We start from the raw sequence: 107,006 nt of genomic DNA, 5'->3' as shown, positions 1-107,006 counted from the left end.
GAGCGAGTCACCGCAGGGAACCCACCTGCCCAGGGCCTGGGGGATGCCCAGGCACAGCAATGCCAGGCTTGTGAAGGCATCTGAATTCTTATTTTGGAATTTTCTTGCCCTGAGCTTCGGCTGGCGTGGATGAACAAGGGCTGGCCAGGCCTCAGGGCTGTCAAAATTGTAAGCTGGTTTGGCTACAGATGCCATGTTATTTGTCCACAGAAATTATTTGTCTCTTGGGTGAGAAGAGAGGGTGCTAAAAACATCTACATGTAGAATCTAATATGCTTTTATTATTCATATAAATGTTTTAGGTAGCTCTAAATACACGCTTGCAGTGCAGCTTAATTTCTACTCAGAAACTGCTCTTCAAATAACATAATAAAATGTAGAATCAAAATTAAATTGTCCTGAGTTCCTTAGCAAAAACTTGCAAAGGCTAAGCTTGACATGCCTGCTAAAAAATGAAGCAGAGTTCTTCTCACCTGATGCCTGCAAAGTCCCTCAAAGCAAAACACCAAAGGAGTCAGGAGGTGAGAAGAATCAGCCACCAGAAAGACCCTTTAGATAAGTAAGATACAGGATGCCAATTCAGTAACTTTCCTCTGCCATTTTCAAAAGGCAACTTGGAACGATGTATCCAAGAATGTAATATTTCCCCTAGAGCCCGAACCAGCAGCAGCAACTGAAACAACTCAGCGTACAACCCAAATGTCTCTGTTATGTAAGCAGGTGCTAGTCCTGCAAGATAACATCATCACACAGAGAAGTCACAGTGTCAGTAGTGGCACAGTAGAGAGGTGTGTGTGGTTTGGTGAGCACTGGAAACAATGATCTGGTTCTTCCTGCAGAGATGCTCAGACATGGAAACCCATTGCTCCCAGCTGACCTCTGTGAGGGGCCAAACAGAGCGGGAAGGAAGAGCTGCACGGTCTGCACACCTGGGGGCTGTGCACCCACCTGCAGGAGAAACAGAACAGAACATCTGCACAAGGAGCTCTTCTGGGCTGCAGCTCCACAGCTCTGGAACTGGAGCAGACAAACAAAAGAGACACAGACACACGTTAGGATCTGTTTAACAAATCAAACCAATGCAGCTGGACTACAGAGGAGGTAAAAAAAATGTCAGACTTATATTTCACCAAATTTTGAATTTGAACACAAAAAATCAGGAAAATCTGTTGGCCAGTTGTTTTACACAGTTTTCTTTGATCAGTCCTAAGAAGCTGAGTGATACTTATCAAGAGTTAAAGATGTCAGACCAAAGCTTTGGGGGAAAAAGGTCTTTTTTCCTACAGTGAGGTTTTGCTACCCTGAGTAATAAAAATGCAAAGGAATTTTCTAGCACTGCTGCACTGGTATTCAAAAAGCTGAGACAGATTTCTCAAACTGTGGGGGAAAAAACCTCTTTGCAAGCAGAAGCTCTGAACAGAAAACAGCCCCACATATCCATTTTTTACTGATAGTGCAACACAAGGTCTGGGGTAGAAATCAGCAGCTTAATGACAGTGGTCCTTGCCTGTGATGAGATGTTACAGTTTGGGAAAAAAACATTCTATAACTGTGACTCCAGTTTGTAGGAACTGCATTTACACACATCTGATATAAAAAGGGAAAAGCATATTTTGATCAACCTTTCCTGTGAACAATGCAGAAGAATAAGCACCTGAAAAGCAGGCTGAGGTTCAGAGCATCAGACCTTTTTTATTCATCTTCCAAAATGTGTTGTATCCACCTTTGAGATTTCTGCACAAACAAAACCACCACCATGACACATTTTTTCAGCCTTCTCATGGCCAAACAAGGGATTTTTAGAAGCAAACCTTCCCCTTCCCAGACCAGCACTGGAGCATGGGCCAAGTCTCACAATCTCTGAAATTCATGGCATTCTCTCTTGCTTGGGAAGCCCCAGGTCTCAGTCATAGCACTATCTCAGCATCACAGGTCTCACTCAAAAGAAAACCTGTGCATCCAGATATCCTCCAAGTAGGGTAAGAGTTGACAACCATGAAGCAAGTACGAAGCAGCAACACAAAAAGCATAGCACAGAGAGGAACACAACTGCACATTTGTGTAGATTATGGAGCTCTGAAGAAAGACTGGTTATTCTGAGTGTGAGCAGCACCACAGCTCTACCATCTTATCAGCCATCATATCAGCCCCTTCCACCCAGCAGGGCTCGAGCAGCCAAGTGACACCGTCCTGCTTCCTTTCTGGGAACTCAGCATTTTCTCTGACAATCACCTTGACTGCTTGGACCCTGCTTTTCTACTTCTAGCTGCTTTTAATACTGACTCAATACACATTTGTCAGACCAGGCAAAGGCCTTACATGAGATCTCACGGGTTCAGCTCCTTTCGTTTTAGGATTGCTTTGAAGCCTTTGGAGCCATTAAGAAGGACCCTGAATCTCTCAGACAGCAGGAGTGTGTTTGAGCACAGGGAGGGAGGCAGAAGGGCAAAGTTAATAGTGTTAAAGTAGCTGAATGGGTTTGGGTCAGCCAGAAGCAGGTTCAGGGTCTCTGAACACTGCAGACTGGTCTGGGCCCCCCTTCAGAGCCCACCCCAGTGAGGACAGCAGGCTTGGGCCAACTTTACTTCCCAAGTGGGAAACAACAGGATAAAACTCCAAGTGCTCATTATCCCACCCAATGGGATGCTCCCTGAGAGCACAGGCTCAGCAAGGGGTAGAAGAGGAGAACCTCAGGCCTCAGCTACCCTCTTCTTTTTTACCCCCACAATATGCAGCAAACACATTAGCTTCAAGGAGATGTTTACAGGACAGGGGGTGGGTGATGTTCCCCACAGCAACTCACCCCGTTGAGCCAGCACTGCTTCAGGTTTGGGGTTTGTAGGGGAAGGTTGAGACGTTGGGCTCATTTAACCCCATCAGCCCTTAAATGCATGAACTCGCTTGCTTAAACTGTTAGCAAGTACCTGCCTGGCTTCCAGAAGCAGTGCTGGGCCTGCTGACCCTGAAGGGGTCTGTGGGTGCTGTTCTGAGCTGTAAAGCACAGCACCCAGGAGAGCCAGCCTAGATTAACCCCTTCCCAGACCTATTTCAATCACGTTTCTCCTTTGGCAAACAAATTAAGTTTGCATTGTTAAAATACTACTGTTGTAAAACAGTATCAAATGCATAGGTATTTTTAATCCTTTATAATGCTTCCTGCTTTTGTTTGAAGTTCCGATCCCCCAAGAGTTTGCACATATCACTGCCAAGCCAGAGTGACAGAATCTGGCCCCAGGTCCATGCCAGCTTCTTGCCAGCTGGGGACAAACAAGGGGGCTGCCGTCACCCCTCTGCTCACAGGACACCCATGCAAGGTAAATGCAGCCTGGGCAGAAAGGTGTGACCCGAGGCTGAGTGATGGAGACTCAAATCTTGCTTTGCTTAGCACTGGACCTCTCGACTCGGGGAAAGCCGCTTTATTCCCTGTACCTGTGCAGCTCTCAGCAGCAGCACCACGGGGGAAGGCGGAGCGGTGCCAGCCGGGCCCCCAGCTCTCCTGAGTCCGCACCAGCTCCGCAGGGCTCCACCGACCCCAGCGGCCCGGGGCACACCCGCGGACCCGGCCGGTGGGCGGCTCTGAGGCCGCGGAGCGGAGTGTTTGTGACCACTGCGACACCCTCACCCACCGAGTGACCGAGCGCCGGGCCGGGTGTGCGGCCGGCGAGCCACGGGCGGCCGGGGCCGGGGCCGGGTTTGGGGCCGGGGCTGGCAGCCTGCAGCAGGGCGAGTGCCTGGCGCGGTGCCGCGGGCCGTGCCGGGCTGGGCCGACTCCCCTCCCTCAGCCCCGGCCGGGCCCGGCGGGCGGCGCCGCGCGGGGCGGAAGCGGCGGCTCCGGCTCCGGCTCGGCCCGGCTCGGGCTCCGAGGCCGCGCGGCGGGAGGAGGTAACGCCGCCGGGCCCGGGGCTGCCGCGGGGCCGGGCCGGGCCGGGGGCAGGCGGGTCGGTCCCGCCGGGACAGGCAGAGCCGGGCCGGGCCGGGCCGGAGGGGCCGCGCTCCGGTCCCCGCGGGGCCCGCCCGGCGCGGGGCTGGGGCACAGCCAGGGGCAGCCGGGGAGCTCGGGCGGCACCGCCGGGGCCAGGGGCTGCTCCAGCGCCTTCCCGAGGGCCAGCCCGCCGCGGGGAGGGAGCGGCAGCGGCCCGACCCCTGCCAGGAGCCGGCGGGAAGGGCAGCAGCGATGGGCACGAACGGGCCTTGCTGCCGGGGCTGGTGCTCTGACGGCACAGGGGTGCAGAGTGGGGACTGGGGGGGCCGCACAGTTCACCTGCTGGGATAACACTGCAGGGGCACGGCAGCAAAGGGCATAAGCAAAGCAGAGGAGTAGCCCTGAGCCACAGAATCACAGCATGGCTGGGCTTGGAAGGGACCGTTCAAGGCACAGTCCAACCCCCCTGTGGTGGGCAGGGACATCTTCAACTTGGCCAGGTTGCTCAGAGCCCCCTCACACCTGACCTGGAATATTTTCAGGGATCGGGCACCCACTACCCCGCTGTGCAACCTTTGCCAGTGTTTCTGCACCCTCGTTGTAAAAAATTTCTTCCTTATATCTGGTCTAAATCTACCATCTCTTAGTTTAAAACCATTACCCCTTGTCCTATCTGTGTAGAGTGTTCTGCTACAAGAGCTCTGGGCTCTGTAACATATCCTTTACTGAAGACAACCAGGGCACTGGGACCTCAGGTAAAACACCTCTGCCCTGCAGTAGGGCTTCAGTCCATGGGAAAGGGCCAGAACCAGGACTCCTGGAGCACCTCAACTACGCATCGTCAGGCTTTGTCAGCTTGGCTTGGTCAGTCAGAGGCATGAGGACTGAAACTCTTTGCTTTGTCTTATATTTGGACTATGAAATAAATGGACTCCAGTGGAAAATGAAAGCAAAGCTTTGTGAGCTGCTCGTTTTGGCACACCATGTCCCTACAGTGCTGTGCTTTGCAGAGTAACAGTAAACTCCTCAAAGGTTACACTTGCTTTAACAACATCAGCACTCCTCTAAGAAATAAGGGTAAATCCCCATAATTCTGTCATGCTTGTGGCTTAGTGTTTGGTGTAAGCACTCTCCTGGCACCAGGCCATTTTCCCTCTGGTCTCTCAGCTGCCTGTGTGATTTTGTAGGGTGCTGAAGATGGCAGGCAGCTCCACTCCTTGGATTGGCAGTGCTTACCTCTTCCTCCAGTCGACAAGCAAGACCATCGTTCTGCCATCTCTCTACGAGAGCTCCCAGAAGAAGCCCAGTGTGTTCAGGGCACTGAAGCTGGCATTAGCAGGTATCTCTTCTCATATCTTGCTGTGCTGCCTTGTCTCTTCACACAGTTCCACGCCTTTCTTTAATCTCACGTTCATGGGTAGGGAACTTGTCCTCACTGTTTAGGAAAGACAGCAAAGTGGAGTAAGTTCAGGAGAGGTTCACCAAGATGGTTGGGGGCTGGAGCACTTGTCCTGTGAGGAGAGGCTGAGGGAGTTGGACCTGTTCAGCCTGGGGAAGAGAAGGCTTCAGGGGCCCTACCAAACAGCCTTCTGATACCTGTGGGGAGGGGGAGATGGAGCCATGCTCATCATAGTGGTGCCTGGGAAATGAGGGGGAAATTAAATTAAAAAGAAGCCTGGCAATTTCTGCTGTCCACATTGCTCCTGCTCCTCCTACAGTAATGTTTGAGGATACATCCCTGGCTTCTCCTTGCCAAGATTTTACTGTGAATTAATCCTCTGTGCAAAAGACCATAACAAGTCAAGGCCCAGTCCCAAGCAGCTTAATTCCTGTGGCTGGATCTGTCATTCACCAGCCAAAGTTACCTCTAGGCACAGACTGCAGAGGAAACCTTCATCACTGCATAAAACTCCAGTCACAAGGACTGAAGACTGACTGAGCTCTGAGCTGAAATGAGCTTTCACCTATAAAACTTTCCTGTGCTACCAATTTAGCATAACCATCTCAGCCCTGGGAATGGAACCTCAGATTTAAAACTTCCCCTAATAAGCAGTGTCGATATAATTACCTGGGATGCAGTTCCATACATCTTCAGCTGGACACCATACTTCATGGAGCTCCATGGTGGGAGGGCAGCGAAAACTTAATCCTTCCCTCTTGGTTTCATGTGCAGGCTCTTCATGCCAGAGAACTTTGTCCCAGAGAGAATTCAAAAGTTGCTCCATTGCAGGCTTGGTGGTGGGTGGGAGTGGGTCTGGGTGGGCTGTCTCAGGCCTGGACTCTGTGACTCTGCTCACTTCTCCCCGCCAGACTCCACGGGCAGCATGAACGGTGTGGACGTGCTCAAAGTGCACTGCAGCCACCCGCAGCTGATCGTGCAGCTCAAGTTCTGCAGGCAGGAGCTCTGCCGCCGCTTCCTGCGCAGCTACCGCGATGGGCTGCTCCACAGGGCCCTGCAGAGCCACCTCCAGCTCTCTCTGGCCACCACCACAGTGCCCCTGGAAATGGAGCTGAAGGCTGGCAGCGAGCACCTCGACAACATGCTGAAGGATGAGGATCGTTGCCTGGAGTGCATCTACAGAGAAAAGGTGAGTGGGAGGGGGAGGGAGGCCAGGCAGCAACGAGGAGCGGTGGCACAGGGCTTGTGAAGGTGGCTGCAAATATTGTTCTGATGCAGCACGTTGGGTTGACAAACTCCTTCCTCTAGTTCTCAGCTGTAAGGTGTGAAGAGCTCTGCCCTTCCCCAGAAAAGAGCTGTGCACTTTTGCAGAAGGGCAATAGCGTTACCTAAAACATCCTGCAGAGCTCCTGCTAAATCACTGTGGCTCCTGTGTGTAACAGTTAGCGTGGATGGTATCCCCCCTGAGAGGAGGAATGCTAGATGGTGACGCTGAGAGCACAGGTGTGCCTTGATACAGCTGTGAGGGGGCAGAGAGGACAGTGGTCCTGTGTGGAACCATCACTGCCCAGCACCTTCCTCCCCTGCCTCTCACACCCCCTGCTCCAAGAGCAGCAACAGCAACTGCACCTAGAAATGAGTGTGAGTGCAAACAGCCAGCACATTAACCAGCCACCTGTGACATAGTGGGGACACACAGCACCTGCTGCCAGCAGGATTGGGCTGCCCTGCTGAGGGCAACGTCTCTCAGAGCCCACAGGTTTTGCCAGGTTGCTTTTCTGCAAGCACAGAGAATTGAGACTCAAACCTTTCATCTCTGGACCAAACAACTTGTCAACTTTGGCTTGCTGCTCCCTCCCTCTGCTGAACTAGCTGACTGGACAAAAGAGATGGGCTTATTCTCAGTTCCCCAAAAGAGTCTCAGTCTGACCCCGCCTAATGGAGCCACAGTCAGAAAGATGGCAGTGGGGCACAGCTGTCAGCAGCTGAGGGCAGTGCTGGTACCTGCTGTACATGAGATGAAGTAGTGCTTAGCTCAGACTGAGCCAGAGTACTCACCGGGTTTGACTCTTCCCACGTGCTTTGCCTTCTTTACTCCATTCCCCATTAGCTGCTTTTTGGAGGTCAGACTAGTTTTCTCTTGGTTAGTGAGAAAAACTGGCTTGGCAAGGACCCAGGAACCACAAACCTTAGGGAACAGAGGGACAGAGAGAGACAGAAGGTGATAACAGGAGCTGCCTGCTTTGGTGGCCACAAGCCATTGGATCAGGTCACCCTGTTCTGTGGGTCTGACCCTCATATGGAGTTTGGAGGAGCCCTGCTGCCTATAGTGCACCCTAATTCTTGCAGAAGGCTGCTGAAAATAAGCATGGGGTAGCAGCAGTTGTGTGCAACTCATAAGCACTGCACAGGAGAAACGCAGGAGGGGGAGATGGTGTATGTCATATCATGTTACAGATTCAAATTCACACATTTACAGCCAGAGCTCCATTAGACCATCTCATTTAGCTGGTTTACAGCTCATGCTATAGCTATCTCATTGCTCCTCTCTTGACACCATCATCTTAAGCTAAGTACCATCACCTTCTAGCTAAGTACCCAGAGCTTTGCAGGAAGGTGGCCCTGGCAGAGTCACTGATGGTGTTTGCATTGCAGCCTGACCGCCTGCGGGACGAGGAAATCACGGAGCTGGAGGAACGCCTCAAGAGCCTGACTGTTCACCAGAGCCTCAACAACAATGTGGCTGTCAAAGACTGTGCACCTCTGAGGTCCCCATCCCTGCCTTATCCTTCTCAAGGCAGCTCCCTTCCCCCACAAGACACCTTCATCTTTCAGGGACAGCAGTTTGGTGAGTAGTTAGAACTAACCAAGACAACCCTCGGTGTTCCTTGCCTCACAGCCTGAGAGGGAGGATTAGCATGACCACACACTGGCAGGCTGTGGAGAACTGAAATGTTGTGCACAGTGAGCAGGGAGGCAGCAAGCAGGGAGGCTTAACTCCTGCTGGTTTCCCCTTTCCAGTGGTGGGGGAACTGCTCACAGCACGACAGTCTCTTTAGCTTCACTGCCCCAATCTCAGACTGCTGCCCTGGTGCTGAAACAGCAGAGGACAAGCAGAGCAGCTTCACAGCAGTTTAACAACGTGCTGTGGACACTGAACAGGTTCCCTGCCCCACAGAACATTGACCAAGCCTAGGGCTGGCCCAAACTGCATCCCATCAGCAGGAAAGCTCTGTGTTTACCTGCCCTCTGTCCCTTTCAGACAACAGAACAATCACACTGGATGACCACCAGAAGTTTGCCAAGCTCGTGTCCAAGAAGTGGAAGCAAGTGGGTCGCTCTCTGCAGAAGAGCTGCCGGGCCCTGCGTGACCCTGTCATTGACAACCTGGCCCTCGAATACGACCGAGAGGGACTGTATGAACAAGCCTACCAGCTGCTGCTCAGGTTCATCCAGTCAGAGGGCAAGAAGGCCACAATAGCACGGCTGATCGCAGCCCTGGAAGAAAACAGTCTCATCAGCGTGGCTGAGGAGCTCTTGGGCCTCCACTCCAACGAGGACTGCTCCTAGAGCCCAAAGGGCAGTGCCATTGCTAAGGGCTTTCCTGCTTTAGCTACTGTATGAAACTGCTGCCAGGTTCTGGGAATGTGAAGCCCTGAAAATCACCACAGGTTTCCATCTAGGTTGGAATGTCCAGGGGAGAGGCCCTGTGCTCACAGAAGCCAGCATGGACCTCTTCCGTTCCCTGTTTCATTGTGTTTCCAGAAGGCAGCACTACCCTCCTGTGAACTGGTGAGAGGCTTTCAGCCTGACTTCCTTCAGCACTGAGGGAAGGGAAGGTAGCTTCCTTCAGGACTGTCACAGGGAAGCAGCCAGACAGAGAGCCCTAGGGGAGAGTGGGGGAGAGGAGAAAAGCAAGCAAGGCATCTCAGAGAATTTTTCTGGGAAGCAGACAATGCCACTGCTTCTCAGGCTGTGTCTCAGGGCCATCACCTGGGGAGCTGCAATATCTTTTTTATATTGAAGACATTTATGCCCTCAGGCATGACATCAAGGAAAGACAGAGGGGAAATTAAGGAAAAGTCAATTTTATATTATTTTCCTTCTTTGTTTGAAAAATATCTGTGGCAAGTCCATCTGTCCTGCCCTGCTCTATTATAGCTCCTTCCCACCACTCACCACCTGAAGGTTTCCCTTCTAGCTGGAACAGCCTTAATCTTCCACAGGGCACAAGATTGCTGCTGCAGAACAAATTTCAGGCACTGAAAAAGCAACGTGGACAAACTCAAATTCAGACAATGGTTCTCAGCGTTTTCTGCTCTGTGGTGGACAGTGATATACTGACTACATCGTGCTCAGCTCTTGCCTGGCAGCCTGAGGGGCCTGCAGCTGTGGAAAGCAGCCTCTGAGCCAGCGAGTGACCCTCGTGGATTGGAGCTGCTGCTCTGAGGTGTGGCCATCCCGATCCAGAGCTGAGACACCGCCCCTGCCCTGGGGCTGCTCCTCCTTCACTCCCTGCTCACCGCCCACCCCGGCCCGCTGAGCTCTCCGGAGGGGCCTCTCACACCCCACATGCCACGGGCGACAGCATCTGCACAGAGCCTTTCCCTGGTGCTGCTGTCACTGGGTGACAGCTGAGCGTCAGCTGCTGTCCCTGGATTTACCTGCACTGATTTTTAGGGTAAAAATGGCTGAAGAGACAAATCTCCCAAACCCCGGGGCTGACTCCTGCTTTCAGTGGGAGAAGCTGAGTGCCTGCTGGTGTGGCTGAGCAGACAGCACACCTTTGCCATAACAAAGCACAGAGTGTCTAGTGTGACACAGGTCCTGTGGGGCACAACAGCAGTTGATTACCTCTGACATATTCCCAAGGCTTTCCTGATAGAATTAATTGAAAAGGATTAGTAAAAACCTATCTCTGTTTGCCCTTCCCATCTGTGGGAATAGGCAGTGGGCTGTGGAAGTTATTTCAGATGCAGAGGGTGGCTCTGGCTGCACACACAAAGCCTGTGTGCATGTGAGAATACCAGGCTGCTGGCAGTCATGGTAGGACCAGCTCTCAGTGAGGCCCTGACAGCCTTAATCCTTCCCTGGAGTCAGAGCTGTAATTCAGTAAGAAGGAATGCAACCTCAGGTTCAGGTGTGGGTCCAGAGCAGAGCTCCTGGGGCTGGAGCTGCTCCCTCAGGTTCTGCTGAAATGGAGACCTGGATGAGCAGGATTGAGATGTCCAGCTTCTACCCAGGGGGGATCCACCTGCCTCAGGTGAGAGGAGCATCACAGCCCTCAGTGTAAGCCTGAGAAACTCACTTGTTGTCTGCAGATTTTAAATCCCCAAGGTTACATACACAGTCAGGAAAGGGATGATGGGGGTTAAAAATGGGGAGAATGTTTTCAGGGTGAGTGAATCTGCTTCCATCTTGCCCTGAGCTTCAAAGGAAGCAGGACTTTATGCAGGCACCATCTCTGCAGAGGCTGTGGCTTTTGTCAGTGCCACTGCAGTCTCATCTCCACTCCTGCTCCACATCCTACCCTCTCCCTTCAGTAGTACCAGTGCTCTTCCCCAAACGCAGCAATTACCTCTGTGACAGTTTTGCTTTTGGGACCAGCACTGCTGACCTTAGTTAATGTAGGCTGCTGTGGAACCACACCTCAAAGCATTTAGCTTTCCTGCGAGATCCCAGCTGGGGAACTCTGTTTGGCAGTAACCCACCTGCTTATTGGTATTTTAAAAATGGTATTTTAAAAAATTTTAAAAATCAGAAACTGGAAAATTGCTTTTAACAGCAAGAGGGTGTGCTCTTGATTTTGCAGAAATGATTTTTTAAAGAAGACAAGGTCATATGCATAGCCTGCTGTCTTATTTGTAGTAAGTTTTTCTAAGCTCTCAGACTAGCTATTCATGTACACAACTTTCACATAAGGCAGCCTCTGAGTAGTGAGAATTACTAGTTTTTGTAGTATCTGTTAATGCTTAAAATGAGAAAGTCTTATTATTCAGCATCTACTTCAAGTCCAGCATAGTTTTTTGCAGCTATTACTCTTTTAGAGAGCACTGAGCATGAATGCTTTTCCCTGAAAGCAAGCACTGTGCATTTCCTCTCTCTGCCAGCGACTGGCGTCTGTATTTCCTCTTACTCACACCTTCCCTCTCCAAAGTGCCATTAAGTGCTGGAGCCCCTGGCAACCTTTCTGGAATATCATCATCTTTAACAGCATTCACAGGTGCCTTCATTGCAGAGACTCGAAGGAAAAGGGTTTTCCAGGGATATTCCATGGTGGAATTGTCTTAAGCACATTGCACTTTTAGGAGCATAGAGTGGCTGTTCCTTACCTCCTTTTCCACGGTCAGTCATCAGCAGCAGGTGCAATGAAGACTTCAGGTCTGGTCTCCAGTGGACTCCTTCCTGCTAAAAAAGTAGGTTTGGTCAGTATTGTCTGGCACAGACAAAACCATTTTCACAGAGGCCTGAGAGTGAAAGAGGAGATTGGAGGTGAGGACAGGAGGGGGAACACTGCTCTGCCTGCCTGTGCACAGTCAGCTGCTCTGGGCCAGGCAAGCAAACCAGCTCCCTCCCTGCTGATACCCATTCACTCATGCCTGCTGTGGGGGACAAGCCACGGGCAGAGCTGCTGTGGGAAGGTTTGGCCTCATCCCATAACAGCTCTTCTCTAAAATACTGAGATTATGAGGGGCAAAAAGATTATTTTCAGGGGTGGTGGTGGTGGTGTTTCAGAATCAAACACAATATTAAAAGCAAATAAAGATGCTAATCAGTGGCATATAAAACCTGAAATAGGTAAAATATAAAATGGCAACAAACCAGTCCAAAATGTGCTTAGAGGACAGGATCCAAGAGGGTTTTTCTGTGGTACAGATTGTTTCTGTAGTTCTAACCGTGTTTCAGATTTGAAGGAGGCTCCTTTCAGGCTGCCAGAAGGAATAAAAGATCCATCCAAAGGAGAATGTGAATGATTTGTTTTGGCATGGCTGAGCTGCCGTGTTCAAACAGAGATAATAAGGAAGGGAGTGAAAGTTAAATGCTCACCAGATATACTCTGGCATAAGGCATCTGATAGAGGCAAACCTGTCAGTACAGCCTGATATAAAATTGTCTCAAAGGAAAATACCTGCTTATTTCACATCCATTTCAACCCTGGGTTTGGCATGAGAAGTTGTGCTGCTGCCTGGGTCCCACGCCCTGGAGTGTGTGCAGGACATGGTGAGATCCTTGGCTTTACACCAGCCAAGGTCTGCCCACGTGTCCTTTGTATGGATTCAGACAGTGAAGCAATTTAATGCCCAGAGTCAAACATTATATGTTCTTTTCTTCTCTGGATTGCATTTTTAAAGTCACTGAAGGGATCTGGCCATACATCTCTAACTGAAACCTGCAGGAGATGGATGGTCCCTTAGTTGTCAGTGGAAAATCACTTGCACATCTTCTAATTCCAAATTGCCATGATGTTCAGCATCAGATCTGGATCAGCCATCTACAGCTATGGACTGAATGCCATGTATCCTTGGGTCCAGGACATTTAACCTCCAAGGAATTGTCTTGTATAGAAAAAAAAACACTGGTATATTTTTTTCTCAGTTCTGTTTTATAAATAAATACATACTTTTGATGACAGACGGCTCAGAGGCTTTCATGAAACACTCAGGACAGTACCTTGGGCTGGCCCAGGGACAGTGTGAATGTGAATAACATCTCTGGCCGGGGTGTCTGACCAGCTGAGCTGCTCAGGGAGCTGCTGATCACCAGCAAAGGGCTTTCCCAGCCTGCAGCACCGGAGTGCAGGGCCCGAGGGTGTCCCATCAGGAACCCGCTCTTCCCCTGACATTGTGTTCAGTAAAGCAAAACATTTGAATAAATAAAAAAAAAAAATAAAAACACATCAAAAAAGCCCAGATGCTGACAAAAAGGGATTTTTATGTTATGTTTAAAAAACAGCCGGGTGTTTGTGAAAACAACAGAGTAGAACAAAACCTGCCTTTGTAACAAGTTCACTGTAAACAAAAAACTTTGCTTTCTAAAGAGGCCGTGGTCTGGGCACTCTCCAGACACTTGGCCTCTGCTAGAGGAATGAGGGTCACTGTTTACACTGCAGAGACAAAGAAACAGCCACAGAGACTGGAAGTGCTATGGCTGCACTCAGCTGGCAGATCAGTAGTGATGGCAGTTTAGATTTGGCTCCAAATAAAAATGTTTTGGTTTGAACTATTTCAAATTAAATGGAAAACCAAAACAGGTGGGGTTTGGGGTTTTTTCAGTGTTTTGGGAGGAACCCTCGAATCTGTCTTCAGCCTCTGTACTGCTGAACTCTCACCTCCTCCCACCATTTCCCTACTAGGAAAAGCAGAAACCAACCCCCAGCTGGATGTTACTTCTGAGCTGACCCCAACCTCAATTTTTCAGTTTGACTCTTTGCAGAGGTAAATACTCACAAAAAATAAACAAACACAAACCCCAAACTGCGGAACGGAAAGAAGAAGAAAGTCAGAAAGAAAACCCAGTGCATTTCCTACTGACACAAGCTGTGGGGGAGCAGCCCCGCACCTCTCTGCAGGATGAGGGACGTGCCCAGCGCCTCCGCCCCGCCCTGTCCCGCGGAGCCGCCGCGCTCCGATCCCGATCCCATTCCCATCCCCATCCCATCCCATCCCGATCACGTGCCGGAGCCCGCACCCAGCGCTCCCCACCCCGCGCGGTGTGCGGGTGCCGGAGGGGCCGGGCCGTGGCCGCAGCTCCCGGGCCGAGCGAGGGGCATTGGGGACAGCCCGGGCCGGCCCGGAGCGGCCCCGAGCGCTGCTGCTCCCACAGCTCCTTCCCCGGCTCCGGGAAGGGCTGAGGAATGTCCCGCACTAACTGCATCCAGATGTGCCGGCTTGGCAGCCCACACAGCACCGGGGGGACAGGATCGGCGCTATCAAACGGGCTGTGAGTGTCTGTTCTGGACGTTCCATCAGGGCTGTGAGTATCTGTTCTGTGTGTTTGATCAGGACTGTATCTGTTCCGTACGTTCGATCAGGGCTGTGAGTATCTGTTCTGGACGTTCGATCAGGGCTGTGAGTATCTGTTCTGTGTGTTTGATCAGGGCTGTGAGTATCTGACGTTCGATCAGGGCTGTGAGTATCTGTTCTGGACGTTTGATCAGGGCTGTGAGTGTCTGTTCTGTGTGTTTGATCAGGGCTGTGAGTATCTGTTCTGGACGTTTGATGAGGGCTGTGAGTATCTGTTCTGGATGTTCGATCAGGGCTGTGAGTATCTGTTCTGGATGTTTGATCAGGATTGTGAGTATCTGACGTTCGATCAGGGCTGTGAGTATCTGTTCCGTACGTTCGATCAGGGCTGTGAGTATCTGTTCTGGACGTTCGATCAGGGCTGTGAGTATCTGTTCTGCACGTTCGATCAGGGCTGTGAGTATCTGTTCTGGACGTTCGATCAGGGCTGTATCTGTTCCGTGCGTTTGATCAGGGCTGTGAGTGTCTGTTCTGGACGTTTGATGAGGGCTGTGAGTGTCTGTTCCGTGCGTTTGATCGGGGGGTCGGGGACAGTTCTGCAGCGAGCAGGGTGAACTGGAGACTGTCCTCACTGCTTCCCTTTGCCTCCAGCCTGCGGGGTTTTTTTTGTTGCCTTGTTGCTCTTGCGAATGTTGTTACGTGCAGCACCCCGAACTGTGATGGTTAACACGCAGCAGGGGCGGCTGCGGGCTCTGAGCACGGAGCCTCCAGCCTGAGACATCTGCCTTACACTCTGCTTTCCGAAGAACTTTTCAGTTGCTTTTACAGAAGCTTGGGGTTTCTCTGCACAGTGACTCCAGTGCTCTCAGACACGGTTTCCTCTCAACCACGAACATGTTCCAGTAGTGGCACTTTACACTTACAAGCCATTCTTCATCAGTAAAAGGACATGAATCTTTCCCATGTTTGAGCAAAACACAGGAATTTCCAAGCTCTCTAGTGTCACAAAGATAGAAAGAAAATAATTCAATCCCTGTGACATGGGCAGTTACTCCCTCTGCCATTTGTGCCTGGGTGTAATAACACATCCATGCTAATGCACTGTGATTGCTGGGGCTTGGGGCATGTCAGGCAAATTATTTATCAGATCAGAAGAGGGTCTGAGAGCTCAAGAGGCAGTGGGTGCTACAGCCTGGGCAGGGCTGGGAAAGGAAGGTGGTTGTTTCAGTGGGACTGTTTCTTACCCCTTCACAAATCTGCAAGGGTTTATTCTCCTCCTGGGGCCAAGAAAAATGAATGTTTGGAAGAGAGAGGGCAGGTTCCTCGTCCTGTGCTTGGCTGCTCAGGAGGGGCCTGTCTCCCCAGAGCACTCAGCTGTGAGTTGAGCTGCTGAGCTCTCTGTAACTCTGAAAATCAGGGGCTACCAGCACACAGGACTGTGTCTGAACTCAGGGAAGTGCCTCTCGAGGCTGCTGAGCCTGCAGAAGGGGGTTGTGTGTTACCTTCTCCTACCTTGCAGGCAGCTGAGCGCTCTCACTAGGGATGTGGTGCTGTGCTCAGGAGGAGCTGGAGCTTTCCCTGTTTGCTGGGCAGCAGCTCATCCTGCACAGGCACTGCCACGAGGGCTCCTCCTGCGCTGCCAGGGCCAGAAAACATCGGGCACTGCTGAAATCCAGCAGAGCTGCAGCCTGGTCTGGTGGGATGAAGTTCATCTGAACATACCTGTTTTACACAGGTGCAGCTGCAGGATGGGCACAGGGTATGTCATTATTGTTTCCTGAACACTGTCAGGACTCCTCCTGAGGCACAGGAACAGCAGCACCAGGTGAGGAGGGTCCTGGGAATTTGCTTTGCTCTTGCTGAGGGAATGAGTGCACTATCCTCTGCAGCCAGAGCCTGGGCAGGGCTCAGTGTCCAGCCCTGGGTGTTCAAACATGGCTTTGTTCTCATGAAAAGCACTCAACCAACATGAAATGAAAACAAATATCCCAAACCTGAAGCACTGCCCCAGAGCATCCCCACCAAGCAGAATTTTCCCAGCTTCCCTGGTGATTACAAAAAAATCTCCTCAAACCTGTCAGTGCTGGATCCCACACAGGTTCTTTAGCTCATTTTACAGAGAAACAGGTAGCACACCTCCATCAGCAACCACAGCCCCTCGTGCTGCATGGCCACACAATGCATGTGACCCCCTCTCTGCTGTCCAGCCCAGACCCACCAGTGGCAGCTGCAGCATCAGGAGTCAGGGGAGAGCCAGAACCCCTTCCCAGGCAGCTGGGCAGCAAGCTGAGCCGGGGACAGCCAGGCTGTGCTTGGTGGGGATGGATGTGCCCGTGAGCAGGGCTGGGATGAGTGGCCAGCAGATCATGGTGCCAGTTTGGGACCCCCTGGCTTAGTGTAACCCCATTTTCAGCTCACCTTGCTGTCACAGCTGCCTGTCCCGGGGCTGGCTGGGTCAAATAACTGCTCTTCAAGGCAAAAAGCAACGTGCCAGAATCACCATTCTTGAATTCTGAATTCAGAGACAGCATCCAGAGACTTTTTCCCCCGTTGGCCCTGAAGAGAAGTGCCAGGTGCTGGAGGTGAGAGGAGCGCTGCAAGGGAAGGAGATTTCCAGGATGAGCTCAAGGCTTCACGTCATTCAACTGGGAAAGAAGGACTAGCAATTTTTTTTTTTTAATCATCGTCTAACTGCTTTTATTGCAGCTGTTCTTGGCCATATTTCAGAATCCTCCTCTCAAATAAGTGGAAAGCAGGCAGAGGACTGGGCCTTTAGCCCGAGCGTGCAGCAGGGCAGGGCAGATTCCTGCCTGGACACTCCCCAGGGTGCCATGCCCAGCTCTGGCCCCTTCCAGCCTTTCGGAGCCTCTTGGGCCATGCAGGCTGTGCCCCACTTGGTTCCTGCAGCACATTCCTTATTTATGGGCTCCCCATCTTGCCCCCTCATGGCCATGGGACCTCTCAGCCTCTCCCTACTGCCCAGCTCAGCCCCCTCAGGGAGATGCTGTGCTAAGAAATGCTCTGCTGTGCTCACCCCTCTTCACTTTGGCATCAGATATTTCCTGCTCACTTTGACAGCCCTGTAATTTTTTTTCCCCTGGTGTCAAGATGGATGAATAATCTTTCTGGCCTTAGGACAGAGCAGAGCATCAGCCAGAATGATCAGTCCCTCTGTATTCAGCTTTTCCCACACTGACATCCATGCAGAGAGCTTACACCTGGGTAACAATCGAGGGTGTTTCCTTCCAAAGAAAGAAATATCTAACAAAGACTGGAAAAATCCATATAATTAGATCAAGGAATCACTTCAAGGGCTGGCAACTTTGTTTGAAAAAGAGATGTCTCTATTGAGCACTGAACTGCTGTATTTCAGCATGGAAATCACTGTTTCAGATCCTTTACTTTCAATAAACGAATACACAGAAGAAAACCCGGGCTATCAGCCCAGGCTTGTAACAGCTCAGGGTTTTTCTTGGCTTTTCCAAGGGCATTTATTGCCAGGGTCTGAGATGCTGGCAGGATAAATCTGTAAGCCATGGAAATTACGAGTTCCATGACACACACAATTTATTCCAAACCCTTGACGATAAAATTAAACACAGGAAAGAGCCAGGACTTTCATCCAGCTCCTTAATTACCATCTGGAGTCTGGCAGCTGAAATAAGAGCAAACTTTTCTATAGAAAAGGAAAAAGAAGTTTGCTGTGACTGTGAGAGTAGAGAGGGGACTCCCCAGGGAGCTCAGGTGGAGACACAAACGTCAGGATTTACCCCACTGGGACGAGCATCTCCCACTCCCTTTGGAAACCGCACGCCCAGAGCTGCACAGCACCTCAATAAACTCATTCCAGCACAACAGAAGGAGCCCAAACACCTCACTTTTAGTTCTTGTGAACTTTCTGAGACAGGGTCCCTATTTCAGGTATCTCAGTGGCACCCAGCAAAACCTCTGCCCGTGGTTAGGCTGAAGGAGGACAGACCCCAGTTCAGTGGCACGTCCTGGCTGCAGTGGGACCATCCCTTCCTGTCCCCAGGACTTTGGGAAAATTACTGAAGGCAACGTGAGGGAAAGCCTCTGGGAACCACACCTTCAGAAGGAAGATTCAGTACGAGACTGGCACACGTTGGTTGCTGCAGAGCAAGCAGGACCTGCCAGGGGGGTTCGCACGTGGCAGACATGGGATGCAAACTCACACCCTCCACGTGTCAGGGGGCCTGTTCCCTGGGGCTGGAAACAGAGATCAGCCAAGCCATGTGGCAGAAAGAACATAAACAGGAAACAGATCCTGAATATTCTAAACATTTTTAACAACAATTTACAAGAGGTCTGAGAAAATTCTACAATCCTGTTAGAATCAAAGCTGTGCCAGTTAAAACATCTGCCCAGGCTGGGACAGGAGGGAAGGTACAGTGAAGAGAGCCAACAAATGAAGAAAACCCCAGTCTAAGAGAGGCCAGAAAAAGGCAAGAAACAAGGCCTGAGGAAAAAGCATCGTCACCAGAACAAGGAAGAAGTGATTTAAAATCGACCAGAGCCTTACACCAAGGCACAGACATGCTGTTTGCCAAAATAAAGGTTTCAGAAACAATGGAGACAAAGCAGATGAGGAGCTGCACCTGAGGAAAAGATAGGTGATACCATATGATGATGAAATACTCTATTCCAACATGCAGTGGACCAGTAATGGAAAAGCAGAACATTAAAATTATGAGGTCTGAGTAATGTCCCTCTAACAGTGTTAAAGGGGCTGGCCAAGAAATCAACCAGTTTTGCTTCCTCATAAGTCTTGAAATATTGCCCAGGCACTGCAGGTGCCACGTGTGAGCATGACACACTGTCAGTGGATGTATAAAATACCTGTGTGCACTTGGGGGAGAACTTTTGGGTGGAGCTAAACTTTAGAAACGTGCTCCTTGCTGCCTTCTTACCACTCTTTCCTTATTATTTTCTGTTTGCAGTTGAAGAACTGATTGAATGACACAGGAGATCACCAGGAAAAGTGTAAGTGAGGAGTATCTTGCATTTCACAAGGCAGCCTCATCTATCACCCGTGAACAAACGTTCCTAACTAACACCAGGCTCTGTCTTGCTCCTGCATATTGGGATTTATTTCCCCACCTCTTGCTTAGGGTGACCGGGCAGAGGAAAAACACCTGTGGCTCCTTCTAACCTTATTAATGGAAGTTATTTACAATGGTTTAATATTTTATAAAGATTACTGGCAGGAAAAGGGCCCTGTGTGCATCACCTCTGTGCCTGTGCCTGTCCCTCAGCTCTGTCTGTCCCTCAGCTCTGCCCCTCAGCTCTGTCCCTCCCTGGCCTGGGCCAGAAAGGGTGAAAGCAGCAAGGAACAGTTATGAAGCTGGGGAGGGAAGAAAAAAGTAAAGACTTATGGAAGAGTGGGATTGTTGTTCATCATTTTCCACCTTGCTCTTCCCAAAGCAGTGACATCTCTGAAATGGCAGCAAGGGATGCAGGAGGAGGGGCTGATTTTGGGCTGTGCTTACAGAGTGGCTTTCAGGATGAACAGTGACTGAACTAACCAAGTTTGGAGTGCCAGGCTCAGGGTTGCAACCCCACGTGCCTTTTGGCAAGTTGCTCAAGGTGTCTCAGTGCCTGTCTGAGTAAAACACACTTGGCTGCTGGTTTTTTTAAATGATCTTTCAGTCAGTCTTGCCTGCATGCTCCAGACCTGCCAGATCCTCGCTGCTGACACACTCTGCTCATTTACAGATGGACACTGGTGCCAGGCAGCTCAAGCACAGCTTTTAGCAGTCCAGGAACACCACAGAGACAATGAGAGTTCGCCTCAAGGGGGATGTGATCTGCACCCTCCTCCTGCTGGCAGCGCTCTGCTCTTTACTCTATTCCCAGCTAGAACATTTAGTCCCAGCAGGAAACAAGGAGCCAGCACAGAAGAAGCCTCCAGGAGCCCCAAAAATATTCTCAGATCCCCGAGCACCTCAGAGACTGATGCCAGCAGAGGCAACAGCACCCAGACCCCAGGTCACCCCCATCATTAAACAAGCAGAAGTGACCAACAACAGGGTCCAAACTACAACTGCACCCCTGCCAACCGATCCTGCCTTCGACTTCAAGCACTATCTCCTAAACAAGGACAACAGGAACTTCAACCTCCTCGTCAACCAGCCCAGGAAATGCCGGAAAACACCCGGAGGGCCCTTTCTGCTCATTGCTATCAAGTCGGTAGTTGAAGACTTCGACAGGCGTGAGATCGTCCGGAAAACTTGGGGCAGGGAGGGCTTGGTGAACGGGGAGCAGATCCAGAGAGTGTTCCTGCTGGGAACACCAAAGAACAGGACGGTGCTGGCGACGTGGGAGGCCCTGATCCAGCAGGAGAGTCAGACTTACCGGGACATTCTGCTCTGGGACTTCATGGACACGTTCTTCAACCTGACCCTGAAGGAGATCCACTTCCTGAGCTGGGCTGCCGAGTTCTGCCACAGCGTCAAATTCATCTTCAAAGGCGACGCCGACGTTTTCGTCAACGTCGAGAACATCGTCGATTTCCTCAAGAGGCACGACCCCGCCGAGGACCTCTTTGTGGGGGACATCATCTACAATGCCCGCCCCATCCGCGCCCGGCAGAGCAAGTACTACATCCCAGAGACCATGTACGGGCTCAGCATCTACCCGGCCTACGCCGGGGGAGGGGGGTTCCTGCTGTCCGGCCGCACCGTGGGGAGGCTCTCCCGGGCCTGCAGGGAGGTGGAACTCTTCCCCATCGACGACGTCTTTCTGGGCATGTGCTTGCAGAGGATCAACCTCAAGCCCGTTCTGCACGAAGGGTTCAAGACCTTCGGCATCGTCAGGCCCTCTGCTGCCCCGCACCTGCAGACCTTCGACCCCTGCTTCTACAGGGACCTCATGGTGGTTCACAGCCTGAAGGTCGCCGAGATCTGGCTGATGTGGAACCTGCTCCACAGCCCCCGTCTCTCCTGCACTCAGAAGAAGCAAGTGAAGAAGCCTTTCCAGTGGAAAAAGAAAGCTCAAAGCACAGCACGAGCCCCCCCCCTCAGATAGTGCAGGCAGGCTGCAGCTCAGACACAGCAAACAGCTCAGAAAGGAGCCTGCACGCAGCCAAACCAACCACAGGTGTTGGAGCACACCTTATTGCTGGGAGAACACAACGAACAGCTGCAGGAACGTGCCCAAATTCCACATTTGCACACACATATCGTGTAGGTCCTCCTCTATTAATGAGTCCCAATAATTGTAGCAATACATGTAATTTATTATTATTTATTAGGATTATAGCAGTGCTCAGTGGGACAGTGTGCAAAAGCACATTGAAAAATGCAGTCCTTGGAGATTTTTCAGCGTTGTTAGAAACGTGGGAAATGAAGGAAGATGCAGGTAAGGGCCCAGGCACCAGGGAGCACAGGGATCATTGTCAACTTGCTGCTTGACTTGGACTCATTGACAAATGACTGAACAGTAAATAGGATAAAGGACATCAAGGCACCTCAGTGTAGGCTCAGGTGAAACCACTGCTGCCTGCTTGGCTTTCTGGAGGCCTTGTAAGAAGAGAACAACTCAGGGGTTCTGAAATGGGGGCCTGCACGTTGCAGATGGGCTGGATCACAGCAAATCAAACCATGCTGAGGCTGGCCTGGCTGGCTGAGCAAAGGACAGGTATGTGGATAACTGGGAAGGAACAGAACTTCCAAAGGGCCTTTAAAGAAGGACAAGAACTTTGAGCTGATCCCTCTAAGCCCTGACCTTCTGTTACTTCTCTCAACTCCTGCTCAAATTTCTGCTCCACTGACACCCTCAGGACTCAGAGGGCCAGTTTTTGACTCTTGCCTGAGCTCAGGCTCTCTGCACTGTGCTGGCATTCAGAGAAACCTCAGAAGCCATCCAAGAGCATCTGATCCCTCTCACCAGTGCAGTTCATCACAGATCCTTTGGCCTTTGCTTTTAAGGGTAAAACCCCTCAGAGCTGCTGCTTGCGTCACATCTGGGAGCTCCTTCAGACCAAGGAACAGCCTGTCAAGGGACTGGGCTGGTCTCTCTAGACCTCTTGCTTGGCACACAGTCAGCTGCAAAGAGCAGCCAAGACTTTTCTTGCTGCTGTGGGTGTCATACGAGGGGGAAAAGTAGTTTTCAGACCACAGGGCTTCAGAATAAAAGCCCATCTAAATTTATGACAAGGAATCAAAACCACACAGCAATCTTTCTGTTGGGCTTTCCAAGGTCCAGTCAGTAACTTCTAAAGTGTTTTAAGCATCAGACAAGAACACTGGATTACATACTTTTTCAAAATATAATCAATACTTTGCATTTTGTTTTTCCCAACAGCAGACTACCTTAAAAGAATATCCTTTCCTTAGACATCAGAGCAGGAAATTCCTCTAAATCAGGGTTAAAAAGCTAGGAAATTCATGGGGCAAAGAGCCTGAATTCCCCTTTGATACTGTGTTTGTTGGTTCTTGTGCAGTTTTTTCCCCTCCAAAGCCCTCCTCTCCATCAGAGAACCCCCAGTGCCATCCCTGTGGATGGCACACAAACACAGCCTCGGAAGAAATTACTGTCAGTCATAAACATCCAGGAAGCTACTGTCCCTAGAACAGAGCCTGCAGCACAGCTGCATTTCATCTCTGTGCAGATTTTCCCCCTCCAGCAGCAGTTCAGGCTCAGTTCTTGTACCAGCTGTGCACACCATGGACACAGCAAGCTGCTGGTACCCACTGCTAGATTATCAGCAAGTCTCACATTTTCTTAATCTTCATGGTGAATTTAAGCCTTACAGTCATGTGTTTCCAAGGAAAGGGCAGCTGTACAGAAATCAAGAGATTTCTACATTTGAGATCTTTACAAGATGTGATCCTGAAATACAAAATGCTCGTGTGAGCTGCACTGCTAACATGTGTGATCCTTGTGTATTTATGAGCTTGTACAAGAATGTGTTACCCGTGATTACTTTACAGTTTGGGAAGTTATTTATACCATAATTAAAAGCCAGCATGCAGATGTGCCTCAAGATGTTGGAGTGAGTCTGTCAAGAACACCTGCACACACCTTGTAAGACTGAAACCACAGGGAGTTTTCAGGAAGACATTAGCATGGAAAATACATGATGCATTATTTTGGATAACCTGGTCTTTCCTTGTGTTGGACTTAATTTAATGGCAATGACAGAAAAATAAACACATCTTACCTTCCCATTTCCCACAGGCAGCTGCTCAGGTTCAGCAATCTGCAGTAAGGTCTTCCTTTTAAGCCTGGGGATGCACGGATTGGCTCCTCCCTCTATAATGTCTTCAGATCTGCAATCTACCACAGCACAGCATTAACGAGTGCATTTTGTCCCAGATCAGAGTTGCTGCTGGACATCTGTGTTGACACAGCCTGTGCCAGCACATACCCCCAGAGCTGGCAGAGCCCGAGCCAACTGTTTACTCCACGGCTCAGTCTGGGGAACAGATCATTTCTTTTAGCCAGTGAACACTAAATCGAGTCTCTGTTAATGAAAGATACATCTGCTTTTGTTCTGCAGCCTCTGCTGCAGGGCCTCTTTGACCTGGCTTTGAGTTTGCATTTGTGCCGTGGAGCAGGAAGCTCCCAGAGCCCGTGGGTGTGAGCAGAGTGCTCTGGGAAATGCTGGAGCAGCGCTGCAGCCCCTGCAGTGCATCACTCTGCTCACTGCACAGCAGGCAGAAGGCCTTTGGCTCCATGCAAGCTGGAGACTGGTTCCTAGAAGAGTCTTTTCAGAAAATCCTAAACCCTGAGGTGTGCATGAGAGCTGGCAGGAAGGACCCTCTACTGACCTTCCTGATGCCCCTCAGAAAAACAAACCCATCCATTTCAGAAGGATCTTCTGAGAAGCTTTAATTAACTGGCTAATTCAACACACCAGTCATGTCTGCTAAAAAGCCTTGCTTGGCAGTTTTTTTCATGACTAACCCCTGATGAGAAAACATAAAAACATCCCAAGTGGGTTCCACCAGTAGCAAGAAAAGCAAAGCAGACTTTCTCAGGGCAGGCATAAACTCCTGAAATTAATAAAGTACAGTAGGTTTTACTGAATCCCAGGGATCCACACAGTCATGTTTTATTCCTACTGTACATAAGTAGCCAGATTTGGTCACTCCAACGAGCAGAGCTGGCTTGAACCTCACATTCAACACCTCCGAGTTCTTCTCTGGACACAGGAACTGGTAGCGAATGCCAAGATCCCTCAGTCGGTCAGGCCACTGCAGACTCAGCATCATCAGAAAGAGAGGCAAAGATGGCTTAAGCAGGGGAGTGGTAAAATCTTGTTCTTCCTGTCTGCAGTTTAATTATTCATCTTTCTGCAGCAGGTTCTCAGCAGCAAACCCAACTGCAAACTCAAACAGTACAAAATAATCACAGAGCTCAGAGAATCCTCACTGAATATTAGCACAGAGAACATTCCCTGGAGTGCTGGAAGAGCATCAGAGCAGAGAGGAAGAGTCCAGCCCAGAGCCCAGCCTGAAGAACTGCCAATCTCCTGGGTTGTGCCTCTGCCAGCTGGAGCTGCAGCCCAGCAAATGCCCACATTTCTTAACGATGCCACTGCCTCCATGGACAGCTTTAAAAAGCAGCAGGACTTCTAAACACAACTCTCATCACTTTCTAGGCCTATGGTCAGTAAGAAAACCATACTGAGAAATGAGAGGGGAAAGTAAACCCCAAAGAAGGAGCACATCTGAGTCTCTCCAAGAGTGGGAAACAGCTCCCCCCCCCATTCCTGACCAGCCCAGTGCTCCCTCCAATCCATCCAAACCCAGCTCATGGATCTTCTCTCTCTCCCTCACTTTCCCAGCCCATCTGTTGAGAAGCCCTGTGCTAAAAACAGGCAAAAAGTGTAGAATACCCCAGGTGTGCAGGGACAGCCTTGTCCCAGGGGCTGACTGAGCTGAGTGGGAATCAAGGCACGGTATTAAGTGGTGAGTGTGGCCATGGAAGCAGAAGAAGGGGCTGAAGTTACCTCCACAGCCTCTCTACTTGGGGATGCACCAGAGCTGCCAGTGAGGGACGGGGTGAACTCGGGATTTCAGGGCTGCAGTTTTTCCAGGAGAGACGAGCAGAGGTGAAAAGGGAATACAGTGAACCAGACTGTTTTGGTTATTTAGTTGATTAGACTGCACATTGCATAATCGTGCAGGGTTTTTTGTGATTGGTATTTACACTAAATGTCTCTCTGAAGGATAATAATACTGGAATGACACTTATGCACTCAGTGGAATATCTAGTGTAGGTGTGAAACATTAAAGCACTTAACACCAGATTCCAAAATTGCAATATGCAGTACTGTAAAATAACTAAAGGAGCAACATTTAAAGGGGAATTCATTAGTGTATCAAAGAGAGAAGATTACATTAAATCATTGCAACTAGTCCAGAACAAAAGGGACTGTTATAACACTATCTTACACCACAGTGAGTGACCCACTCTGCAAACTGCAGCTCACCTTTCTGCTGCTTCAGGCACTTGGTATTCCGGGATTATGAGAAGGGATGATTCTGCCTGCTGGAAAAACAGACATCCCCACAAACACCACAAAAGCTTTGTGTGTAAGGTCTGGCAGATAAAACATTTAAACAGTGACTGTACTATTTACAGCAAAAGTTCACACAGGTAAAGAATGTGATATTTAAGTTGCACCCAAACCCTCCACGTGACACAGCCCAGCAGAACCAAACCCCTTGGTGGGTGCAGTTCTCACTCTGTGAACTGAGCTGGTCCCATCATGGCCCGTGACAAAGCCCCCTGCTTCACTAACTCCTACTCACTTCCCCTTGTTTTGCTTCAGCCTTGTCTCTGAAACATCCTGGGCCACTAAAAGAACCTTTGCACAAAAATACCCATCCAGAACTAACTTGTACTTTAACTGCCCAGGCACTCAGAGTGAGGTATTTATTTGGCTACGTGTGCTGGGCCAGGTTATGTGTGGCAGAGTCACAGAGGAGGCTTTGCCGTGGTGTACTCAAGGTAAAAAAAAAAAAAAAAAGAAAAAAAAAGGTGTTCATTGGGTAAAAGTTGAACTGGAACACTTGTAACTAGCATGGAGTAATGTTTCTTACAGCATGACACCAAAAATGATTCTGAACTCAAAAGAGCTGGGAAACACAAGCAGCCCATGTGAAATCCTGCCACATCAGACAACTTGGTCCTTGCCCAAGAATTCAGAGGCAAGACAGGACTGAGGGCTTGGCCACAGCACCTCTTTCAGAGTAAGAGCCATGCTGGCTCCCAGCTGCAGCTCCACTCTCAGTGCACATTCTGAGCCATCAAACACAAAACTGACACGAGTCCGGCTGAGCAGTGAGGTGACGAACAGGCTCTACCAACAGGTAGAAAGCCCACGTGAAGTGGGCAGCAACACCCCAGATTTCCCTCTGGAAAACACCAGCTGGCACCTCACCTGCAGCCAGCCCCAGGAACAATGAATCACCACCTTCTTGTAATGCTGAGCCACAGGGAAGATTTTGCTTTAAACAGGTTTGATGGGAGCTCTGGAATATGAACGATCATGAGCGCATGAATCAGCTCTCACACACCACCTGACTACTGCTTCAACCAAAAAAATCTGTTTGGAATTACAAGTGTGACAGTTCCCAGCAACAGCAGCTTGGGTTTCCTCTACAGCAACTGCATTTTGGGGAACAGAGGGTTTAGTATTACACAGCAGCATCGATCTCTGGAGCACTGCCCGTGGTCTTCACAGGAGCCCAGGGACTGCTTGCAGGCCTGAAGAATACGGGAAGAAATGTCAGCTCCACCTCCAAAAAGAAGGGCAGTTTTATTAGGTGTAAACAAGTGAATTCTGTGGAAAATACTGCAATATTCAAGTTAAGCAGACACACACACATATAAACTCTTCATTTCTTTACAAAGGAATAAGGCACACATCAAAATATGCACTGTGTGTTTTATTAAAAATGCAAGTGTACTTAACTTTATATCAAACAGTTTTATCACGTGAAACCAAAATGATGGACCAATGCACATGTTGCCAACATGCAGGATCTGTATCAAACCACACATAATTCTAAGAAGGACCAAGGGCACCAGCTGAGATGGGATCTGCTGCAGCCCCAGCCTGTTGTTTCCTGGGGAGGGGAAGGTGATGATGCCCTGGCCCAGCTGGAGCTCTATGCACAGAACACCTTTTGGTTCACATGAACTGCCTTGTCCCAGCCTCTCCTCCTTGTCACACTGCCATCCTCACCTTCTCCCCCTGAGTTCCTCTGGGCCCTATTCCTTGCTCTCTTCTCTCTGGTGATTCAAAACTGCCATCAGTCCCCTCCACCCACTCCTAAACCTTCCATGCCAGCAAGTCCTTAAGTGCTCCACAGCTGCTTCCCTGATGCTTTAGCACAGGAACAGCTTGGCTTGGTTTAGTCCAAAGAGGAGCAAACATCTCAGAGGAGTGAGCTGTGAGCAGCTCATTCACAAAGGGCAGGTGAGGAAACCCAGAGGAGCTGCTCCAATCTCCCCGGGGGTTTCTTCAGATCCCCTCCCCCCAGGTCAAACACTGTGTGCTCAGCCCAGCAGCAGCAGCCAGGAGGAAAAGTTGCCTTTAATTTTTTGTCTGTGTAGAGAAATTTTCAATTATGAAGGGAGTGACCTAGAGAAGAGTCTGGGTTGTCAGGAGAGCACTGTTAATTACCTGCATTGTTTTAGTCACCTGGACACACCAGAGCATTACAAGTGGAGATGGGAGTCCCTGTAGTTATCAACCCTGTTTAAGGCTGGGGGTGCATGCTACAGCAGCAGGCCTGACCTCACCCTGCTGAAGGATCTCAACTGAATATGCCTGAGAAGGATATTGGCAGCATCTGCAAAGCCATTAGTCACATATTCCCATCAAGGATTTATCTCCTCCTGCAGCTTTTGTGGAGCCTTTATTAGAAGAGGATTAATTAAAATTAATTGAAGTTAGCACCAGGATCGCTGTCATATTTAGCAACAAGAATAAGCATGCCCAGCCTCTCAATTCAGAGACCACAAAGTTCTGCAGGAGCCAAGGGGCTCGAGAACACAGCAGGAGAATTCCCATTTGCTGCTCTCGCTGCAGGCACTGCCTCCCTCCTGCTGGGAAAGTCACACTGCTGGACACGCCATCCACCTGCACCACATCAACCATCCACCTGCACCACATCAACCATCCACCACCTGCACCAGGCCAACAGCTGACAGGAGCAGAAGGACTGCACTGCTGAGCACACTGCAGAGCCCACTGGGCTACCCACCAAGGTCATCCTTCCCTTCTACACCTCAGGGCCAAAATTTCCCAAACACTTCAGTGTATCTACCGGGAAACGGACTGCAAGTTGTTAGTTACTGTTTCTTTGGAGAACATACTCAATTGGCTACAAGGGAGGAACACTGATCAGGTACTTCAAATATGATCTCTGAAAGGCAGTAAAATAAAAAGAACTATTTGATAAGAAAAAAAAAAAGCAAGATCATCCATGATTTTATTACAAAAACACCCAGCAACTGTATTTAACACAAAAACAGTAACTGAGAGTCTCTTTTTATTTTTCTTTCAGTGTACATGCTCATTATTATTCCACTTAATTTACAGAAGGGCTATGTAAAATGAAATTAAAATTAGAGAGGAAACAAAAAGGAAGGTTGAGGCATAGAATTTTCTTAGCAAGCAACGATCACGGGAGACAGCACAGATTGAACAGGGATTCAACAGGAGTGACACCTAGGGATAAAGGTAAACAGTAACTTTTTCCTTATCCATTAGATTTTCCATGGGGCTTTTTTGTTTGTTTTAGCAAAACAGTTTAAGAGTATCACAGTATACAGGAAGACTAAATGGCAAAGAACATCTCACACACACACACACATTTATCCCTGCTACTGGTCCAGGATCCAAAACTTCAGATAACATTCGATTTCCTATCTCTCATTCATTGATAAACTATACAGGATTACACTGTACATGGAGTTAAAATTACAAAAATGTCATATTTACAAAAATCTGTACACACATAGTAAAACTCACAAAATTGTCATCTATGTATCACAAGTTGCGACACCAAAATATTAAAAATGGGATAAAATTATACATTTCTCTTGTCCATTTTTAAAAAGGGTTCATTGTTTCAAAGACAGACCATCTATTTCTCCCAAATAAGACTGGTAAGAGAACTAGAAACCTAAAGTATCCTCCTGGGATAAAATGTCGCAAGCAGCATCTCCCAACTAGAAAGAGCCTCTCCCTGTCTGCTGGGGTGGGGTGTGCAGGTAGCGGGTATGTACAGAGACGGTGGAACTACAGCGAGGATGTCTTTGGCTAAACCTTTGGCATAAATTAAAATCACACCTCAAAAGTTACAGAAAAGGTTTTCCTGGTGATGGCAGAACTGGGGAGTTTCTGTCTGAGATATACCACTATATACAGCTCCTCTTTCTCTAAGGAAATAGAGTAGGAATAAAGGACTTTGCAACAGAGGCAAATGAGGCAACATTATTTCTTTGTTAAATTTTTCACTAGTATGAAAAATTGTATCAAATCTTTTCACTAAAACATAATTCAATCGTAGAAATAACCTCTTCCAGAATTTTTTTTTTTTTGTAACAGCGTATGAAAAAAATTAGTAAACCAGCCATGAAAGAAAAAAATTGTATCAGCATATCAAGTACATATTAGTGCAGGAAGGTGGATAAATCTGATCCACTGTATAAATAAGCTTTATGCGCAGTGTACATTAAATAACCATCACACCCCACTCACACCCAGTACACAGATGCTCCTCAGTGAAGATAAACATTTATCAAGTAATTAAAGTGTATGTAGTGCAAATGTTACAACCAAGTATTATGCACATGCTACTTGCTTGGTTTAAAGTTACACAAAGATGTGGTGCCTGAAATCATGGACATATATACATCCTTGTCACACTTGGTACAATGTCCTAAGCCACAGAAATACCGAGGTGTTTATATCTATATATATATACACACACGTTTTTCTTAAAATGTGACCACCACATCAATACAGTAACACAAACAGACTAAAATCAATACCTGCTTCCAGATGCTCCAAGGCTCAGAAAGTTTGTGCTTCTAACTCTTGCAGTCATTACGTGCCCCTCTTCCCTCTCCCCCTTCTGCCAGCCGAGAAGGAGGGACAGTCTCTTCGGGTCTGTGCTGCATAGGATGAGGGCAACGGAGAGGAATAAACGACGGCACAGGCACCTAAGCTGCTTTCCTCCATCAACAGTTCCACGCCCCACGATGAAGGGTTGAGAGAATTCCCTCTCCACACCGCTCCTGGGTGGAAAGGCTTATTGAAAACAAAAAAATCATAACGTGCTTTCCATATTATAAGTGGCAGCAAATCAAGGCACGCTGTACTAATTGTGTAGCATTGAGATTAGCTGGCTCTGCAGGGGAGGCTCACTGGGGAAGGTCCGACGTCCTCAGCTGGCTGCTGGGCCGCGTGGGGCCGTACAGGGTGACAGAAGCTATGTGATTATTCTGCATCACCTGCAAAAGCACAGCAGGACAAGGGGGGATCAGGACAACTGGCACGCTGAACAGAAACCCAGGGGTACGAAAATGCTGAATATGGAACTGATCCGCCCCAAAAAGAAACCCCAACGACAAAAAGGGAGCGCTTGGCTGGTTCCTAAAAACGGCCTCCAGATTTCTAGGACACATCTGAACACCAGCACGCTCCACCACTGCTCAGAGCCACCTGAACACCAGCACGCTCCACCACTGCTCAGAGCCATGTACATGTATCTCACAGCCATGTACATGTATCTCCTGCTAGCACGAACTCCAGGTGACAAAGTCCCAGCTATAACACGCAAATGTACACCCTTGGAGGAGAGCTTGGAAAGCTGCCTCTTTCCACCAGTAGGCACTAAAAATACAGCCACTCCCAAGCACTGGCTGTTATCACCATGGGGAGTAAGAGGCCACTCATAACAATAGCAAACTCTTCACTTTTCCATGCTCAGACAAAAATGAAGGGGTTTTGTCCTAACCTCAAAGATCATTCGCTGCAGTCCAAAGCAAAACGTTGACCCAAAGGGGTTAGTGTTGTTCGGAGATGATGACCTGAACAGAAAAGAGGGGAAAAAGAATTTAAAACTGGATGTGTGGGGGTCAGGAACCCCTTAGGGAAGAATAACTACTCAGTCATATGAGGTAAATGGCAACATCTTTGTCATGGCTCTCATCAAAAGAAAGTAAATCCTCATTACACCGGTGCTAGGCTCCAAGTGAGGCAGAGGAACAGCTCTGCTGATGGCAGAGCCATTATTAATACTCAGGAGAGAGTAATCCAAAAGCTACTAGTGACCTCTACAGGAAAACTCTCTTGCACTTTACTTGAACAGCAAGAACCCTAAAAGCAAACAGACACACAGGAAGAGAGAAGCACCATGTAATTTATTACACATATTTTTTTGTGCAAGATCCTCCCCTTTGTGTCTCAGCCCTTACCATACGTATTTACCATAGAATAAGCCAAGTTTTACTAAACAGTATTTTTCAAGATCTATGGATCACTTGTCTTTCAGCTATTTCTGATATTTTTGGATCATATATTGACAATGGCAGACTTCTGCTGACTGCAGTCAATTTTAGATTACAGCCAAAAAAAAAACCCTAGAAAATATTTGCCTTCTGTCCTTTCTTGTAAACTGGTCAGTTTTTCAAACTGCATTCTGAGCCATTGAGATGTGCTCAGTAAAGCGCTCTCTGGTTGAACTACTCTCTACAACACAGATGGAAAACCAGAAAGGCTCTGTGTCATCACTGACAGGGCTTCTGCTCTAATCAGCTCACTGGCATAAGACAGGAGTAAAGGGGAACAAAGAGCACAATGATTAAGGGAAAAAAAATTAAAACCATGAGAAAGTCAGATGAAAACACATTGTTTGGTTTATTTGAAACTGCTGCAGCATTTTCACAGCACCCATTGCTTACACTTGGCCTGAGACAAAAATCATGGTTTCACATCATAAAGTTATAAGTCTGCAAACAGAAATGCCCATTTAACCCAATATCCAGCTCAATTCCTGCAGAAACAGCAAATTTAAGGACTAGTGTATTTTCAGGCAGCCTAAAATAACTGTGGAACAACCATGTATGTTGTTGATAAAAGCAAAGCTTCCTCAGACAGACTGGTATCACATACACTCTCATGTCCACATATACTGGGCTGTGTAATATATTGTTGAAATGCATACAAAGAGTAAAAAAACTCTGCACTATTTATTACTCATAAAAGAGAGACTGTTTTACATGCTGCTTAGCTCTTCTCTGCATTTAGTAGTTCATAGGAACTTTGGAAATGCTTTCATGCAGCATGTCAGGTTATTTCCTCTGAGAGCAGCTATCTAGTCTTGGGAGTGGCTAAAAAAGCCTGGATCTTTAACCAGCAAGGCAGTGCAAAAGTAACTAATGCAATAAACACTATTCCTCATCCTCTGTTATCAGCTCAGCCCCTGCCAAGCAAAATAAAGAGAGATTTTTACCTGTGAAGTACCACTGGTTTCTCTACAGGGTGCCCCAGTAGATCCTGAATACTGTCCCACTGCAAATACATCAAGAACTTTGTGTTAAACTGGAGGCCCAGCAAGACTCTTCTTTTTATGTAGCAAGAGTGTTACGTACATTTGTTTGTGACGTGCTCATTTGCCAAATAACCTCAAGGTTGTATTTACAGAAGTCATTTGTGACTGCAGCCATATTCAGTAATGAACTATGCATTACTAAGGCTAGGAATTTCTCTCAGGGTATTTCTCATTATTGTCTAAAAATAGCCTGGAATTAGAATTATTATTATACAAAATTCTACGGGTCTTATAGGTAAAATGGAGCTGGAGACTCTAACAGCATTTCAGGAGCAGCTCAGAGAACAGAGCAGCTGTGGGAAACTTTAAAAAATATCCTCTTACACACCTTTACAGAAGGGAAAAATATCCCTGTTACTACCTCACCCAGAAGTCTTTCCTTGATTTAAGCAACAAGACAGAAGAAAGCTGCACTGCTTAGGAACTGGCAACGTCCAGCAGTTCCCCTCACTCCAACCAGACTCGAAGCAGCTGCAGTTTCCCACACAAGACTGAAATAAGTCCCAGCACTTTGCAGGGTGTGAGTGATCACACCAAAAAGCATAGAATGGCAGCTTCCTGGTTGCTGACTCCAATTTTATTTCCCAGTATGGGACCCAAAATTCACCAAGGAAAGCCTTCATTTGGCACTCCAGGAGCCAAGAGAGCAACACTGACCTTGGCTGAGCATTAACTGCAGAGACACAGCTGAGCACAGTTTTTGAGAAGCTTTTCAACTTAATGTAGCTCTCAAATATGCAGCAGCAACTGCCCAGCTGGGGATTTCATTTAGGTGGTGAGGCTAAACAGTCTTCAAGGAGTCTGCTGTCAGTCATCAGGAGGTGTCACACTGGCAGTGACATTTCTGTCACTGCTGCCTGAGGAACATCTCATTACTGGCACCCTTCAGAAGAAAGTGGAAGGGCACTGGACTGCCTTGTTAACACCACATGTCTTCAAGAGCTCTCTTTAGTAGAATAGCTCTGAACATTTTGTTTACAGACAGGTCTTCCAGCCAACATTCAGCCACTGCTGCTGTCATTTCCCATTCACTTATTCTGCTGTTCTGTTTCTACCTGCAGCTATGTTAAAATGCAAGCCATGCCATAATGCAGTAATTTGCTTTACTTGAAGAGTGCAATGTCTTCAATCCCTAACACACCAAAATATTTAAATCACAAAACATACTCTAACTTCTGGCCTTCAGCTATTCCATTTTAAAACAACATGATACCACTGCTATAATTTCTTCAGTGTATTGTAAATTTGGCACAGATCATTTACATGGTTTCAGAAAATAAGGAAAACACTCAGTTCTGCAGAGACTCACCTTGCTGTATGTTGTACATGTTTCTGTCTGTGAGTCAGCACTATCTGTTGAAGAGGATAAAAAAAAGCCTTTATAGCTTGTGCTTGAAGAGTCCCCTATATAGTCCTTTATTTTGAGATGTTAGTTCAGGCAGGAGGAGACATATGAGCCTTAAATCAATTAATATACCAATTTATTGGCAAACAGAATTGTCAGTGACACTGATTCAATGCCAGTTAAGGTGATTACACAAACCTGCCTATTTACAGCAAGTTCCCAGATCTAAGATTCCAGCTGTGTAAGCTGTAACTCCCATGAAGAGCACCACTGTAAAATAAACTACCTCTCCGGGCCCAGAACAGCCCCCTGCCGAGGTGACGTGGCCTGTCCCCCGTGACGTCCAGAACACCCCACGGCACTTGGGAAGGAGGCCTGGCTAACACCGGCACCTTGAGAGCCAGGAGCTGGCAGGCCTGAAATCAGCTCAAACACCACTCCTTCAAAACAAGGATGGCAGAGAGCTTGGGAATTGCAGTCTGCCTAGTAAAAAAAGCTGCAGGTAGGGACAGCATTGCATTTACACTTTCAGCCTTAAAAAGAAAGTGTTTGCTGGTGCTTTCAAGCACTTTCAAACACATATTTGAGTACTCCTAAATATTGAAAGCACGTTCCCACATACTAAATCAGTTGAACATTGCTTTTGATCAAGTTAAAGACCATTTGCTCCTCTTATTTTCCCCCTGCTAAATAAACCTGTGCTGAGTTCAGTGACTGTGCAGCTTGAACTCTGGCTCTCAATTTATCGTCTGATGTTGAGCTACAAAAGGGAGTTAATAAAACTGCATCAGGCACTGCCACCAGAGGGAAGAAGTTGGGCTTTTTTGAAAAGGTTATAACATCTGTTTACAGCTTGTTACATGTCCTGAACATAAGCTAGAGACCAGAAAGGCGAGTTAAAAATGCCAAACAAATAAAAAACCAGACACATTCAGAAGAAATTCATGATGCTACTTGAGGTGAACGACATTAATCAGAAATGAATGCTCTGAAGTACTGTACAATAACCTAAGGCAAAATAATTTAAAAAGTGAGAACTTTCATGCTTATTCTCTTGGCTGAAGTACAAATCAACTTTCATATAAACCTTGTATACACAGACATTGCTTTTTCAGGTTCTTAATCCTCCATATGCTCAGACTGCTGTGACAGCCACAGGAGAGCTGCATGTCACACAGAAAGTGCTTTCAGGGAAAACCAGTCAGAACAAAGAAAGCATCCTGGCCAAAATCCAGCCAGCATGTGGTATGCCCAGGATAATCAACACACATACCTTCCCAGGACACCTTTATTCTTACATTAAAGAAGTCAACTTCAATCACTGTGATCTTCAAACAGGGCTCCCCTGCTTTGTTGAGATCAGTTACATGCACAGAGCTGGGGACATCTTAGTACCTTGCCAAAGGTACTAATATAATCACCTAGTGGTTATGGATGTATCTTTTCAAGTAGAGACTTTCAGGTGAACAACAACAGCTATATTTTGTTTACAGCACATAGAGCCAACATATTCTGGATGTTTATTCTCATTCCCAGCTAAACCAGTTTACATTAAACATCACAAATAAGCCTTTCAAGAGCAAGCCAGCACTAGATCAGTGGACTGGACAGATGAGCTCAGACTAACACCTCCTTACAGATTTTGAGCCTGCAGGTACAAGGTAATTGATTTTAGCTGAGGGGCAGCATTACAGAAAATTAGTGATGTTGCAGCTAAGTATGTGTGTGATCCGAATAAGTAAACAGGGTAGTGTAAGTAAAATCAGAGAACTGCTAACTTGCCCTGAAGTAGCTTTTCCACTTAAATAGAAACCTAGTCCCAAAATTTCTCCTCTGCCTCAATGACTGCAGCATCCTGTGCCAACAAAGGACACATCAGAAATGAGAAGTGATCATCCCTCCCCCTGGGGCAGGACAGCAGGGGAAGTACTCACCTCGCTTAATGACGAGGGGAATCTTGAATTCACAGCGATGGTAGCTACAGAGAGCAAATGGTAAAGATATCAGAAACACAGAATTATAAACCAGTATGAACTGCACAGCCACAGACTCAGGGCTCTTAATAACCCACTGCTCTTAAAAACCCGCTTCATGAAGAGTCACAGCAATAATAAAATGGAAGTGAGAATCTATGATAGCAGATTAAGTTCTCACTTAGATCTTCTACATAAAAAACACAGCAGCCTAGGAATGTCCTGACACAATTTGCTAGAGGACACAAGAAGCCCTTCAGCACAAATTACTCTGCTGTTACACAGAGTGGATGGGGAAATATTTAGCTTAGAAGCAGCACTATAGATTTCTCTGTCACTAACTGCTTTAATCAGACATCAAATCACTTATTCTTTGACTCATACCCCTCTTCTAAAGAGTTTACATTTAACAAGTATTGAAAACATCTTCAGAAGCATGAGAGAATTTTTTTTAATCACTAAATGAAATATTGTTATGAAAAAACCAGCAACATACCTAGCAGTAAATGGATACTCCTGCTACAATGAAGTTTGCCTCTAGCAAGAGTTAGCCCCTTATAGCTGGACCAAGAACTACCCTACCTCATTCCCTGCTTTGAGACACACTTGACAAAGGCATTCAAGAGTAAGAAGAAAATATTAATAAAAAGTGTTACTAATGGTGTCTGAAACCTCCACAGGTTACTGGATACACCAAAGACACTTAGGAAAAAAGACTGGAATTTTAAAAAAGGAACATTAAGAGTAGCGTTAAAACATCTGGAAGGGAAATTTTAAAGAGACCAGTTCTGCACACTCACATGTTAAAGTTGTAATGACCAGGATAATTTGTATGCAGGACAAATTTCTTCACCTTGTGAGTGTTTGCATCAAAGAGAATATCCTGTTGAAGACAAAAAAAAGACAGGTGAAGCAATGTGGATAAAGGAACCTGGCCTTCCCCAAACTAACCTGAGATTAGTTATAACAGTACCAGTACAGAGAAGTATCTATCTACCCCACTGGAACGGAAGGCAACTATGAAAAGTAGTATTTGAAAATAAAACTATTTGTAAATGCAGATAACACACATCTCCTCCAGCACTCAATCACAACTGCAGCTTCATTTGCTAATGCTGGCAAGTTTTCTAAGGAGGTCTTGTTTTTCTGCACAGTATTTACAGGAACAGAGACTAAAGCAAAGCAGCTGTAAGGAGGGCCATGAAGATTGAACTACATCCCACAGCTCAGCAAGCTCTCACACGTGATGTTATGGCACACCTGTCTCATTCTGTGGGACAAGGCCATGGATCTCAAAGCAGGACTAGTACACTTATGCATCAGGCACAGGAGAAAAAGGAGAAAACCTAAGAGGATACAAAAGTGCAAAGAGCCCTCCATCCACTGGTGGAGATAAAACATTCCTGATGAAATCTGTGTTAGAGAAAAGTCAGTGTAGCTTTTCATGTCAAGACATTCCTAAGGCAGCAATCAAGAGTTTTGCAGCCCCTCATTTCCCACAGCCTCTCGAGAGGATTGCTGTGTAACTAAATCAAAACTTTATATGAATTGTTTAGGGAAACTTCCCACTCACCACTCCAAGGGTGAAATAATTGAAGAAGTAGTCATTGCACTTTGATGGGACCTGCTTATGGGGCGAGGGCGAATGGATTTTCATCTGCAAGAAACACATTTTTCAGATATATTCAATAACACCCAGAGATGAATGTCACTAACAACATCACTACATTTAAACAAACTGCCATAATGTCATCTGAAGCCCTTGTTCAAATATGTAAGAGACTGTGGCTCATGACAGGATCATCACCTGCTTGCAGCAGCACAGTGACACATCAGCTTATTCAGTTACCTGAATGAAAAGGTTTGCTTACATGCTCTGTGTAAAAACATTAGGAAAGGATCAAAGTATGTGCTGAAGTTCCTGTACATTGACTGTAACTGAGGAAATAGCCAGCACACACGTTTGGATTCAAAAGTGCTCCCATTTGTATTAATTCTTAAACCAGTTAAAATTATGCAATTAGACTTTTTTTTTTTTTTAAATTTAAACAGATTGGCACCAATTCAGCTTTAAAAAAAGCTTTTTAAAACCTATTATATATTGGTTCATCCTGGTCTATCACGTCAAGTGAAGCACTCGTGATTTGTGCTACATGGCGGTTTATCTTCACCCACCTGGCAAAACACAAGCCCTGTGATGGGACTGAGACACCACTGAACAAAGTCCTGGGCCTGAATGAATTCCCTCACCTTGTCTTCGGACTTGTAGAAGACTTTGTGTGGAGACCCCAAGGTGCTGAGCACGTCCTGGCACGAGTCTCCGAAGAACACGCAGCGCTCGAATACCCGCATCTTGGCATCGGCGAGGACACCTGGGCCACAGCCTGGGGGGCAGAACAGCTCTCAGTGCACCCTCCTCACCACACAGTGCACCAGCACAGCAGCACCAAGGGTTAGCATTCCTCTCTCTGTCACAAACCAGACAGCTGCACTCCTCAGACAACAGTGCCAAACTCAGTTTAACCATTTACTCCCCAACAGTTTAAACGCTGCTTATCACACCGGTAAATGAGCTGACTGCTGGATGGTTCCACACTGTAACCTCCACGTTCAGTCACACCATCTTCACTTACTAGCCTTTCACATGAACAGGACTTGGTTTCCTAGCCTATCTCAATTTGATCAGATTAGCACTAAATACCAGGAATTACTTCTGTCTCTAAAATATTCTACTTCAGCAGCTAGAGATGTATCTGCAGCTAAAAAAGTCGATCCCATGAAGTGAAATTCTGCATCCACATTAACTGTATCACAAAACATTCTTTACTCAAGATTCCCATAACTGTAACTGTTCCCATAAAGTAATCTGAAAATATCTGCTCCATTCTCATTCATCATTTTCTATTCTTCATCTTAATTTCTCTTTTTAACGTTTGCATATTGTGAATGTATTCCATTGTTTCCTCAATATCCGCAGAGCTAGGAATCAGAACAGGTCAGAAGCTGAGTCTCCTAATGAAAAGTGTTAAAAACATCTCAGTACCTTTTTTTCTGAAATACTGTCAAGTCTCAAGTAATGGTGACTGAACCAGATCCTTTGCAGCTGTCATATCTTTCCCTCATTTCTAAGCACCCTCCCATCTCTGACAGCACATACATGAGGACTCATCAGTCGCTGTCACTGTCACCACTGTCTCCTACAGCAAATGAAAACACAATTGACAGTGCAGCTTCAGGCTGGAGCACTGATGCAGTCACTTGCTGGCATTTTTAAAAGCCTTCCAGATTTAATCACAAAAATATCAACACCATACAGATCCCTGGATCTCACAGAAGATGTACACATACACAAGGTTTCTGGGTTTCTCATGTGTTTTTTCAGTGATGTACTGAAAGCAGGGATGTGCTTTATTCTACACACACATCTGGAGACAAATTCAGTTTCTGCAAACAGACTCTTAAGAGTTGGAACATCTGAGTACAGGACTACAGTTCTATGATTTCTCCAGGGCCAGGAGAATGTGGCAGCAGGCAGATTCACCTTCACAAGGGTTTTACTGGTTTTGTTTCCAGGAGTTCAAAATAACGTAGTTAGAACACTTTGAAATCACCTATACAATCGTGACAAATAACCCACGCTAATTTGTACAGGTCTACCCCTCTTTTCCTGAGGAAAGCAGCCAGTTCAGCGTTGGGAGTGTCTCCAGTACCTGCAGTGAGCAGGCGAAGCCGCAAACCTGAGGGTCCAGTTCCATCTCGCAGGACATCGACGTTCTCGGCGTACACATTCCCAAGGAAACAGCTGAGAGGCATCAAGGGAGCCCTGAAACCCATCAGACAGATGTGCACAACAGTCACTTCATCTGCAAATTATCCAGTAACAAGCTGGTGCCAGCTCACTGGAACAGAGCACATTAACTTGGACAAAGCTGCTTTTAACTGAGACTGAAGATGAAAAGTTACATTAAACAGAAGGATCAGAAAGTCTGGGGAAAAAAGAAGAGGAACAAGACAGTACTCATATGCAGGATCTTTACTATTAATGAAACAAACTGCAAAAGCCTATCCATGATGCTCTCACTGCTCTTGGGAAGGTACTTTCTAGCCCAGAACATGAAATCAGTTTGTACAGCTACACCAAATGCAATTGTGCTGCTTTACTGGCTAAGTTCTCAATTTAATTCAACAACAATATTATTTTAGAAAACAGTAATAGCCCCAAGTAAGATATTTTCAATGGAAAGGCTGTTTTTCTGGGTATTGGTTTGCACCTGCTCCTTAAAATTCACTGTTCTTATGCAAATTCCTCCTCCAGGTGAATGATTTGGGCTCCAGGTCTGGCTTTGAGCTCCCTCACACACACACAGCAGAGCCCCATGTGACAATCAGTGCTTTCACTAGAGCCCACCATGTCACAAATGGGTACAGACAACAGCATTTTCCTGAAGTGCACTTATTTCTAATTAGGAGACAATGTGCATAAACAAGGTTCCCCTCCTGAGCAGCACTCCCAGGATGTGTTTCTCTTCTGGTATTAAAACTCAACTGTCTCTGCAAAAACTACCACCTTCTCACTTTGGATATTTATAAGCCAAAAGGAAGAATTTACAGAAGTGCCTTCAATTTTTCCCTGAGTAAGGAAACAATGTTTTTAGAAAGAACAAAACATCAGATGTTGTACAATAAGGCACTGCTTTAAAAAAAAAAAAGGCAGAATATAATACCACAGAAAACATTAACCATAGTAAAATATAACTCCTCTGTTAGTGTTAAGGCATGAAGGTTAGTTTTCTCAGAATCCTAGAATGGTTGGGTTGGAAGGGACCCCAAAGTTCCAACCACTCTGCCACAGGCAGGGACACTTTCCACTAGGCCATGCTGCTCAAATACCCCCCCAGCCTGGCCTTGAAGACAGGAAGCTCAGACATATCTGCAAATGCACTGAACAGATGCACATGGCATATTTTATTATTTTTGTATAGCAAGAGTTTAAGACCCTTGTGGGACCCTGACATGACACACACAGTACCAATACACTACAACTTCCTGACTGCCTACACCGAGTTTGGTTTGCTTAGGGAGAGGTCATCAACAAAACAAAAAACTAGACTAAAAATAGCCTAACCACATGTCTTACTTGATTCATTATGGTTCCTGCTTTATTTAACTAATTCATTTTCAGGCCAATTGAACTTGCCTACTACAGCTGAACCAAGCTGATTTTACAGCAACATAAATCAAATCAACATTTGATTATAAGGTCTGAGGACAACACCTATGGAAATTTGGAAGAGGTTGGTATCTAAAGGCATTCTGCACATCACCAAATTCATAAAAGACCCAAACTGAGCTAAAAAAAAGATCTGATTATATTTAGCAGTGGCAAAACAGTAAATAAATGATCAAAAGAGCAGGCCCAGCTGTACATACTTGGTATCCTGCAGACTGTTTCCGTTGTAGATGTACATACGTTTCACAGTCGCACCATGTGGGATTTGCAGAGAGGCCAGGCCATGGGCAAAGTTGGGCTGTGGAAACACAAAGTCAACACTTCAGCTCAAAGTCAGAAGTTATTTGAGGAATACACTACATGCTTATCAATTCAAGTAAGTCTCTGGCCAAAGACAAGGCAGGGAAAACAACAAACAACCCCAACCCCCCAGATGGTGTTTCTCTACATTACATCAGCCCTGGATTCCCAAGCTGGGGTGAAACGCTCACCAGGTTTATCCATCAAAAGATGGCACTGGGCTGACAATTAGCCATGGTGTGCACTGAGAACTTCAGTTTTTCCCTGGGTTGATCACTGGCACCAGCACGATCGAGGTGTTTGTACCGATACGCTGTGTCTGAGGTCTAAGAAGTCATCTGTCTGAATGGAAAACTTCTTTTTTTCTCTCCCACTGCATTAAATTTCAGCCTTTTCACATTTTTGCTGGTTTGCAAAATGCCTTTATCTGATGAATGGAAACTTGTTCATTAAACAGATTTTCTGCTCCCCTCATCACTGCACTCTCACACGTGTTGTGAGGACAGGATTTTGAGTGCTCTCAGCAAAGAGAAACTGTGCTAAGGAAGTCAGGCTGACTCTTATCACACCAGAAGAATGAATTTCTTTCAGCTCTGAAGATGACAGGACCTTCTTCAAAACTGACCATATACTTTGCTGTCATCAGACAGAAAAAAACCCCTAACTTTGTCACAAAACCAAGATGCACAACATGCAAACTATTACCTGGTCTACTCTAGCAGGACATCACATAAGGTAGACACAAAAAATTCTTCTTAGGAAAAAAACATTAACCTAGAGCAAATGCCTTTCACTGCTGTAGGCATTTCAAAGGAACCCTGCACTCCTTAGCTGATGTAGAGATGCCAAAGTCTTCTTCAGTTTGTTCAGTTCACATTCATATATGATTGTCCCAGAACACGACAGATTTTGACATATTCAAATTTGAATTCACTCTGCAGTCTTTCCTAATGTTCCTCCCTAAAAGCTCCACAAATAATCATCTTCCCTGTGGACTGTTTCATACTACTATTTGCTGAACAATCCTACTTCTACCTCTTTATATTCCTGGGAAGACTTTGGCCTTTCACTCTGTGTGAACATTTTATAACCTCATTAGAACAACTGAATGAAAGACTTTGAGAATGAAAAATCATTTTCTCACTGTTCTAGCAGTTTTATTTTAACACCTTTTACTTTTAGGTAGTGCTGCAAGGAGCAGGGAGTTGGACTCAAAGATCCCTACAGGTCCCTTCCAGCTTGAGATGTTTTATTGTTTTTTCAAATCTCTGGTATAACAATTGACTTTTTCAGCGGCTTGGTCATTTCATTCATCAACGCCCTGGGAACTCCTGCATGCAAAGCAACTACTCTTTGTTGGGCCGTGCTTTTTGTTTGGCTTTGTTGGTTTCTATTTACTGATCAATATTTATGAAACCCAACCGACCTTCACTGCTGCTAAATAATAACTTCCCTGGTTACCCCCTGTTTTCTCACAGGCCAACCACAACCACTAAAGTACCAGGCTGTGACATAAAACATGTGTCACCATGCTGGTTATTTCTTCCCCTTTGTTTTGGCTCTTCAGACGCTCCTTTATTTTTAACTGATAAGCCTAGATTATACAACTCATTCTCACACCAAACAAGTTATACATACATATATATACACCACAGAGGACCTGATCTTGTTTCTGCTTTAAACAGTGATTCCCAAAGACTTCAGAGAACACAGTAACATGTTCAGTTATTCAGTATTTTTCAGTTTTTGGATGAGTTTTTCGGTAACTCATCCAAACATTTGGTGAATATGCAAACAGGCATTACAAATAAAGCTCATTCATTTGGCTTGCTAAAAGCACTCGCACGGAAGGACACTTAAGATGAAAATGTATTTTATGAACCCTATCCTACTTTAGTTGCATAATCACTTTGATGAGATTCAAAAATATCTGATAAAAGAACAGCCTCCCAGTGGATTGCTTAATATTTATGTATTTCCACAGACAGCACTCGTATTTTTAGAAGACTCCTTTCAACAACAGAACTGCTGGTCCCAGTTCATGATGCAAGCCAAACCTCCGAGCACATCCTTCTGCTAACAGGAAGCAAGTTTTTAACTGTGAAATGGTTACATAGCATGAGCAAGAGCACAACTGAGGAGTTAAATTCCTTTCAAATGACTGGTTTCTTCTGCTTGCAAAAGGCAGTGAGACACATTGTAGGTGATACTTTGCAAGTACCATAAAGGCAAAAAGACCACCCATTAACTAAGAACGACTGCTGACCTCGTACTTCGGAGTTTCAGTCCAGGAGTCCAACTGAAAAGAAAACGACAGTCCTCTGAAATTGAGGTGAAAGAGCTGCTCAGCTGAGTTGTACACTAAAAGGGAAAAGAAAGTAAAAGCAGAGTTACCAAAATAATCTGACAATTCTCCAGTTCACATGTAACAGCTCCTTCATTACCTCAGTGAATTTGCTACATCTCAAAATGCAGGAACACAATTACACAGGACAATAATAGCTTTACATTTAATTTGTTGCAGTAAAAACACAGCAATAAGAGAAACCGTGGCTTCATTACAGCTGCCTCCACAAGCCTGCAGGCACTCACCTATCCCTAATGATACAATTACACAATATGACACAATCAATTATACCTTCATATCTCTAAAGTAAACAGCCACCATTAGCACATAACAATTCTGTCCATTGTTATGTAAATCACTGTACGATATTAACCAGGAAGTCTTTCAGACAGATGTGCACAGAAGACTGATAAATCCCCTATTTCACACCACCCAGCTCACCCAGTGACCTCCACTGGCACCTCTGCTGGGAGAGGAGCTGCCGTGCCCAGGTCAGCTGAGTTTCCTGGCTCAGACAGCACACGGAGGAAATGCTTCCCACACAGGGCCCAGGCCTTTACAACAGCCATCCCAAATAACATCACCAGAGCCAGCAGCCCACTGGGCAGCCCCCCAGACAGCACCAGTGAACTAGAGCATGCCCAGCCTTCCAGCAGTCACCACATCACGAGATGTCCTGATTCACTGCAACCAATTGCACAACACCAACTATAAACAACAATAAATGTCATCCCAGTACTTGGACTCTGACAAGACACGCTGTTTGCTGAGACTGTGGAAAGAGATTAAAAAATAATCCCAGAAGACTGGGAGCTTGGGAACTGTTCTGGGATTGGTGCTACAAACTTCAACCTGTGCCCGGTAGCCGCCAGGGGAACGGAGTGTTCTTGTAACACACAGGAGCTGACAGCCTGAAAACAGCAGAGGCTACAAACAATAAAGGAACCTCTAACAAGAGAGGCTGCTTTCTTCCACTTTACCAAAGGACATTGGTTCAACAGTCCCTTTTTTCTTACAATTTCATATTTAAGATGACATAGCATAGAGACAAAATGCATACAAATAGATACTTTACTCCCTCCCTCCCAAAGCATCTTTCAAATGTTCAACTTGAGAGACATATTACAAGGTATCTGGACGATGCCAGGCCACCCACGATAGAAAAATAATAGTTGAACAATAAGCATTAAGCTTTCAAAAGTCACCATTTGCCTTTCCTGCAGAATGTGCTGGTTAAGAGTCCCATGCTTGTCAGTCAAAGGAAAACGTGTGGGGAGAGGGAAATGTTTTGATCGGCAGGAAAATTACACAAATCTCTCTCATGTGATAAATTATGATACATCTTTTCCAAAGCCCACAGCCAGCTGGAGGACTGTTTTTCCCCTAGTCATGCCAAGTGTGATATCTGATTATACAAATCACACCAGTTCCCATCCCCATGTTTGCTGATGCTTAGGCTTAAAGGGCAAGGAATGCTTTTATTCTTGGGAAGTCCTCTCATGTCTCCCTCAAAGCCATGGGTCACAACCACAAGGTAAAGGGGTTTTTTAATTATTTTTCCTTTTTATAAAATTTATTTATTTATTAATCACACATGTACCTGCAGAATAACTCCATTCAAAAGTGCTGACAGAAGCAAGACAACTGCTCTGCTGCTGCCCTCCAGGAAGGCATCAGGGTGGGAGCAGCTGGGAAATGTTTCTGTGGAGCAGGAGGGGACAAAGCCACCAACAGCACTAAGGCTGCAGAACAGCTTTTACAGTTCTAGTAAAAGCAGAGGCAGATCCAGAGGCCAAGTCTTGCTGGTATCAAACACAAGACTCTCCTGGCACCTCAGGGAGTCTGGGCAGGCTGAGCTGCAGAGCCAGCAGACAGGAACCCCCTCCCCATCCTCACCAGGCCACTGTGGCGGGAGGGAAGGATGGGCTTTCCATTCTGCCTCGTGGCTTCAGCTCAACCCCCAGCCCTGATCCACGCTGAATGGCACTCTGGCCAACTGCCACATCCATCGGGATTCGGGACAGGATGTGATTTCAACAGAACCACTGGCAAAAGCAAGCACTTCCCAGCAGGAGGGCAGGTCAGGATCATGGAAACGTGGGATCAAAATCCTGGCTTTCAGGGAGGTGTTGACCAACAAAGTGGTCATATTTCAGGAAGCCCCATGACAAAGGTAGTGCAATGTTTCAAGCTAACATTAGCCAAAAAAGTCACAAAGCTGTTTTTTTCTGACTCTTCTCTTGTAAAACCACTGATCTGGCAAAACCAAACCTGCTCACTGAAGGTTGGTTTCAACACAAAAGTGTTGCTAACATTTTGAAATATATTTTGAAACTAGCACTGTATCCTGTTGCAGGAAAGTTCTGCTGCAACCACCTTGGGTTTAAGTGAGAGACATTTTGTGTGAAATTCTAGTGGAGGTGAACATAGAGATGAACAACAAAATACTTTCCAAGTGCCTCCATCGGAGTTTTGGAGGAGTATTAGTACAGAGAAGAGAAGGGATGGTCATGTCCCTCTCATTCATCAAAACCAACACATTAAGAGGAAGGTTTGTCCTCCCACCCCAGCCCCAATTTTTGTGGGACACGCAAACACCATCACCATCCACCCCACAGTCTGAGAACTTTTCAATTTTTTTTGCCTTTTCTATTTTGGAAAACACAAATAAAAAAAAAGTTATCAAAGACTTGTGTTGCACAATATTGTTCAAGCTGTTTATGACAGGCAGCTTTATATAGAGCGTTCACTTCTGCTAAGTAGGCTGTTAATGGAAGAAGTATCTTTCCAATGAGGAAGCTGAATAAGCAAATGCACTACTGAAATGGTACCAGAGGCCAACATTTTAATAAATAAATGTTCATATCTGCATGTCGTTAGATGAAAAGATGTTATGAAAAACTATCATCAGATGAAGCAAGCGTGCAAGTTTTCATAATTAAACATGACAGGTGCACAAGTCTGCAAATTCAGCACAAAGACATGGGGTGCCAAACTATGTTTTTAAGTGCTTGCATACAATTTCAGGCAGTAATAAAACAACAAGCTATTACTACCATAAGCAATGCTTATAGCTGGGTATGTATTTTTATAGTTCACAGTATCACAGTTTTGAAAGCGCTTCATCTCTAAATATTTGCAAATAAGCCATCATCAAATAACAAGTAAAAATTATAAGCTGTGCAAGATATGGAACCACTTTTACACTTCTTAAACTCTACAGTCTCTTGTACATACTATTTCCATAACAGATCTAAGCACAGATCTCAATTTCTGCCCAAGAGGAAATGTTAAGGTCATGACCAAAGTTTAAAAGGCTAATTCTGATCCTTGGAGTATTATGGCCAGAAATCCTCCAAGCTTCATTTCTCTCAATCTGATGTTCCTGTACTACTGCAGGCTTTTATGCAGTGATGCTGCTTCAGCCACATGACCCTCCCCAGTTAATAAACCCTGCTCTGTCATGTGCAAGAGGCTGTCTGCAGACAACAGAGACAAAGACTGGATGTGCAAGCACCATCCATCACAAAGAACACTCGCCTGGTTGGGATCAGCCTGACTGCTGCAAATGGACTGGCTTCAGCTAAAAATAGAGAATGAGCCTCTAAAAACGGTATCTTGCCTATATGGAGCTGATGTTCCCTCTTGTTGTGCCATGGGGCTCCATTTCTTGAAGGTTCCTGGGCAATTATAAATATCCTCCTCAAAGTTTCACCACTGCCTTATTCTCATCACAAACCCCTAACAAACCCCTCACATATTCTCTCCATTTTCACATATAAACAAGGAGCTTAAAGATAAGTCTTTTTCCTGCTCCAGAGATGGTGAACAACCAAGCAGCAGTGCAGGAGTCAGAGCAGGTTCAGCCAGGTTAAACAAACGTGTCCTGGCTCTGCTCGTGCTCACAGAGACTGAGCTCACACCCCCAGCACTCCCAGTAACAGGAGGGAGGCACAGCCAGATGGAAACCAGTTCCACACAGGCTCAGCTCTGACCCTGCCCAGAGCAAACAGCCCTGGCTGACTGCACAGAAAACAGCTCCGGTGTTTGTATGTTCATGCTATACAGAGTCCCCGAGGACACTTGAGAGCTGACCACGCACAACAACGTGTAAAACAACAGCATCAACAGAGCTCACAGTTTTCTGTGATCTTTAATGATATCTGAACACACCATTCTGTGCCAGTGACTCTCTGCTCACCATTTCACTGTAAAACAAGCCACAATTGACATGATTTTCCAGCTGTACAAATACAACCATCCTGGAACACAACATGACAACACAATATGACAACAGAGCTGCCTACACATTGCTCTAGGCAGACACACAGGAGAGGCTTCCTAGAAAGAAGTCTGTCAGTCTAGGTGTGCTTCTCAGGAATCTTTTGGCTTACCTCCTGGATGTGTTGCTCCAAATGACTGATCAATTTGTTCTATGGTAGGAGCAATTGCCTGAGAGTTAAAATGGACACCACTGAAAAGGAAACAAAATTAATCTGAATGGAGTCTACAAACATTTATTCACAGCAATACCACATTTAAGTTGTAAGAAGTCTCCAAGACTGAAGAAAAGAGTAAACTGCTAATTTGATCAAGTGCTATGTTCAGAAATTATGTAAACTCCTTTATGACAGCTATTTGGGTTTTTTGAAAAGAATAACTGAAAAAATGAGTACAGAATTTTAAAAATTGAGCCTAACCAAGAAATCATGCGAGGTCTTAAATCACTTACCAATATTTTAACTTCACCTTAGTCAAGTCATAAACTTCAATCACCTGAAACACAGGAAACAGAAACATTACCATACTTGACACATTTGCACATCATTACAGAGGCAAATTCTTGTCCAAAGGCAAGACCAGCCAATAGTGCTCAGTCCCCTTACAGAACTCTGCCAGGACAAATCACACTGTCAGCGATCAACCACGAAAACTGACTCAGCAGCTGCACATGTGACCCGAGTGCTGAACAGCTCGGGCTCAGCACAGAACCCCCGTGCCCCACGTACACAGCACTGCCTGCAGGAACCACAATTTCACCCACACATCAGCACCCTGGTCTCTGCTGAATTTACTCTTAACCAAATTCAAAGGCAGGCGATAGCAAAAATCAGCTAATTAGGGAATCCTCTAATGAATGTCGAAGAGCAGGCCATTCCCTGGGTTGCCCTGAAGAAGGCCTGGGCAGGACACCAGGTCCGAACACTGACTGCAGTGTTCCAACCTTCCAGCTCCTTCTGAAGTCCAACACGCACACAGCAGGACTGAGCAGTCGTATCCCATTTCAGTTCTGCATAAAAAGACACCTTGCAATCTCACCAAGAGTTACAGAAGACAATCAGAAGAGCAGCCCACAAAGAATCAAAGCAAACCAACACACCTAGTTCTGGTATTTAGGAAAGGTTTTAGACCTTACTGAGTATTGCAAGGTCCAGATCCCTTGTTCTGAATATCCCACCGTGAACACGCCCCTGACACTGATTTCACAGGGGTTTTATGGGACTGTTACTGGATTTTGAGGCTACCCTGGGCTTTAAGCAGATCATTTTTGGCAAGGAACCATGGACAAATGCAAGCTTCTTCCACTCTACGTATGCATTCCCATGTCAGCAGGAAAAGCAAACACATACAGCACATCATAACTGCTGTAAAGAAAAGGTAAAGCACTTTTTATTGTTTTGTATAATCCTCCAACAAATCATTAGCAGATTTAGAGAGGACTCACTCTCCAGCTAAAAAATAAAGCAGTAGTTCCCAGGGAGCTTGCTACCAAATGTGGCTTTAAAGCCTAAAAATATCACCAGCTAAGAAGGAAGTCTTGGTTTTGGGAGATGCCCAGCAAATAACCCTAAATAAAACAACCTGCCATGTTTAAACCACTGTATCTATATATATTTAGAAAAAAAAATAAATCAACATTTAATGGCATTTCAGAATATAATCAACAAGTAGAGCACAAAGCAAGTAACAAATTAACATTCTCGCAGAACCAACGTCAAAGAGAAAACAAATTTTTCTTCTCAGTGAAATACCCTTGGAACTGTGCTTCTTGGAAAAACCTGGCTATCTAGTACTTTAATTCAAATGCAGTTTGACATGTCCAGGTTTCCTTTCCTGCACAGCCTGTTAAAAAACAAAGGCTACTTTTACGAAAAGCTCAGAACAGCAACAACAGGCACCAGCACTAAAAACGGTTTTCTTTTCTAAGTTACAGACACCACACTGACCAAAGGATTAACGTGACTCCACGTGCAGAGAACAAACCCTGAGACCACCAAGGGCTGTTTAGTGCCGGGTTTACTACACAGCCAGAAGGCAGCTGGTTTAAATGAATCAAACCTGACGTGTCAGCACACTCACTGTGCTGACAATCACTACCACGACTCAAAACATCCAGGTGTCTCCTAAGCAGCAGTAGCAGATGGACACTGGGAAACCTAAACTCTGTCCATCACGGAGGGAGCACATGGGACAGATCCTGATGCTAAAATTCAGAGGAATGTTGTCAGAGCTGCTCCTGGATGTACCAATTCACACTAGCCCACATTAGTAACGACTCCTGCCGTGCTCTGGCTGCTGAAGGTGAGTTGAGAGACTATGCACAGGCTGTTCCCCACTCCCTGAAAAAGGAAGGAATTCTTAGGAATGCTGTTTTGACTTTATTCCTGCACCAGTTTCCTTGGACCTATCAATGCTTTCCATTTTAGCAGCCTGTACCTCAATCTCTTTCCACTGTCAAATCTAACAGCAACTGTGTATTAAAAGCAAACATACTAAAGAGGAAAAAAAAAAAGGCCTCCTGATTTTTCCAGTTTTGCTGCTGCTGAGCAACACTGAAAACAGTCACACCATCTTAAAAACAGCCCTTCCTTACTCCACACCTACACTATCCTTTAGCAAGTCCTGTGGCTCACTGCTGGACTGATCCCACTGGGTTCCTTCTATCAAGCTTTCTGGACACTCTTACAAGTTTTCATTGCACTGTATGCATTTACACAGCTTGACTTTCCACAGTTCAAACAAACAAGAGGTACCACTAGGCCACTGAACCACAACATACCAGAAGAGACTGGTTTTCCTGTGCTTTTTATTTTTGAAACAAACCTAAAAATACATACCAGAAGAATTTGAGTTTTATATTTTTAGTTTAAAAAAAAAAATTTTTTTAAAAAACATTATGGAGAAAGACATGAAAAGCTCTTGCTTAGTTTCAACACGGAGTGCTTGAAATGACAAAATCAGACCCTCAAAAACTGGAGATGAAGAGACAAGGCATACACTAGTTACAGCAGTTCAAAAACACTACAGGACTGTAACATTCCCAAAAAAAGTCAGTAAGCAAGTCATGGACTTGAAATGATTATGCCAGTTCTGAGTTCAGTCTCCTTCAGAATTAAATATAATTGGAAAGATTATCAGTGTAAGCTACACCTGCTGTACTATATTTTTATATATATACATATAAAACAAATTATATCTCTGAAAGAGCCACATAGTTATGCTGTATTAATTGTTAATACAGCCTAGAAGTTTTGGGTTGCATTGTCTCTCTGCACAAAGGGTGTTTTCTCACCTTAAGTCTCTGATTGAAAGCATCAAACAGCAGTTTGATTCCATCCTGAGTCAGGTTAAGGATGAGGTCATGGCTAAGAGGGGACTGTAAAACAAAAAAAAAAGCTGTTAGGCTTATAATTGCAAGGTTTCGTTGTTTAGATATATAGCACTGTAAAAGTATAAATGGGTTACTTTGGAAAAACAAAAGTGCCTCAGAAAACCAGCACCTACTCAACAAATAAGCACAACTAAAATACATTTGGCCAAAGCTCTCGACCCCTTCCGTTTCCTTCTGAAATAGAAACAGCAGTGCCCGAGCAAGACCTGCACCCTGCAACAACTCCCAAGGGTACTCTGGCCACTGCTTCAAGTGGGGGAAAACCAAAAACCTCAAACCAAAACAATCCCCGCCCCGCATGAAAAAAAACCCAACACCCTGGAAATGAACATTCCCACTTTAGCATCAGAGACACCACACAGGGAATCTGCTGCTTTCCTGGCACACAAAAATAACAGCCCACCTCACCAAGTCTCACCTCAGAGCCAAGGGTGTGCTTGACAAAGGGATGGTGAGAGGGCTTTGCACTTCAAAAATCAAACTGTCACAGTCTTTTTCAGGCCTCAAAAGGAAGCCTTCAGGCTCTTCGGTTGAGAATTTAGGTTTCCTTAGTTACTGTGAATCATAACAACTGAAGGCTTAATTTGCAGTCTGCTGGAGTCAACAGGAGACGTTCCACTGGCTCTCCTGGGGTCTGTAAGGACCCTACACCCTCTCAGTGTGTGCCTGGGGAAACTGCTCGCTGCTGGAGTCAATAGGAGACGTTCCACTGGCTCTCCGGGGTCTGTAAGGACCCTACACCCCCTCAATGTGTGCCTGGGGAAGCTGCTCACTGCTGGAGCAGTGCAGTCCCACAGGCAGCTGGCCCAGCTCAGCTGTTTGATCACACACCACCTAAAGCACATTTGCCTCAGAAGCTCTGCCCTCCCCAGCAGTCTCCTCAGAGGAGAAAGAGGGTTGAACGACAGGCAGGCAGCAACATTCATGCCCTAGAACTGCACCCAGCAGTTCTGTAGCAAAAGACAGAATGGGGATGGGACATCTGGGGCACACAAAGCCTTCTACAGTGGCAGACACACCCTTTTATGAATTAAGCATTAGCTACCTTATTTTGCTCTGCCAGGAGAGGCTCTGTCAGAAGTCCAATTTTCATCCTAAATTCTCTGCCCTCTTTGTTCTCACATCAGCACTATCTTCTAGCCTGGATCATTTTGAGCATTTTCACGTGCATCTCCCACCCCTTCCCACACTATACACTCAAGGAAACAGATCCCAGACTTCACACCACGAGGTCAAAACAAGCCACAGGCCTTTCCATCCCCTGTGATGCAGATTTCCCATTCCCCTTGATCTCTGCAGCAGCTTTTCCTGAAGCTGGTTCAGTTTGAGCTCATCCTTCTCAAACACCAGTGATCTGGCCTGTAAACTGTCTCCTAAAGGAAGCTTCCCCAGCACTTTGCACGATGGCATCAATCACTCCTGCTGGCAAACTTCGGTGCTGCTGGGCACAACTGAGGCAGCACTGGACTGAACTACAGGCCTGAGATAAAAAGATCTAATGTGGATCCTGACAGCCTTATAAATCTAATTTAGAAAGGCTACAGACAGAGCAAAAAAACTTTGGAATGTTGCATTCCAACACACCAACAGAGTTGTTCTGACATGGGACACAATCTGCATTTCACTGGTTCCTAAGCAAAATTTTCATAAGGTTATTCCAAAATTAATGAGAGCATTACAAGTGCTTTTGAGTGGGTGGGAAAAAAAAAACAACCCAAACATCTAAGGAAAAGCTTGATAATTAGTACAGCAAAGATCTTCTGTTCTCTGCTGGCACATTTTCTAATAAAAGAAAAAGTTTCAAGGGCGCAAATTTAGTTCATGTGATTTCTAATACACAAAATAGAGGTTCAAGTATGAAAGATGATGCCAAGAAGCAACAGGAGAGTTCTTCCTGAAGGAAGCACTGCAGATGTGCAGTTATACTGCTAATCTACATAAGGATGCAGGAAAAACTGTTATCACTGAACAATCCCATCAACACAAATCCAGAGGAAGCAGCTTAGGAAAACAAACAAAGGCAATTAAGTACCCTGCTTAAACTGACCCAAAAGGAGTTTCAATTCTTTTATTCACAGAAAAGGATTCATCAAGCTCTTCTGGCACAGTTTGGGCATCCCATTTACGTCAAGTGAAAGAGAGCACCGCGGGCAGATCTAATTGTGTTTAATTGCCATATAAATTTTTGAAAGGAAACACTCACTGCTGGAGTTCCAGGATCAGAAATGCAGCGCTTTAGGTACCACAGCTTTAAATAACACTTGATCACCACGCTCCAAGGCATTCTTTTACAAAGCAAAGAGCAAAGGCATGAAGGCTGTTCAGGTACAGTTTAGCTAGATAGAAGCTGAGCGTGGTGAAGTTTATTTAAGGCTGGGAATCTTCTGAGAACTGAGCTCTTTGTGCTCAGCTGCTAATGAAGGGCATGATGCTCTGCACGAGGGCAAGGACAGAGCCAGACAATCAACTGCAGGCCCGGAGGGGCGTGTGGGAAAAACGGCACCAATAGCAGGCACTGAATTGCAATAAAAGACAGAAAAAATATCATGGGTTCAACTGATTCCAGGCAGCTGAGAGCTACTGTTTTGTTGGACTACGCAGATGTCAAAAACATCTTTACCTTCATTACAGTTTGGGGAAAAAGCCCTAAACCTGCCCTCTGCAGAGAGAACAGAAGTTCAGTGTACACAGTCCAGCACAAAGTATCTGCCCAGGAGGTGTGAGCAGCCAAGCACTGGTACACCTTGCTTTCCAGCACTGGGCCACTCATCCTGCTCTGACCCTACAAATCTGAGTGCAGCAGGAATCTCATCACTTTCCCAAACAAACCCAGAAACAATTCGAATGCACTGTGGTAGGAAAAACTAAAAGCCTCCAAAGAATACAGAAAACAAGGAATGCATTCACTGCCAGACAGATGCTCCCATGTATTAAGTACAAGGAGCCAGATTTTCCATTTGCCATTCAGTCAGCACAAAACCCATAAATCTACGTAATGTGAAACAGAAAAAGGATAATTCCTTTAATAATATGAAATATATATGCAGCAGTGAACAGAGTCCATGTTGTTCTCAGCCATTCCATATTCCCTGTGAGCACAGAGGCCTCAATCTGTATTTCGATGCAAACTGACATTCTACCACAGTCTGCCCTTTTCTGATGCCAAGATGTTATTTGCAACATATGAATATCATCTTCTGATCAGTGTGCATTTCACATAAACTACATCTGGAGAGTGCCAATCCTCCTTTGCCCAATCTCCTCTTCCTAAAGGTGGGTGTATAACACATTTTACCTGATCTAGCAGAGAGGTTTTACTTCTAGTCCCTTTTTTGACAGAAGTCAAACATATTAGGAACTTAATGCTTACTTATGAAGAATGATTAAAACATCTAGAGCTGGTTTAAACCATTGCATCCACTTTCTCCAGACAAAACTGCAGATGCAGCAAGGAAGTGTGGAAGCCTTTTGGGGGGTTCATCACCACTGAACCAAACACCAAAGCAGGAAGTAATGAGTGATTCAGTTCTTTAAAATGCTGCAACACTTGACAATGATAAAGTAAATAGACCAGAATTAAATTATCCAGCTAATTACATAACCTTTCACTTCTTAAAGGAAAAGCAGTGCTACCCCACAACTGCATGTACAGAACTGGCAGCTGTTCAGTCACTGCACTGGCTGAGGATTGTTACCCTTAAACTGTTACAAAAGCTCCATCTCTGATGCCGTGGCCACAGTCTGGTGTAATTCAACTTCAAGTAGCCCCACAACTCCCACAGCACATCCAACCCTTAATTCTGGGACACAACGAGGTGCCTTTCCTGGCAGCCCGCGCAGCACTCACCTGCTCACTGTAGAGGACCTGGACGTTTTTGATGATGCGACAGTGCTTCTGGAGAATTGCTACGGCCTGAGCCAAAGGCATTCCTGCAAACAGAAACAGTGGGATCTCTTCAGCACAGACACCAGGAACAGGGGCTTCTAACAGCAAGGTTATCAACCCCCAGGAGCACACACTGCATACACAGAAAGGTGTGCAGTCCATAAACAAGCCCATTGCAGCCATGGGAGCAGCACAGCCCCTGTGCTTTCAAACTGAACAGTCACTGTTTGCCCCCAGCTTGTTAGGCAGATGTGGAAAAGGTATCTCTAGACAAAACTAAACAGCAAAGTTCAGGCAGAAAAAGCAAAGATCTTTCGAGCAGCCAGGCACAGACCTCTGTGGGGTAACCAGCCCAGTAACTGGTAACACAGCCTGTCTCAGCCTGCACTGCAGCTGCAGGGAGCACCCCTGAACACATCCAGGAGGCTCCCACACAGCATTTATGGCACGCACTTTTTATTAACCTTGATAAAGCACTGAGTATTTGCACAAGATAGACACAAGCAGTAAAACAGCAACGATTCTCCTCAGCCCTAACAGGCCACATTAGCTGCTGATATGGCTATATTTGTGTCAAGGAAGAAACTTTATCTTCTCAGTTTACAGACGAGATAAACATACTAAACAATTTGATTCAATTCAAGTAATACACTTCAATTCACCCTCCCATACATTTTCAAGGGCTTTTTTTTTCCCTTCACTGTATATCTTATCTTAACAGCTATAAATTTTTGGAAGTGGAATGAAACAGCTGATTCTGCAGGAAGAGTAGCACCACACCATCTCATCCTTTATCACACTTAAAACCTCTGTTGCCTCTCCAAACGAAATGTGGTCCCGTTCCTGGATTCAAAGCAGGCATTTATGAAGAGGTTATGAGCTCCTAATTGTAAAGTTTTGTTCTCCTACTAATTGCTGCGAGTCAATTTAGATTTGTTATCTGACGTTTCATTTCCATTCCCTGCCCTGTTCTTTTGTATTTCCAGTTTTTAAATATCAAGAAAGTTGCCTGGATTAGGGAAAATTCACCTTGGAACCGACACTTATTCCATTCAAACTTTCAGTTCTGGCTACACCTCTCAGACTGTACATCATGTTCCAAAGGACCTTCTAGACCCTACCTCTGGTATCAAAGGGAGAAAACTCCTTCTCTCTGTCCAGAAATATCTGTACATCACACACACGCCTGGCTCACCACAGGCCCTGCTTTAAAGTGCTCAGCACTAAAAACCCCCAGAGTATCAGCCTGCTGTGCCCATCGCTGCAGCTTTCCTCCAGTTATCAGACCTGGTTTGGGAAAAGCAGATGTACAGGTCAGAACTGCAGAGATCCCACTTGTAAATACCATATCCAAACAGGTCTGTGAGACTGGTTTTCTCCTTAGCCCATAATCCTGGAGACAATTTGTTTTGCAGCTAGAAATTATACATCAGTGGATGATATAAGGTAAAAGAGTTATTATTTTAATGACAGTAATACAATTAAACAGAGACACACAATAAAGCAGCACTGTTTCCTATTATCTAGGAAATAGCAGTTGTCTTGCAGTCTAAGCAGCTGAGTTTTAAGATGACAGTTATTATGTCTTAGATAATATTTTCAAAATGGAACAGAAACATGAATGAGAGCAAGAAGCTGAGATCAAAGATGCTGCTGTACAAGTTTCACATTTCTTAACCTAGTAAAAAGTATGATTCCAAAATATAAGTAAAGATGATTTAAACTACCAAACCCATTTCCTAAGGCAGTATTCATGTCACAGAGGGTCACAAAGGCACTGCTTTAAAAACCAAACCAATGGCAAAGGCTGAAGCAAAGGCTGTGACCGAGCTGACAGAACCCAGACAGCGATGGCAGTGCCTGCAGCGGGTTGAGGTTTCAGTACAAAGGCATTTGGCTCACAAAGTGCACAGAAACACCCAGCTGGGTGTGTGGCCCGATGTAAACTGATGCAATCCTGGGCTGGTAAGTGTGCAAACACACGGCTCATGTGACTCTCTTACTCACAGCAAACGCACATGGCCTGACTTGGTTCAGTTTTCAGCAGCCAGATTTTGGCAGGCAGCTGCTCAGCAAAGCTACAGAGAGCAACCAACTCCTCCAAGGACAGCTCCCAGAACCTCCAGACACGTGTGGAAGAGCCAGTATCCTCCCTCTGCCTCCATCAGCAGAAAGCCAAAGGAGGAGCACAAAAATGGACAACACCCCCTTCTCCTCACCATTCGTCAGCCTTTGCAGGCCAAGAGGAAAACAAAGAATTCTTTCTGCCCTGCTCACCAGCCAGGGGGAACAGGGAAGCAAACGTGGCTTCCAGTCAACCAAGCTGAGCCATGGCCAGTGACACCCCCAAAGCCCAGAGCTGGGGCTCCCCTGTCACAACCTCCCCCCTTCCAACTGCTGAGCCAGAGCCTCCTGTCCCAAACGCTGCCCAGGAACAGCACAGCTGCCAACAGCAGCCTGGGCCAGGACTGCCTGTCCTGAAGGGGCAGGGAGGGCTGAGAACTGAATAAAGATTAAGAGAAGAATAAAAGAAAATCTAGGATGGATCACGAGGCATTCCATAAAGATATGTGAAACTCAGCAGGAAAACATCAAAAGCCAGAGAAATGCAAGTGTGCCTTAGAAATGACCCATCTCAAACACCAATAACACAGCTACAGGCACTCCAGAACAAGCATTTAATTGTCCTCCTCTAAAATGGCAGGAACACAGCCCGAGAGCTGCAGTGACACAGGGATCTAAACTCAGCCTTGCCTAAGTTTTTTCTGCTCTAGTCACACAGTGAGTCAACACTGGAGCCAGAAACACAATCCAAGAACTCATGTACAAAATTTTCCTGGCATTTCCCCTCAGTCATCCCCATTGTGGGCACAGTACTGGGAGCCAGAGTCAGCAGCAGTTCAGGAATACTGCCATTAGTTCTGCTAAGAGCAGAGCTAAACAAACCGTGAGCAGGACACCGCTGGCAGCAGGAATCCCATTTACAGCAGCTCCCAACCCCACTGCCACCAGCACGGCTGAGCCAGGACAGGACAATCCTCACACAACATCCCCGGTGCAGGGCAAACTGAAGTGTCTTAATACCCAGCCAGGGCCCTGCTCTGCCCCAGCAGGTCATGCTAATTATACCCTGGCCACGTCACGTGGTGGCTCTGTTTACTCCAAGGAATACAGCTGAGCTTCCTCCTTCCCATCTCATGTGTGAGTGTGCACAGGCACTCACACAGCACAGGGGCTGAACCAGGAGACTGCACTAACAGGCTTCCTTGGGGGTCCTGGGGAAATGAACACTGCCTTCTCTTCCCTTTCCTTGTTTTGGCAGGGAGGGTGGGGGGCAGCTGGTACTCTGGATTCATGAAGATTGCCAGGCTGCAGAGGTGGAGGTTGCTTCTCCCAGGTAGCACAGGCTCTAAAGGGGGCAGAAGGTCACCCAGGGCTGAGAGCACAGCACAGGTTGGCACTGCAGGGAGATCACCAAGGTTTAAGGCTGGGACCTGAGGGGCTATAATTAGCCTGCACAGCCATTCCAGCTCCCTGCAACCATCGGGCTGGGCTTGACTGTGCAGCCACAGCAGCATAAACAGCCCTTTGTGCTCAGTGGCTTCCACATAAACAACCCCAGCCCCAGAGCTCTGGTGTGTCCCCAGTTCAGCTGTGTTACAGGGTTTTTAGGGACAGCCTGTCCCTGCTGTCACAGCTGACAGCCCCAGTGCAGGCACACACAGGGCTGGCACACGGGGCCTGTTTACACCTGCCAGGCTCGTTAACTGCCCTTCACAAAGCTACAGCATAGGGGAGAGCGGAGAGGAGGAGCCCAGCACCGACACCTCACACAGCCACGCAGGACACGGGACACCCACGGCACCGTCTGAGAGTCTGCAGACCCCACTGCCCGCTGGAGAACACAAATCACGCGAGGAACCCACCCAGCCGAGCCCCCACGGCACTCTGAGTGCCGGGCTGAGCACCACCCGAATGTCCCGGGGGAGATCCCTGTCGGGGTACAGGGCTGAGCACCACCCGAATGTCCCGGGCTGAGCACCACCCGAATGTCCCGGGGGAGATCCCTGTCGGGGTACAGGGCTGAGCACCACCCGAATGTCCCGGGGGAGATCCCTGTCGGGGTGCCGGGCTGAGCACCACCCGAATGTCCCGGGGAGTTCCCTCTGGGGCAGCGAACAGGGACCGGCGGGAGGGGCTGCTCGGTGACACCAGAGGGACAAGCGGCTGGGGGAGGGACGCTCGTTATCTGACCCCGAGAGAACAGCTCAGAAGTTTGCTTTGTGCCCCGTGTCGCAACCCAGCAGCAAAACAAAGAAGTTGTGAAACTCGGCTCGCGTTTCTGCGGGGTCCGTGTGGAAAAGCACAGCGTTCGAGCTGAGCACCGGTGACAGGGGAGGCTCGGCACGGTCACGCTTCCCCTTTCGGGAGCTATTTACAAGAATGACCAGCCCGAGATGGCCAAGGCAAAACAGGGCAAAAGAGCAGGAGCGAGCACAGCTGATAAACAAAGCAGGACGGGCGTGCGAGAGCAACCAGGGCACCAACCCCTGCGGGAACCCTCGGAACACGGGGCTGCAGCGGCAGGCAAGGCTGAGGGGGACAGCCAGAGCTCTGTCCCTCGGGGAGCTGTGAGGGCCGTGCCAGGGGTGCACTTACCTAAGGTGAACTCCCATTGCTCGTTCCCCAGAGAGCGCTCGGGCACCACCTCCAGATCGAGCATTGGCTCCGGTCGCGGGGCCGCGGGGTCGCTCGGCGGCTCGGGGGGCAGCGCCGGACCCTGCGGAGGGAGCGGGAGGGCAGCGGGCTTGGCCGGGGGGTCCCGCGGCCCCGGCCCCGCCGGCAGCGCCGCCGCAGCACCCCCGCCCGCCCCTCCCCGCGGGGCAGGGCCAGGGCCGCGCCCGCCCGTCCCGTCCGTCCCGTCCTGTCCCGTCCCGTCCTGTCCCGTCCTTCCCTTCCCGATCCCGTCCCTCCCGTCCCGTCTGAGGGGCCGGGGGCTCCGACCTCCCGCGCCGCGGGGCCGCCACTCACCTCACTTGCGGCTGCTGAAAAACTGCTTTGCAGCTGCCGTCAGGCGCGCGCCCGCGCGGGGGCGGGGCCGGGGCGGGGCAGGGGCGGGGCCGGCCGTGGGGAGCGGGAGGGCGCCGGCTCGGGGAGGGGCAGGTCGCGGGTTCGAATCCCCGCTCCGGGAGGGGCAGATCGCGGGTTCGAGTCCCGGCCCCGCCGGCTCCGGGAGGGGAAAGTCGCGGGTTCGAGTCCCGGCCCCGCCGGCTCGGGGAGGGGCAGAGCGCGGGTTCGAATCCCGGCCCTGTCCCCTCGCGGAGGGGCAGATTGCGGGTTCGAATCCTGGCCCTGTCCCCTCGGGGAGGGGCAGATTGCGGGTTCGAATCCTGGCCCTGTCCCCTCGGGGAGGGGCAGATCGCGGGTTCGAGTCCCGGCCCCGCCGGCTCCGGGAGGGGTAGATCGTGGGTTCGAGTCCCGGCCCCGCCGCCGGGCGGGGGTCGCGGCCGCAGCGCAAGGCCCGGTCGCCCCGGTGAGCTCGGCACTGAGGGAAGGACGAGCAGCCCGAACCAGCCCGGTTGCATCCAGTTTTTCCTGTTGAAGGGCCGGGGTGGCGGCGAGCAGGGGTGAGGAGGAGTTAGTCAGCGGCACGAGCAAAGCTAGAACGAGGATGGGAATGACTCAGTGAGGAAGAAAGCAGTAACGAGGTCACCGGCTCTGCGATGTTGTTGGAGCCACCCCAGGGTTCTGAGCCCAAGGAAGCCCTCGAGGTGGGGCTCACCTGCCTCACTCACACCCCAAGACCCAGGGGCAGAAGCGTCCACACAGCCCAGCAGCAAACTGAACTCCCTGGGATGTGCCACCCTTTGGACACCCCATGGCAGCCCATCACCCTTTTTACAGTGGAAACCTGATCCGAGATGAGAGGCACCGTGGCTTTGGGCACTGCCCAAAATGCAGAGAATTAAAAGTAACTGAGAAAACCCAAGGATACAGACCCGTGCCAGGCCCATGAGAAGCGACACCTGCTCTGGAGAAGGGCTGCACGAGTGATGGGAAGCCAGGAGAGTGCAGTGGGTGTGGAAGCAGCTCCTGGTGCCAGGTCGATGCTCCAGGAGGGGCAGGGAGTGTGGGGACCTGCATTTTCCCGTGTTTATTAGAGGGTGGCAGCAGAAAGCCTCTCCTTGGGCGATCCCCATCTCCTGTCCCCTCTTCCCTGCTGCATCCCTCCAGGGGTGATGCTCAGTCCCAGCCTGACCCCACCATCCCTGTGCTGGGGTGCCCACAATGTCCCAGCAAGGCCAGCCCCATCACAGGGAATATCCCCCAGCAGGACAGAAAACATCCACTGAGAACTCCCACCAGCCACAGCCACAGAAGTTTGGGGATCTCGTATTTAAAAGAGGAAAAGGAAGAGTCAAACATTATTTCAGGTGGGTTCCACTACACCTCCTTCCCAACAGGCAGAGCAAGCCATTGCTGGCAGGGGAATCAAAGGCTCAGAAAGAAATCCCAGTCACGTTTGGGAGCAGGACCTTGGCCAGGTTCTGCTCTGAACACCACATTTCTCAGCATCCCTGTTCAGGTCACAGAGCTGTCAAAGCAGGTGAGATTTTAATGTATATGGTGTGGAGCAAGCCCCAGGGAAATCAGCTTTCCCTTGAAGTCAGCTGCACGTTGCTCTATTTATTATTCATGCCTTGCTTGCTTTTTTTTTTTTAAGGCAAGCACGGTGACATCTTAATATGCTGAAAAGCACAGAGGTGCTGCCAATGTTTCCCCTTCACTCCAGCCCTCTGACACATCTTTATTGGCTCAGAAAGAGAAATTAGCCTTTCCTCTCCCAGGAGCAGGGGCTAATCCTTATGAGCCACCCAGTATCTCCAAATCACTATATATATAAAATATGGATATGTATATAGACAATATTTACATATTTTATATATCTATATATTCACATAGTGACATCCATAAGGGCTGTGCTTGAGAGAATAACTGTAGAGAAATCTGACCAGCCCAGTCATTTCACAGGGCAGGAAGGACACACAGCACCACTTTTCAGCAGGCCCAGGGCAGGGGCAGCCCTCAGGTGGGGATGCTGGATGGAGAACAGGGGAATGCCAGCCCCTTCCACCCCCCTGAGCTCAACCACAGCCCTGGCACAGCCGGGAGGGCAGAGCGAGCTGGGCAGGGCCAGGCAAGGGCAGTGGCACCCCACGGCCTGGGATGCTTGCTGCTCCCTGCAGGGGCTCCCCAGGCTGAGGAGGGAAATCCCAGCTGGCTGAAAATCCCACACAGCGTCCTGAAGGGGAGCAAGTGAAGGCACAGCTGAGATGGAACATCCCCTGCACCCATGCCCACCACTGACACCAAAATCCTGGGCAGAGGAAGCCTCCCCAGGCACCTGAGGCATCCTCCCTGCATTCCTGCAGGCTGGGCTGGGTCATGGGTTTTGCACAGCTGAGCCAGCAGTTATGAAAATTCCCAGCTCCTTCCAACACCTGTTCTGCCCCAAACCCAGCAAAGTGCCCGGGGACAGCGGGGTGTTCTCCCCCTGGCAGCTCTGGGCACCTGCACTCAGGGGGAGCAGAGTTATCTGTGGGGTGCTGGGACGGAGCCCCCTCTGCCTGCCCTCCCCCCAGAACCAGAGTGCTGAGGGTCCTGAGTGGGGACCAGTGTGGGCAGCTGAAATCAAACCCCCCCAGAGTGACTGGAGAAGCCCCCCTGGCTCCCCAGCCACTCCAGGCAGGATGGCATTTTCAAGGCAGATCGGGCAAAGCGTCATCATTTGGGCAACCGCTCGTGACAGGCAAAAATTAAATTTTAAAAGAATAAAATTACCCTCCTCGCTCTCCAGATTATGGAGCACTCCTTGGAAAATGCCCAAATTCAGCCCCAGGGCTTAGGAAGCAATGTGCAGCTTTCTGAAAACTGTGATCAATATTTAAAGCCTGGCTCAGTTGTTAAAGGTTTCTGACTGAAGGAACGGCAGTGGGTACATCCCATCGGAGACAATCCAGGTTCCCAGCTTACTTAATTTTCCTAAATTCCTCTCGTCTGCAGGTGGATGGTGGTAGAAAAGAGCCGGGCTTTGCAATCCAGCCGGTCAAAAGAAAGGGGGGGAAAAAAATGCAAAAGTTACCGGGAGGGACTAAAAACTCGCCGGGGCTCTCGTGGGATGGAGCCGCGCGTGGGGAAGCGCTGGCGGCTCGGAGCGAGGCAGAGCTGCCCTCTCCCGACGGGACGGGCACGGAGCGGCTCTGGGCTCGAATCTGCCCCTTGGCTGCCCGAAAAACGGGCTGGAAACAGCCCCGGGCTCGGCAGCGCTGCTCGCTCGGGGAAGGGTGTTCGCCACAAAGCTCTGAAGCTGCGCTGGTTTTTCGGGGGGTGCGTGCCCCGTGGCGCAGTTTTGGGCTGGCAGTTACGAGTGGATCCAGACTGCGATGGGGGGCAGCCTTGCTCCTGTGCTGGGGGAAGGGTTGGGACTCTCCAAAGGGGGGTTATCCCACCTCTCCAGGGGGATTTATCCCACAGCCAGGAGCTTCGGGTGCCACCGAGGTGGGCAGAGCCCCATCGGTGCCAGGGTGGGGGTGCCCGGGTGGGCAGGGTTGGCAGCACCGAACCCGGCCTTTCCCAAACCCGGTGCTCCGGTTTTCGCTGGCTCAGCACTTCTGCCCTCCTGGCCCGCTGCTGAGCACGCCCTGCCCTGCCCTGCCCTGCCCTGCCCTGCCCTGCCCTGCCCTGCCCTGCCGGGATGGTTTCAGTTTCAGAGGTTGTTGAGGTGATTCTGTGTCTGGCCAGGAGCGGGCAGGTGATGGGTGCCTGGCACGGGCCGGCGAGCACGGCGAGGCTTTGGCACACGCCGTGCCCTGTCAGGACCGAGGTGGTCACGACATCACTTCTCACACGGCAGGATTTGGGTTCCTGGCAGCTCCAGAAGCTCCCGTGCATTTTTGCAGCGCGCTTGGTGTCTGGAGATGGGCAGGAACGGGACGGTCCCAGCGCTGCCCCGAGGATGTCGCGATGCTCTCTCAGACCCTGCCCGAGAAGCACAGGGCGTTCTGCAGGGCCGGGCCGAGGGCAGGGGCTGAGGAGGGCCGGGGGATGAGCGTGGAGCGTTCAGGGCAGCGAGGGAGCAGGGTGAGAGCTGCCGATGGGGGGGCCCGTTCACCGCGGGGCAGCAGCGGGGCCGTGCGCTTCGCACGACTCGTCCCTTCCAGATACGGTTTTAAAAGCTCTGATTCGTGCGGGGCTGGATCTAAACTGGCTCCGGCTTCATCAGAAACAGATGCGCTGGTTTCTGTTTCCTCCTGGCGGTGGTTCAGCCCGGGAGGCGCTGCCAGGCGTGGGCAGGGTGCGGAGCCCAGCCCGCCGTGCCGGGCGGGCAGCGGGGACAGCGGGCAGAGGTGATGGGCAGTCGGTCCTTCCTGGATCGGTCAGCACAGGACCACCGGCGTCAGCAGCTCTGCCAGGGGGGCCGTCTGTCCTTCCAGCGAGCCCCTGGCCACTGCATCCTCCCTTTGGCTGCTGCCCAGCCGGGCACTTGGGGTTTTAACTGTGCATCGAAAACTCGTGGGAAAATTCACCCTGGGGCAAAGCAGGGGGATTCTATAAAGATAAAATAATTTAAAGCACAGGTTTTATGGAAAAAAAGTAACAGATGGATTTGGGGGTTCTATAGAATCCCATGTACAATTCTATATAATCCCCAAACGCCTTATTCCAAGGGTTTATGGAGCCAGGAGTGCTGCATGGGTGGCAGGGCTTCACACGGGCTGAGTTTCACCTCCTGAGATGTTTCCCAAGTGGATGTCTGAGTGTCAGAGCGGATGATGAGGAAGGGCCGTGGGGCAGAGCGCAAGAGGAGGGGGCAGAGGGGTCAGCCCCACCCCAGCCTGCTCCAGCCCTGGTGCTTGGGGGGTTGTCACTTAACAGGAGATGAGTCAGAGCTGCAGGGTCCCTCTCAGAGCCCCTGAAGATCTCTGGCTGCCCGCTTTGTCACTGCCTTCTGGTCAATGAGCGGTGTGGGAGTGCCTGGAACCACGGGCTGTGATGGGCAGAACCAACAAGAGAGATGCTCGAGGTTCCTCGTCCCCGTGGGGTGCCCCAAGGTCCTGCTGGCCCCTCCTGCCCGGGTGCAGAGCAGAGGGTGCAGGAGGGTGAAGGAGCTGGTGACTCAGGCACCTTGTGGGCGGTGGTGGTTTCAGAGAGTCACGCAGCCCCCAGGACCACCAGCAGCAGGTCCCAGTCACACCCCAGCCGTGTCTGCACAGCAGAACTGAAAGCAGAACCAAAAAGAGGATCTGTCCTGTGCTCTGTGTGGGAGCATCCGCAGAGTGGCTCCGGGCTGGGGCCGTCGCTGCCAGGAAAGCACTCGGGGACTCCTCAGCAGCAGCAGCTGCTCTGAGCCGAGCAGGAGGCACTCCCTGGGCAGCTCAGAAGCTCAGGAGCAGTCTGTGCATGCAGCACTGCCTATCCCTGCCTGCCTTGCTCACCCTGGCCCCCAGACCCCAAACACAGCCAGGGCAAACGACCTGGAAGGTTCCCTGCCCATGGCAGGGGGTTGGACTGGATGCTCTTTAAGATCCCTTCCAACCCTGACCATTCCATGGTTCTATGACCTGCAGCTGGATCACAGCTGGCTCCTATGCAGGGCTGAGCATCCCCAGCTGTCCCCTCCTCCTGGACTGCAGCACTGTGGGCACAGGCTCCTGGCTCTGAGGACAGGCTACCTGAGGAGCTGCAGGCTGGTGGCAAGGCACAGACAGCAGCCAGAGAGCCTGGGGCACCAGGAAAGGCCACTGAGGAGCAGATTGAGGCTGGTGTTTGAGGGCAATTTCAACATCCAGGTGGGCAGGACTTTAAGAGGCACTGACACCTGCAGCTGAACATGGAGCTGCCACCGACCTCTCCTGCCCCACATCCTTCAGGAGCTGAGAAGAACAGCACCAAGACTGGACAGAATGCAAACCAGGAGCTGCATCACTGACTCATAATGGACAAGTCAACTGAACAAGCCAGGAATGAGCCTTGGCAATGAATTCAATACTTCTGGCCACTGAATGCCACTGAAGGCCCAAGTGCCTCCCAGCAGGGACGTTGTCCCTGTCTGACAGTGTTTGCCCTGCTGGGAACCAGCTGCTGGGGCGAGTCCTGCTCAGCCCCAGCTCCTGAACAGCTGTGATAAATGATCACAAAGGAGATCTACACCCACCTCTGCACAGGGCTCAGTGCAGCAGGGAGGGAGGGCAGGGGATAGTGTTGTATCTCCAGCCGAAGGCAGAGGTGGGACAGGTCAGGGACTCCCACAGGGTGCAGGGGGTCCAGATGCTGCATCCTTGCTCATACTGAGGGAAATCCCTCCCACTCCCCTCACCAAATCCATAGACTGGAACAAATCCCGTTGTCAGCACCCAGAACCACCACCCTGGGGATGAGCACCCAGTGTGGCCCCACTCAAAGCTCAAACCAAGAGCCACAACCCTTTTGGCCACCGAAAAGCAGGGGCAGACACAACAGGGAGTTGTGAAGGGAGGGCAGGGACAGTAACCCCTGCCCTGCTGGGAGCCCTTCCTCCCCATCTTCTCCTCCACCCTGATGTGCTCAGGACCTGCTCCCTTCCCAAAGCCAAAGCCTTACACCCAAACCACGTGGTCAAATCCACCTTCCCGGGGCTTCTTCCCTGAACCAGCTCCCTTCTCCCCATGCCAACCTCAGCTCTTCATGCCTGAGCCCTGCCAAGGAGCACGGCTTGAGCAGCCATGATCTGCATCACTGCTGGGAAGGGCTGAAGCCCTGAAATGCTTCCCAAATCCTGCAGCAGCAGCACAGCCCCCCCAGTCATCTGCTCCAGGAACAGTCACACAGGCAGTGATGGGGCCAAGTGCATCCCACAGCCAAAAAGCTCCAGTTCTCTTCCACTGCTTGTTTCTCTACACCTGCACTTTGCTGGGGTTTTGTAAGGTGTGAACAGCAAAAGCTGGAAGGGCTGGGGGTGCAGCTGGGAAAGGCTCAAAGGGACAGACTCTCCCAGCAAACCAGTGGGTAACAGCAGGAAGAGCCAGGAGCTTTCAGGAACAAACTTTGCTCCAGTCTAGAAGGTCTTTCTGTTTTCAAGCTAAACCCATCACCTGCTCTGGGGAAGAGAGAAGATTGCAAAGGGGAAAAGGCAATAACGGCAGCAGTTCCTACAGAAAACAGAGAATCAGCCTGTGGACCAAGGGAAAGGGGAGCACTGGGAAAACCCACATCTCCCATGCCCATATTGTCAAGTCCAACAGGGTGGAAAACAGAGTTACACATCAGAAGAGTTGTGGGGAGCACCCAAGCCTTGGCAAAGGTCTCAGCAGCTGTGACAAACTGTGGACAAGGCTCAGGAAGAGGCACTCAGCTGAGCAAGGAGCATTTTGGGTTCCCCCTTCTTCCCCCATCCTTCCCCAGCCCCCCTCTGTCCTGGGGGACAGCACCAGCAAAGGCAGCACTCGGCTCCTCTGTGCTACTTTTTCCTTCTCTCACTCCTGAGCTTTAAGAAATGAGCCCAAGGCAACTCTGAAAATTCACTTATCTCAACCTGTAATTGAGAAACCCATTTAATAGTTACTTAAACCCCGAGCAGCTCCGAGCATGCAGCAGCTGATGAATATGCATGGCCTGGGATTTGCATTTCATGGCAGTGTGAAGACAGGATGTCAGGCAAATGAGCTATGAGAAATGTTGCCCATGCAAATGTTCACTCTGCTCCAACTTCTCACTGTAATTCTCATCCTTGAAGCCATTTTTGTCATTCTCTTATTTGCATTGGAAATGTAGCAAAAAAAAATAATGTAACTTCACAGAAATTGGTCCTTCTTCTCTGCAGACAGGATGGATTCTTTACTACACCTGTGACAGAGTGGAGACCTGAACTACTGACAAGCAATAATAAATACAGAAGTCCTGCTGACAGTGCTAGGCCATGCAGTTCTGGAGTTCTCCACCACCACATCTCCTTCATTTAACTTCCCAGCCCTCACCTGAACAAGGCTTGTTATTAGAGAAACCACCACAGCCCTTCAGGAACAGAAAAGGGGCTGTTTTCACCCCCAGCTTCATTTTCTGTTTTCTGCTTTCAGAAGGGGGACCATGAGCATGGCACAGCTGCTGTTCCCTTAAAGAGAGAGCAGGAAACCTGCTCATCCAGGCTCTGAAAACTTCAGTAAATGGACTAAACACAGGAAACCTGCTCATCCAGGTTCTGAAAACTTCAGTAAATGGACTAAACACAGGAAACCTGCTCATCCAGGCTCTGAGAACTTCAGTAAATGGACTAAACACAGCCCCCCACCTGCACTGCTGCATCCAGCCCTGGGACCCCCAAGAAAAGGACATGGACCTGCTGGAGCAAATCCAGAGGAGGCCGTAAAGGAGCTCAGAGGGCTGGAGCACCTCTCCTATGGACAGAGGAGTTGTTCAAGGGGGAGAAGGTTCCAAGAAGACCTTAGAGCCCCCTCAGTAACTACAAGTGCTACAAGAGTTTGAGAAGGACTTTCAACAAGGGCATGAAGTGACAGGACAAGGGGAAATGACTTCAAACTGAGAGAAAGGGGAGGTTTAGATTAGATATGGGGAAGAAATCCTTCCCTGTACTCTCTTTTACAAGCTGCCTTCCTTCCAAACTGAAGAGCATCTTCAGGAAAGCCACGGGTCACAGCAGGGCTGTTTTTTATGAGTTGTTCTCTGATCTGGTCACAGATTGTGAAAGTACAATAAGGTTACTCGCTGTCTTTTGGCATGTAAATGCTCTCAGAGCAGACAGCAGCTCTCCAGTTATTAAGCAATGCTCTACCTGATTTCAGCACATAAGCACCACTGTCACTCATCCAGTATTAACTATTTGAAGTCAGAGCACCTACAATTTTAGCAGCTTCAGGGAAGCACTAAATACTGGTATTGTGCCCACAGTGCTTTATCACATTCCCCCATTCCTGAATTCCAACGTGCAGCCCCCCCTGGTTCTCCCTGGCCCAGAGCAGCCCAGTGAACGAGGTTTGATGGCTGCTGTGACAACGTGGCCACAAACAACACTGCCCTGTGAGCACACACAGCCAGGACAACCCCACGAGGTGCAGCTTTCAGAGCAAGCAGGGCACATCAGTTCTGAGAAACAAGAATTGCAGGGCAGCACCATCCACGTTTTCCCCTCTTATTGAAGGTTCCCTCCTGGAGAGCTGCTGAACACGAGGGAGGGGGTTGGTTAGTCCAGTGACCACTGGATGTCACTGCTGCTTTATCCACGGCCATCAGGGCAGCCTGGCACGGGCACAGTCACCCCATCGACACCAACACCTCAGCCTGGACTGCCAGCCAGCCAGAAATAAACTTACAGCACCGTGTTTTCACTACACAGAAGTTTATTATGAAAGTTAAACATACAACACAAAAAGTAGCAAAAGCAATCCTGTAGCTTAAGGCAACTCTTACAGGAGATGAATTCGAGAAAGATGATGCAACTTTAAGTTTAAATAGAAATTATGAAAAATATCAAATTGCATCAATAACTTAAAATGCACTTTAAAAAGTCTGCACTAACCAGCAGAGGGTAAGGGCTGTGATCTTAATGCCAGCATTAAGATATGGGAAGCAGCAGAATGCTAAATGATGATAGGGAAAGTTCAGTATTTACACAGAGATAGCAACGTTAATATCTGATAGCGTCATTTCCTGTGTACTTATGGTTTAAAACCACCGTCTGAAACGTTAGGAAAACCTTTTAAAATAAATCTTCAGACTATTCCATCAAAAATACACAGATGGCAGAGAAGATCCAAGGCTGGGCTGCGGGCGTGTGTCCCTTAAATAACTCTTTGCAGAAACACTTTAGAAAAATTACTTCTTTGGGGGAAGAAGAGCAAGAAGAGTACGTGGCCACAGAGTGAAAAAGATTATCTTCCAGGTGAATCACATTTAAATTGAAGTATCAAAATATTTCTATTTGATGAGATTCTCACAGTTTACAGTTAATGACATTTTTAAGTGAATGTTAAATATTCATATTATTAACATACAAAGATTCTCCTTCACATTGACATCTGCTTACGTTTTTGCAAGACCTCTTTTGCATCAGTTGTTTTGCCATTAACGAGGAATGTGCAACTGTCTTAATTATAGAATTTAATAAAGATTTAACTGTTCTAACCATACAGAGTTTCTAGCTTTAAAATGATTCTTAAAATACTGAAGTATTTTAGATTTAAGATCACCTATTTTAAAAAGGTATTTAAGTGACATTTTAATCAATCAGGCTGTACAGGAAGCACCACATTTTAACAAAGCCAAATGACATCACATTTCCAATCAATTTTGTTCAAATATTGGATGCAATGAAAACTTTGGAACAAGTCCATTCACCATCACCCCAAATAAACCAAGGTTAATTCACACATGAATTCATCCCAAATCTTACCCTGTCAGAAAATGCAATATATACTGCAATGTAGTCTTAACTTGCATAAGAATTAACAGAAGTGGCCAATGTGCTGTGTGAGGCTTCTGCACACAACCTCATCTCAGCTGTTCACCATCCAGCACAACTTTACAAAGAGCCTAAGATAGAAAATACACTTCAAGCAGTTATCTTAAGCACGATTTCATAGATGCCACCTTGGCAGCCGATGACTCTCGTCCCCAGTTTGAAGGCTGTTGGGTCTGGCTGTGGAGTTGCAGGATCCCTTTTCAGAACCAGTTAAAAAAATCCCTGAATAAAACAGAAGCCAACCTGCGACTTCCTCTGAGCTCCAGTCCAGCACTATGGACAGGGTGGAACAGCCCCCACACTCCCGGGATCAGAGCAGAGTCCAAGGCAGGGACTGGGGCAGGACGTGCCAAAATATACAGGTTTTGATCATTTAAACAGTGGAACTAATGAACTGTTAGCAGTTAAAAAGAATACTGCAACTGTAACATTTACAAACCCACAAAGTTTGAAAAACTGATTCCAACAGCTCTGATTCACCGGGTTCAGCTTGGAAACAACGCAAAATAATGTCAGCGGTTTTCAGAAGGTCTTGCAAATTTAGGAAAAAAGAAAACTGAGAGAAAGATAAGAATGCATATCTAAAATAAAGCAGGAGCACAGTAAGGACAATCAAAATTCCAAAAGCCCATATTAAAAAACTTAAGCTTGGAATGCATTGGCTTCCAGCAGTTTAAAAAAAAACAAAACAAAACAACCAAAAAAAAAAGTTCTAAATCTGCAATATCTTGACCTATTTTTAAGTGACAATTTTTATTACAGTTGAGAAAAATGGTTTTATAGCTGCATAAGTTTCCATTTCACTAAAATAGTGCCAACAAAAATAAGTTTGCATAGAAAAAACAAAATTTCCAATTGCCACTGGCTACATGCTTAAAATGGGAAATGCAGGTATTGTAACATCAACATAGTGCAAACCATGGCAGCTGGTGGTGACTTGGACTGCCGCAGGTCAGGGAACAGACCATAATATACCCAGTTATCACAGTTTCTGGTCTTTTATTAAATCCTTTGCCAAGTGGAAGCAATGCACGTGTGCAGACCATGGCGCTGACTAACGGAGCTTGAGATCATCTCCACTGCCCAGGGTGGAGCCAGGACTAGGGTCTTGCTGTCTTCTTGCCTGCAGCAATAAACACACATTGCAGGTCAAAAAAAAGCAATCAGGACGTGGGCAGTTAATTTATTCAGTGCATTAACATGGCTAAAACCATAACCAATTCAAGGCAGAAACTTTACAATTCAAGCAGTAACCAAAGCATCCATTTCTAACACCAAAATCATTCTGTGCCCCTCAGTTCAGTGATCCCCCATAACCAACAGGAATGCCAGGTGAGGGCTGTGGATGCAGCAGCCAGGGAGGTGCAGAGCTCTGGGCACTCTCCCCCTGCTCCTGCAGCCAGGCTTTAAACACCCCATTAACAAGCAGCAAGAGACTTCCAGAACAGTTAGGTAACAGTTTTGTGTCTCTTTTTCCAAAATGATTTTATTTCCCTTCTGTTAACCTTTTCTGTAAATGTTTTCAGTATCAAGATTTTGGAGAGAAAGGCTACAATGCAAGATGGCAGAGTGTGTCACATTTCCAAATACATCTCCCCTCAGCATTTTTAGTGGGAAACATTTACATTTGCCTCTTCAGGAATTAGGAATTATGTAATTCTGGAATTATAACATGGTAACACACAAGCATAATTTAATCCATATATTGACACACATTTTAACACATTCTTTCTTTTTCAGTGCACCTGCAAAGTTGGCAATAATACCAAACCGAGGAAACTCTGACGATTGCACCCCTGTATTAAAACAAATGTAAGTTCTCCTTTAAAGAAATCATTCTGTTAAACAGTTTGAGTTAATGGCACTGGAAAGAGGAAATTAAGGATGGTCGGTCACAGCAGTACCAGTCACAGTAAAACAGGCTGCCCACTTTACCTGTACACAGGCACAGCTGCTTCCAAGCAGCACACACAAATACTGCAGGGAGATACTAAAAAACATTGACAGAGTTACAGTTTTAAAGCCATACTTCAGCTCTGGGAACATCTAATACAGGCTGGCTGGTTATTAAGACATTTTAGTCCTGATACTTTCACCTAAGGTTTACAGAGAGAACAGCTGGCACCAAGGCCTGTAATCACCACACGACCCAAACAGCAAAGGAAACTGCGTGGTAAAGATTTTTCTTAATATGAAATGGTCATTCAACAAGTCCTAAATTAGTGTGACAGTAGCTGTTTAGAGTTCTACCAGGATTAACAAAACAGCAACAGCTCCACTTTGCATACTCCTCTCCTACTGAACTGACTGCAACAAGATTTGGTCTGGTGTTCACTGCTGCCTCTTTCTTCCAGGAGGAAACAAAGGCAAGCACTGTCTCTAAGAATTACCAAAGTCTTACTTCTACTAATCTTCTACCAATTTTGCACTCAATAAACATTTTTACACTTAACTAGAACAGACCAGCGAGTTAATTGCTGCTACACTACCGCTCTAAAAGCAAATCATACACACAGCAATTTTATTGTCAAATTTCAGGGAAGATTCCAAGATATGGGCATATGGTTGCATTTATGCTTTGCTTAAAGTGGTCTTTTCTTTCAGAACATATGAAAGGAGTCGCGTGATTCGTGACCTCACTGCTACTTGCAGAGTTTGCAGAAGCCACTGGTGAACCACTACCAGATTTGCCCTTTCAAGTGATACTCAGAAGGGATGACAAATGACCCTCAAACGCACCAAAAGCAGTCATTACAATATCTTACACTGGTGTATGTGGATAAAGGAGCAATTTTGCAATTCAGTAAGTGGGGATTTACACAAGCAACTGTAACATGCTGGAATGACAGCTCTGACTCAGACACCCTCCTTTCCCTGTGCTCTTCTAGGACATGTGAAACACTTATTCTACCCCCAACCCCTGCCCAGGGACACGAGCAGGTCTGTAACCACTGCCACTGTGCTCCCCGTGCTCAGATTAGAGCAGGAGCAGTAAAACAAGCTCACTGAAGATGGAGAAGTGCCCTGCTGTGCAGGCAGGCAGCACTCTGGGGAGCATCAGGCACTGGCTGCTGGTTTTGTTCACCGGCAATCGGCAAAACACAACTTTCATGGGAAATGCCCTGAGATCCTCACCAGTCCCCTGCAGGAAGAGTGTGTGACAGTATCTGCTCCTCCTCAGTCTACTCCAGGGAGCTAAACCTTCCCTTTTAGCCAGGTAAAATGGCACTTCCCAGCCTTCCCTCCGCTGAGGGTCCCACACGCCCGGCACAGCCAGTCAATCCTCCCAACTGCAGTGTTTGCTGGCATTTCTGAAATGCAGACCTTCTGCTGCCATGAAAAGCACCAGAATTACTCTCAGTGAATAATGAGCTCAGCTTCTCCAGGATTAAGGAGACTTGCTTCAATTAAGAAAGATGCATCTATCTTTGCCACTGGGAAATGGAACACCCTGCCATGACTCATGCATAATGAGCCATGAGAAAACAGTAGTTATTCATCTTTTTTCTGCATATTTCATTTTTTTCAGTCAAATGCTGATTTGAAGTTTGAAGGAGCCCTACTTTGCATGTCCTTCATCTGCTATTTAGTGAAAGGATAAAAAATATCTGCTTGTGAGAAAGACTTGTAAATAGTACACAGATCCTACCAGAGTTGTAATGCTCCTAAAAGTGAATGTATTTTAACCAACACTGCCAGCTTCCTTCCAAATATCCTGAAACTGAGGAGTTAATGCCATGGACACATGAGGAGTTTCAACACCCAAAAACACTTGGCACTCAGCTTTCAGCACACCAAGCCATGCCAATCTTCTGCAGTGCAGCAGGAACTGTGACTGGCCACGAGCTGTTCCAAACCTCCTGCACTGGAGATGCTCTGCTGGCCCACTGAAAGAATTGCAGGAACATACTGGGCAAAGAACCCCCCCAGAGCCTCCTCTCACATGCTATTCTAGATTTATTCATGCTGAGCTCCCAGTGCTGACACCACGGGGGTAATGATGTGCTGACAAAAAAGAGTTGCTACCAAAAACATTTAGACAAACAAATGTGTCCCCTGCAATACTCTCACACCTGTGCTCTCTTCAACCCTCTGGTGTCTGAGCCTTTTCCAAGCCCAGTATATGTTAACTGGGATGGACATATTAAGATGGACACATTAAGAGTCATATTAAGAGTATGATGCAGTGCTTGTATGTTATTATTTTTCTTCTCAATCAATTAGATAGCCTGAAATCATCAAATCATTAATTTTTATCACTGACTCTTTTGAAAAAGGACCATGTTGGAGCCTTTACATCTGCTCCTGGGGCTCTTAGGAAAAACAAATCTAAGAATAATGGCAATTAAGGCAGGAGGCACACAGGCAGTTCCTGAGGCTGCCAAGGCAGGCAGACACCTCCTCCTGCAGCCACTCAATCCTGACCGTGCTGCAGCCAGTGGTGCTTTCAACTGTGCCAACAAACTCCTTAAAGTGACTGAGAGAGCTGCTGTAACTCCCCCTTCCTGGGTGTGTTGTGAGGCCTCTGAGGCACCGAGGAAGCCAAGCCCTGTCACCACACGGGCTCACCAGGAAAAGATAATGCAGTCCCACCGCGTGGCTCACACGATAGCTCCCAGAAAGCAGAACTCAGCAAGCTGGAAGTGAACTCGGGAAGGATGGACAGGGTTGCCATGAAGATGGCCCTCCCTTTCCATGAATCATTGAAAAAACAGCAGGGAAAATTGGGACCTCTGAGCACCAGGCAGTGAAATGACAAGTACAACCCATATTCACTGCACATACAACTTGGGACACCGGTGAAGAGGAGGGAAGGAAGAAGGGCTGTTACAAAGAGCAGCCAAAATAAAGTCTCTTCATGGACAACTCCACTGCAGTTCTTTAACTGGACTCTGGCAGCTCCATCCTGCTGAAACACAGCAGATGCATGATGTGCCTTGGCATCTGCCATCTATAGTTTACTAAATAAGTGAAAAATCAGGCTATGTTATGAGAAACTAAACAGTGAACATTTGGATTCTCTTAGAAGGACTGTCAACCTCCTGAAAAGGGATTAAAAAAAAAAAAAAAAACAACCAAACCTGAGAACACACTGCAGATACTTTTCTAAAAAATACAGAACCGCAGGATAAAACCCACCCAAACGAAACCCCCTGAAATAAGGACACATCAGCTGTGCCACCCTCCCAGCAGCTGCTGGGGAGCTCCAGAGCAGGGCCAGGCCACCCAGCACTGCTGCCCACCCAGCACACCCTCTGCCTGAGCCTCTGCCAGGCTGCAGCTCTGTCTCAAAGCTGTCCAGGGTAACAACTCTGCTGCACCACCCTGGGCACTGCAAGGAAAGGCAAGAGCACAGCAAGAGTTTGGGGCTCTGAAGGGCTCCAGGAGAGACTCAGATTTTTACCTTTGTATTAGAACTTCTTCTCCAAGGGAAAAAAAAAAAAAAAAGCTTGAAACGCTCCCTCTTAGAAAGTATTGTTTGAAGGCTGGGCTAAAGGTTATAAATTTATAATTAATATTGATTGCCTCCAGACAGTTTTCCTCTGTTGCTCAGCCCCTTTCTAACCTTCATTGACTGAAAGAAGACGCTTATATTACAGTATTCCCTGATTTGCAAGATTGATCCCCTCTGTCCTGCAGTCAGCATTGATTCTGTGCAGCACAAATTGTTTTTGTGATCTATGCACCCCGTAGCACTTTCACACAAACACCAGCTAAGTTCTTGTGAAGCAAACCAGTCATAACAGAACTGGCTTGCTCGTGCTGCACTCCCACTGTAGAACCTCTCGAGGCAAATCCACACACACCCTTAATGCCTCTTTCTAAATTATGTTGTATTCTTCCTGCATATAAACAAATTACAGCTACCAAGTGTACACTACTCACTGCACATGAAAAATTAACAGTTTGGGTTTCCTTCATATCCAAAAACCTGTATTAAAGGTTATGCTATTTTTATATCATTGCCAGTTTGGAGAGTACATACAGTAAGTATTAATTAATTAATTTTTGAGGGAAAAAACTCCTTAAAAATCATAGAGTTTGATGAGAAAAAAATCATATATATATATATATAAAAACCCCAACAAAACAAACTAACAGAATTTAAACAAAAAATCCTCCAAACTTACTGTTATGCTCTACTTTCTTCTGAAGCCAGTTAGATTTGACAAAAACACTTATAATTAGTTAGAACACTTATTCACACTAGGAGTTTCATCTTTAAAAAAGAATAAGAAAGAAGGGAGAATGATTTTACCATCTAGAACCTTGGAAGAACATGAAAGCATGCAAGTCAGTCCTACTACTTGATTCTGCTTTCAACTGTAAAGTGTTTACATTTCTGCAGCAAAATCCTGTTTGCTTTTTAAGAGTTCAGGACTTGAGCACAATTAAATGAAAACATTCCTGACAAACAACAAAAATGTGTAAAAACCTAGGGCAGGACTAAGTATTTAAAATGTAGGTAAATTTTTCTCCAGCAGTTTTTAAAGGCTGGGGTTGGTGGGGGTTTTTTGGTGCTTTGTATTGAGAGGGATTGCTACTGCAAGAAACAAAAGTTTCAAACCAGGGGGTTTTTTTTCAGCAAAATGAAGGTTTTTAAAATGGGAATTTCATGCAGTCTCCCAGAATGGTTCTGCTTAGGCATTAATGTAATTTATATTTAGCACAAGACCACAAACAGACAGATTGCTAGACTAGACCGTTTCAGGGACAAGCAAACCGCTCTGCTTCTTTACTCACAGTGCTGCTACAACAAAGAGCACGGCAGTAACGTAGGAAATGAACCCAAAGTAGAAAAAGATGACATTTCTAAAATAGTGGTTGAAGAAATTCCACTGGAAGCCTGAGATCAGATCCAACACTCCCCAAGGAAAGCAGTGGAGCATCCTTAGCTGAGCTCCAGAGCGAGTCGGACTAACTGCCATCTCGGGTCACATCACGTCTGAAACTGCAGTTTGCAATACAAAACAAACCTTCACAAAATACCCTGACCCGTGGGCAGCAACACCCAGAGAGCCTCGTCTCTTCTCTTCTCCCACCCCTTGGAACCCCCTCTGTGCCAGGAGCTGCAGCGAGGAGCGGGCAGGAGGCCCTGCCTGCAGCTCCCCTGCCCTGAGCACAGCCTGTTCCTCTCTGCAGCTTCTACTTTCACAAGCAGGAGCTGTTTGAGTCTGTCCCAGCCACTCACCACACTGTAACACGGTTTTGCATCACGTTACCGTGGCCAGAAGACTGAATAACGAGCAAAGGCTTTTACTGGAAAATTCAAGCACTTCTAGACAGCAACTTGACAGTAATTTCTGCAGAAAAGTTCTTATCTGGCACTGAACTCTGGTCATTCATAGTGAAACCCAGCAGAAGAGATGCTCACACTGACTCTCTCAACCAAGACACAAGGAGATCAAGACACAGTGAGCATTAAATACCTCACCAACGTCCCTTCAGTCTCCTCACCCTCTCCTGTGGGTTTGCTAAAGGGGGTACAAACACTTAAGTTCCTGTAGCTGTTCAGAGGAGTGGGTTCCAGAACACACCCCTACAGTGACAGCCTCAGACCAAGTTCCCCAGGTGTAGCACTTGCTCATGGACAGAGAACTTTGCCTTTGACTGGTGTGAAGCCATTAAATAGTCCAAGTCTGACAAGCAGCCCAGTGTTCCTAAACTTAACGAGCTTCCATCATTTATTTCATTTTTTTTTACTATAATCTTTAACCAGGGACAAGGTCTTTCTTTCTGTGTATCATTAAACATTCACTGTCTCAGCATTCCAACGTTTTTGTAGAAGTAAAAGCCATTAGAATACATTATTAATTTTGAAGGCACTAAGCACACTCACTGACTTCAAAAGCATCTTTGAAACAAGAGAATCCTGAACAGTGAGGCAGGATTTGCAGTATCTGATGCAACCAAGCTACACAAGTTGATACAAAAACTCAAAAGCATCTTGTATTCAAAACAAATTATGTTAAAAATGTAACAGAATGCAGTTCAACTCAGAGGTGCTTAAAAACTTCAATGAAAATTCCTAAATCCAATCACACCCTATTTACATTAGAGGAGTGCTGTAACCGCACAGAAACGCAACCACCTTTGGAAATTCAGGCACAACCTACCTCAGGTTCTGCCCTCAGATGCAAAGAATGTGTTCATTAAAGTAAAGATCTGGTGTGTTAATGTGGCCATGAATGGAAGGGACTCTTTGTGAAGAAAAGGGGCAAACAAACTTGACAGCACTCTGAAGGGTTTTTGTTGGTGGGGATTATTTTAATTGGTTGGGGTATTTTTAGGATACTTAAAAACGAAAATTAATAAAGTGATCATTTCTAAATTGTTACCACACTTCCTAGTTTTTCCCCTTTCAAAGTGTCACTGTTCTAATATCCAATTGCCACATACAATCCACTTTAACTCCTGTCAGCAACTTATCACTGATCACTCCTGGGCAAGGATATACCACTTTAAGTCTACAAAGAGACTTAGAATAGGGAATCTTTTTTACCCAGAAAGCTGTGTAAATAAAGAATTTAATCTGATCACTTTCATATGTGCCAGGCTCTGGATGGATAAATGTTTCCAAAGAGCTGGCGCCTCTGTTTTGGGTAGCAGTGGGTGGAATATTGCAGGATTCCCCTTCCCTCCCCCACTGAAGCAGAATCTGGTCTCTATTAAAGGCATTTCGGCTGTAATTCCACTGTCAGAAATACCCTGATTTTATACAGTGTTGCAATTCCTAAAACCATCATTAACACTGATGAGATGCTGTTCCACGTCTGCCAATTCTGAGTTTTGCTGTCCCTGCCAAGCTTAGCAGGAAAGAAAAATCCTAAGTTTTAGTAACGATGAGAGCTGTGTGGAGATCATATTAAAAAGATTAGAGGGCAGAACCTTCATCTGGGTGTAGCACAACATCCCCAAAAATTCCCTCAGCACACTTAGAACTGAGCTTTTCTATAAAACACCCTTCGAGTATCATCTCTGCAGTACAACCAAAGACACTGTTTGACCTTTTGAACTGCACAAGCAGTACCCAAGGCAGTCTGGATCAGGGTTTTTACACCTTACCCCAAATGAAAGCTGAAATGTGAAAACCAATTATAGACCTACAAGTATTTGAGGCAAAGATCTCTTGGTTAGACATATTAAACATGTACAGTAAAATAAACAGCAAAATATGAATGAAAATGTATTGCAATTATTAAAAATCTGTATTTGCCATCACATAAATTTGAAGCACCTTCTGACAATGTTTTTATTCTGTTTAAACATATTTCAAGTCAGTAATTTTCCCTTTTCTTCCTTTCTGTAGGTGATCTACACCAGTGCTTTAGAGCTGGGACAACAACTATTGTTGTTTTAAGAGAAAATGGGTACTAACAGCTAATGAGGACATCACTTAATGACAACTGCCTGCTGGTTTGTTAAGAGCAAGAGGATTTCAGAAGTTCCTGAATCCAGCTCCAGCACACAGCCAGGGATGTTGCTTCTTGTGTCTCAGTGTCAGGAGTTTTGATGTCTGTCAGGAAACCCCAGATGCTCAGTACTGCCTCAATCTCACTGTTAACTGAAAGAGCTTTTTTGCACAGCTTAGCTGCAAGAAAGTGTTTTCTACACTTGGAGGAAAAATGAAGTCTCTCAGAACTCCAGAAGTTGTTTCATGAAACCTCACTCTTTCTGAACCTCCAGCACTCAGTATGCACGCAGCTCCTTCTCTGCAGCACCAGGAGTGGGGATGAAGGACACAGGAGAGGAAAATAAATCAAGGAAAGTTTTAAGTAAACTGAGGTCAAAGACATAAGGCCAGACCTAAAGTTCCTACTTTGTGTTGTTAAGATTAGACCCTCATGAGCAGCTTTAATTCTGCCTTCCTTCTGAACTGACCCCCAGGCAGGTTCTAGCTCTGCTGTGACAGAATCACTCAGGTGATCCAGCTGTCACTCCCAGGATCCAGTGGCAGCAAAGCTTCCAAGGCAAGGATTTTAGCCTTGTTCCAGCTGACATCTGACCTGGCTGCAGTGTTTGCAAGGAGACATCCTCCAGCCACCCCCTCAGAGTGAGAGATGGTGTTCTCTGTCTGCCTGTTCCCTCTCATTCTCATGCTCAGTGTCTTCCAATTGTACTTGGAAGGGAAGAAAGTCTGTCTCATCATCTCAGTTATCAGAAAGGATGCCAAAAGAAAAGCAGCTTAGCAATAACAATAATCAAATTCCCTAAAAACCGGAGAACCAGCAGATTGATCATATTTGATTACAGCAAAGCCAGGCTGCACTGATGAAGCAGGAAGTAAGAAACAGCATTGGTAAGGGAGAGAAATCCAGAGCATTTCTGTGTTCTCCCTGTTCCCTGCCTGACCTACAGCCTGCCTTAACTTGCCAACTCCCCCTATGTATTGTTACTCGTCCTCTTACAGCTCCTGCCTTTCTGACATCTCAGAGCAGCTGGTTTCCATTCCCCTTCCTGGCTCCTCTTTTCTGCTCCATAATTTCTGCTCTCATCAAGAAAGAACAAGATTCAATCCTGTGGGGCCCTGAAGAAGCAAAGAACAACACAGGGGGAACTGTGTGAAACCACTGAAACAGAGGAGCAAGGCTCCCTGCCAGTAAGAAAAAGGTGAGAGGACAATAAAACTAGCCTGCACAAGAAAGCAGAGCGTGGCATCTGATTAAATTCACTGATAATGTTTCCCACAACATGGGATAGCAAGCTCCAAACTTATGCCAACAGCTCCCAACGCCTTTTCTGTGTTCAAGAGAAATGCATGGGGCAAAAGATCTCTCCCTGCTATTAAAGTATCACTTGAGAGAGAAATGGCAACTCTGTGAATAAATGTCCTTACATTTATTAAATGAAGTGTCCTTACAGCTGAAGTACCCATAGAAAAGGCCATCTACAGAAAGGAAAAAAAGGATCAGATCAGAGAATTCTTATCAAAACTTAAAAAACTTTAAATCCACTTTTCCAAGAGTTAAAACCAATGCATTTTGCAATTTCAATATCACAGCACTGAACAAACAGAAAATACACAGCATTGTACAAACAGACAAATAAATGGAAACAATCTAAAGGTTTGGGAGAGTACTAACCAGTTACTGACAGCAGCTGTGAAACCCTCACCTCCATTTCCTCCCGATGGGACCTGTCTCTGTCCTCGAATTCGCGAGTTCTCCGCCGAGCCTCTTCAAAGGCTTGTTGTGCCAATGCATCCTCCTGCTACCAAACCAGATGACACACAGTGACACAAAAGGCAGCCCTCCTTTCTACCACATCACGTTTCTTATGAATATTAAGGATCACTTGGCAGCAAAGTCAAGAACATCCCACAGAACCTGCTGGAACACAGACGAGTTCCAGCAAATGCCAGCCCAGGTTAATGAAACACTCACCCTCACTGCAGCAGCAGAGAGAACCAGAGCAGGGGCAGCTTTGGTTAAATACACTTTCAAAGGAGAGCTGCTTTTCCAAAGTACTTTAAATGCTGCTGCTTTTTAAAAAAACTAGGAATTCTCTGAAGTTGTATGAGAAAGGCAATACATTTTATTCTCCTTATGAAAATAATTTTGAAGGCAGTATTCATAGCTATAGCTAGTCAGAGACAACTAGCATCACTATATAAACAATGGTAATTTAATTCTCTTGCATTTAAAAAAAAGTATTATCTAAGTTACAGACCAAATAAACCCTTCATTTTATCAAAAATGAATGCTGCAGGGGCATTAGTATGAACATTCTTACTTCTTATGTATCATTTATATTATTTAAATTTAGCTGTATAAGAAAGTGCAAAGCAGAAATTATTCCTCCACTAATTAACACACATTCCCTACAGTGGAGGAGAAACCTGCAGCTTTTCAACAGCTCTGTAGTTTATTTTCAACAATGGCTTATGCACAGGAATAGATTTAATAAATTAACACTCAGAAAAAATAACCCTTCAAACTGTATCTTCTACTAGAAAACATTTCAAACAAACTGTTATTACTATGTAAGGCCATTATTAATAGGGTTAGAAGTTATTTCTCTTAAAGAGGTCCTTTAACACGTATTTTCTGTTCCCCATGAGAATTTTCACATTTGCAGAACGGAGGAGTCAAGTCTGAAGAGGTTGCCCAAAACAGTGAGGGACAAACTGTGTTGGCTGTCCCTCCTCCCAGCTGGAATTGACTGACCCTGTTACAGTTACCCCCCACACAGACGTTATTTTAGAGCTGATCACTATAAAAGCAGCTAACCTTGACTGGTAGAGGACATGCAGAGAGCCCAGCTAAGTGTTAACATCCCAGGGGATTAAGCACATAAATGTTTTAATTTAAGATAAAGCATGCCCAGCCTGAGCAAACGGTAAATTGCTTTTTTTGCCGTGGGCACAGCCGTGGGCCCCGGGGCTGCTCTGTGAAGTGATGGCAAGGGGCTCCCTCCGGCCCAGGGCAGGGAAATACCACCAGCTGCCACTGCACTGCTCTGCACACAGCTCCCCAGAGCTCCACAGCAATGTTTAGAGCTGCCAACAACGTTTTAACACCACCTACTATGTTTAAGAGTGGGATTTGGCCCTTCATAGCTACCCTAATGTTCATACAAGGCATAGCAATCCAGGTCAGACAGCAGAAAGTAAGTTTGTTCTTAATAATGCAGAAGGAGAGACAGAAAACAGATAAGCTTGACTCCCAGATGACTACAGGAAAGCTGCCTCCAAGCTTACAGAAGAGAGTTATGTCTTTATTACCCTTTTCTTAAACAGACTTAAATAGAAGCAGATTCTTTTATCATCAAAGGTTTCTGCATTTTGCCATCATTTACAGTGGTCATGAACTAAAAGGATGACACAGAGCCTCAGCCAGAATATTTTAGAGAAATGGTCATAACCAAAAGAAACCGAATTAGAAATTCATGGGGGAGAAAAAAATCAGTATATTGACATCCAGAATGAAGATGTGCTGACAGCTGAAACACTGGTTTACCAATGTCTGAGAAAGTGGAAGAAAAAAGCATAAGAACTTTCTTTTTTTTAGTAAAAAAGAAAAGACTTCTGCTCTACTCTTGGTGAGACATTCTAACAAATTAACCAATGTCTCAATCTTATACAACAGGAATTTAACACTTTTTAAAATGTCACTCAATTCTAGGAGTTACAGCTTAGTGAATGCAGCTGTCTGAGACCAAATCATTTATACATCTTAGTTTTATTCCATAGAAATGCTCCTTGTATGAATCTAGTAAGAAAAGAAATAATAAGCAAAACATGAGCTATATCAACACTGCAACAGAATGAAAACAAACTTCCCAATCCAGAAAGAAAAAACACAAAAAAACCCCCAAACAAACAAACAAATTCAGCCCCACAGAGGGAAGATGTTCAAGCGTGTATGTACATCTGTGTGTGTGTCAGTGCATCAAAGACTGAACAAGCAGCAGAACCAGGGCCTTTAATAATAAACACTGAGACTGCTTAGTGACCAGCCATGAATAGGCTGAGGATTAAGTAGAAAAAACAGTAGCTTAACAGTTACAATTAAAGTACTTCAGTGTTATGTGTGTGGATTTTCTTCCTAAAATATCTGCTGGCCTGGTGAAGGGTAGTATAATTTCTGAAGTGTGACAGCACAGAGACATTTTATCTGATCTCAGCATTAGTTAGTAAGAAGTGGTAAGAGAGAGGAAAATGCAAGAGCACTGCTTTTCCCTAAGACAAGCCTTCCAGAAAACAGGGGTGTGTGTGAAGTCCAGCAGCACCTTTTATGACAAGGGACAGTGGGTACCACAGGCCCTACAAGGCACAGTAGGAGGCACTTCAGCCCAGCCTGACATCAGTGTTATTCTGGGATCGATGTCAGCACTCAGGTCAACTGCCTCTAGCAGTGTTACAACACTTCTAAACAAGGAGGCAGTGACAGACACAGGAAAAAGGAAACTTAAGGCTGTGAAAGACTGCCCAAGTGTTTACAATACTAACACGTAAGGGTGCAGCTACTTGTGTGCCTGTACAGTTCCTCATGGCACCAGGAGCCCCTGGGTACTGCTACTGTGGCAAATAGGATGACCAAGGATGAGCTCATAATCGCCAGGAAGCACAAACTGAAAACAAATTACACACCTGGAACTGAGGGCAAACACATCTCTGTCGATCCAAATACCTCCAGCTCAGCACCCTGTGCTCACAACTCCAAAAGCACTGACACCTGAGAGCGTGCACACATCCCCCCCACACAAAAAGAGCACAAACCACAGTTCCAGTGCACAAAAAACCAAGCTACATCTCAAAAGCAAAGACACGTCTCAAGTCTGACTGAGTTAAAGAATCCTACTGTGGAAGTGAACCTTGTTTGTGTGATATCCACTTTAAAAGCCATTTCCTCTGTCTTGGCTTTGTTCTTGTGCATGTCCAAAGATTCAGCTGCTAGACAGTAATTTTGCTGGTAGGAAGCAGGCAGATAAGTTCTCAAAAGCTGCCATACCTTAACAGAGCAGAGCCCACCAGCATTAGAGGACAAATAAAATCACTACTCATTCTCGCCCACATGCAATAAAACAAAAAGCTAATTAAAAAACCTCAATCATCCTAAAATAAACAGCTATAATAGACTTGCCAATCAAACTGTTACAAGATACATGCACAGTTTTTCAAATACTTTGATTTACTGCTCTGTAGCATAGTAACAGTGTAGCTGTAAACTACAAGTGATCCCCATCCCTAAGATTTGACCTAATGTAGCTAAACTAGTGTTTAGCTACAGCCACACATTTCTGAACTTAGAGTACAGAAGTTTTCTTTGGAGTTTGTACTCAAAGTGAAGGTAGAAAAAAAAGCAAATCAGAATTTGTGATCACTACCTGACTGTGTTTCCCTCCAGAAGAACGAGTGCCTGAGGCCCAGCACCCACGGGCAGGCTGTCTTACCTGTGCTCTCTCTTCATCAAATTCCAGGCAGCCCATACCATCCAGTCTCTGCAGATCTATCCAGCCTTTCCAGATTACACAGACACCATTGAGAATCATAGGTGCCTTCAAGTACACCTGAAAGAAAAGCAGAACACATGCTGTGGGTTTGGAAGCGCTTCCACACGTGCCTGCACAATGAAAACACTCAGCCAGGAAGCTTCTCTATGTATTCTTAGAAGAACATCCAAACCAGCTGGTAACATGAGACTCCATTTAACAGCTTCTTCTGCCTCCTTTCCAAGAACTCATTTTAATCAAGTCAGTGCTTTAACTTTTGCCTACTGTACTGCATGGAATAAATTTAAGCTGTGTTCTCATTTTATAAACTGGCTGGGTTAGAATTCTTACAACTTTCAGTTAAATTAACTGTTTTTCTTGTCAGCCAACCTTCCTGTCACAAAGGAAGTGGCACAGTGCCAGACAGGGAGGATCCTTTACAGCACATTTAAATAGATAAATGAACACACACCTTCCTACTCCCAAGAAGCACTGTGTTTAACACCAACACATGAGTGCTTTCATCTAAGAGCAAGCACTAGTTTCAATCCTCCTCAAATTTATGAACTAGTCAGAATTCTATAAAATACACTATATATACACACTGTGCTAAAAATAAGGAAGCTTCCTGTGTCAATTCTAGCATGTGGGAAAGGCTTCTCAAAAGAAGCAACACCAGATGATGAAAATCCAAGTACAGAATCAGTGTACACAGTGCCTTGAGCTGCAGCAAGGAATAATGCATGAGCTTAAGGCACTTCATCTAGATAATGGCAGATGATACAGTGGTGACATAAAGGAACTTAAAAAGAAGCAGATACAACACTAAACAATTTTGACATGTTGCGTTTAATGACATCAGCCTTAAACAAAAGTCACAGCAAAATTACCTCAATTGTACAGAAAAAAAGAAAAGAAAAAGAAAAATCAACCTTCTGTGGTTATTTCAGCCTACTTGGCAAGTCAAAACCCCTTGTGGAACAGAGTTTGTCTACGCTGAATCACCAGAGAGGCAAACCATGCACACAGGCCTGCACCCACTTCAGACTGGAAGATGCTTAGACAGTTCAAATCCAGAGTTTTTCCAGCCTTCTGGAGCAGCTCAGCTAGGTAGGGGAATTCTCACACAGCACTTCCTCTAACAGCTCTGCATTAATCCTCTGGCCAATCCTCATCAAAGCCCAGTTGATGGTTAGTGCTGTAAAAGGTCACTGGGGCAGAAAAGGCACAGCCCAGGGAGGCAGGAGGCAGAGGGGAAGCTAAACCTCCCTTCTGCAAAGGCACTAAACCATATGAGAGGCAACCCAGGAGTGGGAGAAAGGGAACAAATAACGTGCATCCAACTGACAAACAAGTAAGTTATTTGCCAAAGAAAACACACATTTGGTCTCCAAGCCTGATTCCTACAACTTGTCACACTTCAGTCCGAAGGGACACACTCCTGATGCTTTAATTAGTGCAGCATGCAGTAGCTCAGTAATGAAGAGACAAAGGTTAGTCCATGCAGATCTTCCTGCCACGTGCACTCTGCTGCAGGGTCTCTGCTGCAGGGTCTCTGCTGACAGCACTGACAGTGCTCTGTGCCTGCACCCAGGCCCAGCCCTGCGAGTCATCCCCCAGCCCTGGCGATGCCAGCACAGCACACGGCCAGCTCTGGGAGCAGAGGTGTCAGAACCAGCCTGAGTAAGACGTGGACGACCAGGAAACCACCTCCCACAGCCCTCATTTCGAGACTGAGCGTTTCAAACACGCCAAACACACTGCACCCTTTCGGAACAGCCTTCACTCAGCCACCTCACAAAGAAGCAAAGTGCACATCACCAACTTAACAGATGTGTTTAAATACTTTAAAAGTGAAAAACAGTTAAAAGAGGCTATTAGTACCAAGAGTCATTCTCTTCTCAGGAGAAGGAAGAATAATTCAAGAGGGGAAATAAAAAAACAGCACAAGCCAACTATAGGTCTGTAAAGACAAAGCAGCCTGTACTCTAATGCCAGTTGCTTTACAGCAGCAAACAAGCCCTTTGCTGATCTTCACTTAGGCTTTACTTCTCACCTAGCCTCCCCTATCCTTCTGGCCCACAGCAGGAGCCTGGGACGTCAGAAGTTGCTTAGAACTTCCTGCAGATGACAAAACCCGCCCTCCCGAGTTGTCCAGGAGTACTTTCTGTTTGTTTCTTTGCCAAGCAATATTGTGCTGCCACTGACTCGTTTCAGTGGCTGTTCACTGCCTTGGTCACTGCAGCTGCCAGTGCATGAAGTGCACACTTCCTGGCTCGGTGCAGACAGCAGGCAGCTCAGACGGAGCTGCTGAGGGCTCAGCACTTCAAATGCGATGCCTCACACACCACCTGGACGCCTGAGCAGCGCTGGAGGTTCTGTGGAAATCTTCAGAAGTCAAAGGGGGAGCAAGCTGCGCGAGCCAGGGTGATCCCTGGTGCCTGCCATCTGCCCTGAGCACGGTGCCCAACAGCTGAGCTGCTGACACAGCGCGGGTGAACCTCTGGCACACGGCCTGACCCTCCCAGATAAACACTGTGCCCCTGCTCCCCAGTCAGAGCCCCGAAAGCCTCACAACACCCATTCAGCAGCTCTTCAAAACCCTGATAAACAATCATTTTTCACTGCTCAAAGATGAATTCCTTAGCAAGATATTCAAGTTTTGAAGTTACCATATAATCATTCAAATGTAGTATAATTCACATTGAAACTCCACGAGTTTATGCAGGAACTTTTCTCTCATTAAAACACAATAAAGCATACTGGTACTTTTTAATTTATTTCAGAGGAAGGAATTTAGACTCATTTTCCCCTTTCTCTCTTTCTGGAAAATGGAAACCACCTAAGACTATAGCCAGAAACGTTTAACCACACATTTCCTTCTTTTCGATAAAGCCGTGCTGGTTCCCTTTCAACTCCTGAACTTAACAGAATAATTAATAAATTACAGCTCTGTCTGTGAGCACATGTTCTGTTATGGTACCTCAAAATCCAGCAGAATGGTCTTTTAAAAAATTTCAGAATTGTCTGCTCTGAAAGCTGCCTCAAGACAGTCACAGTAGGAGACCAGAGGCAAAAGCTGCATTATTTCTATAAAGATCCCAACCTCCCCCCATTAATATTACACAATTATACAGTTTGATTAGAAGTAGACAAAAGAATGTTTTTGTAACTCTTTCAAGGTTTTATTGTTAACCCCAGGTTAACTGCATTTATGTAATTTTTAAGTCCTCCACACATCTCTGGGTGCTTTTCGTAACAATACCTGGAAGTCAGTCCTGTAAAACTCAAGAGACAGATAGAAAGCACTGAAGAGCAGAAGGAAGAAGGAAGGTTGGAAGTCAGGCAGTTCACAAATTCATATTCAGGGGACAAATCTAATGCTAATAAAGAAACACCATTATAGGGACATACAAGAGGAAAAGATAAATCATTCAGCTGCCTCCTTTCAGTGTACAGTCCACCTATAAACCAGACAAGGCATGGCTTTTCTGACACTGAGAACAGAGGGTTGTGCAGACAAGAACTCTTATATATCTGTTCAAGGATGAGAGTGAATTCTCTCATTTTGCACCCTCATTTTCCACACACTGGCACAGTCAAAGCTATTTGTTGGATTGTGAGAGCTAAGTAAACTGTCATATACTGAAACATGCAATTTTTACTAGATTAGCAGCTGAATTTTTGTTCAGGTAACTACTGTAAATTGATTTCAAATCAAATGACATCTTCCATTTCCAACTTCTACTGCAGTAGCATTAGAATTTTTAAATGAGAAAAGCAGACATGTTACTTTGGAAGTAGACTTTTAGTGTTAGAACAAATATTCTGCTTGCTGATTGAACAAGTAGCAAAAGTAAACACTCTTATCTCCTGACAGATTATCTGGACAGAGGACAAACAGCACCATAAACACACATAAAACTTGAGAAGGTGCTGCATGAATAGGCTTAGTTGGGCTCTAAGTTGTTGAGCTGTGTTTGTGCTTTCTCAGTGTCCCAGCTGGCTTGTTCTCAAAGACCTCTGTGCCACACCTTCAGCATATCGTGTATCTCACCCTCCCTTTCGTACTCTTTCAACTAATCTGTTATTTCTTCTGATCTGCATTTAAATGAGCAACTCTCTCCTCCAAGTCCAACTAACTGAGAGTTGTTGTTAAAAATAGGCAGGGACATGGCTCCTGTAACACAATTCATTCATATTTTAGAAACCAAGCCCTTTAAACAGAGGACAATTCTCAATGACTTTTTAAAACACTGCTTTATTTGAGTGCAAGATGAAAAAACCTCGGTTTCACATCCTATTTTAGCCCTCTAGTAAATCCTTATCTCACAGCACCAGGGTATTTAACCGATCTGCTGGAGATAAACTATCTGTGTGCTCCATCCACACATCCTGCAGTTACAGAAAATGCTCCTTCTCCCTCCAGCAACCCAGCCATTTCCTCCCCCAGAGACTGCACAGTTCTCACCACCCACCGACTGGTGAATCAGCACACTCCCAGCAGCCAGAGCCACGGGGACACCAAGGGCACCCCAGGAACAGCAGTCCCCAGCGCTGGAGCAGTCCCTGCTCGGGCTGCATCTCCCAGCACTCTGCAGCAGGAGGCATTCTGGAGCAGGGGGCTCAGTTCTGACTCCCCCTGTGCCTCATCACATCTGCCCACTCACAACTCCAGGCAGCGGAGCCAGCTCCCCTGAATCATCCCTGGCTAACATCTGAACAGCAGTGACCCCAGGGACTGCCATATGAGCACTGACCACCGAGGGGGAACAGCTGGAAACATCTCCTCCAGGAGAGAAAGCTGTTCACTCAGTTCAGGCTAACCTCCTCATTTCAGCTCCTCCTGACATTATCTATACACACTGCTGGGGAAAAGGAGATTACCTGTTCAAAATGCTCAAATAAGGAATTACGTATCCATCTGTTTCCTTTAACAGGAACCTTATATTAATTTCGTATGAATATGCATTTTTATAAATCAAATGCTGTGGTCTTGCCATGGAGATGGGGCATGACTGTGCTGAAATGTGAAGCTGAGTCAGTCCCATCCCTGTGTTCCCCCCAAATGCCAAGGCTCACTTTCACATCCCAGAGAAGGGTGTCTAGCCTGGATTTCAAAGAGGGGGCAAAGCATGAGGGAAGAAGCAATCTATGAAATGCAAAACAAACAAACAAACAAAACCATACACATAAAAAAAAGGAAAAACACTTTTCTGAAACTTTGCAACAGAACTTATACAGGAAAATCCTGAATTATTTGGGGAACAAAACAGAACAGTAACTTCATAAGAGTAACAACTGAATTACAGCACAAGTTGACAACTCCACACAAGGCTTCAGACTACACTTTCAGGTACTGATCACTCGTAGTTTAAAAGAAACTAATGACAAGCAACCAAATTAGGGACAGAGTTCTCTGACTTTGTAGGGTTCATTCTGAAACAATAACCTTGTAACAGTTTTTTTTAACTGTTTTTTTTTACTGTTTTTTGAAACAGTAAACACAAACAGTTGAAAAGAATCCCCTTTAGAAGGTCACTGTGAGTGAAACAGACTTTCTAGTGGGTTTAATTTGGATCAATCCTTCTGCCTCATGCCTCAAAGCAAAAATATGATTCTTTCTTCAGACATGCAAAAAAAAATGTTTTCTATTTTAAAAGCTGCACCTTCGACCACCTTCCATTATATGAAAATGAGGTTTTGTTCAAATTTCAACCTCACACTCTTCTGCAGAAACGTGAAGGGAGTCATACTTTCTGACCAAACAAGCGTCTTTCCTAAACAGTTGTACACAGATGACCCAAGTGTGGCTTTCAAGATGACTCCAGCTCCACGTCTGTCAGGGTGGCACCCCTGTCACGGCTGTGTCACCCCACCACCAGCAGCCCTTTGCTGCTCCCTGAGCAGCTGCCGAGCTGGGATCCTGGGGCAGGGCTGCCAGGGAAGCACCTGCTCCTCCAGCTCCTCGTCCTTGGGATGACACAGACATTGCCCTGCAAAGAGAGGGAATTCTGGCAGGCCCATGGAGCGACAGGACAAGGGGGAATGGTCTGGACTGACAGAGGGCAGGCTTAGATCAGCTGTTATGCAGAAATCATCCCCTGCCAGCCTGGGGAGGCACTGGCACAGGCAAGCTGTGACACAGATTGATTCCTCCAGCAAACCCAGAAATATTACCAGAACTGCGTGCTTGATAAGAGTTCCAATCTAGACTGTTACGCTTAAGGGAAAAAAAAAATAAAAAGAAGAAAATAGAAGTTCTAAATGCCTTTCATACCATGATGTTTTAACATGACAAAAAGCACTGGAAATACAAATTCACTGACCGTGAGGAACAAGATATCTTGAATAAAAGAATTTGCTGAAATACAAAATATCCCTCAAATTGCTAACAGCCTGTACTAGGATTTTAATAGCAGCACATAAAAATAGCTGAGCACAGGGCTAAGTAATTTAACTATTATTTGCAGAGATTTGTTGTAAATAAGCAGTTAAAACTGTTGTTAAACACTTAAAACTCCTGCATTTTCCCTCCTTTAGAGCAACATATCCCTGGTTTGTTCTGCTTCTGTGTACGTCTGCTCCTGCTTAAAGTCTATTAATAAAGCTGCAACTATGATTTAATTTCTCAAAAAGGTTTTTTAGTCGGACCCTTAACAAAACACTGCACTTGCCAGGAGTCATAGGAATTATTATTTTTTTTTAAATTTAAGTTTTAGACTCATAGATGCATTCCCCCTACTCTGTAGAAACCTATAAATTAATGCATGCCTATATATACACACACATATATGCTAATTTTAAGGATGATTCAATACACAGCTTGAAATATTAGTTTAAGGCATTTCACAATAACAACGAAAAAAATCTCAAAAAAACTTCTGCAGTAAGTTCCACCCAAAAACATCAACAACACCAAAAATTATTTCAGCTCCCTAAGTACAGCAGAAGGGGTTTGGATAACAAGTGACAGTATTTCCTTGGTGTACTCCCTGGGGAAACAGTGCAGTCCAATCCACAGCTGGAGAAACACCTCAGAACATACTGCAGTTGTCAACCTCACAGCAAAACCTGATGCTCTGGGGTTCTGTACTTCAGTCAGCTTTAAAGTGTGCTTATAAAAGTCACCTGTTGTTATTACAGATTTCCCTGAAGTTTCCAAAAATGTCCACCTAGAAGATTCAATTCAGATGCAACATAATCCATATTTACAAATTCATGTAGCAAAAATATCCCTGTGCAGACTCACATTAAAAATACCTTTCTAAGTAATGTCAGAGCTCTGACAAAACCTCTCTCAACATGTTTTCTGTACTACTGAAACACTACAGTAATGGGGTTTAGTTTCTAAAACGTCACAAAAAGAGTAGCAGAAGAGTTCTCCTCACTTTACTGGAGAGTCAGAATTTGAAAGTTCCTTTTAGAAAACCTGGTATTTTTATGGGTTTTTTTGGTTGGTTTCATTTGTTAGCTTTTCTGCATAGTTAGCTCAAGCATGTAATCATGACTCCTTTTTGAAAGCAGATCGATGTTTCATTAAATTATGCAGGTTGCTATTTCAGGTAACTAAACAACAAGTCCATAACTAAGAACAGATATGAAGCAGTAAGGACGTCAGAACACACATGATTAAAACCTGTGGAAACTGCAGCATTTTATTCCTGGACTGAGCCCCCTGGTCAGTTCTTATGCTTACAAGTTTGCACAGAAAAATACTAAAACGCTACTGCACAGAAGTTCTACTCATCCATTTAATAACAACCAAGTCTCTCCAGACACAGCTCTTCGTTCCAGAATACTGCAATTTCTGGACTAAGCAGAAAACACGAACCAGACCTGACCACAACCACCAAAAAAGCCCCAGCACAAAGCAAAAAGTCTTCTAGTTTTTACACTGTCATACAGAAAGGTCTAATGCCTCCCAACGAGATGTGCACCTCATGCTCAGGCTCCTGTCTGACTTTAAAAAGACAAAACCACCCAGCTGGAACTGAAAATCAACAAAATGTAATAAGCAGAATATAAGGAGAATCTGAAAGGCAAATCCATGCTGGGGTTTTCCCCTGTGAAACTTTACAGGGTCTTTTATCAGTCCATCTTTGCTACTGGATTCTGCGTGAGAAAGATGGCTGCATTTGAAATCTGCTCTCCCTTCCACGGTGGAGAGGGTATGCTTTCAAAGAAAAGACTCCATTTTCGTTGCAATAGTAAAAAAAAAACAATGTTTTTGCAGCAAAATATTCCCAGGAGACTGCTTTGCTGCTGCAAGCACACATGCATGCTTTTGCTCACAGAACCAGTAACTAACAGGGACACACAGATTTCTGCCACGTTGACAGAATATTTTCCGGACAGAAATTTCAAAATTGCTTGGGAAATTCACTCTTTTCAACTGCAAAAAGCAGTTCTAACTAGCAACTCCAGTAGAGGGTTAGAAAAAGAGGGTTATCTAAAAGTCATCATTTGCACACCATGCTACCTGGGTGCAAATAAACAGCCTATTAAGCCTCTATTTTTGAATTGAAAATTTGAAGCATGTAATGCAAGTATACTCAACCACAAGTTACTGATTTTGACAATATGGGCTACTAATAAAAACCCTCCAGGAACAGACCCAAGCAGGAGAGGGGTAAGAAAAGTTGCTTCTTCTGCCCTTTGGCTTTCATTACCTTCTTGAGCCCTCTGACAGCCTCAAGCAGGATTCAAGTCTGGGAAAACTGTATGAACATTTATTCAACAAGAAGAGCTGAATCAAGGCTTAATATAATGTTAGTCATTTTTTGTCTTTGTTAAACTATAACAATTATGCAGCTTTCATCATTCAGTAAAATTTCATAGTGTCAAATATTCTGTAGAATACTGTCAGCTTCTGCAGAGAACATCCTTAGCAATGGCTGGGAATTTTCTTTAACAGAGTAACATCAAACTTGCAATTATTCAAGTTAATAAGCTCATTTTGTTACTTGTGCTTTGGACAACAAAGCTTGAAGAAACATTACAGTAACTCTCAGAAAAGTAACAGTTTCTTGTAGCAGATGTTTCATCATCTTACTGAATTTTCTCACTTTTAATATGAAGTATTAAGTGATTTTCACAAAGCAGCAGACATCCTCAACAACGATGCTCTTTTCTCTCATTCATTTAGAAGAAGAGTAGAGAAGCATAATGTTAACAACTTTGCTCAGTAAGTGGAGACTGATATGCAAACAAGAGGATTCAACAACCCAAATGCCTGGATTTCTTCCAGACTGTGTGCTGCAGAGATCTCAAGTCCTGCTTTTATCCATGCAGCAGGCACATGCCCTTACATATTGCTGTTTCCAAATGCAAAAGTCAGCTTGCTACCTGATTCTGTTCCTCCTCTGGGAAACTTCAGGATGATGACGAGTATATTTGAAATCTTGTCTATACAACTCTAGTGAGTGCATTTAAACCACTGGAAAGAGTTCAAGGTACTGTGACTGAACAACTGCTTCTACACTGTGTAATCAGAGCTGAGCAAAGGCAGGTTTGGTGATGGCAGCTCTCAGGCACTGACACAGCCGTGCTCCAAGAGCTGCTCGTGAGCTCTGCTTCAAAATGGCATCGTCACCGCCTGCCCCAGGATGCACCAACCAGGCTGAGCGTGGAACAAAGGCATGGGAGGATGCAGGGGGGTGAAAGGAGGACGGGGAAAAGGCTGGGGATACTCGTCACATGAGAGATGCCTGGTGTGACTCACCCTCCAGTGGCAGAGGGCACCCTATGATAAATCACTCTGGCAGCAGCAACTGTCCAAACCCAGCCAGTGGCTGCTTGCCAGCACAGGACAACGTGTCCTAACAATCTACGTGCTCTAAAGATTTCTCTTCCCAAAATCCAGGTTCCTAACTGTTCACAGCGTATAAACTCCCAACTGCATCTCCCAGTTGAGAGGTCAAGTGAATAAGCAAAGACACACTATCACTACCTGGCTTCAAATGGCATTCTGACTAAATAGTTCTCCCCTGAGCAATAGCAGGTCAAAACAGAGAACACTTCCAAGTATCGAGGAAAAAAAAAAGTTTCACTCTCCTCTAAAGCAAAAATGGTTCTAGGAGCATAAACAAAGAAATTACATAGCTGGAGAAAAAAAGAGAAGAAAGAAAAAGAAACTGAGAAGTCTCTGCCAAACAAAAGACTCTTAAGCACAAACAGAATAATAAATTCTAGAATCACGAGTACCTATAGAAAACTAATATTTTACTCTAAGCCATATAGATGATCCTGGATGAAAACTAATGAAAGGGATGATTGAGAAAAGTGGATTCTTCTCATTCACCAAGCCTTTGCAGGACTCCCACCAAGCAACTCTGAGAAAAAAAAATCAAGCTGTTTAGCCAGGCTGGGTACAAACTAGATACACCACCAAACCCATTTATCTGCTGTCAGAATAACCACACACTGACCTTCTTGTTTAAAGCAAACAGAAAAGCCTGAGAAAGATCAAAAGGAACGTGATGTGGGGTTTCTTTAGGGCAGCACCACTTCCCTTGGCTAGGCAGGCAAAAGCAGCTCGAAGGCCCTGAGCACACAGACAGTCCAGCAGCTGATGTGCCTTCACTGACCACCTGCTGCTCCTCACAGAAGAATCTCCCCAGCTACCACAAGGGTTTGGGGTCATTGGGTAGGCACGAGGAGGAGGATAACAACTGTTTAAGGGTGCTCAGGAAAAGCACCAGTGAGATCTTCCCTGCTCCACGTTCTGAAGTGAGCAGAAACTAAGCCAGACAAACGTGATAAAGATCTGACCCCAAAATAGTGTTATCCTAACCCACCAGTGCATTAAAGGACCAGCTAAAAATCAGTCAAGGACTGTACAGAGCTACACAATGAACCTCACCTCGACTTCAGACCTGGAAACAAGACTGTTCTGCAGCAGAAAGCCTTTATGAGCAGGACAGCTCCTTGGAAACAAAATATCCACATATTAACAGGGATCCACAAAGGATTACAAAGTACTCTTTCCAGGTTGACAGTTGCTAGTGTTTTAACTAAGGCACATGGTACGCATCCCTCTGTTCCACCACACACAAACAGCTCCCAGAGCCTCTGCCAGGCGATGCCGGCTCTTCAGGGCTGCAGCACCCTGAAACGCTCCTCAAACGCTCTAAACTGAGACCTTCACTCTACTGCTAGTAATTTAATGCTCCTTCAAATTACTGTGATGGAATCTTGATAATTGTGAAGACCACAACCGCCTCACGGCTGAGACAGTTTGCCCTATGTGGTGGCACAACACAGCGTGATCTTCAATTAATATATTATGGCTTTTTTTTTTTATAAATGCCTAACATCAGACATCCTTTCCCACTGACATGGGAAAAGGTAAAATCCTTTTGTCCAGAGACTCAGTGAATTGCAGGGAACACAGACAAGTAACTGCAAAGTGTGAGAATATTTTAGATGATGACAATGCAAAACCCCCAAATGCTACAGGAACTAGTGGAGTGTGGCTCATTAGCACTACAGAGGGCAAAACGAGAGCTGAAACTGTAAATTGGTTCTCCAGGCACCCTCACCTTTTTTCAAAAAGCAAGCATACCTGAAGAAAGGAAAACAAAAGCTGCTACTTCAGCTTTGTGAAAGGCTTAATGTAACACCTAAATTCTTCAGAGAACGGTGGTGGCCAAAGAAATTAAAATAAAGCTTCCAATTCAATATATTTAGCACAGATGTTCAGGTATTTCTCATAAATTAGGCTTTCCCCTTCCAAGCAAATTCTGCTGGGTACACCGTGATCCTCTGTTTGAGTGGAAATTGCATTTGCTCAGAAAATGGAGCAGCCAATACACCACTCCCATAATCTGTGAAACTGCATTGGTAAAGTCAGAGAAGAGAAAGTTAATTTGTGGATGAGTCCTATCTATCAAACCTCCAGTGAGAAAACAAGACACAAGTGGAAAACTGATGCCGTTGTTTGCCATTTAAATATAGTTTTTATTAAAATACAGCACCTTTCTCACGACACTTCTGCTACTGCTGTAACATCTGCAGATAACAGAGATTTTATTTGGTTTAGATTCATCCAAGCAGCTCACAACAACTTACAGCCAAATAAAGTTTGTCAGTTACGACAAAAAACTGCCCGAGTGGAAACTCAGCATCTTCAGGAAGAAAACTGAACTCCTTCAGTTATGGCTAGACCAAAGTTAAGGGGTGATGGGTAGAAATCCTGGCTGCATCACATGTGGCCCAGCAGGCACTCTGAAGCCATTTCCATCCTGTCTGCTGTGCTTTCCTGCAAAGCTGCAGAGCTCAGAGCAGCAACAGGCCCGTGCTGAGGACTCTGCTTTATGAGCAGCTGCCGCCAAAGAGCAGACAGGAAGCAAAGCTGCACTCGAACGAGATGCAGAACGGGATTATGAAGGGGAGGGGAAGTAAAGCAACTTCACAGACTTCAGCAGTGACTGGTATTTAAGCAGCAAAAAAAGAATATCTGAGAACTAATGTTCTTTCAAGTAAGAAAGAGCAGAGCTATATAAACATCTTGAATAACAAATGAAAACCCAGGGCATTGATCTTATTGTAAGAAGTGCACAAAGTGAATCATGCAAAGAAAGTTGTTCACACGGCTTTTAATAAAACAAAAGGACTTTGAATAAAATTAGATTTTATGAAGCACTGAAGTCCACACACACAGAGCTCAGCCTGAAGTTCATATGGCATCAGTATAAAACTGAAATAAAAATTAAAGAACTTCATTAACCACAATAAAATGAGCCTAAGTAATTAACGATACTGGAGATCCGAGGTGAAAATACAGCTCCCCTTTTAATTGAAGGGTTTCATTATGTAAGATTTCAGGCAACACATTAGACTAATACCCTGTCTACTTCTGAATTTCTTAACAACACCTATTCACTTATTCTTTAAAAAAAAAAAAACAAACAACAAACAAAAAAGCCCCTGGACAGTAGCTGACAACACAAGGGATCGTGAAGCCTCAGTCCTCCAGAAATGGGACACCCACGGAATCTGACACACCCCCCACACCCCACAATCACAATGAAATACTATGTTCTATCATTTTTACGATCTAGGGAACTATTCTTAGTGCTGTTTTCTCTTTTGTTATGACAAACCTGAAAAATTGCTCAAATACACAATTAAATTTGCTGCAGGTCAAAGCACAGAATGTTAAAGCTATCTAAAAAAATGTTAAACTTGGGTTTAAAATGAGTAGAAACATTAAGTGAACACTTTGCTATCCAATTCTTGGATTAATGAAGACAGGGTATCCACCAGAGGCCTACCCACCCATTGTGAACATCAGATGCATCAAATTAAAAGGCAAATTAAGCATACAAAAAACCCCCTCAGTTAAGAAATACCAGACTGAAAAACCTCAAGCCTATGAAGTATGTATTTTCAGAATTCCAACTTTCACAAGGGTGTTGTTCTTTCTAAAATTCAATCATTTAGGCAGCAATTCCAGCTGATGCTGCACTGGTAGCTTTGTCAATGTGTGTACAAAACTGCTTAGGTACAATAGTGACATACTTTAAATCTGGATAAACTATTTTAGGCCATCATTTGCTTAGCCAAACACTGAAGCAGAATTCCAGAATAAAAAATATTCTGGTGTTGGTAAGTTTATCTACATTCTAGATCTCAAACTAATGCCTAAGATAATAATTAACTGACAGCTCCCCCCCATAGCCTTTTTTTATTCATATAATTAAAAACATGCCTTGCTGGCATAAATCCAGTGATGAACAAACACACATTATGCACTGCCTCAAGAATCAAAGCTCATAAAACAATGCTGCACAGAGCTACACAAAATCACATGGTTTTAAGGGACTGCTGAAGCCTATGAAAGAAATTCTTAATAAAGCCCAATGACAAAAATCCAGAGACCAAAATCTGAGCCAATCCCTATGAAACACTCGGCTGTTTCTGTTGATAAGGTAGGGAACCCTCTCCCGTTCTGCTCCAATCGTGGGAGTGGCTCACTTGCAGAGGAGTTCAGTTCTGTGCAGAGCCAGCCTGCACTCGTGTGAGATTCACCCAGGAAGGTCTGATTACAAGTGGGAATCGGTGATTTGTTCATACCAGGGTACAACATCACTCCCATTTATCAGTTTGTCCACCTCCAGCCTCATTCAGGACATTTCTTCTAAACATGTTAGTGAGGCACTCTAGAATTTACTGTAAACACACATAAAAGAGGGAGTGGCATTCACTAATGAGGCTCAGGTTCTATTTTAATACACAGCGTATCTACCACGCTCTTACATGATTAAGACAACACAAGAAAATGGATGAAGTAGTTCAGTACTTTAAGGATTCATTCAGAGAAAACAAAGTTAAAAAAATCATAGGAGTAAATAAAATTACTTTTGAACTGGCAAGAAGAGAGACTTCAGTCTTCTTACACATTACAAGAAAAATTCCTCATTCAATTGTAAGCCAGAATCAATATTTTTCAGTAAGAGCCAGATTCAATTCAGGTTCCTTAGCAAAGCAGTCAGTACCCAGACAGCCAGCTTCACTCCTTCTCCCCCCAATCTGTCAAACTTCTGTAAGCCTCACAGGACTAAATGGAAAACAATTTTTTCCAAAAAAACTCATTAACTTGAATTCCAAATACCATAACTGCCCTCAGGAATTTTTTTTTCTTCCAATCAAGTTTTCCCACTATAGGAAATATTTATCTTCCACCCAGAAGCATTTAAAAGACCCAATATGCCATTAAACCTGAATAGGCTTCAAGTATTTCCTCCAGCCTGGTAGGTTTGGTAGCATTAGCTGTTTCTCGTTATAAGGGTAGGTAAAAAAAATTCAGGCAAATGAAGAATTTTGTAGTCCTTTAGAAGTCTTTTAAATCAAAAAGTTATACAGAAATTAGCCTGAAACAGAAAAGCTATGAGGGCTTAAGTGCTGGTCCAAACCCCCTGAGGTCTGCAGAAAGTCCCCTATTGAATTCAGTGAACTTTGGATCAGTCCCAAAGCACCTACAGTAGCTTGGATAAGAGACAGTGTCTACTTTTTAAAGCTGTGTTTTTCCTGTAAAACAAAACCAGCTGTAAGTGATTTCAGTAACTTTATTCTGATGAGACTAAGCAGGGTTTCCGACTTCAAATCTAACACAGCTTCCCAGTAACCATCACTGTCACTAGGGAATTCTAGCTTTCAATAGCAGTCTATGGGACAACCACCCCAGAAAAAAGAGATTCAGAAATCAATTCTGAAAGCGATGCTGCTTCTGTGTCAGAGCTCAAGGTGGAACTGAGAAGAAGATTCATTCCACTGAGAGCACACTGACTGCTTGCTTTATCAACAGGCAGCCAAAGACACAGTGGAATAACCTGCTGAAAGTGCAAATTTTCATTAGTCTACCACAATTCATTGGACAAAGCCTAATTTCTGAATCACTTTAGAAGCACCTCCACAATACCAAATTTAAATTGTTCCCCGAAATTTTATCACAGCACGGCAGCAGAACTAAAGTTCTGTTGTTCAAAATAATAAAAAGCCACCAGTACTGCCCCCATTTCCCTGTAGAAACATTAAGACGCTTTAAGCCAAAGGGATACCAGGTTTTATCCTGCCAGCTTTCACTTGCACTCGTGTCACCACCTACCTGCGAGGAGACGGGAAACACCAGAGATCACGCACAACACTCGCGGTCCACACTCACATCATCGCGAGCACAGCATAAAAATGTCCCTCAGTCACAACAATTTCCTTCTTACCTTGCCTCCTTCTCTTTCAAAGTCGACATATTCCCGGGTCGGTGTCTGTCGCTGCTCCCCCTGCCAGTTGGCCGGAAAAAACTGGAGAGACAGATTGGTTCCTGTGGCCACAAAAGCCTTTTAGAAAAATCAATACAAACAGGATCAGGGAGCAAGACATTACATAAATTATGCAGGCAGTCATTTATTTTTACATCAGTTTATGTCTTAAGCCAGGCAGCATAGAGAATACTTAAAGTCAAAAACATGCACTCATCATTTTTCTTAAGTATTAAGTTACAAACATCTGATTCCATTTTGACAACATTTGCCATTGGCTGCTTCGGATATAAAATACAACATGGAATCAATACTTCTTTCAAATCAGTTTTGCTGACATTAGAATCTGTCCTTTCAGTTCTGTCTGGATAGCCTGCACCAACTTAGTGCCTGCAACCTTAAAAACTGCCCATGATTTCGAAGAGGCTGCATATCTCTAAAAGAAGTACTGCTGAAGGAAAATTAACTCCTGAGACCTGATACTAAGGACAACTATTTTCAAAAGAAAATTACTTGTCTCCTTTCACATCCTACTTGTACCTAGAAAAGCACTTGACTGAAAGGTAAATACTCCTATTTTATCATCTCCTGGCACGCAGCATCAATGCACGGCTCAATCAAACCCCACAGGACAAAGTCCTCGTGCCACACTGAGGCACCCGTGAAATCCAGATCAGCAGATGCTGTCAGTGAGAACAGGCAACTGCAGGAATTCTCAGCTGCAGCCCTTTGTAAAATCATTAAAGGGACTGACTAAACCATTTTAGAAAAAGCATACATTGCTTTCAAGAAAATAATTTTCTACGATTTCAAATGAAAATAGGCTTCAGTTTTCTTTATAATTCTCTGTATTTATTTGCATATCTTAATTCCAAGCCACAAAGAGCACATCAATTTATAGACATGAAATAAAAAATTATTTTTGCAAGCAGAAGTTGGATTTGCAGTATTTATGCTCTTCTCTGGTACAGGTGAGCACATTGTCCCTTAAGAACCCGAATACTCGCACATGCTCCCAGAATACCACTCTACTCAAAATCCCAGGGTTAAATGTAATTTGTTGCAATCAAACAACTGTATTGATTACCATGATCACTTAGATTTAAATGGTCATTAATCTAGAATATAGTTTTTCTTAAAAGCTATACAACTACTACTCTAATAGTTGGAATTTCCTGAGAAGCCAGATTTCTTTCAAGCAGCCCAGAATTCAGGAACTTTACGGCATAACTGTACTGCTGCCTGTGACACAATAGCTCTACATGTTGTTTAAGACAGTTCCAGTCACGGACTGCAATGCTGTCTGTCACAGGATTAATACCTCCCATTTTGAAAGTAGCAGTGCTTTGTCTTGACTCTGTCCCCTCTGCCAAGGGAGGCTGATGCTCTGCAATCAGGTTCCATTCCAGGCTATCCTTAATAACAGATTTTGTAAGTTTTCTGTGCTTGTTTGGTTTTTTTTTTGTTTTAAACCTCCTGTAAGCATTTTCTCAATGTCATTAAAATTAACAAATCGGTCCTGGGAATACCAGGGGGAATACTGTATTGGTACATTAATATTTGCTTGCCCTACAATACTCAAAGACAAACATTTCAATCACTGAAACAGAAGCTTCATCAAAGATACACTTGCATAACTAGGAAGCATCAGAACTGCCAGGGCTGCAGACCATCACTATCAGGCTGACTACCTTGTATTGTCCCTTGGCTTCTCTAAGGGATTCTATTTACGTACCAACAGAGTATTATCTCCAAACATGTGTGACTGCAACTCTTCACTGCTCAGTCTGTTCAAGAACTTCCTACCTCTGAGCATCTTTAGCAAATACATGTTTTATACTCCTTAATTTATGCACTTAAAATGTGAGATGTTCTGAGTGCAAACCAGCTGAGCACTGCAGCCCTACAGGCCACTCCAGTCCTGGTGCTGGGTCAGAAAGACTATCCTTGCCTTCTGGGAAACCCAGCAAAGTGCCCATGCCTCCCTGCTCCCACCCCCTGTGTGTGCCAGAGGGCCATGAAAAACAAATTGCACATCCTCGTGGAGTCATGCAGGCAACATTTAAACCACAGGGTACTTAAAAAGCTATGTAGATATTTTCTCCTCTGGATTTTTGAAGCCTGTTCCCTCCATCTGAACAGATAAAACCACCCAGTTAAAATACTCATGGGCTTCTCAAATCAGATCATAGGCCTGTACTGAAAAACTTGAGAACATGCTCGCTTATAACCGCACAGGACTACATGGAACCCAACATTTTTCGAGTAACAAGCAAATTAAACTGAAACAAAACAAAAAAAGTCACACCACTAGTTCAGTTCTAAACCTGAAAGCAAAAAAATGATAATTTTCTATGCAGAGCCTTTTAAAGTCCAGTTTGAAAAGCTATCAGACATTTAATTCCCTAATTTTGCAAAAAGCTTATCAGGTAGTACAGGGGTGACCTGACCCACATGTAGGCAACGTAAATACGAGTACCTTCCAAGACAAACCAAACACGTGAAGGTATTTTCAAGTTATCAAAGCATTACCAGTAATCGTGAACCCTTAATTAATATATTTCACAGTTACTTCTCAGTAATACTGGTAATTCCTTTTTTTATTCACTCAAGAGCTATTTGACAGACGTAACCAGCAACGCATTGCCGGTTCTGCATTAAATCCCCAAGCTGTTCTCTGGGGTTTTTTTTTTGTCTGCTTAAAAATATGTAAGGTCATTTGCAAAGGCTCCCTTCGGAGATAAAAGAATAAATCCTTGATGTCTGGAAAAACATTCAAGACTAAAAAAAAAAAAGTAAAATTACTAGCTCTTTTTAACATCAGTCATTACACACATTACATTTCTAAATAAACCTGACTACTTGTGCCCTGTTCGCAAAACAAAACCAGATGTTTCAGATCAAGAAATATAGAGCCTGTTTTATAATTAAGTAGAAGGGAAAATATGTAGAACGGGCATCACTGGTTGCTTCCAAGGGCTGAAGTTCTGGTAAAAAAAGACAGCAGCAGGCTTAGAAGTACAAAGGTGAAACTACAGTGATCTCCTATTTATACAAATAGCTGCATAGGCTGCATTAGCAAGCTGGTTTATAAGCTATATGGTTTTTTGGTGTTTTTTTTAGGGAGGGATTAGAGTATATTCTACACTTTCACCTGCACAGGAATTTCCAGTGCTAGCCAACTACGTCTTCCTTACCTACCCATTGTTTCCCTGGTGAGTTTTTAAAGGAAGCAAACATGCACAATGAAAAATGAAGGTAAAACAAACAGTAAAATTAAGAACCTGTCTACAGAGGGCTCTCCCAAGATAACATTACAGGTTCTAAGACCAGCGGTAACAAGCAGGGTTAAGATTCAGCTAAAATAGAGTTACTCAGTAAAAGGTAATCATGTTCTTCAGTGTGTACCCTTTTACTGACAAATGTAAGCAAGATCAGCTAAAGTAACGGGTATTCAACTCTTTTTGTTTGGATGTCCACAAGAGTAATTTCACTGTGCGTAAGAATAATTTCATTGTGAACTGACAAGTAATATATATATATATACACACACCCCGTGAAATGAAAGTATGCTCCTAAACCAAACTTGCTAAAAGTGGGGTTTATTTTCTATTTTACCTTGTCTTTCACTATTTATGTTTTTCACTATATACCATATTTTCTACAGTGGAAGACAGAAGAGGTTACTTCTGCATTTTAATAGTCAAGAGTTACAAACTTAACAATGCTATGAGCTACTGATCCTATAGCAGAAATCAAACCAGGAAATACCGAGTCAGTTCTTGACTACTCCAAGCCATACTTCATCTCACTTCTTAATTCAGAAGAGAGCAGTCTGTTACTAACCTTAATGAATGAGAAAAACGGGGCTGAAGTTGCAAGTTTCAAAGCCTAATTTTAAAAGCATTTGCTTTAGCTCACAAATACATCAAACAGCTCACTCAAGGCTTTTAGACAGCGCCTTCTGAACAATGTTACTCATTTCTGAAGGCTACTGTTTCCGGAAAGGAAAAATGAAGAAAAAAAAAGAGAAAAAAAGCTGAATATTGAAATAAGCGGCTTGTAGCCGTAGCACGTGCCCAGGGAAGGAGCACAGCCCGTCCACACTGCCGGGGGATTTTCCTGCCTTCCCTGTCAGCCCGGCGCTCCAGACGCGCTCTCCGCCCGCCGTGGAGCCGACAGCTCCGAGCGGAGCAGCGCTGCTCCCGGGGCGGACAGGATCGCTGCCTGCCAACGAAACCCGCCTGTCCCACGCTGTTTGAGACGCGGCCGATGTCACTCCGCTCCTGGAGGAAAACTCTAACTCTGCCCCCGGCGCGGCCGCCCAGCCCCGTCCCGTGCCGTGCCGGCCGTGCCGGCCCCGATCCCGACCCCACGGGCCGGCCCCGCGCAGCCCCCGCCCCGAGGGCTCCCGAAACTTTGGGTGAGCCGGGCCGGGCAGCGGAGCGGGGCCCGGGGCAGCGCGGCGCCACTTACGATCTCGGAGCGGCCGTCGCGGCAGGCGTTCTGGAAGCGGGCCTGCCTCTCCTCGTGCGGCCGGTCCCTGAAGCCGGTGTATTTAATCTGCGGGGAACAGGGCGCGCAATCAGAGGGGCCAATCCCGGCGATAAGGGGGCAGCGCGGTGCACTGACTGCGCGTCCCCGCCCGGCTCCGCCGAGCCCCGCGGCTGCCCCGGCCCCTCCGCGGCCCGCGGAAACTTTCCCCGCGGAGGGAGGGAGGGAGGGAAGGGGGAGCCCCGCCGCCGCCTCACCTCGCACTCGCGGCTCAGCTTCCTGAAGAACTCCTCGTTCTCGAACTTGCTCCGCTGGTCGGGGACAACCCGCGGCATGGTGGTGGGGCCGCCGCCGCCGCCGCCGCCGGCTGCCCTCCTTCCTCTCCCTCCCTCCCTCCCGCCCGCCCCGCGCTGTCCCAGCCCCAGCGCTCGCCTCGCCCTTTGTTAGCCCCCGCCGGCGGCTCCCGCTCCCCTCCTCCCGAGCCTCCTCCTCCCGCTCCTGCCGCGGCGCACGCGGAGCAGCCGCAGCCGCCGCCGGAGCCCGAGCCCGAGGCCGCCGCTCCCGCCCCCGCCCGCTCCCTCCCTCCCTCCCTCGCTCCGACTTCCTCCCGCTCCGGACTCGGCCCGAACAGCCGCGCCATTCACAACTCCGCGACAACGCCGCGCAT

At 46.2% G+C, this 107,006-nt stretch overlaps 4 protein-coding genes and 2 long non-coding RNA genes across 10 annotated transcripts; 3 read left to right on the top strand and 3 right to left on the bottom strand.

Moving 5' to 3' along the window:
- The first annotated feature begins 3,764 nt into the window (after positions 1–3,764).
- Positions 3,765–11,660, top strand: TRADD (TNFRSF1A associated via death domain). The gene is made up of 5 exons (XM_050311398.1): positions 3,765–3,882; positions 5,110–5,261; positions 6,233–6,510; positions 7,977–8,169; positions 8,584–11,660. The coding sequence occupies exons 2-5, from the start codon at positions 5,120–5,122 to the stop codon at positions 8,889–8,891; spliced, it is 921 nt and encodes a 306-aa protein (XP_050167355.1). The 5' UTR covers positions 3,765–3,882; positions 5,110–5,119; the 3' UTR covers positions 8,892–11,660.
- On the bottom strand, positions 6,451–11,731 carry LOC126637876 (uncharacterized). The gene is made up of 3 exons (XR_007628458.1): positions 11,654–11,731; positions 7,380–7,509; positions 6,451–6,497 (listed from the first exon to the last, which is right to left on the bottom strand). It is a non-coding gene; the product is annotated as an uncharacterized LOC126637876 (long non-coding RNA).
- Positions 11,732–13,992: 2,261 nt separating this feature from the next.
- Positions 13,993–23,496, top strand: B3GNT9 (UDP-GlcNAc:betaGal beta-1,3-N-acetylglucosaminyltransferase 9). 3 transcript variants are annotated; one of them, XM_050311395.1, is made up of 3 exons: positions 13,993–14,261; positions 19,243–19,285; positions 20,018–23,496. In XM_050311395.1, exon 3 carries the CDS (start codon positions 20,081–20,083, stop codon positions 21,326–21,328), a length of 1,248 nt encoding a protein of 415 aa, XP_050167352.1. In that variant the 5' UTR covers positions 13,993–14,261; positions 19,243–19,285; positions 20,018–20,080; the 3' UTR covers positions 21,329–23,496. The 3 variants fall into 3 exon arrangements, with proteins under 3 accessions (XP_050167352.1, XP_050167353.1, XP_050167354.1); XM_050311396.1 differs by having other exon boundaries at positions 13,993–14,294; XM_050311397.1 differs by lacking the exon at positions 13,993–14,261 and adding an exon at positions 16,052–16,109.
- A 5,286-nt stretch (positions 23,497–28,782) lies between these two features.
- PHAF1 (phagosome assembly factor 1) lies at positions 28,783–60,443 on the bottom strand. 2 transcript variants are annotated; one of them, XR_007628438.1, is made up of 17 exons: positions 60,299–60,443; positions 55,601–55,683; positions 51,655–51,738; positions 48,814–48,857; positions 48,476–48,555; positions 44,001–44,095; positions 41,635–41,732; positions 39,915–40,027; positions 38,455–38,588; positions 37,778–37,861; positions 37,005–37,087; positions 36,166–36,209; positions 34,196–34,239; positions 32,788–32,846; positions 31,291–31,363; positions 30,323–30,784; positions 28,783–28,994 (listed from the first exon to the last, which is right to left on the bottom strand). XR_007628438.1 is itself a non-coding variant. In XM_050311269.1 (16 exons), the coding sequence occupies exons 1-16, from the start codon at positions 60,360–60,362 to the stop codon at positions 30,695–30,697; spliced, it is 1,272 nt and encodes a 423-aa protein (XP_050167226.1). In that variant the 5' UTR covers positions 60,363–60,443; the 3' UTR covers positions 28,783–30,694. The 2 variants fall into 2 exon arrangements, 1 of the variants encoding a protein (XP_050167226.1); XM_050311269.1 differs by having other exon boundaries at positions 28,783–30,784.
- Positions 60,444–66,933: 6,490 nt separating this feature from the next.
- Positions 66,934–70,818, top strand: LOC126637694 (uncharacterized). Its single transcript, XR_007628418.1, has 2 exons — positions 66,934–68,870; positions 68,922–70,818. It is a non-coding gene; the product is annotated as an uncharacterized LOC126637694 (long non-coding RNA).
- A 1,047-nt stretch (positions 70,819–71,865) lies between these two features.
- Positions 71,866–106,710, bottom strand: CBFB (core-binding factor subunit beta). 2 transcript variants are annotated; one of them, XM_050311075.1, is made up of 6 exons: positions 106,597–106,710; positions 106,322–106,408; positions 101,807–101,923; positions 86,046–86,162; positions 82,235–82,361; positions 71,866–72,273 (listed from the first exon to the last, which is right to left on the bottom strand). In XM_050311075.1, exons 1-6 carry the CDS (start codon positions 106,672–106,674, stop codon positions 72,251–72,253), a joined length of 549 nt encoding a protein of 182 aa, XP_050167032.1. In that variant the 5' UTR covers positions 106,675–106,710; the 3' UTR covers positions 71,866–72,250. The 2 variants fall into 2 exon arrangements, with proteins under 2 accessions (XP_050167032.1, XP_050167031.1); XM_050311074.1 differs by having other exon boundaries at positions 82,266–82,361.
- Between the last annotated feature and the right edge of the window lie 296 nt (positions 106,711–107,006).

This window comes from Myiozetetes cayanensis, unplaced genomic scaffold (assembly GCF_022539395.1).
Source record: "Myiozetetes cayanensis isolate MyiCay16 unplaced genomic scaffold, myiCay2020 scf16, whole genome shotgun sequence".
Classification (NCBI taxonomy): Eukaryota; Metazoa; Chordata; class Aves; order Passeriformes; family Tyrannidae; genus Myiozetetes; species Myiozetetes cayanensis.
This window is presented reverse-complemented; position numbering and strand designations above follow the sequence as displayed.

Coding starts and splice junctions, on each gene's coding strand:
- B3GNT9 (XM_050311395.1), top strand. CDS start 20,081: ATGAGAGTTCGCCTCAAGGGGGATGTGATCTGCACCCTCCTCCTGCTG.
- PHAF1 (XM_050311269.1), bottom strand. CDS start 60,362: ATGCTCGATCTGGAGGTGGTGCCCGAGCGCTCTCTGGGGAACGAGCAA. Junction 55,684..60,298: donor GCAATGGGAGTTCACCTTAG/GTAAGTGCACCC, acceptor TTCTGTTTGCAG/GAATGCCTTTGGCTCAGGCC. Junction 41,733..44,000: donor CTGAAACTCCGAAGTACGAG/GTCAGCAGTCGT, acceptor GTGTTTCCACAG/CCCAACTTTGCCCATGGCCT.
- TRADD (XM_050311398.1), top strand. CDS start 5,120: ATGGCAGGCAGCTCCACTCCTTGGATTGGCAGTGCTTACCTCTTCCTC. Junction 5,262..6,232: donor ACTGAAGCTGGCATTAGCAG/GTATCTCTTCTC, acceptor TCTCCCCGCCAG/ACTCCACGGGCAGCATGAAC. Junction 6,511..7,976: donor AGTGCATCTACAGAGAAAAG/GTGAGTGGGAGG, acceptor TTTGCATTGCAG/CCTGACCGCCTGCGGGACGA.
- CBFB (XM_050311074.1), bottom strand. CDS start 106,674: ATGCCGCGGGTTGTCCCCGACCAGCGGAGCAAGTTCGAGAACGAGGAG. Junction 82,362..86,045: donor TTGATGAAGAGAGAGCACAG/GTAAGACAGCCT, acceptor CTGGTTTGGTAG/CAGGAGGATGCATTGGCACA. Junction 72,274..82,265: donor CCCATCGGGAGGAAATGGAG/GTGAGGGTTTCA, acceptor TTATTGCTGCAG/GCAAGAAGACAGCAAGACCC.